Source organism: Ranitomeya variabilis, chromosome 4 (assembly GCF_051348905.1).
Source record: "Ranitomeya variabilis isolate aRanVar5 chromosome 4, aRanVar5.hap1, whole genome shotgun sequence".
Taxonomy (NCBI): Eukaryota; Metazoa; Chordata; class Amphibia; order Anura; family Dendrobatidae; genus Ranitomeya; species Ranitomeya variabilis.
The window spans coordinates 414,384,467-414,528,025 of record NC_135235.1 but is presented as its reverse complement, the minus strand read 5'-3'; the positions used below and the strand labels follow the sequence as shown (position 1 = coordinate 414,528,025).

Genomic DNA, 143,559 nt, shown 5'->3' with positions numbered 1-143,559 from the left:
CGACAGGCATAGTCTGGCCGCGAATTGGCCCCTCCCTACTCCCCTCCAGTAAGTGCCCCCTCCATACTCCCCTCCAGTCAGCGTCCAAATAGCGTTTTAGCAGTCCGTTAGCGCTGCCATTAACCCTGTAAGTGTGACCAACTTTTTACTATTGATGCTGCCTATGCTACGCTACTCTACATCATCACGTGTTATTGCTGCAAGGCATTACTGGGAACGGTGGGTCACGAAGAGCATCGCTAAAGGCCTGGGCTGGATCCGGTGGCCTACGGAAGGTGAGTATATAACTATTTTTTATTTTAATTCTCTTTTTAACAGGGATATGGTGCCCACATTGCTATATACAACGTGGGCTGTGTTATATACTGCGTGGGCTGTGGTATATACTGCGTGGGCTGTGGTATATACAACGTGGCTGTGCAATATACTACGTGGCTGTGCAATATACTACGTGGTTGTGCAATATACTATGTGGGCTGTGCTATATACTACGTGGCTGTGCTATATACTACATGGCTGTGCTATATACTACATGGCTGTGCTATATACTACGTAGCTGTGCTATATACTATGTGGCTATGCTATATACTACGTGGCTGTGCTATATACTACGTGAGCTGTGTTGTATGCTTCGTGGGCTCTGAGACTCTTTCGCTCGGGGCCCTCAAAAACCTGGAGCTCACCATGGCTTCACTGATTGTTTGTGGCCGGCCACGAACAATCAGCGACAGACACAGTCCGGCCGTGAATTGGCGCGGGATTTGAACCACGCTTCGCTAATTATTCACGCCCGGCAGGCCGAATCCTGTGTATTCATTGCATTATTCTGAAATCTTCATAAATAAACTACATACATATTCTAGAATACCCGATGCGTTAGAATCGAGCCACCATCTAGTATTATAATATTCTGCAGCAGATGAGCTGTATATTAAAATATTTTGGAGTAGATGAGCTGTATATTATAATATTTTGCAGCAGTTGAGCAGTACATTGTAATATTCCACAGCATATGAGCTCTATATTATAATATTCTGCAACAGTTGAGCTGTATATTACAATATTCTGCAGCAGCTGAGCAGTATATTAAAATATTCTGCAGCAGGTGAGCTGTATATTATAGTATTCTGCAGCAGGTGAGCTGTATATTATAATATTATTCAGCAGGTGAGCTGTATATTATAATATTAATCAGCAGGTGAGCTGTATATTATAATATTATTCAGCAGGTGAGCTGTATATTATAGTATTCTGCAGCAGGTGAGCTGTGTATTATAATATTCTGAAGTAGATTAGGTGTATATTATAATATTCTGCAGCAGGTGAGCTGTATATTGAAGTATTGTGCAGCAGGTGAGCTGTATATTATAAATTTCTGCATCAGATGAGCTGCATATTATAATATTCTGCAGTAGATGAGCTGTATATTATAATATTCCGCAGCAGATGAGCTGTGTATTATAATATTCTGCAGCAGGTGAGCTGTATATTATAATATTCTGCAGTAGATGAGCTGCATATTATAATATTCCGCAGCTACTGAGCTGTATATTATAATATTCTGCAGCAGATGAGCTGTATGTTAAAATATTCTGCAGCAGGTAAGCTGTATCTATATATATAATTGTCTAAGGGGTACTTCCGTCTGTTTGTCTGACTGTTTCTCTGTAACGGAAATCCCAGGTCACTGATTCAATCAGCGACAGGCACATTCCGCCCGCGAATTGGCCCCTCCCTACTTCTGTCCAGTCAGTGCCCCCTCCATACTCCCCTTCAGTCAGCACCCACATAGTGTTTTAGGACTGCGTTACACCGCGGCATAACGCGATGTAATGCAGTCCGTTAACGCTGCCATTAACCGTGTAAGTGTGCCCAACTTTTTACTATTGATGGTGCCTATGTAGCATCAATAGTAAAAACATATAATAATAAAAAAAACCATTATACTCTCACCTCTGCCTTCCGTGCCAGCCTTTCCCGCTCCTCGTGACGCTCCGGTCCCAAGAATGCATTGCGGCAATGACCAGAGATGACGTGGCGAGACCGCTATATCATCACGTGTTATTGCCGCAAGGCATTACTGGGAAGGGAGCGCCGCGAAGAGCATCGCTAAACACCTGGGCTGAATCCGGGGGCCGCCGGAAGGTGAGTATATAACAATTTTTTATTTTAATTATTTTTTTAACAGGGATATGGTGCTAACATTGCTATATACTACGTGGGCTGTTATATACTGCGTTGGCTGTGTTATATACTATGTCGCTGTGCTATATACTTCGTGGGATAGGCTATATACTACGTGGCTGTGCAATATACTACGTGACTGTGTTATATACTACGTGGGCTGTGTTATATACTACGTAGGCTGTGCTATATACTACGTGGCTGTGCAAAATACTACGTGGGCTGTGCTATATACTACATGGGTTGTGCTGTATACTACGTGGGCTGTGTCATATACTGCGTGGGCTGTGCTATATACTACGTGGCTGTGCTATATACTACGTGGCTGTGCTATATACTACGTGGCTATGCTATATACTACGTGGCTGTGCAATATACTACGTGGCTGGGATATACTACGTGGCTGTGCTATATACTACATGGCTATGTTATATACAACGTGCCTGCGCTATATACTACATGGCTGTGCTATATACTACGTGGCTGTGCTATATACTACGTGGGCTGTGTTATATGCTATGTGCGCCGTAAGACTCTTTCGCCCGGGGTCCTGAAAAACCTGCATCTGGTCCTGGCTTCACTAATTGTTCGCGGCCGGCCGGGCGCGACCAATCAACGACAGACGCAGTCTGGCTGCGAAATTACACAGGATTTGAACCATTCTTCGCTAATTAGTCGCACCCGGACAGCCGAATCCTGTGTATTCATTGCATTATTCTGAAATCTTCATAAATAAACTACATAAATATTCTTATTACGTTTCCCTGGAATGAGATGGAGGGAAGGAGCACCCGAGAGTGTACCCTCAGGTTCGCGGCCCCAGAGCCCCCAAGGGCGAGCAAATCTGATGGATGCACCCCCTATACAGGGAGTGTTAGGAGCAGGCCCGAGGAGGAGGATGGAACTGCAACTGCCGGAGCCAAAGGGACGACTGGGTCAAAGCGGGAAAAGGCGAAGGTGCAGGACGATAGGCAGACACAGGCTCCGAAGATGACTGCAGGCAGAGAGCTGGAAAAGAAACAAAGTAATAAGTGGAGGCAATACTGAGGACAACTGGAAATGAGGAGAACAATAGGGCAGGGACCAAAGGAGACAGGGAAAAGACGGACAGCAGACAATAGGAATTAGGTCTGGACACCGGCTAGCAGAGCAGGAATAGACTCTGAGCTAGCGAGTAGGCTGGCAGGGCAGGGACCTGAGGAACGATGAGAGACACCTAAGAGAAGCGGGCGTCACAATGACAAAGATTCGCAGGCGCCTTACAGGGGAAGCGCCAAACAGAAATACCTGGTGGGCGCCGCCATATTGGGGGCGGAGCCTCCGGGTCATGATCTCCCAGAATTCCTGGTGGCGGAAGAGACGCTACAGTGCATGTGCGCACCACTGAGGTGCCGTGAGCCGGAGAAGCCGGGTAGAACGCAGTGAGGAGAGACGTTGGGAGCTCGCCGGCCAGACAGGTAAGTATCTACGGACGTGACAGAACCCCCTCTCTTGCCCCCCTCTTTTTAAGGCTGGAGAGAAACCTCTTCAAAATATGGGGAGCATTGTTGTTCTCCCGGGGTTCCCACGATCTTTCCTCAGGACCAAATCCCTTCCAGTCGATAAAAAATAAAGTCCGCCCCCTAACTGTCTTTTTGGCAAGAATATCCTTAACCTCGAAAATATCATCAGAAGTAGAGAATAAGGGTGAAAGAGATTGGGACGAATGAAAACGATTAAAGACTGCGGGTTTAAGAAGGGACATATACGTTCTAGCATTAATTGCTGCTATATATATTTATTCTTGGTTGTTATGGCTGGTTTTTTATCCTCTTGTCCAGACACAGAGGCTTGGCTGAATGAAGCCAAGGATATTTTTTCTGAAAAAACGTTTTGTCAAAAAAAGTATACCCCTACATATGCAGCAGCCTTTAATGACCTTACTAGGGTTTACAAAGAGCAAATTTCTTCATGGTGGGAGATACAGAGCTTGGAGAGTTACATCAAAAACAATATAGTGCCAAGGGGCTTACGCATAAATCTCCTACCAGCTCAGCGTTGTAGGTCTCCACAGTTGATGAGTAAATGGGAAAAGGAGGCAACAGCTAGCTCTTTAAGATTAATGCAGATTCTTGTAAATGAAGAAAAATGTAATTTTGAGGTCCTTAATGATAAACTAAAGGAACAGATAGATATCACAAAAAAATTTAAAACAGAGAGTGATTTTGGTGTAAAAGAAACAGCCCTGCAGAATACAATTGAAAAATTCCAATATCATCTTAAAGAGAGGAAACACAAACAATTCTGCAGAGACTTACAGGACTTTAAGGACAATAAGGTGTATCAGTACTTGGGAGGGAGACAAGAACGGGAGAGAGAGACAGACATCTCATCAACGGACACTGAATATTCGGACACAGACGCTAGACAGAGAAATAATAGAGGACGTCAGAAGGGCAGACAAAGGGGATCCTCCGGGCGTTATACGGCCTCATCACCGAGAGGGGGTTTTTTAGATCGAGTGTACCCCCTGAGGAACAGGAACAATCTCGGGCACAAGAAGTAGATTTACAAGTCATCAATCTGTCACAAAGACCAATAACAAACATAGAAATTACGGTCCTGAGTAAAGGGCTATCTTTTGTGCCCACAACTGACATGGTAACCTTTGATGTCATTAAAGATGTGAATCTTTTTGTGAGAAAACTAAGGTGGCACAAATTCTTTAAGGATAAGGATCTTTATGTCGGGAATATAACATTCCTTCAGACATGTTATCTGATGTACAATGCCTGGCAAATTTGGATGAGGTAACACCTATGTCTGTGGGTCTGGGTCCTTTCCCTCCTCTGAAAAATTCAAGTACAAAGATGCCACCAGGGGGAGGAGATGTATCAGTGATAGATGTTTTCTTAAGTCTAGTCACAAAAGATATCAAGGAAATAGGAAAGACACATGTACCACATAATTTATCCAAAGATCAAATGGAGGCACTGTGTAATCTTGAAAAAGATGCCTCCATAATAATAAACCCTCAGACAAAGGGGGCAATATCGTGATTATGGATGTGGACCAATATAAGGACATGTGCCTCTCCTTACTCCGTGACTCTTCAACATATAAAGTGATCAGAGATAACCCAACACCAATCTGTATTGATACACTTACAAAATTACTACTAAGAGCAAAAACCAGCCAATTGATTACTAAAGACGAATTTTCTTTTCTTCTTCCTCAGCACCCGATCATGGCCACATTTTACAGCCTCCCAAAAGTACACAAAGGCTGCACCCCTCTAAGAGGGAGGCCAATTGTCTCGGGTATAGGGAGTATTTGTAACAACTTGGGGACGTATGTTGATTATATCTTGAAACCATTTGTGAGCACATTACCCTCGTACATCCGGGATACAACCGACCTCCTCCAGAAATTGGAGGGAATACCTGTCGAGAATGAAACCATGTTGGCGAGTATTGATGTGGAGACATTATACTCCTCCATCCCTCATGAACATGGAATACAAGGGGTGAAGCACTTCCTTGGTTCAAGAGGGTGCCAATTTGATAACCATAATCAGTTTGTTATAGAACTTTTGGAATTCGCTCTCAGAAATAACTACTTTACCTTTGACGGAAGAACCTACCACCAGCTCAGGGGCACTGCAATGGGTAATCCAGCAGCACCAAATTATGCAAATTTGTTCCTGGGCTGGTGGGAGGATACAATAGTCTTCTCAGAGGCATTGGATTAATTTACCAGGTTCATAGACCTGTGGGTAAGATTCATCGATGATGTTTTTATTCTGTGGAGTGGTACGAAGGATATGTTTGAATCTTTTGTGGCGGTTCTAAACATAAATGAAATCGGCCTTCGTTTTACCTCAGTCATTGAGACACACAGGTTACCATTCTTAGATATTTATATCGGCAAATCGACAGATAAAGGGGTATTAACAACTTCCGTTTTTCGTAAACCCACCTCGACAAATTCTTTGTTGAGATGGGATAGTTACCATCCAACTGCACAGAAAAAAGGAATACCTAAAGGGCAGTACCTAAGAATGAAACGTAACTGTTCAGAGAAGAAGGATTTTAGTTACTGGGCAAGTGATCTAAGAGAGAGATTCCAAAAGAGGGGCTATCCAGACGAGGTCCTTAGGGAATCATTCCAATTTGCACAAGCCAGGCCTAGAGAGGACCTATTAAAAGTTAAAACAAAAAGTGAGGAGAATCAGGGAACCATCCGTGTAATTACCACTTTTGATAATGGTGCATCAGCCGTGCGGAATATTCTCAAAAGGCATTGGAATGTGCTCCTGATGGATCAAGAATTGGCTAAAGTAATTGGGGGGACACCTCAAATTACATATAAAAAGGGTAGATCCCTCAAAGATAGACTAGTACACAGTCATCTAAACAAACCAGAGGCAAGGGGTACATGGTTATCCGAAAAACCAAAAGGATGTTATAAATGTGGGCGATGTGTTGCATGTGCGTCTATACAAACAGGAAAAGAGTTTAGAAATGACACAACACAAGAAAAATTCATAATCAGGCAATTTATTAATTGCAAAACAACAGGGGTCATTTATAAGGCGTCATGTATTTGTGGTAAATCATATGTGGGAAAGACAATCAGGGAATTTAGACGGAGGGTGGGGGAGCACCTAGGGGATATACGCAATGACAGAGACACACCATTGGCAAAGTACGTGAATGGTTGTCATGGTGGAAACAGTGGGGTCATCAGGTTTATGGGTATCGATCAAGTTAAAGCACCTATTAGAGGGGGCAATCATGATAAAATGATCCTGCAGAGGGAATGCCGATGGATATACCGGCTGGATACCCAATATCCCATAGGTCTTAATGAGCAGCTAAATTATAGCTGTTTTTTGTAAATCCCCTCACTCTTTTTCTTCTTTTACAGTATTTTTCTTTGACTTAAACTAAGTGTCTGGATATTGAGGGGTACTAAATCAGTCCAGAGAAGACGACCCCTGTAAAAGGTTAAATCATTGACCTGTAAATATTAGTCCTGGCTGTACTAACAGAATAAAGGGATATATGATTTCACTGTATCAACTGCAGGCATACATGAGTGTTTTGGTGAACAGTAATGCCTCACAGTGAAGCAAACATATGTGTACCGAAGGGTGGGAAGGTACCGTAAGATAAAGTGACAGTATTGACAAGGCTCCTAAATGCGATTTTACTCTCACATATTGTATAGGTAGACTGCGATTAGATTTACGTTGGGGGATAGGGGCATAACCAAGTGACCATTAAAATCGTTCGGGCTAATGTATATAAAAATTGAGAGGTTGCACAAGTGTTTTTATTATATGCAGGCGGCAGTGGTGGGTCATAAATCGCTCGGCACTGTATGGAGGCGCCCACGCAATCATCAGATGTAATAAAGAGAAAGCGCTTATGTAGCAACCAACCAGATTTTTTCTTTGTGGCTGCGGGAGCATGCGCAGTAGACGGCAAGGATAGTTTGCCGACCAGGACCTGCGCACGTGCGGTTGGTAACGGGTTCATGTTGCCAACCAGGACCTGTGGTCACGTGACCAACTAAGCCGGAAAGACCCAGGCGCAGTCGAGATATCACAGCGACGGCGAGCAGGTGAATATAAAATGAATAAAAGTGCAGCCCCTGATGTATGAATGGATGGTACATATGGGGTGCTGAATTTAGCCCCAACCTCCGTTTGTGTATGCTGATTAAGCTATAGGAGCATAGTAAAATCATCGCCTGGTCAGGCAGGAAGTGATGACAGACGCCAAACAAGGGTACCTGTTATGATCCTAGTGGCAAGGATCGCAGGTAGGACTAGCTAAGTAACTGAACAGATGACTAGCTCTGGGGAGGTGGTAACTAGATTGACCGCAACCTGATCCTATCCGCAAACAACTATAAGTAGCCGTGGAATGTTACCTGAAATCCTAGATGTCTCTTCATGGCCTGAGAAACTGACTATTCCTGGAGGGAAAGAAAGTCCTCTCTTGCCTCAGTGGAATGACCCCAAAGATATAGAATAGCCCCCCACAAATATTAACGGTGAGTTAAGGGGAAAACACAAACACAGAGATGAAATTAGATTTAGCAAATGAGGCCCGCTAATACTAGATAGCAGAAAATAGGAAGGGAACTGTGCGGTCAATAAAAAAAACCCTATTCAAAATATCCACGCAGAGATTGCTCGAGCCCCCGCACCAACTAACGGTGCGGGGAAAGCAACTCCGTACCCCAGAGCTTACCAGCAACAAGAATTCACATATTAGCAAGCTGGACTAGACTCATCATATACAGAAATCATATTGCAGACAGATGAGCAAAAAAATATTCAAACAGAACTTAGCTTATCCTGAAGAGGCAGAAAACGAGATAGTCAGGAGTAATCAGAATAGCACTGAATACATTGACAGCCGGCAACAAGTGGAAGTGAAGCAGAGCTAAATAGGAGCCTCCCTGGTGAATAACGAGGCAGCTGATCCAGCCAGACCCACAGGATAATAAACCAAACCACCAGGGGGAGCCAAAAAAACAAAGTCACACAATACCATCTGTGACCACAAGAGGGAGCCTGAAAACGGAGTTCACAACAGTACCCCCCCTTGAGGAGGGGTCACCGAACCCTCATCAAAACCCCCAGAGCAATCAGGGTGAGCCACATGGAAGGCACGAACCAAATCGGCCGCATGAACATCAGAGGCGACAACCCAGGAATTATCCTCCTGACCATAGCCTTTCCACTTAACCAAATACTGAAGCCTCCGTCTAGAAATACGAGAATCCAAGATCTTCTCCACCACGTATTCCAATTCTCCCTCAACCAGCACAGGGGCAGGAGGCTCAACCGAAGGAACCACAGGCACCACATACCTCCGCAACAACGACCGATGGAACACATTATGAATATCAAACGATGCCGGGAGGTCCAAACGAAATGACACAGGGTTAAGGACTTCCAAAATCTTATAAGGACCGATAAACCGAGGCTTAAACTTAGGAGAGGAGACCTTCATAGGAACAAAGCGAGAAGACAACCACACCAAGTCCCCAACGCGAAGTCGGGGACCCACACAGCTACGGCGGTTGGCAAAGCGCTGAGCCTTCTCTTGTGACAGCTTCAAATTGTCCACCACATGATTCCAAATCTGATGCAACCTATCCACCACAACATCCACTCCAGGACAGTCAGAAGGCTCCACCTGACCCGAGGAAAAACGAGGATGAAACCCTGAATTACAAAAAAAAGGCGAAACCAAAGTAGCAGAACTAGCCCGATTATTAAGGGCAAACTCGGCCAATGGCAAAAAAGTCACCCAGTCGACCTGATCAGCAGAAACAAAACATCTTAAATAGGTTTCCAAAGTCTGATTAGTGCGCTCGGTTTGGCCATTCGTCTGAGGATGGAAGGCCGACGAAAAAGACAAATTAATGCCCATCTTAGCACAAAAGGTCCGCCAAAATCTAGGCACAAACTGGGATCCTCTGTCGGAAACAATATTTTCAGGGATCCCGTGCAAACGAACCACATTTTGAAAAAACAGAGGAACCAACTCGGAGGAGGAAGGCAACTTAGGCAAGGGCACCAAATGGACCATCTTGGAAAAACGATCACACACCACCCAAATGACAGACATTCTCTGAGAGACAGGGAGATCTGAAATAAAATCCATGGAAATGTGCGTCCAATGCTTCTTCGGGACAGGCAAAGGTAACAACAAGCCACTGGCATGAGAACAGCAAGGTTTAGCCCGAGCACAAATTCCACAAGACTGCACAAAGGAACGCACATCCCGCGACAAGGAAGGCCACCAGAAGGACCTAGCCACCAAATCTCTGGTACCAAAAATCCCAGGATGGCCTGCCAACACCGAAGAATGAACCTCGGAAATAACTCTGCTGGTCCGTCTATCCGGGACAAACAGTCTCTCCGGTGGGCAACGGTCAGGTCTATCCGCCTGAAACTCCTGCAGCACTCATCGCAAATCTGGGGAGATGGCAGACAAAATCACCCCTTCTCTGAGGATACCAGCTGGCTCTGAATCACCAGGAGAGTCAAGCACAAAACTCCTAGAAAGAGCATCAGCCTTCACATTCTTCGAACCAGGCAGGTATGAGACCACAAAATCAAAACGAGAGAAAAACAACGACCAACGAGCCTGTCTAGGATTCAGCCGCTTGGCCGACTCGAGATAAATCAAATTCTTGTGATCAGTCAAGACCACCACACGATGCTTAGCTCCCTCGAGCCAATGTCGCCACTCCTCAAATGCCCACTTCATAGCCAACAACTCCCGATTACCAACATCATAATTCCGCTCGGCAGGCGAAAACTTTCTTGAAAAGAAAGCACATGGCTTCATCACAGAGCCATCAGAGCTTCTCTGCGACAAAACAGCCCCCGCTCCAATCTCAGAAGCATCAACCTCGACTTGGAAAGGAAGGGAGACGTCTGGCTGACATAAGACCGGAGCCAAAGAAAACCAGCGCTTCAGCTCCCGAAAGGCCTCCACAGCCACAGGAGACCAATTAGTAACATCAGAACCCTTCTTGGTCAAATCCGTCAATGGCTTAACAATACCAGAAAAATTAGCGATGAAGCGACGGTAAAAATTAGCAAAACCCAAGAACTTCTGAAGACTCTTAACAGATGTAGGCTGAGTCCAGTCATGAATAGCCTGAACCTTGACTGGGTCCATCTCAATAGCAGAAGGAGAAAAAATGAAACCCAAAAAAGAAACCTTCTGGACTCCAAAAAGACACTTTGAGCCCTTCACAAATAAAGCATAGGCACGCAGGACCTGAAACACCATCGTGACCTGCTTAACATGAGACTCCCAATCATCCGAAAAAACCAGAATATCATCCAGATACACAATCATAAATTTATCCAGATATTCGCGGAAGATGTCGTGCATAAAGGACTGAAAGACAGAAGGAGCGTTAGAAAGTCCAAAAGGCATCACCAAGTACTCAAAATGGCCTTCGGGCGTATTAAATGCAGTTTTCCATTCATCACCCTGCTTAATACGCACAAGGTTATACGCACCACGAAGATCTATCTAGGTGAACCAACTAGACCCCCTAATGCGAGCAAACAGATCAGATAACAATGGCAAAGGATACTGAAATTTGACCGTGATTTTGTTTAGAAGGCGATAATCTATACAAGGTCTCAGAGAACCATCCTTCTTAGCCACAAAAAAGAACCCTGCACCAAGAGGGGAGGAGGAGGGGCGAATAAGTCCTTTCTCCAAAGACTCCTTTATATAACTCCGCATAGCAGCATGCTCCGGCACTGACAAATTGAAAAGTCGTCCCTTAGGAAACTAACTACCAGGAATCAAATTTATAGCACAATCACAATCCCTATGAGGAGGTAGAGAACTGAGTTTGGGCTCATCAAATACATCCTGGTAGTCTGACAAAAACGCAGGGACTTCAGAAGGAGTGGATGAAGCAATTGACACCACAGGAGCGTCGCCATGAATTCCCTGGCAACCCCAACTTGACACAGACATTGCTTTCCAATCCAGAGCTAAATAGGAGCCTCCCTGGTGAATAACGAGGCAGCTGATCCAGCCAGACCCACAGGATAATAAACCAAACCACCAGGGGGAGCCAAAAAAACAAAGTCACACAATACCATCTGTGACCACAAGAGGGAGCCTGAAAACGGAGTTCACAACAGTACCCCCCCTTGAGGAGGGGTCACCGAACCCTCATCAAAACCCCCAGAGCGATCAGGGTGAGCCACATGGAAGGCACGAACCAAATCGGCCGCATGAACATCAGAGGCGACAACCCAGGAATTATCCTCCTGACCATAGCCTTTCCACTTAACCAAATACTGAAGCCTCCGTCTAGAAATACGAGAATCCAAGATCTTCTCCACCACGTATTCCAATTCTCCCTCAACCAGCACAGGGGCAGGAGGCTCAACCGAAGGAACCACAGGCACCACATACCTCCGCAACAACGACCGATGGAACACATTATGAATATCAAACGATGCCGGGAGGTCCAAACGAAATGACACAGGGTTAAGGACTTCCAAAATCTTATAAGGACCGATAAACCGAGGCTTAAACTTAGGAGAGGAGACCTTCATAGGAACAAAGCGAGAAGACAACCACACCAAGTCCCCAACGCGAAGTCGGGGACCCACACAGCTACGGCGGTTGGCAAAGCGCTGAGCCTTCTCTTGTGACAGCTTCAAATTGTCCACCACATGATTCCAAATCTGATGCAACCTATCCACCACAACATCCACTCCAGGACAGTCAGAAGGCTCCACCTGACCCGAGGAAAAACGAGGATGAAACCCTGAATTACAAAAAAAAGGCGAAACCAAAGTAGCAGAACTAGCCCGATTATTAAGGGCAAACTCGGCCAATGGCAAAAAAGTCACCCAGTCGACCTGATCAGCAGAAACAAAACATCTTAAATAGGTTTCCAAAGTCTGATTAGTGCGCTCGGTTTGGCCATTCGTCTGAGGATGGAAGGCCGACGAAAAAGACAAATTAATGCCCATCTTAGCACAAAAGGTCCGCCAAAATCTAGGCACAAACTGGGATCCTCTGTCGGAAACAATATTTTCAGGGATCCCGTGCAAACGAACCACATTTTGAAAAAACAGAGGAACCAACTCGGAGGAGGAAGGCAACTTAGGCAAGGGCACCAAATGGACCATCTTGGAAAAACGATCACACACCACCCAAATGACAGACATTCTCTGAGAGACAGGGAGATCTGAAATAAAATCCATGGAAATGTGCGTCCAATGCTTCTTCGGGACAGGCAAAGGTAACAACAAGCCACTGGCATGAGAACAGCAAGGTTTAGCCCGAGCACAAATTCCACAAGACTGCACAAAGGAACGCACATCCCGCGACAAGGAAGGCCACCAGAAGGACCTAGCCACCAAATCTCTGGTACCAAAAATCCCAGGATGGCCTGCCAACACCGAAGAATGAACCTCGGAAATAACTCTGCTGGTCCGTCTATCCGGGACAAACAGTCTCTCCGGTGGGCAACGGTCAGGTCTATCCTCCTGAAACTCCTGCAGCACTCGTCGCAAATCTGGGGAGATGGCAGACAAAATCACCCCTTCTCTGAGGATACCAGCTGGCTCTGAATCACCAGGAGAGTCAGGCACAAAACTCCTAGAAAGAGCATCAGCCTTCACATTCTTCGAACCAGGCAGGTATGAGACCACGAAATCAAAACGAGAGAAAAACAACGACCAACGAGCCTGTCTAGGATTCAGCCGCTTGGCCGACTCGAGATAAATCAAATTCTTGTGATCAGTCAAGACCACCACACGATGCTTAGCTCCCTCGAGCCAATGTCGCCACTCCTCAAATGCCCACTTCATAGCCAACAACTCCCGATTACCAACATCATAATTCCGCTCGGCAGGCGAAAACTTTCTTGAAAAGAAAGCACATGGCTTCATCACAGAGCCATCAGAGCTTCTCTGCGACAAAACAGCCCCCGCTCCAATCTCAGAAGCATCAACCTCGACTTGGAAAGGAAGGGAGACGTCTGGCTGACATAAGACCGGAGCCAAAGAAAACCAGCGCTTCAGCTCCCGAAAGGCCTCCACAGCCACAGGAGACCAATTAGTAACATCAGAACCCTTCTTGGTCAAATCCGTCAATGGCTTAACAATACCAGAAAAATTAGCGATGAAGCGACGGTAAAAATTAGCAAAACCCAAGAACTTCTGAAGACTCTTAACAGATGTAGGCTGAGTCCAGTCATGAATAGCCTGAACCTTGACTGGGTCCATCTCAATAGCAGAAGGAGAAAAAATGAAACCCAAAAAAGAAACCTTCTGGACTCCAAAAAGACACTTTGAGCCCTTCACAAATAAAGCATAGGCACGCAGGACCTGAAACACCATCGTGACCTGCTTAACATGAGACTCCCAATCATCCGAAAAAACCAGAATATCATCCAGATACACAATCATAAATTTATCCAGATATTCGCGGAAGATGTCGTGCATAAAGGACTGAAAGACAGAAGGAGCGTTAGAAAGTCCAAAAGGCATCACCAAGTACTCAAAATGGCCTTCGGGCGTATTAAATGCAGTTTTCCATTCATCACCCTGCTTAATACGCACAAGGTTATACGCACCACGAAGATCTATCTAGGTGAACCAACTAGACCCCCTAATGCGAGCAAACAGATCAGATAACAATGGCAAAGGATACTGAAATTTGACCGTGATTTTGTTTAGAAGGCGATAATCTATACAAGGTCTCAGAGAACCATCCTTCTTAGCCACAAAAAAGAACCCTGCACCAAGAGGGGAGGAGGAGGGGCGAATAAGTCCTTTCTCCAAAGACTCCTTTATATAACTCCGCATAGCAGCATGCTCCGGCACTGACAAATTGAAAAGTCGTCCCTTAGGAAACTAACTACCAGGAATCAAATTTATAGCACAATCACAATCCCTATGAGGAGGTAGAGAACTGAGTTTGGGCTCATCAAATACATCCTGGTAGTCTGACAAAAACGCAGGGACTTCAGAAGGAGTGGATGAAGCAATTGACACCACAGGAGCGTCGCCATGAATTCCCTGGCAACCCCAACTTGACACAGACATTGCTTTCCAATCCAGAGCTAAATAGGAGCCTCCCTGGTGAATAACGAGGCAGCTGATCCAGCCAGACCCACAGGATAATAAACCAAACCACCAGGGGGAGCCAAAAAAACAAAGTCACACAATACCATCTGTGACCACAAGAGGGAGCCTGAAAACGGAGTTCACAACAGTACCCCCCCTTGAGGAGGGGTCACCGAACCCTCATCAAAACCCCCAGAGCGATCAGGGTGAGCCACATGGAAGGCACGAACCAAATCGGCCGCATGAACATCAGAGGCGACAACCCAGGAATTATCCTCCTGACCATAGCCTTTCCACTTAACCAAATACTGAAGCCTCCGTCTAGAAATACGAGAATCCAAGATCTTCTCCACCACGTATTCCAATTCTCCCTCAACCAGCACAGGGGCAGGAGGCTCAACCGAAGGAACCACAGGCACCACATACCTCCGCAACAACGACCGATGGAACACATTATGAATATCAAACGATGCCGGGAGGTCCAAACGAAATGACACAGGGTTAAGGACTTCCAAAATCTTATAAGGACCGATAAACCGAGGCTTAAACTTAGGAGAGGAGACCTTCATAGGAACAAAGCGAGAAGACAACCACACCAAGTCCCCAACGCGAAGTCGGGGACCCACACAGCTACGGCGGTTGGCAAAGCGCTGAGCCTTCTCTTGTGACAGCTTCAAATTGTCCACCACATGATTCCAAATCTGATGCAACCTATCCACCACAACATCCACTCCAGGACAGTCAGAAGGCTCCACCTGACCCGAGGAAAAACGAGGATGAAACCCTGAATTACAAAAAAAAGGCGAAACCAAAGTAGCAGAACTAGCCCGATTATTAAGGGCAAACTCGGCCAATGGCAAAAAAGTCACCCAGTCGACCTGATCAGCAGAAACAAAACATCTTAAATAGGTTTCCAAAGTCTGATTAGTGCGCTCGGTTTGGCCATTCGTCTGAGGATGGAAGGCCGACGAAAAAGACAAATTAATGCCCATCTTAGCACAAAAGGTCCGCCAAAATCTAGGCACAAACTGGGATCCTCTGTCGGAAACAATATTTTCAGGGATCCCGTGCAAACGAACCACATTTTGAAAAAACAGAGGAACCAACTCGGAGGAGGAAGGCAACTTAGGCAAGGGCACCAAATGGACCATCTTGGAAAAACGATCACACACCACCCAAATGACAGACATTCTCTGAGAGACAGGGAGATCTGAAATAAAATCCATGGAAATGTGCGTCCAATGCTTCTTCGGGACAGGCAAAGGTAACAACAAGCCACTGGCATGAGAACAGCAAGGTTTAGCCCGAGCACAAATTCCACAAGACTGCACAAAGGAACGCACATCCCGCGACAAGGAAGGCCACCAGAAGGACCTAGCCACCAAATCTCTGGTACCAAAAATCCCAGGATGGCCTGCCAACACCGAAGAATGAACCTCGGAAATAACTCTGCTGGTCCGTCTATCCGGGACAAACAGTCTCTCCGGTGGGCAACGGTCAGGTCTATCCGCCTGAAACTCCTGCAGCACTCGTCGCAAATCTGGGGAGATGGCAGACAAAATCACCCCTTCTCTGAGGATACCAGCTGGCTCTGAATCACCAGGAGAGTCAGGCACAAAACTCCTAGAAAGAGCATCAGCCTTCACATTCTTCGAACCAGGCAGGTATGAGACCACGAAATCAAAACGAGAGAAAAACAACGACCAACGAGCCTGTCTAGGATTCAGCCGCTTGGCCGACTCGAGATAAATCAAATTCTTGTGATCAGTCAAGACCACCACACGATGCTTAGCTCCCTCGAGCCAATGTCGCCACTCCTCAAATGCCCACTTCATAGCCAACAACTCCCGATTACCAACATCATAATTCCGCTCGGCAGGCGAAAACTTTCTTGAAAAGAAAGCACATGGCTTCATCACAGAGCCATCAGAGCTTCTCTGCGACAAAACAGCCCCCGCTCCAATCTCAGAAGCATCAACCTCGACTTGGAAAGGAAGGGAGACGTCTGGCTGACATAAGACCGGAGCCAAAGAAAACCGGCGCTTCAGCTCCCGAAAGGCCTCCACAGCCACAGGAGACCAATTAGTAACATCAGAACCCTTCTTGGTCAAATCCGTCAATGGCTTAACAATACCAGAAAAATTAGCGATGAAGCGACGGTAAAAATTAGCAAAACCCAAGAACTTCTGGAGACTCTTAACAGATGTAGGCTGAGTCCAGTCATGAATAGCCTGAACCTTGACTGGGTCCATCTCAATAGCAGAAGGAGAAAAAATGAAACCCAAAAAAGAAACCTTCTGGACTCCAAAAAGACACTTTGAGCCCTTCACAAATAAAGCATAGGCACGCAGGACCTGAAACACCATCGTGACCTGCTTAACATGAGACTCCCAATCATCCGAAAAAACCAGAATATCATCCAGATACACAATCATAAATTTATCCAGATATTCGCGGAAGATGTCGTGCATAAAGGACTGAAAGACAGAAGGAGCGTTAGAAAGTCCAAAAGGCATCACCAAGTACTCAAAATGGCCTTCGGGCGTATTAAATGCAGTTTTCCATTCATCACCCTGCTTAATACGCACAAGGTTATACGCACCACGAAGATCTATCTAGGTGAACCAACTAGACCCCCTAATGCGAGCAAACAGATCAGATAACAATGGCAAAGGATACTGAAATTTGACCGTGATTTTGTTTAGAAGGCGATAATCTATACAAGGTCTCAGAGAACCATCCTTCTTAGCCACAAAAAAGAACCCCGCACCAAGAGGGGAGGAGGAGGGGCGAATAAGTCCTTTCTCCAAAGACTCCTTTATATAACTCCGCATAGCAGCATGCTCCGGCACTGACAAATTGAAAAGTCGTCCCTTAGGAAACTAACTACCAGGAATCAAATTTATAGCACAATCACAATCCCTATGAGGAGGTAGAGAACTGAGTTTGGGCTCATCAAATACATCCTGGTAGTCTGACAAAAACGCAGGGACTTCAGAAGGAGTGGATGAAGCAATTGACACCACAGGAGCGTCGCCATGAATTCCCTGGCAACCCCAACTTGACACAGACATTGCTTTCCAATCCAGGACTGCATTATGAGTCTGCAACCATGGCAGGCCCAACACGACAACATCATGCAAATTATGCAATACAAGAAAGCGAATCACCTCCTGATGAACAGGAGTCATGCACATGGTCACTTGTGTCCAGTACTGAGGTTTATTCGTAGCCAATGGTGTAGCATCAATTCCCCTTAGTGGAATAGGGAATTTTAAAGGCTCCAAAACAAAACCACAGCGCCTGGCAAATGACAAATCCATCAGACTCAGGGCAGCACCTGAATCCACAAAAGCCATAACCGGGTGAGATGACAGGGAACAAATCAGGGTAACAGACAAAATAAACTTAGGCTGTAAAGTACCGATGGTGACAGATTTATCAATCTTTTTTGTGCGCTTAGAGCATGCTGAGATAACATGAGCTGAGTCACCACAGTAAAAGCACAACCCATTTTGCCGTCTATAATTTTGCCGTTCACTTCTGGTCAGAATTCTATCACATTGCATAGACTCAGGTGTCTGTTCAGAAGACACCACCAAATAGTGCGCAGGTTTGCGCTCCCGCAAACGCCGATCAATCTGAATGGCCAGAGTCATGGACTCATTCAGACCTGCAGGCGTAGGGAACCCCACCATGACATTCTTAATGGCTTCAGAAAGACCTTTTCTGAAATTTGCAGCCAGGGCACACTCATTCCATTGAGTAAGCACCGACCATTTCCGAAATTTCTGACAGTACACCTCTGCATCATCTTGCCCCTGAGAGAGGGCCAACAACGCCTTTTCAGCCTGGTTCTCAAGATTAGGTTCCTCATAGAGCAATCCAAGGGCCAGAAAAAATGCATCCACACTGAGCAATGCAGGATCCCCTGGCGTCAATGCGAAGGCCCAATCTTGAGGGTCACCACGCAAGAAAGAAATTATAATTTTAACTTGCTGAACGGAATCACCAGAGGAACGAGGTTTCAAAGAAAGAAACAATTTACAATTGTTCTTAAAATTCAGGAACCTAGATCAATCTCCAGAAAACAACTCCGGAATAGGTATTCTAGGCTCTGACATAGGACTGTGAACAACAAAATCCTGAATACTTTGTACCCTTGCAGCAAGATGATCTACACTGGAGGCTAAACTCTGAATATCCATATCAGCAGCTGAACTCAGAGCCACACCAAGATTAAGAGGAGGAGAGAAGCTAGACACACAGCAGCAAGACACACGGCAGCAAAAAAAAAAAAAAAAAATTCTCCAAGCTTCTTTTCTCCTGCTTCTGCCATGCAATTAACACTTTACCGGCCGGCTGTACTGTTATGATCCTAGTGGCAAGGATCGCAGGTAGGACTAGCTAAGTAACTGAACAGACGACTAGCTCTGGGGAGGTGGTAACTAGATTGACCGCAACCTGATCCTATCCGCAAACAACTATAAGTAGCCGTGGAACGTTACCTGAAATCCTAGACGTCTCTTCACGGCCTGAGAAACTGACTATTCCTGGAGGGAAAGAAAGTCCTCTCTTGCCTCAGTGGAATGACCCCAAAGATATAGAATAGCCCCCCACAAATATTAACGGTGAGATAAGGGGAAAGCACAAACACAGAGATGAAATTAGATTTAGTGTTGTGAATTTACCTTTTGGCTCCCTCTAGTGGCTACTAGTGTTTTTACTCTGGGTATGTCTATCATCCCTTGTATGCTCACCTGGGTCGTTAGGTCAGGGGTGTTGCTATATTAGCTCCCTGGACCTTCAGTTCAATGCCTGGCAACGTTGATATCAGAGCTAATCTGTAGTGCTCTTGTCTACTGATCCTGGTTCCTGCTTGATTAAGCTAAGTCTGCTTTCTTGCTTTTTGCTATTGTTTTTGTTTTGCATTTTTGTCCAGCTTGTACATAATCTGTATCCTATCCTTGCTGGAAGCTCTAGGGAGGCTGGAGTTCTCCCCCCGGGCCGTTACACGGTTCGGGGGTTCTTGAATCTCCAGTGTGGATTTTTGTTAGGGTTTTTGTTGACCATATAAGTTATCTTACTACATTCTGCTATTAGTGAGTGGGCCTCTCTTTGCTAAACCTAGTTCATCTCTGTGTTTGTCATTTCCTCTTACCTCACCGTTATTATTTGTGGGGGGCTTGTATCCAACTTTTGGGGTCTATTCTCTGGAGGCAAGAGAGGTCTTTGTTTTCCTCTTCTAGGGGTAGTTAGTCCTCCGGCTGGCGCGAGACATCTAGCGACCAACGTAGGCATGTTCCCCGGCTACTTCTAGTGTTGGCGTTAGGAGTAGATATATGGTCAACCCAGTTACCACTGCCCTATGAGCTGGATTTTTGTACTTCGCAGACTTGCTGATATCTCTGAGACCCTCGCCATTGGGGTCATAACAGTTTGCCAGGCCAGTATTAAATGTTAAATGCATTGCAGAAGCAGGATTATAAGAAAGAAAGTTCTGAGGTTTTTTTTCTCTCTCTCATTTTTTTTCTTTTCCCCTTTACCTCTGAGTGGCTTGTGATTGCTGCAGACATGAATGTCCAGACCTTGATTACAAGTGTGGACCAGCTTGCTGCTCGTGTGCAGGGCATACAAGATTATGTTACCAGAAATCCTATGTCAGAACCTAAGATACCGATTCCTGAACTGTTTTCCGGAGACCGATTTAAGTTTAGAAATTTCAGGAATAATTGTAAATTGTTTTTGTCCCTGAGACCCTGTTCCTCTGGAGACTCCGCTCAGCAAGTGAAAATTGTTATTTCTTTTTTACGGGGCGACCCTCAGGATTGGGCTTTCTCGCTGGCGCCAGGAGATCCGGCATTGGCTGATATTGATGCGTTTTTTCTGGCGCTCGGTTTGCTTTATGAGGAACCCAATCTTGAGATTCAGGCAGAAAAAGCCTTGCTGGCTATGTCTCAGGGCCAGGACGAGGCTGAAGTGTATTGCCAAAAATTTCGGATATGGTCCGTGCTGACCCAGTGGAACGAGTGTGCATTGGCTGCAAATTTTAGAAATGGTCTTTCTGAAGCCATTAAGAATGTGATGGTGGGTTTTCCCATTCCCACAGGTCTGAATGATTCTATGGCCCTGGCTATTCAAATCGACCGGCGGTTGCGGGAGCGCAAAACCGCAAATTCCCTCATGGTGTTGTCTGAACAGGCACCTGAATTAATGCAATGTGATAGAATCCTGACTAGAAATGAGCGGAAAATTCATAGACGCCAGAATGGCTTGTGTTACTACTGTGGTGATTCTACACATGTTATCTCAGCATGCTCTAAACGTCTTACTAAGGTTGTTAGTCCGGTCGTCATTGGTAATTTGCAACCTAAATTTATTCTATCTGTAACTTTGATTTGCTCACTGTCATCGTATCCTGTCATGGCGTTTGTGGACTCAGGTGCGGCCCTGAGCCTTATGGATCTGTCGTTTGCCAAGCGCTGCGGATTTGTTCTTGAGCCATTGGAAAATCCTATCCCTCTTAGGGGTATTGATTCTACGCCATTGGCAAAAAATAAACCGCAGTTTTGGACACAGGTTACCACGTGCATGACTCCCGAACATCGGGAGGTAATACGTTTTCTTGTTCTGCATAAAATGCATGATTTGGTTGTTTTGGGTTTGCCATGGTTACAGACCCATAATCCAGTCTTGGACTGGAAGGCTATGTCAGTGTCAAGTTGGGGCTGCCATGGAATTCATGGAGATTCCCTGCCCTTGTCTATTGCTTCTTCTACGCCTTCGGAAGTTCCGGCGTATTTGTCTGATTATCAGGATGTCTTCAGCGAGTCTAAGTCCAGTGCACTGCCTCCTCATAGGGAATGTGACTGTGCAATAGATTTGATCCCTGGCAGTAAGTTTCCTAAGGGGAGACTGTTTAATCTGTCGGTACCTGAACATACCGCGATGCGATCATATATCAAGGAGTCTCTTGAGAAGGGGCATATCCGTCCTTCTTCTTCCCCTCTTGGTGCGGGATTCTTTTTTGTGGCCAAAAAGGACGGATCTTTGAGGCCTTGTATTGACTATCGGCTTTTAAATAAGATCACTGTCAAATTTCAGTATCCTTTGCCGTTGTTGTCAGATTTGTTTGCCCGGATTAAAGGTGCCGAGTGGTTCACCAAGATAGACCTTCGTGGTGCGTACAACCTTGTGCGCATTAGGCAGGGCGATGAATGGAAAACCGCATTCAATACGCCCGAAGGTCATTTTGAGTACTTGGTGATGCCATTTGGGCTCTCTAATGCACCTTCAGTTTTTCAGTCCTTCATGCATGACATTTTCCGGAAGTATCTGGATAAATTTTTGATTGTTTATCTGGATGATATTCTGGTTTTTTCTGATGATTGGGACTCGCATGTGGAGCAGGTCAGGATGGTTTTTGAGATTTTGCGTGAAAATTCTTTGTTTGTAAAAGGCTCAAAGTGTCTCTTTGGTGTACAGAAGGTTCCCTTTTTGGGGTTCATTTTTTCCCCTTCTGCTGTGGAGATGGATCCAGTCAAGGTCCGAGCTATTCATGATTGGACTCAACCCTCGTCAGTTAAGAGTCTTCAGAAGTTCTTGGGTTTTGCTAACTTCTACCGTCGTTTTATCGCAAATTTCTCTAGCGTTGTTAAACCGCTGACGGATATGACCAAGAAAGGCTCTGATGTAGCTAACTGGGCTCCTGCTGCCGTGGAGGCTTTCCAGGAGTTGAAACGCCGGTTTACTTCGGCGCCTGTTTTGTGCCAGCCTGACGTCTCACTTCCCTTTCAGGTTGAGGTGGATGCTTCGGAGATTGGGGCAGGGGCCGTATTGTCGCAGAGAGGCCCTGGTTGCTCTACTATGAGACCTTGTGCCTTTTTCTCTAGGAAGTTTTCGCCGGCAGAGCGAAATTATGATGTGGGCAATCGGGAGTTGTTGGCCATGAAGTGGGCATTTGAGGAGTGGTGTCATTGGCTCGAGGGTGCTAAGCATCGGGTGGTGGTCTTGACTGATCACAAAAATTTGATGTATCTCGAGTCTGCTAAACGCCTGAATCCTAGACAGGCCCGCTGGTCATTGTTTTTCTCCCGTTTTGACTTTGTGGTCTCGTATTTACCAGGTTCTAAGAATGTGAAGGCCGATGCTCTGTCTAGGAGCTTTGTGCCTGATGCTCCTGGAGTCGCTGAACCTGAGGGCATTCTTAAGGAAGGAGTTATCTTGTCAGCGATTTCTCCAGATCTGCGACGTGTGTTGCAGAGATTTCAGGCTGGCAGGCCTGACTCTTGTCCACCTGACAGATTGTTTGTGCCTGCTAAATGGACCAGCAGAGTCATTTCCGAGGTTCATTCCTCAGTGTTGGCAGGGCACCCGGGAATTTTTGGCACCAGAGATCTGGTGGCCAGGTCCTTTTGGTGGCCTTCCTTGTCAAGGGATGTGCGGTCATTTGTGCAGTCCTGCGGTACTTGTGCTCGAGCTAAGCCTTGCTGTTCTCGTGCCAGCGGGTTGCTCTTGCCCTTGCCTGTCCCGAAGAGACCTTGGACACACATCTCTATGGATTTCATTTCGGATCTCCCTGTGTCTAAAGGCATGTCTGTCATCTGGGTGATATGTGATCGTTTCTCCAAGATGGTCCATCTGGTTCCTTTGCCTAAGCTGCCTTCCTCTGCTGATCTGGTTCCTGTGTTCTTCCAGAACGTGGTTCGTTTGCACGGCATTCCTGAGAATATTGTGTCGGACAGAGGATCCCAGTTTGTTTCCAGGTTCTGGCGATCCTTTTGTGGTAGGATGGGCATTGATTTGTCGTTTTCGTCCGCTTTTCATCCACAGACTAACGGACAAACGGAACGAACTAATCAGACTCTGGAGGCGTATTTGAGGTGTTTTGTCTCTTCTGATCAGGATGATTGGGTGACCTTCTTGCCGTTGGCTGAATTTGCCCTTAATAATCGGGCTAGTTCTGCCACCTTGGTTTCGCCATTTTTCTGCAACTCCGGTTTCCATCCTCGTTTTTCCTCCGGACATGTGGAGCCTTCTGACTGTCCTGGAGTGGATTCTGTGGTGGATAGGTTGCAGCGGATCTGGAATCATGTGCTGGACAACTTGAAGTTGTCACAGGAGAAGGCTCAGCGTTTTGCCAATCGCCGCCGCGGTGTGGGTCCCCGACTTCGTGTTGGGGATTTGGTGTGGCTGTCTTCTCGATTTGTTCCTATGAAGGTCTCCTCTCCCAAATTTAAGCCTCGATTCATTGGTCCTTACAAGATATTGGAGATCCTTAATCCTGTATCCTTTCGCCTGGATCTTCCGGTGTCGTTTGCCATTCACAACGTATTTCATAGGTCCTTGTTGCGGCGGTACGTTGTGCCTGTGGTTCCTTCTGCTGAGCCTCCTGCTCCGGTGTTGGTTGAGGGCGAGTTGGAGTACGTGGTGGAGAAGATCTTAGATTCTCGTCTCTCCAGGCGGAGGCTTCAGTACCTGGTCAAGTGGAAGGGCTATGGTCAGGAGGATAATTCCTGGGTGGTCGCCTCTGATGTGCATGCGGCCTTTCACGCCGCTCATCCTGATCGCCCTGGTGGTCTTGGTGAGGGTTCGGTGACCCCTCACTAAGGGGGGGGTACTGTTGTGAATTTACCTTTTGGCTCCCTCTAGTGGCTACTAGTGTTTTTACTCTGGGTATGTCTATCATCCCTTGTATGCTCACCTGGGTCGTTAGGTCAGGGGTGTTGCTATATTAGCTCCCTGGACCTTCAGTTCAATGCCTGGCAACGTTGATATCAGAGCTAATCTGTAGTGCTCTTGTCTACTGATCCTGGTTCCTGCTTGATTAAGCTAAGTCTGCTTTCTTGCTTTTTGCTATTGTTTTTGTTTTGCATTTTTGTCCAGCTTGTACATAATCTGTATCCTATCCTTGCTGGAAGCTCTAGGGAGGCTGGAGTTCTCCCCCCGGGCCGTTAGACGGTTCGGGGGTTCTTGAATCTCCAGTGTGGATTTTTGTTAGGGTTTTTGTTGACCATATAAGTTATCTTACTACATTCTGCTATTAGTGAGTGGGCCTCTCTTTGCTAAACCTAGTTCATCTCTGTGTTTGTCATTTCCTCTTACCTCACCGTTATTATTTGTGGGGGGCTTGTATCCAACTTTTGGGGTCTATTCTCTGGAGGCAAGAGAGGTCTTTGTTTTCCTCTTCTAGGGGTAGTTAGTCCTCCGGCTGGCGCGAGACATCTAGCGACCAACGTAGGCATGTTCCCCGGCTACTTCTAGTGTTGGCGTTAGGAGTAGATATATGGTCAACCCAGTTACCACTGCCCTATGAGCTGGATTTTTGTACTTCGCAGACTTGCTGATATCTCTGAGACCCTCGCCATTGGGGTCATAACAATTTAGCAAATGAGGCCCGCTAATACTAGATAGCAGAAAATAGGAAGGGAACTGTGCGGTCAATAAAAAAAACCCTATTCAAAATATCCACGCAGAGATTGCTCGAGCCCCCGCACCAACTAACGGTGCGGGGAAAGCAACTCCGTACCCCAGAGCTTACCAGCAACAAGAATTCACATATTAGCAAGCTGGACTAGACTCATCATACACAGAAATCATATTGCAGACAGATGAGCAAAAAAATATTCAAACAGAACTTAGCTTATCCTGAAGAGGCAGAAAACGAGATAGTCAGGAGTAATCAGAATAGCACTGAATACATTGACAGCCGGCAACAAGTGGAAGTGAAGCAGAGCTAAATAGGAGCCTCCCTGGTGAATAACGAGGCAGCTGATCCAGCCAGACCCGCAGGATAATAAACCAAACCACCAGGGGGAGCCAAAAAACCAAAGTCACACAATACCATCTGTGACCACAAGAGGGAGCCTGAAAACGGAGTTCACAACAGGTACCGCCCACCACATTATTTAATGGCAAACATAACCAAGTAAGAGAGAGACTGCTTTACCCCTATACTGAGGGACTTGATACCAGATGAGGTTATATCTGCCACTGCAGAATACCCATTTTAACCTGGACAACTTCCCCTGATGAACCCCCTAAACAGGGGAGGAAACGCGTTGGGAAGAGAAAGGTAGACAATTTTCCAAGGTGGCTACATTTGTCAAGGGCATCACAAAAACAGACTCATACTTGGGTACTGCCCTTGTAAGGGCGGGAGTCTTTTGCACAGAGCACGACAGGGAGAGTAGGCCCTAGTGGTTCCCCCCCATGCATCTCTTGCTCCCCATATTGTAAAAATCTTACCGATCCTGAGATTACAGGAATCTTCAGCATATCGAGGAGCGACATTTGGGTGAGATTGTGCCATTTATTTAATGCACTGTTAATCATGAGCACTAATATTATTGAGTGTTTTTAAAAGTTTTTTTAGGTATACATATTAAAAGCTAAGTTTTATCTAGTTAGTGGCTGGCTACGCTGTTTTGCTCAAGTTTTTGATAGTCATATTTTCTTGGAACAATACGTTCTAGCATTAATTGCTGCTATATAAACTTTTAAAGTGTCCCCAAGTGCAGTGGCAAAAACCATCAAGCGCTACAAAGAAACTGTCTCACATGAGGACCGCCCCAGGAAAGGAAGACCCAAGAGTCACCTCTGCTTCTGAGGATAATCTTATCCGAGTCACCAGCCTCAGAAATTGCAGGTTAACAGCAGCTCAGATTAGAGACCAGGTCAATGCCACACAGAGTTCTAGCAGCAATCACATCTCTACAACAACTGTTAAGAGGAGACTTTGTGCAGCAGGCCTTCATGGTAAAATAGCTGCTAGGAAACCATTGCTAAGGACAGGCAACAAGCAGAAAAGACTTGTTTGGGCTAAAGAACACAAGGAATGGACATTAGACCAGTGGAAATCTGTGTTTTGGTCTGATGAGTCCAAATTCGAGATCTTTGGTTCCAACCACCATGTCTTTGTGCGACGCAGAAAAGGTGAACGGATGGACTCTACATGCCTGGTTCCCACCATGAAGCATGGAGGAGGAGGTGTGATGGTGTGGGGGTGCTTTGCTGGTGACACTGTTGGGGATTTATTTAAAATTGAAGGCATATTGAACCAGCATGGCTAACACAGCATCTTGCAGCGGCATGCTATTCCATCCGGTTTGCGTTTAGTTGGACTATCATTTATTTTTCATCAAGACAATGACCCCAAACATACCTCCAGGCTGTGTAAGGGCTATTTGACCAAGAAGGAGAGTGATGGGGTGCTACGCCAGATGACCTGGCCTCCACAGTCGCCAGACCTGGATCCAATCGAGATGGTTTGGGGAGAACTGGACCGCAGAGTGAAGGCAAAAGGGCCAACAAGTGCTAAGCATCTCTGGGAACTCCTTCAAGATTGTTGGAAGACCATTCCCGGTGACTACCTCTTGAGGCTCATCAAGAAAATGCCAAGAGTGTGCAAAGCAGTTATCAAAGCAAAAGGTGGCTACATTGAAGAACCAAGAATATAAGACATAATTTCAGTTGTTTCACACTTTTTTGTTAAGTATGTAATTCCACATGTGTTAATTCATAGTTTTGATGCCTTCAGTGTGAATGTACAATTTTCATAGTCATGAAAATATAGAAAAATCTTTAAATGAGGTGTGTCCAAACTTTTGGTCTGTACTGTATATTATAATATTCTGCAGCAGTTGAGCTGTAAATTATAATATTCTACAGTAGATTAGCTGTATATTATAATATTCTGCAGGGGGTGAGCTGTATATTATAATATTCTGCAGGAGGTGAGCTGCATATTATAATATTCTGCAGGACGTGAGCTGCATATTATAATATTCTGCAGCAGATGAGCTGTATATTATAATATTCTGCAGCAGATGAGCTATATATTATAATATTCCGCAGCAGATGAGCTGTCTATCTATATAATTGTCTAAGGGGTACTTCCGTCTGTCTGTCTGTCTGTCTGTAAGTAACTTCTGTAAAGGAAATCCCGCGTCACAGATTGATCGCGACCGTCCGGCTGCGACCAATCAGCGAGATTGGGGCGGGATTTGAACAACGCTTCACTTTTTACTATTGATGCTGCTTATGCAGCATCAATAGTAATAACATAGAATGTTAAAAATAATTAAAAAAAACCCAAACATATTCTCATCTTCTGAAGTCCGCCGCAGCCTTTCCCGCTCCGGTCCCAAGAATGCATTGCGGCACTGACTCAAGATCATGTAGCCGTCTCGCGAGATGATGACGTAGCGGTTTCGCGAGACCGCTACATGATCTCGACTCATTGCCACAATCCATTCTTGGGACCGGAGCGCGAGGAGCATCGGTAAAGGCCTCTGCTGGATCTGGTGGCCGACGGAAGGTGAGTATATAACTATTTTTTATTTTAATTGTTTTTTTAACAGGGATATGGTGCCCACATTGCTATATACTACGTGGGCTGTGCTATAAACTATGTGGCCTGTGTTATATACTGCGTGGGCTGTTATATACTACGTGGGCTGTGCTATATACTACGTGGCCTGTATTATATACTACGTGGCCTGTGCTATATACTACGTGCCTGTGCAATATACTACGTGGCTGTGTTATATACTGCGTAGGCTGTGCTATATACTACGTGCCTGTGGTATATACTGCATAGCCTGTGTTATAAACTACGTGGCTGTTATATACTATGTGGCCTGTGCTATATACTACGTGGGCTGTGCTATATACTGTGTGGGCTGTGTTACATACTGCGTGGGCAGTGTTATATACTACGTAACTGGGCAATATACTACGTGGCTGTTTAATATACTACGTCGGCTGTGTTATATACTGCATGCCTGTGCTATATACTATGTGGGCAGTGCTACATACTACATGGCTGTGCAATATACTACGTGGGGTGTGTTATATACTACTTGGGCTGTGTTATATATTACGTGACTGTGCATTTTAGAATACCCGATGCGTTAGAATCGGGCCACCATCTAGTATATTATAATATTCAACAGCAGATGAGCTGTATATTATAATATTCTGCAGCAGATGAGTTACATATTATAATATTATTCAGCAGGTGAGCTGTACATTATAATATTCTGCAGTAGATGAGCTGTATATTATAATATTCCGCAGTAGATGAGCTGTATATTATAATATTATTCAGCAGGTGAGCTGAATATTATAATACTAGATGGTGGCCCGATTCTAACGCATCGGGTATTCTAGAATATGTATGTATGTATGTATAGCGGCGTGAGCCGGAGAAGCTGGGTAGAACGCAGCGAGTAGAGGGACGTGGGGAGCGCGCCGGCCGGACAGGTAAGTATCTATGGGCGTGACAATTCTAGAATACCAGATGCGTTAGAATCGGGCACCCATCTAGTATTATAATATTCTGCAGTAGATGAGCTGTACATTATAATATTCCGCAGCAAATGAGCTGTATATTATAATATTCTGCAACAGATGAGTTACATATTATAATATTATTCAGCAGGTGAGCTGTATATTATAATATTCTGAAGCAGATGAGCTGTATATTATAATATTATGCAGCAGATGAGTTGTAAATTATAATATTCTGCAGCAGGTGAGCTGTATATTATAATATTCTGCAGCATTTGAGCTGTATATCATAATATTATTCAGCAGGTGAGCTGAATATTATAATACTAGATGGTGGCCCGATTCTAATGCATCGGGTATTCTAGAATATGTATGTATGTATATAGCAGCCACATAGTATATAGCACAGGCCACGTAGTATATAGGGGTATTATGTGGCCTGTGCTATATACTATGTGGCTGCTATATACATACATACATATTGTAGAATACCCGATGCGTTAATACAGGCCACGCAGTAAATAACACAGCCCACGTAGTATATAACACAGCCCATGCAGTATATAGCAGCCACGTAGTATATATCACAGCCCACGTAGTATGTAACACAGGCCACGTAGTATATAACACTGGCCACGTAATATATAACAGCCCACGTAATATATAGCACAGCCCACATAGTATCTAACACTGGCCATAGAAGTAAATAGTACCACACAGCTTCATATGATACACGACTACTCTGCACAACTGGGTCCACCGTACACATAGATCACTACGCCCGAGCCCGGCCACTCACCATGTAATTAAAACAAAAAATAGTTATATACTCACCCACCTCACGAGACCGCTACGTCATCTGGGTAATTTCGCAATGCATCTCTGGGAACGGAAGCTGGCGGCAGGCGCGAGCGCATCGTCGGACGACGGAAGGTGAGAATAGCAGGTTTGTTTTTTTATTATTTTTAACATTAGATCTTTTTACTATTGATGCTGCATAGGCAGCATCAATAGTAAAAAGTTGGTCACACAGGGTTAATAGCAGCGTTAACGGAGTGCGTTACCAGCGGCATAACGCGGTCTGTTAACGCTGGCATTAACCGTGTGAGCGGTGACTGGACGGGAGTATGGAGCGGGCGCTGGGCACTGACTGGACGGAAGTAGGGAGGGACTAATTCTCGGCCTGACTGTGCCCGGCGCTGATTGGTCGCCACAGCCAGGACAGGCAGCTGGCGAGACCAATCAGCGACGCGGGATTTCCGTTACAGACAGAAAGATGGAAGTACTCCTCAGACAATTATATATATACTAGATTGTGGCCCGATTCTAACGCATCGGGTATTCTAGAATATGCATGTCCCCGTAGTATATGGACAATGATGATTCCAGAATTCGCGGCAGACTGTGCCCATCGCTGATTGGTCAAGGCAACCTTTATGACATCATCGTCGCCATGGCAACCATTATGACATCTGTGCCCATCACCTGGCAGCCTCGACCAATCAGAAACGCGGGATTTCCAGGACAGACAGACAGACAGAAAAACCCTGAGACAATTATATATATAGATATATATAGATTCTGAAGCAGATGAGCTGTATAATTTCTGCAGCAGATGAGCTGTATATTATAATATTCTGCAGCAGATGAGCTGTATATTATGATACTCTGCAGCAGGTGAGCTGTATATTATAATATTCTGCAGCAGGTGAGCTGTATATTATAATATTATTCAGCAGGTGAGCTGTATATTATAGTATTCTGCTGCAGGTGAGCTGTATATTATAATATTCTGCAGCAGGACAGCTGTATATTATAATATTCTGCAGTAGATGAGCTGTATATTATAATATTCTGCAGTAGATGAGCTGTATATTATAATATTTTGCAGAAGATGAGCTGTATATTATAATATTCTGCAGCAGGTGAGCTGTATATTACAATATTCTGCAGCAGGTGAGCTGTATATTATAATATTGAGTAGCAGGTGAGCTGTATATTATAATATTGAGTAGCAGGTGAGCTGAATATTATAATATACTGCAGTAGTTGAGCTGTATATTATAATATTTTGCAGAAGATTAGCTGTATATTATAATATTCTGCAGCAGGTGAGCTGTATATTATAATAATCTGCAGCCAGTGAGCTGTACATTATAATATTCTGCAGTAGATGAGCTGCATATTATAATATTCTGCAGGAGGTGAGCTGTATATTATAATATTCTGCAGTAGATGAGCTGTATATTATAATATTTAGCAGAAGATGAGCAGTATATTATAATATTCTGCAGTGGATGAGCTGTATATTATAATATTCTGCAGTAGATGAGCTGTATATTATAATATCCAGCAGCAGGTGAGCTGTATATTATAATATTCTGCAGCCAGTGAGCTGTACATTATAATATTCTGCAGTAGATGAGCTGTATATTATAATATTCTGCAGGAGGTGAGCTGTATATTATAATATTCTGCAGTAGATGAGCTGTATATTATAATATTTTGCAGATGATGAGCTGTATATTATAATATTCTGCAGTGGATGAGCTGTATATTATAATATTCTGCAGTAGATGAGCTGTATATTATAGTATTTTGCAGTAGATGAGCTGTTGCTCTGCTCTAGCTGCTGCTGTTACAGGCAGATAGATGTTGGTTATACAGCTGGGATCTGTGATGATGAAGGATATAATCTTAAGCTGCTCTATAAACCCACCGTGACCATGTGACTTAATCTTACAATTTTTGTAGCAAAGGTGTTAACGAGTAATGTGTTCCTAACATTTGATTCCCATCAATGCTGCCCCAACAGGGGCAATGAGAGCATTGAACAATGTAACAAGAGTATACAGACTAGGGTTGAGCGAAACGGGTCGTTCATTTTCATAAGTCGCCGACTTTTGGTAAAGTCGGCGTCTCATGAAACCCGACCCGATCCCTGTGTGGGGTCGGCCATGCGGTACGCGATCTTGGCGCCAAAGTCGCGTTTCGTATGACGCGTTTAGCGCCATTTTTTCAGCCAATGAATGAGCGTGGGCAGAGTGATGACATAGGTCTTAGGGGAGTGAACGCCTATCGTCATGTTATCGCTTGTGCGCAGTAGGGATTTGGAACGTGCAATACGAAAATTTCTGTGCTGGGACGGGGACGGGGGAGAGAGAGAGAGAGAGAGAGATTGAGAGAGAGAGAATAAATAAAGGAATAAATAAAAATTTCCTTCATTGGGTTTCGTGTTTCGGCCGAAACCCGACTTTTCACGGTGGTCGGCCGATTTCACTCGACCCGACTTTTAAGACAGTCGGGTTTCACAAAACCCGACTCGACCCTAAAAAACTAAAGGTCGCTTAACCCTAATACAGACATTACAGCAGGGGATCGCAGCTGATTCTTTCTGTGGGTACAATATTTCCCTGCCTGTTTTGACATATTTTACCTCAAAAAAATAATCAACTGCAATCCCGTGTTGTAATGTCTGCATACTATTTTACGTCCTCTCCCTGCCCAGAAGCTGTAGTATGATCAGGCCATGTTCATGCACGCTCAGACAGGGCCATTACACAGTACATATTTATTATGCATTGCTTATATAGCGCTATCATATTCTGCAGCGCATTATTATTTCTGCCCCCATTGGTACTCACAATCTAAATTCCTTGAGGAATTGTGGGAGGAAACCAGAGAACCTGGAGAAAACCCACACAAACACTGGGAGTGCATAAAAATTCCTTGCAGATGTTGTCCTTGGTGAGATTTGAACCCAGGACCCCAGAGCTGCAAGGTTACAGTGCTACCCACTGAGCCACCGTGTGAACAGTTAATAAAGTTGATGATGAAATTATCTCTAAAAGGCCTAAACTTAAAGATGACACATTTACTTTGCATTTTAGGCAAAAAACTATTCAGGATTAATTTGATGGACCTTGTTCTTTTTTCAATCTATGTACAGTACAGACCAAAAGTTTGGACACACCTTGTCATTTAAAGATTTTTCTGTATTTTCATGACTATGAAAATTGTACATTCACACTGAAAGCATCAAAACTATGAATTAACACATAGAAGAGTGTGCAAAGCAGTCATCAAAGCAAAAGTTGGCTACTTTGAAGAAGCTAGAATATAACACATTATTTCAGTTGTTTCACACTTGTTTATTAAGTATATAATTCCACATGTGTGAATTCATAGTTTTGATGCCCTCAGTGTGAATGTACAAATTTCAGTCATGAAAATACAGAAAAATCTTTAAATGAGAAGGTGTGTCCAAACTTTTGGTCTGTACGGTGTGTATCTCTCTCTCTCTCTCTCTCTCTCTCTCTCTCTCTCTCTATATATTTAACTTTGACATTTTAAAAATTACAAAAAGGAAAGTGGCCAATGCAAATATTCCTCCAGATAATATAATACACTCCCCATAGTCCTCCATATAGTAAAATGCACTCCCCATAGTATAATGCACCCCATAGTCCTTCATATAGTATAATGCATTCATGTCATGAGTGCACCACATTTTGCTGGGACTTGTAGTACTGCTGAGATTAGAAGATTGCGGCAATTAGCTGAACACGGGACTTAAGTTTTCATGGTCATCCATGAGTTAACTGATTTTGTCAGGACTCTGAACATTTTTTACCTTTTGTGCATTACTGCCCTTTTCCACGATGGCGTCTTTGGTCTCATGTGCACTGTGTCTTCCTGCTATAAAACTCCACCCCAGCCTTCAGTCTGTGCTAGAGTATTCTGCCTTGCAGCCAGCTCCTGATCTCTGATTACTCCCTGGCTATATACCTGCTCCTGTGAACCTGTGTGGTGATCCTGCTACTCTGCTCTGAGTTCCTGCTGCATACACAAGTTTCTAGTAATCCTCCTTCATCTGCTGCTCGTGTTTTCTTCCATCTGCATTTGCTGGACATGTAAGCCGTTGCTGCTCTGCAAAAACCTGATACTATTAACCAGGCCTCCCTGGTTGAGCTAAGATATGATTTGAACTGCCTTATAAGCATATCTATTTGTGTTTTGACTAAGACAAGGATTTATTCGTGTCAAGTATCCTCAAGAATAAATGTGCTTCATAGACTTTCTGCTTGATTGCATTTTCCTCTGAAGTTTCCTATAGACTGCTAAGCTGCATTTACGATTTACACGAAGTGTTATGGACTTGAGTTTCTCTCTGCACCTGTTTGAATCACCGTGTAATAATATAGACTTTACCACTTATAAAACTGTGTCCTGTAGTTGTCTTGTTCCACGCAAAGAGTCTCCTGAGTTATCCCCTATAATTATTACAGGTTTCTTGAGGCATGGAAAGGTTTTAGAGTTCCTCATGGTCAATTGGCTGTGCTGCTTTTTGGAACCACACCCTTCTATTATATAAACCTCTGTCTGGCTCCCCCTGTGAGAGCAATAGAATCTTCATTTTGTTCTTGACTGCATTGGAGAAAGGGGTTCTGGAAAGTCATTCCTGTCATCCTGAGATTGTGGCATGTCGTTTGATGTGGATAACTCTTCCTCCCTCTTCTGGCGTTCTTTAGTGTTGCTTTTCTGTCTTGTTACTGTGCACCCATTTTCTCTTTGTATTTTTATCCTGTGTGCCTGTCCTTTGATTGTGCCTTGGTTTTCCCCTGTTTTTCCAGCCAGTGTTGCCCTTGGTTACTCCTGCTCCTTTCCTCGCAAGGGAGGAAGGTGTGAGCTGCATAGGATTTTGTAGCAGCACAGAGTTATGATAACCAGGAATCTTCACCTTCAAGAGTAACCCTAGGGTTAGAGATAGACTAGGGCTTTCCTAGATTGAGGGACTGGATAGGGTCCCTATTCCCTGACTTCCCTACAGTCACAGTGTGACAACTTCCCATAGTCCTTCCTAGAGTATAATGCACTTCCCATATAATAATAATATTAATAATAATAATAATCTTTATTTATACAGTACAGACCAAAAGTTTGCCAAGAATGCCAAGAGTGTACAAAGCAGTCATCAAAGCAAAGGTGGCTACTTTGAAGAACCTAGACTATAAGACACAATTTCAGTTGTTTCACACTTTTTTGTTAAATAAATGATTCCACATGTGTTAACTCATAGTTTTGATGCCTTCAGTGTGAATGTACAATTTTCATAGTCATGAAAATACAGAAAAATCTTTAAATGAGAAGGTGTGTCCAAACTTTAGGTCTGTACGGTATATCGCCAACATATTCCGCAGCGCTTTACAGTTTAACAGTTTCAAACACAACAGTCATAAGTAACAACGTTATCAATACAATAATTAAAACAAAAAAGAACGACCATGCTCGTGAGAGCTTACAATCTACAATGAGGTGGGGGAGATACAAAGTACAGGTGTGTATTTACAATGATGTATTTACAATGATGGTCCAGCCATCTTCAGGGGTGGGGGAAAAATGGAGATAGTGAATGTGCTACACACACACGCAAACATAAAATGACTTTGATTAGTGAACGTGATAGGCCGCTCTGAACAAATGTGTTTTGAGGGAGCGCCTAAAACTATGCAAATTGTGAATGGTCCTAATATCTTGGGGTAGAGCATTCCAGAGGATTGGGGTACCACGGGAGAAGTCTTGGAGTCAAGAGTGGGAGGTACGGATCAGTGCAGAGGTTAGTCGAAAGTCGCTTGCAGAGTGCAGCGGTCGGATAGGCCAATAGACCGAAATTAGGGAGGAGATGTAAGGGGGTGCCACACTGTGGAGAGCTTTGTGGGTGAGAACAAGTACTTTGAATTGGACTCTATCATGAATGGGCAGCCAGTGTAACGACTGGTGAAGAGCGGACGCGTCCAAGTAACGAGTAGCCAGATGGACAACCCTAGCTACTCCATTAAGGATAGACTGGAGAGGGGAAAGTCGAGTAAGGGGGAGACCAATTAATAGAGCATTGAAGTAGTCCAGGCGGGAGTGGATCAAGGCGACAGTGAGGGTTTTTGTTGTTTCCATGGTGAGAAAAGGGCAGATTCTAGAGATGTTCTATAGGTGTAAGCGGCACAAGAGGGCAAGAGATTGTATATGGGATGTGAAGGAGAGATCGGAGTCAAACATAACACCCAGACAGCGCGCCTGCTGCCGGGGTGTTATTATCATGCCACCCACAGAGAGGGAAATGTCAGATTTAGGGAGGTTAGTAGATGGCGGGAGCAGAAAAGTTCAGTTTTGGAGAGGTTGAGTTTCAGATAGAGAGCGGACATGATGTTGGAGACTGCAGACAGATTCAGTGGCGTTCTGTAGTACAGCAGGGGTAAGGTCAGGGGATGACGTGTATAGCTGTGTGTCATCGGCATAAAGATGGTACTGAAAGCAAAATCTGCTGATGGTCTGTCCAATTGAGGCCGTGTAGAGAGAGAAGAGAAGGGGGCCAATGACTGAACACTGAGGTACACCGACAGCGAGAGGAAGAGGAGATGAAGTGGAGCCAGAGGACAGAACACTGAAGGAGCGGTCACAAAGATAGGAGGAGAGCCAGGAGAGAGCAATGACTGGAGCCTAGAGAGTAGGAGAGGGTGGTCAACAGTGTCGAAAGTTGCAGAAAGGTCGAGAACAATGAGCAGAGAGTGGTCACCGTTACATTTTGCTGTCAGAAGGTCATTGGTCACCTTAATGAGTGCAGCTTCTGTCGAATGTAGGGGGGCAAAAGCCGGACTGTTAAGGGTCTAAGAGGGAGTGAGTGGAGAGGTAATGGGTATGGCGGGAGCAGACCAGGCACTCCAAGTGTTTAGAGATGAAGGGGAGATTGGAGACTGGTCTGTAGTTATTTGTGCAGGATGGGTCGATGGCGGGTTTCTTTAGCAATGATAGAGTGTTTGAAGGTGGATGGGAAAATGCCAAAGGAGAGAGAGAGATTAAAGATTGTAGTTAGGTGAGTTGTGACGACTGGAGAGAGAGACTGGAGGAGATGTGAGGGAATGGGGTCGGTAGTGCATGTAGTTAGACGAGAAGAAGAGAGGAGCTTGGAGACTTCTTCTGTGATTTGATCGAATGTGGAGAGTTAGCCAGGGGAGATGTAGGGAGGGATGGGAGTCACTGCACTTGGTGGCTGGGAGCGGATTTCCTGACGGATATTATCTATTTTCTCTAAAAAGTGGGAGGCCAGGTCATCAGCACAAATGTCTGTGATAGGGGCTTGTGCTTTTGGCCTGAGGAGGGAGAGAAAGGTGTCAAAAAGTGTCTCGGGGTTGTTGGATAGTGAGGAGATCAGAGTGGTGAAGTAGGTCTGTTTTGCGAGGTGAAGGGCAGAGTTATAGGTTTTAAACATACAGTAAATTTGAAGTGTATGAAGTCTTCTGGTGTGCAAGTTTTCCTCCATAAGTGTTCAGCACACCTAGAGCATTGCTGGAGAAATCGGGTTTGCGATGTGAGCCACACTGTTTTACTCTGTGTTTGGAGGTTCTGAGGGTGAGGGGAGCTAAATGGTCAAGGGTGCTTCTAAGAGTGTCATTGAAATGATGTACAGCCAGATCAGGACAGGAAAAAGAGGAGATTGGGGACAATGATGAGTGTAGGGAGTCTGAAAGTGTGTGAGGGTTAATAGCATGTACAGTAGATTTCTGAATGTGCGGTAGGTAGGAGTGTGCTGGGGTGGGCGAGGAATTGTGAGTGTGAAGGAGAGAATACTGTGGTCAAAGAGGGGAAGCGGTGAGTTATCTAGGTAGGAGATTGAACAGAGCCGGACAAAGACCAGGTCAAGGGTGTTACCATCTTTGTGTGTTTCAGAGGTTGAGAACTGTGAGAGGCCTAGAGAAGTAGTTAGAAGCTGGGATGCAGATGTGGAAGTGGGGCTGTTAATGGGGATGTTGAAGTCTCCCAGGATAAGGGTTGGTAGTTCTGAGGACATGCAGTGCGGCAGCCAGGCAGAGAAATAGTCCAGGGAGTGGGTGGGTGAGCCTGGGGGCCGGTATATGACCGCTTCTCTGAAGGAGACGGGACGAAAGAGCCTGATGATGTGGACCTCAAAAGACGGGAATGAGAGTGATGGAACTGGGGGGATGACCTGGAAAGTGCATTGTGGGGATAGGAGTATGCCGACTCCACCACCATGTCTGTTTGTGGGTCTCGGGGAATGGGAGAATTGTAGCAGGGGAGCCAGTGTCAGAGTCCTTGATCCCGGTTTCAGTGAGGGCCAACAGATTCAGAGAATTTTTCAGAAAGTAATTGTGTAGTTATGACACAGCTGTCGGGTGATCCGGGACCAAGGGTTCCTTCTCTCTCCCTAACACTAGGGGCACCCTAGCTTGCCCTATTCCCCGGGAAACTTTTGAAGGTGAAGATGCCGGGGCCACCACCCTTCCTTTATCTCCTGAGTTAGCCCTCCATCTGTTCTCTTCCCACACCCAGGGAAGAGGGGCGGTACTGTGCACCGCAGTACACCAACCCAACAAACAAGGCTGCACAAACAAGGGTTAACTGAAAACACCAGGCATACAAAATATTCACTCACATCACATAGGAATGCATCGTGGAGTGGAGGATGGTGTAATAATTATAGGGGATAATTCAGGAGACTCTTTGCGTGGAACAAGACAACTACAGGACACAGTTTTATAAGTGGTAAAGTCTATATCATCACACGTTCATTCAAACAGGTGCAGAGAGCAACTCAAGTCCACAACACTTGGAGTAAATATTAAATGCAGCTTAGCAGTCTATAGGAAACTTCAGAGGAAAATGCAATCACGCAGAAAGTCTATGAAGCACAATTATTCTTGAGGATACTTGACACGAATAAGTCCTTGTTTTAGTCCAAACACAGATAGATATGCTTATAAGGCAGTTGAAATAATATCTTAGCGCAACCAGGGAGGCCTGGGTAATAGTCTCAGGTTTTTGCAGAGCAGCAACAGCTTACATTTCCAGCAAATGCAGATGGAAGTAAACACAGCAGCAGATGAAGGAGGATTACTGGAAACTGGTGTATGCAGCAGGAACTCAGAGCAGAGTAGCAGGATCACCACACAGGTTCACAGGAGCAGGTATATAGCCAGGGAGTCACCAGGGTCAGGAGCTGGATGCAAGGCAGAATACTCTAGCACAGACTGAAGGCTGGGGTGGAGTTCTATAGCAGGAAGACACAGTGCACATGAGACCAAAGACTCCATCTTGGAAAAGGGCAGTAATGCACAAAAGGTAATAAAAAATGTTCAGAGTCCTGACAGATGGGGAAAAACAAAGTAGAGGAGGGAAGGGAATTACTACACTTACAAACCACACAACAGTCACAGATAACTCCTCCAAAACTGCTTCTCATATGAACAACGCTCCTCCAAAGCCATGCAGCAAATGCTAGCTCTGTCATGGATCTGAATCAGGACCCAGATTATAAAGGGGATGGGAGTGGCTAACCGAGCTCAGTTGAAAGCTCAGTTTCCAACATGGCCGATTAACCCATTCTGCCAAAAGAAATAAACACCATTAAAAAGAAGGAGAAGTGCTTCTCTCTGGGCAGCAGTAGGAGCAATCAGACGTTGCAGTCTACTACAAATGGATCCCCAGATGGGTGTAAAATGCCTTCTAAAACTTGGAAACAAACTGTACCTCTCAGTCAGAAACAATATTGATAGGGATCCCATGTAACCTTACAATTTCCTTGACGAAAATTTGCCCCAAGGACTTGACATTCGGTAAAGCTGGTAAAGTGATAAGGTACCTTCACACTAAGCGACTTTACAACGATAACGATAGCGATCCGTGACGCTGCAGCGTCCTGGATAGCGATATCGTTGTGTTTGACACGCAGCAGCGATCAGGATCCCGCTGTGAGATCGCTGGTCGTTGCTGAAAGTCCAGAACTTTATTTCGTCGCTGGATCTCCCGCTGACATCGTCCGCTTCCCTGCACTCCTCCTGCATCCTGTGTAAGTGCCGGCCGTAAAGCAGAGCGGTGACGTCACCGCTCTGCTCTGTGGGAGATGCCGGAGATGTTCGGCGCTGACACAGGATGCAGGAGGAGTGCAGGGAAGCGGACGCCGGGCACCGGAATGTGAGTATGTGTTTCTTTTTTTACTTTTACAATGGTAACCAGGGTAAACATCGGGTTACTAAGCGCGGCCCTGCGCTTAGTAACCCGATGTTTACCCTGGTTACCAGGGGACTTCGGCATCGTTGGTCGCTGGAGAGCCGTCTGTGTGACAGCTCTCCAGCGACCACACAACGACTAAACAGCGACGCTGCAGCGATCGGCATCGTTGTCTGTATAGCTGCAGCGTCGCTTAGTGTGAAGGTACCTATAGATTCAGTAAGATGTCTCATTTTATCTACCCCCACCAGAATTACAGTATTCCCTGCTGACATGGGTAGATCCGTGACAAAAATTGACCGGCAAGTGAGTCCAAGGTCTGCTGGGACTCTCCAATGGTTGGAAAGCCCCCGAACGAGTATGAGAGGTCTTAGAACGTGCACAGACACTGCAGGTGGCTACATACTATCGGACATCTTGATGAACACCTGGCCATCAAAAACGCCAAGTAAATAAATCACTGGTGGCTTTATTACCAGTATGTCTGGCCAAGACCGAATTGGACTCTTAGACGAAGATTAACAGGAACAAATAGTTTACCAAGTGGACAGGCAGCAGGGGCGTCCACCTGAGCATCAACAAACTCTCTTTCCAGATCGGAGCATATAGATGCTATAACCACCTTTTTTTGAAGAATAGGTACTGGTTCACATTTATTTCTTCCCCCAGGAAAACAATGAGATAAGGCATCTGCCTTAATGCTTTTGTTCCCTGGCATATATCTGACAAAGAAGTTAAAACTGGTAAAGAATAATGCCCATCTTACCTGTCAAGACGTTAGACGTTTCGTCAATTCCAAATATACCAGGTTCTTAAGATCCGTGATTACCATAACCGGGTGAACTGTGCCCTCCAAAAAATTACGCCACCTTTCAAAAGTCCACTTGATTGCCAAGAGTTCCCTGTTACTGATGGCATAATTTCTCTCAGCAGATGATTTTTTTTTTAAATTTGCACATGGTTGCCATCTACCAGGAGACGCACCCTGCAACAACACAGCCCGCACTCCCAGCTCAGACGCATCGACCTCAACATTAAAAGGCTGAGAGACAGCAGGCTGCATGAGGATCAGCGCAGAAGAAAAACACCATTTTCAAAGTATTGAATGCCTCACTGGCAGGACTGGACCACTTGGAGAAGTCTGTCCCCTTCCTAATCATACTCGTCAGAGGTTTAGCTACTACCGAATAGTTTTTGATGAACGTATGGTATTAGTTGGTGAAACCTAAAAACCTTTGTAACGCCTTCAAACCCTCAGGACGATCCCAATCCAATACCGCCCGGACTTCCGCCAGATACATGCGAAGACCGGTGGATAACAACACATATCCTATGAATGGGATCTCCTCAATCGATAACATTCACTTCTTTGGTTTCACATATAATTTGTCTCTTGAGTATATGTAAGACCTGCCTGACATGTACCTGAATTGACTCAAGGTCAAGTGAATAAATTAATATGTCATCCAGATAGATAACCACAAATCTGACTACCAGCTGACTAAAGATGTCATTTAAAAAGAGTTGAAAGACTGTGGGTGCGTTTGTCAACCCAAAAGGCATCACCAGGTTTTCATAGTGTCCCTCAGGTGTACTGAATGCTGTTTTCCACTCATCTCCCTCTTTAATGCAAATGAGATTATATGCCCCCTGAAGTCCAGTTTTGATAACCACTTAGCTCCTATAAACTGATTAAAGAGGTCCGGGATGAGAGGGAGTGGATATGGTTTCTGGACCGTGGTCCGATTGAGTTTGTGGAAATCTAGGCATGGGCATAACCCCCATCTTTTTTCTTTACACAAAAGAACCCTGCAGCAATAGGGGATGAGGATGGTCTGATATGACCCTTTGCCAAACTTTCTGCAATATAGTCCTTCATGGCCTGCCTTTCTGACGAGAGATATTATACAGTTTGCTCTTAGGCTGCTTGGCACCAGGTACAAGATTAACGGCGCAGTCATAAGAATGATGGGGAAAGAGTTCTTTGCACTCCTGCTCCGAGAATACATCCCCAAAATCAGACAGGTATTTCGGCACAAACTGGGTATTGACCCTAGCAAGCCAGGTACCCAAGCAGCGTCCTTGGCAATACTCACTCCATTATTACTTCCTAAGTCTGACAATGTACTACAGGATTGTGTAGAGCGAGCCAAAGAAGTCCAAGAACCACAGGTGAGGGCAGACCCTTTAGCACATAACGGTCAATCACCTCAGAGTGCATGGCCCCTACCTGAAGACGTGAACCTCAGACGACTTGAGTAAAATACCCGTCTCAAGGGGGCCAAGTCAATGGTGATTATGGGTATGGGTCTAGACAGTGTACAGTATGTGGACTGAGGCCACAAACCTGAACAAACCTAGCATCGATCAAGTTGAACCCCGCCCCACTGTCTTGAAATGCAGACACCTCTATCTTAATTTCACCCAGCTGAATTTCTGCTGGCAGAAAAAATTGTGTCCTACCCACGGAAGGTGATGAGTACACCCGGGTTGCTAACCTCCCCGCAAATGGCCCTTTTTACCATAGTAAAAACACACTCCTCCTTTTCGCTGAACAACAGACAGTTCTCCAGAGTGAGATGCCGCACCCACCTGCATGGGTTCCTCAGATGACTCAGTACCGATCTCCCTTGGCCCTGGACTTCCGGCACCTTGGGGTGTCTCCTTATGTCTCTGGCGAAGATGGCGATCAACCCGGGTCACCAGAGACATGGCCATCTCAAGGGAGACTGGAGTCTCATACATGGATAAAGCATTTTTCACCCTTACTGTAAGCCCCTCACAGAATGGGCAACGGAGTGCCAGATCATTTCACTTAGTGTCCATGGCCCACCTCCAAAACTCAGAGCAATACTCCTCCACCAACTGGTCTTCTTACTGAAGTTGGTGCAGTGTGGAGATGCGGTTGGAGTTGTATAAGGCCCAGTGCCCGAAAATATTCCTCAGACGGGAGAGAAAAAGCTCATGCTTGGGGTCTCCCTGGAGGAGCGAGATTATTATCCCCACACGTTGCTCCTCTGTATCTGAGGAAACAGGATGTAACCTTTACAGGCCTCTCTGATAGCAACAAACTTTTCATGCCCCCCAGAGAACCTGTCAGGCAAAGCTTCACTACAGTTTGACGGGGTGACGTGATTCCCACACCAGATGTATTAGGGTGCTGCAAAACAACCATGCGTAAATCTGCCACCTCCAGACTGAGCTGCTGCAGTTGCCGTCAGAGCAGTGATAAGATCCATAATGGATCAGAAAAAATGGTTACGGTCAGAGCTAATGTCATGACACAGCTGTCAGGAGACCCGGGACCAGGGGCACCTTCTATGTCCCTAACACTAGGGCGTGCCCTAGCTCGCTCTATTCCCCAGGATACTTTTGAAGGTGAAGATGCTGGGGCCACCACCCTTGCCTTATCTCCTGAGGTGGCACTCCGTCTGTTCTCTTCCCCTACCCAGAGAAAAGGGGGGCTACTGTGCACTGCAGTACACCATCTCGACAAACAAGGCTGCACAAACAAAAGTTAACTGAAAACACCAGGCATACAAAATATACAAATCACAGAGGAGTGCACCAGGGAGTGGAGGATCGGGAAAAAAAGTAGAAGAGGGTAGGGAATTACCACACTTACAAACCACGCAACAATCACAGATAACGCCTCCAAAACTCCTCATATGAACACCTTTCCCCCTTAGACAGTGGTCCCCAACCTTTCTGACCTTGAGAGTCACATTCAGCTCTGAGAGAGGGGCGCGAGCCACATCCAGCTCCTGCCCCTTCACAGTAGTGGCAATCAAAGCCCCCATTACGGGTATAATGATTTTCTGCAAAATCACCCTGAAGCAGTATACCAAGATCCAGGGGTTCCCATCACACCCCCATTCAACATTCTCTCATCATGCACTCCCAACACAGTCACATCCAGCTTCAAGCGCCTCCTCTGACCAGTAGTATCATCCTGTCTCCAGCGCACCATACTTAAATTATCTCTAAACCCCCAGACCAATAGAAGTGTACCCAAATCTGCTCTTCTATGCTCGGCTACTCACAAAGTTGACCATTTTGAGATGTGTTCTTTATACCAGTTTACTAAATCTGGAGCTAATGCACCAAGCTGGCAGACAGCTGCGAGCCACAGTTCATGGGACTGCGAGCCACATGTGGCTCCCGAGCTACAGGTTGGGGACCCCTGCACTAAGACATGCAGCAAATGCTAGCTCTGACATGGATCTGCATCAGGACCCAGATTATAAAGGGAATGGGAGTGGCTAGCCGAGCTCAGCTGAGAGCTCAGAGTTTCCAACATGGCCAATTAACAACCGTTCTGCCCAAAGAAATAAACACCATTAAAATGAAAAAGTGCTTCTTCTCAGTGCAGGAGTAGGAGCAATCAGACGCTGTGGTCTTCTTGCTCCTCTCTGTTGCGGTAAGCCTGTGACAAATACATCTAGTATAACAAAGTCCTTGATATAGTATAATGCAGCCCCTATATAGTATAATGCACACCCCATAGTCCTCCAGTATTATGGCCACCATGTACTCACGGATTTAAAAAAAAAATACAATACTCACTGCTCCAGTCTCTGCAGGGTGTCTCCCTCAGTAGCTCCACTGCCTGGCCCGATGAAGTAATGTAATTGCGCCCGCTGTGTTAACATCAGACGCAAAGGGGGAATGATGATGTCAGGGTTCATTCCCTCAGTGTCTAGGATATAGTTATTGAATAGAAAAATACCAAATAGTTTATTAAACACCACAGCAAAGAACATCTAAAAACATTAAAAATACAACAAGTGTGTACAAAACACCCCTTATCACACATAATATGTCTGCAAGAAATATTTTAACATAATATAGTAAGATAAATAGGGCTGGCAGTATAAGTCACCACATGTTTGCAAAGAAGCATATATATATATATAATAGCTGAAAAGGGAGAGGTCTCTATAACGTGCAAAAGACCTGTAGATAAGGAAAACCAAACCCTATGTTCTGCACTCCCTATAGATGTATCAGCATAGTGAGCCTAAGAAAAAAAAAAAATTAATTATATATATATATATATATATATGTCCAAAAGCTCACCAAAAGACCATCAACCAGGGTAGAAAACAGTCAACAAGATTGATAGCCCATGCAAACAATGAAAGCGATATAATGCCGTATATACTCAGCTGAATGTGGAAGAAAATAAGCCGAAGCCCACAGATAAACTGGCTCTAAAATGCCATGCAGCTATCCATGCCCTAAGTGACTAGCATGGAATCAGAAAAGGGTGTGTGGAGAGAACCCCACGCGTATCGCCGCCGCAGCGGCTTCGTCAGGGGACGTGAGTGCTGGTGTAATGACCAGAGGTCCGAATAAGATCCAGTGAGTCACAAACCAAGACTAAGGCAGAAATCTCCAACGGTATTTACTCAAAGGCAAAATCATAAAGGTAATATGGAGATTATTAAAGTAGATGCACCCCAAAGATACACCAGCTCAGCAGCAGCTGAAATCACTGTGCCACTCCAAGGTCTCCTGAGAACTGTATGCTACAACAGACTAGTAAGAAATTTACCTAACAGGGCAACTAAAACAGGAACAAGTGTAAATTGATTGTAGTGTTATCAAGGGAGCCCCTGGAACGGCACACTGAGTATAACTTACACAACTCTAATATAAGATACACTTCTAAAGTAACAATTGAACACTCTGAGCAGGGATACCCGGGTATCTATAACTTATGGTACCGTATCTTAAGATGGATCTCCTCTCAGGCAGGAATCTGCACAGGCTGCAGCCAGTCCATATCTTCAGCGCCAATAAGTTACAGCAAGCTCCTCTTGTCTTGTCGGCAGATGCCGAGCCCAAACGCCGGGGACTTAATTAGTGGTCTCAAGATGTTGTCTCTGCTTCTGTAGCTCCTAGGAATGCTTCCACGACAGCCCGTCCGTCTCTGTATCAGCAGTCTGTCCCGACTTGGTTCTCCACTTGATGCACAGGGAATCCACAGACTCTCAAACACGTAGTGGGTTTGCAGTAAAATTTCAGTCTTTCAAAATAAAGGTTAGCTCCTCTCCAGAAAAACGTTAGGAACAAAAGGTCTCTCACAGAGTTGAACAAAAGGTTAGCTTTTCTCCAGGAAAACGTTAGCAATGAAAAGTCTCTCAATAGCTTCTTTTTCCCCAACAAACTCGCAGTAAAATCCACACACAGTCTCTTTGCTATATCACAGCAGCTTCTGCTCTTTCTTCCCGCCTTTCTCTTTCTCCTCTCACTTCCTTGTTTCACTTTACACACGAGATACCAGACCCCACCCCCCAGCACACATTGTCTCTCGGAGTCTTGCAGGGTCTGTTCTCTGCTGCAGCAGGCAAAAACCACAGGGTCCTAGTGCCCTCTCAGTGGGACTACAGTTCACCCTCTTACATGCCACCCCACTAGAGGTTGGTGTCCTCGACATACCTTCCCACTCAAATTCATCTTGAGCATATCGCTGAGGCGGTATTCCTGCCATAGATCGTGTAGTTTTCCTGAGTCCTACATCAACAGGTGCAACCTTAGGCGCAAGTGGAGTTGTCTCCTCCTGCGGCTCGATGTCCTGTGATACAGCGTCATGACCAAGCAGTTGACCTGATGCACTCTCCTCAACAACATCCTCCATATCCCCAACATTCTCATCACCCGAGGCCAGATCGGTCACAGGGGGCAAATAAGCAGGCGCAGGGGTAAGCACACCATCAAACTCAAGATCATTCAGAGTTCCCGCCCCTTGGAACATGGCCTCTGGCTCTAGGGGAGTAGGCGCCGAATCTTCAAACCAGCACCGTTGTAACATGTTACGATGCAAATTACGGGTTGGCCCCCCTGTCCCCACCGGTTCGACCTCGTACACTGGAATCTCAGGGTTCACCTGTTTTTTTTATCAGATACGGTATCGCCTCCCATCGGTCACTCAGCTTTCCTGATCGTCGTTTTGTCCTCACCAACACTCTGTCTCCCGGAGAGAACAGCTCTGTTTGTACAGGTCGCGTGTCTCTATGGACCACCTGGCGAAGGCGGTCACCCACCACCTGATGCACCACCCTCAACCGCCGCCGATGCTCTCGTACCCACTCGGATGCAGTCCGAGGGGGGGCGGAGGAGGGATCTGGCATGTTCAAATCCTCAATGTCTCGGCCAGGTCTACCAAACATCAACATGTGTGGTGAGTAACCAGTAGTACTGTGCACCCTGTTATTGTAAGCCCACATCAATTCGGGGAGATACTCAGGCCAGCATGTCTGTTGCTGACTCTCTAAGGACCTCAACATTTGCAACAAGGTCCGATTAAAATGCTCACACGCCCCGTTACCCTGAGGGTGGTAAGGCGTTGTTCTCGACTGCTCGATACCATAGAGCTGGTGCAACTCTTTCATCAGCGTCCCCTGAAAGCAGGCCCCTTGATCTGAATGTATTCTCTGCGGACACCCGAACACTTGGAAGAAATGTCGGCACACTGCCTCAGCCGCCGACTTGGCCGTTTGATCTCTTGTCGGCACCGCTACAGCATACTTGGTAAAGTGATCTGTCATCACCAGGCAATAGGAGTACCCTGACGTAGAGTACCCTATCAACACGTAGTCAATCATGAGTAGCTCCAGTGGAGCTGAAGTCTTAATAGACTGTGTGGGAGCCCGCTGCTCAGGGCTTTTGTTGAGCCCACAAATTCGGCACTGCCGACACGCGTCGGCCACCATCCCTCCCAACTCAGGGCAGTAGAGGACTCGCTGCAACCACTGAAGTGTCTTTTCACTTCCAAAATGGGCCCCCTTCTCATGCGCCTCACGAGCGACCACTGGACCCATCCCCACAGGAATTATCAGTTGGTACCGATGCTGCAGCTCCGATGGCAGGTACACCTTACGATACAAAAGACCTTGTTCCACACACAATTTATCCCATTGTCGAAGGAGTTTCATTCCTTCCATGGACAACTGAGCCTTGTCCTCTGCACTGGGCCAGGCCTTATTTTGTACCCAACGGCGCACAAGTGCAACGTCCGGACACTCATACTGGACTCTTGTCCAATCTGAGGATGTTTTACCCAGGACACAGGGCATCCCGGTGGCCACCCCACTTGAGTGTACCACACTTTGGAAGATAGGTATCTGCCCCAAAGCTGGAGTTTCAGTGTCCTCAAGTTGTTCGTCAACATCTTCCCCTGATGACCCAAGGGGCACTCTTGACAATGCATCTGCATTGCCGTTTTCTCGACCAGAGCAAAATTTAATGCGGTAATTGAACTTGGCTAGTCTGGCGACCCACCGCTGCTCTAACGCTCCCAGTTTTGCATTCTCTAAGTGAGCTAGCGGGTTGTTATCCGTCATGACTAGCACCTCAGCTCCTGTTAGATACTCGGCGAAGCGTTCTGTCATTGCCCACACCAGGGCCAGCAATTCCAGCCGGAATGAGCTGTAGTTAGCCGGATTTCGCTCGGAGTCTCTTAACGATCTGCTGCCATAAGAAATCACTCGCTCTCGGCCGTCCTGCACCTGTGCTAGTACTGCCCCCAACCCATGAAGACTACCATCGGTATACAACAAAAAAGGGTGTCAAACCGGGCGTAGGCCAGCATGGGGCACTCGTTAGGGCGGTTTTCACTTCATCAAATGCCTTTTTCTGTAGGGGCCCCCATGGAATGGGGCGATTTCGAGGACCCAGCGCTGTCCCTCTCAAAAGTTCATTCAAGGGACTCACCACTTGTGAGAATTTAGGCACAAACCGCCGATAGTATCCTGCTAGGCCCAGGAAGGCCCGCACTTCTCGCAGGTCACAAGAAGGTGGCCACTCTTGTACCGCCTTGATCTTACTGTCTAAAGGTAGTACCCCGTCCAGGGTCACCAGATGCCCCAAATATTCAATCTGGTTTCGTAACAGTTGACATTTTTTTGGCTTTATTTTCAGGCCGTAGCTCTTGAGCCGCCGGAGAACTTGACGCAGCTTCTCCAGATGATCTTCAAATGAGGTTCCGAACACCACAATGTCGTCTAGATATATCAGGACTGATTCAAAATTTAGATCGCCCAAGCAATGTTCCATCAGGCGTTGGAAGGTTCCCGGGGCGGTACCGAGGCCAAAGGGCATCCGGTTGAACTCAAAGAGCCCCATTGGCAAGACAAACGCCGTCTTGGCCCAATCTTTTTCAGCCATTGGGACCTGCCAGTACCCGCTTGCCAAATCCAACGTTGAGAAATACTTGGCCCGACCCAGGGCCGACAGGGATTCTTCAATACGGGGTAAAGGATATGCGTCCCGTACGGTGTGGGCGTTCAATTTTCGATAGTCCACACAAAATCTGAGTGTCCCATCCTTCTTGCGGACCAAGACTACAGGGGCCGCCCAGGGACTCCGGCTCTCTCGGATCACTTGGTTGTCCAGCATACTGGCCACCATGCTCTTCACCTCTTGATAAAGCGCTGGAGGAATTTGACGATATCTTTCTCTAATGGGTGGAGTATCCCCCGTTGGAATTTCATGCTCAATCGTCTGGGTACACCCGAAGTCCTCTCCATGTCGAGAAAAGGTCTCTTGATGTTCCCATAAAACTCTCTCCAACTGCTCCAACTGCACGGGGGTCAGCTTCTCCCGATCCACTCCCATCTGCTCCATGATCACATGACCATTCCATTCCTCCGTAGGAGGCTCAGTCCGGCCTACCTCGACCGCAAAGGTCCAGGATGACTGTTGGTCTGGTCGCAGTTCGAATCCTGCATTTTCCGGCACCTTTTCTGCCGGCACGAACAGTTCAGCCAGTATGGTTCCAGCGGGAATTGCAACAGCTTCATTTAAAACATTGATGCATCGGACAGGCACTCGTCCATTCTTCACAATCGCCAGAGACCGGGCCACATGCACCTTGGCAAATGAGGAACCCTCTCGGGCGGGCTCAAGTAGCACTTCAAGCCCATTCAATCTCTGTGCAGCTCCCACAGGCAGCATTAAGAGTTTCTCTTGTCTTGGTCCCAGCAGGATCGGGGCCCTCGATGGCACTCGGACCCGGCCCACCCGGCCACCTGGGACCGCACTTTTCAGCAAGTCGCAACTCAGCACTAGCCGGTGTAGGATTCTCTGTGTGGGTCAGTGTCTTGTCGCACAGGCCCAGTATCGGGGTCCTTCACTGGCATACATCTGGTGATTCAAGTCTCGCAGCACGTTCATTCCGAGCGTCACTTCCATCCCTCTTCTAGGGGGGTGATCCACCAGTACTACCCCTTTCTGCCCCAGCTCTTGACCAAACATTTTTAGTCGCATCCACACGATTCCCTTGACTGACAGTTGACCATTATTTGCGGCGGTCAGTCATATCACTCGGCCATCCTCTGGAACCACTAGTCGACTGAAGTATCTCTCATATACTTCTAGTGGCATTATAGTACATTCGGATCCCGTGTCAACCAAGCACCTCATCTTCCGCCCTTCAAACTCTGCTTCTATCACTGGACTACAAGCAAACAAATCTTGTTCACTCCGTCGAGGGCTTTGTGTGGGTGGGGCAGCTGCTGCTTGCCCTCTCATGGCAGCGGCCGGAAGTTTAAAGCCGGCGATGGGGTTTCTGGGGCTGCAAGCGTCCGGCTGTAACGAGAGATGTGTCCCTGGTGCCCACACTTCCAACAGGTGATTGCTCCTCGTGGACGAGGGCTTGACTCATTCTGATAGGACGACCTGGCCGTCTGTGGGGTCACTGTTCCAGGGGGTGGGGCAGGAGGCCCCCGTGAGGGGGTAGAGGCGGGATCAACTGTCAGTTGAGACAATTTCAGCTTCAACTCCTTCACCTCAGCACGCAAAGCTTGTACCACGCTCACCAGCCCCTCTCCCCCTGACCCTGATGACCCACCTTCCTCCAGCTGGGCACTGTTCACTGACCCCTCGGGCACATGGGCAGATTTCTCTTCCCTTTCCACTGCAGCTCGGTAAATCTGCCAGAAGGATAATTCTGGTGCAGCCCGGGCCATTTCCAACAGTTTGTCCCGGAGAAGTCTATTAGCTAAACCGGTGATGAATTGATCCCGGAGCAAGCGGTCTACCTCCCAGAACGCTCCCATGGCCCCCTGGTCTAGTCGCTGCATCTCATTCAGCGTCTCTTGCAAGATATTAGAGTACTGCATCAGGGACTCACACTCTCTCTGGGGACGATTAAAGAATAGGGACCGAAGCTGGGCCACACGCGCTCGACCCCCAAACTCCCCTCTAACAGTTCCAAAATCTTTTCTAACGTATCCCTCTCTGATTCTGGGCGCACCATCACCATACGTCTAATATCGCCCTCCAGTGCATTTAATGCCAGCTCAGCGCGTAACGCGGGGGTCAAATTACACATGCGCAGAATACTCCGGATTCTCTCAGCCCAATCTTGCAACGCCATATTGCGCCCGTCGTATTTCGGCATGTGCTGAAGTAAGGCTCCTACAGGCACATACCCTCCCGAAATCGCCGCGGCTGCCAGGGGAACCCCAACCCCCGAGGAGGATGCGGATACAGCGGGGTCATTTCTATCCTCGCCCTCGTCCATGACAAACACTGGATCCTGCCGACTACGCCAAAAATGTAATGACCAGAGGTCCGAATAAGATCCAGTGAGTCACAAACCAAGACTAAGGCAGAAATCTCCAACGGTATTTACTCAAAGGCAAAATCATAAAGGTAATATGGAGATTATTAAAGTAGATGCACCCCAAAGATACACCAGCTCAGCAGCAGCTGAAATCACTGTGCCACTCCAAGGTCTCCTGAGAACTGTATGCTACAACAGACTAGTAAGAAATTTACCTAACAGGGCAACTAAAACAGGAACAAGTGTAAATTGACTGTAGTGTTATCAAGGGAGCCCCTGGAACGGCACACTGAGTATAACTTACACAACTCTAATATAAGATACACCTCTAAAGTAACAATTAAACACTCTGAGCAGGGATACCCGGGTATCTATAACTTATGGTACCGTATCTTAAGATGGATCTCCTCTCAGGCAGGAATCTGCACAGGCTGCAGCCAGTCCATATCTTCAGCGCCAATAAGTTACAGCAAGCTCCTCTTGTCTTGTCGGCAGATGCCGAGCCCAAACGCCGCGGACTTAATTAGTGGTCTCACGATGTTGTCTCTGCTTCTATAGCTCCTAGGAATGCTTCCACGACAGCCCGTCCGTCTCTGTATCAGCAGTCTGTCCCGACTTGGTTCTCCACTTGATGCACAGGGAATCCATAGACTCTCAAACACGTAGTGGGTTTGCAGTAAAGTTTCAGTCTTTCAAAATAAAGGTTAGCTCCTCTCCAGAAAAACGTTAGGAACAAAAGGTCTCTCACAGAGTTGAACAAAAGGTTAGCTTTTCTCCAGGAAAACGTTAGCAATGAAAAGTCTCTCAATAGCTTCTTTTTCCCCAACAAACTCACAGTAAAATCCACACACAGTCTCTTTGTTATATCACAGCAGCTTCTGCTCTTTCTTCCCGCCTTTCTCTCTCTCCTCTCACTTCCTTGTTTCACTTTACACACGAGATACCAGACCCCACCCCCCAGCACACATTGTCTCTCGGAGTCTTGCAGGGTCTGTTCTCTGCTGCAGCAGGCAAAAACCACAGGGTCCTAGTGCCCTCTCAGTGGGACTACAGTTCACCCTCTTACACTGGGATGAATAACTCACGTATAAATGCAGATGATCATCATCAGAAGTGTGCACAGCTGCGTCTCACAGGGGCGGGAGGTATAGACCAGAAGACAAGCACTGGTTCAGAGTTAAAAAAACAACAACAACAACAAAAAAAACGGAAGTACCGGTAATCTCCATGGAGATGAGTGACGCATGCGCAGACGCAGCTCAAATCATGAGCCGCGCTGCACAAGCGTCTAGAAGTACATCAGAGGGCACAGGTGAAGCACAGAGGTACATAGGACAAGAAGCAAGACGCAATAGCGCACAAGTGCTGGCCACAAGGACCTGCGACTCAAAACGGGACGCAATAGAACGCAAGTGCATGCCATACGGGCATGGGCAATATAAGTGTACCTGAATAAAGAAAAATATGATGTTAATATAAATACAGTACAATGCAAGACAATGGAGCGGCTAGATATCATGCCCATAAGTAAATGGGTACAAGACAGTAATACATAGGGAAATATATTGGTAATGCAGATATGATATAATGCAATACAATAAAGCAGGTGACTATATATATATATATATCATACCCATAAATAAATGGGTGCAGGAAAATAATACACAGAAATATTAATAACCAATAACCATAATGTCAACCGTCCCAGATATAATAAAGGAGACATATATAAAAAAAAATTAAATAAAATAAAAAAAAAGGGAAAAAGATCCAAAATCAGGGAACCACTAATTTGTCCAAGCCTGACGTCGTATCCACTTGCTGATGGCAATGTACAGGCATATATAAGGAAGAGGACAAAAAAATCCCTCCTCCAAAGAACTTGCAAAAACTGTCCATCTAAAATACTGTATCCCTCACATAACAGTAGGGGATTAGTACAACCGACCGAAATACAGTCATCATGCCCCAAGATGATCCAGGCTCAAATGAGTCCATAGCCGAGTCCCGATTCCATAGCCATCCAGATACCGTTGTCCTTCAAGGGTCCAAGTCGCCCATAGCTGAGTCCCAATTCCGTAATCGTCCAGATACCACTGTCCTTCAAGGGTCCAAGTCGCCCACAGGTCATGTACAGGTGAACAAGCGACCGACATCCAACCGATTACAGGGCAACTGATGTTAAAATGGGTCAATCCAATCCCAATGAAGGCTAGAAAAGAATAAGAATGTTAAAACCACAATAAGGCCGGGCTGAATACGTTGCGTCGATGGATCAGCTACCCAGAAATCCTGTAAAGAGAAGTTCTTCGTTCAGCCCAAAGGGAGCTACTGATTGTAGCTGAAAAATCCATCTAGATTCTATTTGTAAAAGTGCTTTACGTCTATCCCCTCCTCTCTCATTTGGAGTGAGTTTATGCAAACCCACCACCCTGAGATTAGTTGAAGAACCTCCGTGGTGAGCAAAAAAGTGTTCAGACACCGGGGTAAGAGTCTTGCCCTTTCTCAAATCTGAAGCAGCTAGATGGATTGTTGAAATGTGCTTCTGGACACGTTTCCTCAGTTCTTGTGAGGTCTGTCCCACATACAGCATTTTGCACGGGCAGATGAGGGCGTAAATGACATCCCTAGATTTACAGTTAATATACGCCTTGAGGGAGTGCCTACTAAGGAGTGTGGGGTGAACAAAGAGGTCACGGGTAGGAGCCATGTGGGGACATACATTGCAGTCCCCACATGGAAAGGAACCCCTGAGGATAATACCTCTATTTAACCTCACTGTTGGTCTCCTAAAATGACTCCTAGTAAGGAGGTCCCTCAAATTGGGCGCCCGTCTAGCAGTCATGAGGGGTCTATCACTTGTAACCTCCATTGTTTGTAGATCCGCTCGAAGAATTTGCCAATGTTTATTGAGGATATCACTGACCTGTTTCCAACTACTGTTGAAGTCAGTGATAAATCTAGATTGTGTCTCCTGACATTGTCTTCGCGATGAAAGAAGTGATCTCTGATCATGACTTCTCGCCCTTTGATAGGCCGTAGAGATGACACGTTTCGGGTAACCCCTTTGGTGAAATCGATCCGAAAGATCCCGAGCCTGGATCGAAAAATCACAGTAACGAGTACAATTACGTCTTACACGTAAGAACTGTCCCGTAGGTACACCCACCTTGGTATGCCAGGGGTGGAAACTAGAGAATTCCAAGAGTGCATTTGTTGCCGTCGGTTTTCGGAACAAGTTCGTCGCCAAGCGATTCTCATATGGAAAAATCTTTAGATCCAAGAAAGTGATTTCACTGGTAGAAAAAGAGTAGGTGAGGAAGATGTTAAAGGGGTTGGAGTTCAAGTTGTTAAGAAATACAATACACTCCTCCTTAGTACCCTTCCAAAGAATGAAAATGTCATCTATAAAGCGAAACCAGGCGTGTACGTGGGCCGCGAAGGATGGTAGAGGGTAGACGAATTTCTCTTCCCACCAGCCGAGAAAAGTATTAGCATAGGCTGGTGCACACTTCGCGCCCATCGCCACGCCTGATCGCTGAAGATAGTAGACCCTGTCAAAGAGAAAGAAATTGTGATGAAGAACAAATGTCAGTAAGTCTAGCAGAAATGAATCGTGCCCCCTATCTGAAGAGCTGTTCTTATTCAGAAAATAGGCAACCGCCTCAGTCCCTTCTTTGTGGCCAATGTTAGAATAGAGTGATTCTACATCACAGGTGACTAGAAGGAAATCCTCAGGAAGTTCGATCTGACCACATACATCAATAAAATGTGAGGAGTCACGGACAAATGAAGGGAGGGACGAGGCGATAGGCTGAAGAAAAAAGTCCAAGTACTCACCCGCCCGTTCACACATGCTGCCGACACTGGAAACGATTGGCCTTCCAGGAGGCCTGGTGCTGTCTTTGTGTATTTTCGGCAGCATGTAGAATGTTGCCGTGACTGGGTTTTCCACCCACAGATACCGTTTCTCCTGTGGGGTGATGATGGCAAACTGTAGGGCCCTGCAGAGGAGTCGATCAAATTTAGAAAGGAACACAGGAGTGGGGTCAGAAGGAAGCTTTTGATAATATTGGATATTATTGAGTTGTCTTTTAGCTTCAGATTCATACAGATGGTAAGACCACAACACCACATTGCCCCCTTTATCTGCCTCTTTGATAGTAAATTCTCTGTTGTTCTGTAAGGCAGTTAGGGCTCGCTTCTCCTCTACATTAAGATTTGGGGGGCCACTTACCCGAGTAGGCATCGCCTGAATATCTCGCTTGACCACCTCGAAGAATATTTTGATGGCTGGTACCAGGGAGAAAGATGGTGCTTTCAGAGACTTATTCCTGTGTGGAAACTTTCTTCTATTCAAGTCAGACTCATTTTCTTCTAGTAATTCCAATAGATCCTGAAATGTCCCGCGTTCATCTATGGGCATGGTTTGTAGGATGTCGGGTCTCCTGTACATGACCTGCAAAACAAGCTTTCTGCAAAAAAGAAAAAGATCTTTTATGAGGGTAAATTTATCTGCTGGATGTGTAGGAACGAATGATAAGCCCCTCTGAAGAACCGATAACTCGATAGCTGTAAGATTATATTCAGAGAGGTTTATTACCTGTAGTGTCCTAGATCCAGACTCATGTTCACATGTGCTCTGGTCGGGGGCCACCGGGCCTAATATTTCCGTCTGGTGGGGTAATTGTGACGGTAGGGTGGTGTCTGACCCTTGAACCGTGTTAATCTCTTTTTCACGCTTCTTGCGCTTTCCCCCCCTTCTGGTCCGTGGTCTACTTCGCTCCCGGTGGAGGACAAAAAATCACTGGAGCTCTCTTCCCTGCGTGAGGAATTATTGGCTGGTGATGGAGAACCGCCCCTATTCAGTCTTGGACGACGGGCATTACCCGCATGTCTCCATTTATATGCTGCTTTCTGTTCAAAGTCTGCTTTATCCCGTTGAAACTTTTTGCATTTACGTTATGTCACTTCTATTTCATATTTATCTAGTGTGTCTTTAAGTTTATTTTTGAAGGCCAAAACCTGATTTTCCTCAAAAGTAGCTAGTTTAGTTTCCAGCTCCTTAACTAAAGCTTTGGTAGATGCAAACAATGTTTTATCATGTTCAAGCAACAAATTCATCAAGATGGTTGAGCAACGTGTTAATCCTTGCTCCCACAGCTGTTGAAAAGTGTCAGAAGGTTCCCAAGCTGGGAAGATAGCAACACGAAGCCCCCTAGGGACATATCCGGATTTAATATACTCGTCCAGGCTACGTATATTCCACCAGAGTCACACACATGTCCTATGGGCTCTAGTTAAATCAGAGCAAAGTGTGGAAAAACCATTGTTCACACCAGACGTGGAAACCACAGTGGTCTCAAACACGCTAGACGATTTAGCCAACCAGGCCGCCTCCCTAGCCTCCCAGTCCATAGCAACGACAACTAGTACACAATCCAGACGATGAGTAATAAATGAATATACAGTGGGGCAAAAAAGTATTTAGTCAGTCAGCAATAGTGCAAGTTCCACCACTTAAAAAGATGAGAGGCGTCTGTAATTTACATCATAGGTAGACCTCAACTATGGGAGACAAACTGAGAAAAAAAAATACAGAAAATCACATTGTCTGTTTTTTTATCATTTTATTTGCATATTATGGTGGAAAATAAGTATTTGGTCAGAAACAAAATTTCATCTCAATACTTTGTAATACATCCTTTGTTGGCAATGACAGAGGTCAAACGTTTTCTGTAAGTCTTCACAAGGTTGCCACACACTGTTGTTGGTATGTTGGCCCATTCCTCCATGCAGATCTCCTCTAGAGCAGTGATGTTTTTGGCTTTTCGCTTGGCAACACGGACTTTCAACTCCCTCCAAAGGTTTTCTATAGGGTTGAGATCTGGAGACTGGCTAGGCCACTCCAGGACCTTGAAATGCTTCTTACGAAGCCACTCCTTCCTTGCCCTGGTGGTGTGCTTTGGATCATTGTCATGTTGAAAGACCCAGCCACGTTTCATCTTCAATGCCCTTGCTGATGGAAGGAGGTTTGCACTCAAAATCTCACGATACATGGCCCCATTCATTCTGTCATATACCCGGATCAGTCGTCCTGGCCCCTTTGCAGAGAAACAGCCCCAAAGCATGATGTTTCCACCACCATGCTTTACAGTAGGTATGGTGTTTGATGGATGCAACTCAGTATTCTTTTTCCTCCAAACACGACAAGTTGTGTTTCTACCAAACAGTTCCAGTTTGGTTTCATCAGACCATAGGACATTCTCCCAAAACTCCTCTGGATCATCCAAATGCTCTCTAGCAAACTTCAGACGGGCCCGGACATGTACTGGCTTAAGCAGTGGGACACGTCTGGCACTGCAGGATCTGAGTCCATGGTGGCGTAGTGTGTTACTTATGGTAGGCCTTGTTACATTGGTCCCAGCTCTCTGCAGTTCATTCACTAGGTCCCCCCGCGTGGTTCTGGGATTTTTGCTCACCGTTCTTGTGATCATTCTGACCCCACGGGGTGGGATTTTGCGTGGAGCCCCAGATCGAGGGAGATTATCAGTGGTCTTGAATGTCTTCCATTTTCTAATTATTGCTCCCACTGTTGATTTCTTCACTCCAAGCTGGTTGGCTATTGCAGATTCAGTCTTCCCAGCCTGGTGCAGGGCTACAATTTTGTTTCTGGTGTCCTTTGACAGCTCTTTGGTCTTCACCATAGTGGAGTTTGGAGTCAGACTGTTTGAGGGTGTGCACAGGTGTCTTTTTATACTGATAACAAGTTTAAACAGGTGCCATTACTACAGGTAATGAGTGGAGGAAAGAGGAGACTCTTAAAGAAGAAGTTAAAGGTCTGTGAGAGCCAGAAATCTTGATTGTTTGTTATTTTCCACCAGAATATGCAAATAAAATGATAAAAAAACAGACAATGTGATTTTCTGTATTTTTTTTTCTCAGTTTGTCTCCCATAGTTGAGGTCTACCTATGATGTAAATTACAGACGCCTCTCATCTTTTTAAGTGGTGGAACTTGCACTATTGCTGACTGACTAAATACTTTTTTGCCCCACTGTATATCTATATAGCTCACAACAGCACCACCCAAATAGGTGTGTGCAACCCTAGGAAAATTGCCCTGGGACACAGGGCTAGACAAGTAGCACAAAATATAAGAAAGGGTGCACTCAAGCTGTATTGGATAAACAGAGGGGGGTGCAGTGCCTAGTCCAATAATGTATATGGCAAAGAAAAGAAAAAAAGATTGGACTACAAACAGGCCAGCACAACCACAAGGAATAGAAAAATACCAAATAGTTTATTAAACACCACAGCAAAGAACATCTAAAAACATTAAAAATACAACAAGTGTGTACAAAACACCCCTAATCACACATAATATGTCTGCAAAAAATATTTTAACATAATATAGTAAGATAAATAGGGCTGGCAGTATAAATCACCACATGATTGCAAAGAAGCATATATATATATATATATAATAGCTGAAAAGGGAGAGGTCTCTATTACGTGCAAAAGACCTGTAGATAAGGAAAACCAAACCCTATGTGCTGCACTCCCTACAGATGTATCAGCATAGTGAGCTTAAGAAAAAAAATAAAAAAAAATTAATTATATATATATATATATACTGTATGTCCAAAAGCTCACCAAAAGACCATCAACCAGGGTAGAAAACAGTCAACAAGATTGATAGCCCATGCAAACAATGAAAGCGATATAATGCCGTATATACTCAGCTGAATGTGGAAGAAAATAAGCCGAAGCCCACAGATAAACTGGCTCTAAAATGCCATGCAGCTATCCATGCCCTAAGTGACTGGCATGGAATCAGAAAAGGGTGTGTGGAGAGAACCCCACACGTATCGCCGCCGCAGCGGCTTCGTCAGGGGAAGTGGGTGCTGGGATGAATAACTCACGTATAAATGCAGATGATCATCATCAGAAGTGTGCACAGCTGCGTCTCACAGGGGCGGGAGGTATAGACCAGAAGACGAGCACTGGTTCAGAGTTTAAAAAAAACAAAAAAAAAACGGAAGTACCGGTAATCTCCATGGAGATGAATGACGCATGCGCGGACGCGGCTCAAATCATGAGCCGCGCTGCACAAGCGTCTAAAAGTACATCAGAGGGCACAGGTGAAGCACAGAGGTACATAGGACAAGAAGCAAGACGCAATAGCGCACAAGTGCTGGCCACAAGGACCTGCGACTCAAAACGGGACGCAATAGAACGCAAGTGCATGCCATACGGGCATGGGCAATATAAGTGTACCTGAATAAAGAAAAATATGATGTTAATATAAATACAGTACAATGCAAGACAATGGAGCGGCTAGATATCATGCCCATAAGTAAATGGGTACAAGACAGTAATACATAGGGAAATATATTGGTAATGCAGATATGATATAATGCAATACAATAAAGCATGTGACTATATACCGTATATACTCGAGTATAAGCCGACCCGAGTATAAGCCGACCCCCCTAATTTTGCCACAAAAAACTGGGAAAACTTATTGACTCGAGTATAAGCCAAGGGTGGAAAATACAGCAGCTACCGGTGAATTTCAAAAATAAAAATAGATGCTCCATACCGTTCATTATTGCCCCAAAGGAGGTTCCATATAAAGCTGTGCCATATATAATGCTCCATACCGTTGATTATTGCCCCATAGATGCTCCATATATAGCTGTGCCATATAGAATGCTCTGCACCGTTCATTATGGCCCCATAGATGCTCCATATAAAGCAGTGCCATATAGAATGCTCTGCACCGTTCATTATGGCCCCATAGATGCTCCTTATAAAGCTGTGCCATATATAATGCTCTGCACCATTCATTATGGCCCCATAGATGCCCCATATACAATGCTCTGCACCGTTCATTATTGGCCCCATAGATGCTCCTTATAAAGCAGTGCCATATATGCTCTGCACTGTTCATTATGGCCCCATAGATGCTCCTTATAAAGCAGTGCCATATATGCTCTGCACCAGGCATGTCAAACACGTGTCCCGAGGGCCGCATGCGGCCCTTCACAGGCATATCTGCGGCCCTCACAAAAGTCTCAAACTTTGTCTCTAAACACAAAGTTTGAGACTTTTGTGCGGGCCGCAGATGCTCAAAACTTCACGATCAGCACTTCCGGCTCTTCATTCATTGGCCCATATCCCTGCATATGGCCTGCTTACGTGATCAGCAGCCAACCAACTAGCTCCGTGTCAATCCATGACGCGTGTACTTTGGTCGGCTGCTGATCACGTAAGCAGGCCATATGCAGGGATATGGGCCAATGAATGAAGAGCCGGAAGTGCTGATCGTTAGTTTTGTACATCTGCGGCTCGCATGGCTGCTGATCACCTAAGTCAGTTTTGTTGTGAGCGGAGGAAGAGTCGTGGCTGAGAGTGACTGGGATACTGTGACCGTGCTGAGGAAGAAGGGACCCACTGCCGCACAGGCAAAGTCCAAGCAAGTGAGTGGCCCTCCTGTATGTAACCATTAAAAACTAAAGAGAGGGGTGAGCACTCAGATTATAAATAATTGTGATGCAAATGGAGAGCTGTTACTCTATGAACTGGTGGAACACCATCTGTATGTAACCTGCCATTGGTGCTGTTAGCGTAGCTACTGGGGGGGCAGAGGGGGCCGTCGCCCCGGGCCCTGTCACATGAAGGGGCCCACTGGGAGCCAGGGCCACTTCTGTGAGGAGGCAGAACATCGCATAGGAGCAGTGCAGTATAATGTCTGCTCCTGTCTGACGGAGACTCTGCAGGCTATTAGCACAGTGGCGGCTGCAGTCTCCCCCCTGCAGTGAATGGTTTCGCCCCTCTGACCTGATGATGAAGCTTTTCCTGGCTGCAGTTTTCTTCACTCTGTGCACGCTGGGATTGGCTCAGGCACGCTGGGTCCTAGTGCCCACACCTTGCATTTCACTCACACTTCCTGGTCCTGCCTGCAGTGCAAACGTTATCAGTAAGTGCTGGGGATGGAACATTTTAGGTTTATTAAATTCAGGTATGTCACTGTGAGACCGTTGCGGTATTGTGGGGGCTGAAAGTGAGTGAGGGGGGACAGGGTACTGGGGGGTGAATGTGAGACCATTTGGTAAATGTGAGACCATTTGGTGGTTGTGAGGGCAGAAGGTGGGTGAGGTGGGACAGGGCACTGAGTGGGTGGATGTGAGTTGATGGGGGTATTGGGACTGAAGTGGGGGAGGGGGTCAGGTCACTGGGGGCTGAATATTATAATGTTTTGTTATGATATTATATGTACTCCATCACATAATATTTGCTGTCTGGGGATGCTGAAGATGGGGGGGTAGGGGGCTTTTGATACGTACCACCTGGGTCTTTTATGAGTATTAGTATAAGGAGCCGCATACAGTAACCAAGAGCTGCATCACATTTACAGCACCACTCCAGCATTATTTTTTATTTCATTGCTGGAGCGGTGCTGAAAATCCGCGTCCCCTGCCCCCTGTCTGATACTCACCTTCTGGCGTTTTCATCTGTTTTAGTCTCCGCTCGGCTCCATCTCCTGCAGTTTGTGGCCTGTCCGAGGCTCCAGTGTTTCATAGAGCAGCGCAGAGGTCACTAATCAGTGTGAGTCTGTGGGAGCCTCGTTCTGGCCTCTCTCTCACTGTCAGGCTGTGTGCACACGGTGCGGATTGGCCGCTGCGGATCTGCAGCAGTTTTCCGTCTGGTTTATTACAAGACCTGGCTTTTGCTGTGGATATAACTGCACATTTAACTGATCTTAATCTGAAATTACAAGGTAAAAACAAACTCATCTCTAATCTGTATGATGATATCAAGTGCTTCCTAGCAAAACTAAGCTTATGGAAGTCGCAGTTGTCAAATGAAAATTTAGTTCATTTTCCTACGTGCAAAGAGTTAAAAAACACAGCTAATACTGAGTCTGTACTTATCTTTGCTAAGTATGACAGTCATCTGAAGCTATTGTCAAAGGAATTCCAGGAAAAAAATTGTGATTTCTCATCTTTTGAACATCAGTTTGCATTATTCTCAGCACCATTCACCTTTGATGTTGCAAAGGCAGAAGAAAGCCTGCAGATGGAACTTTTAGGGTATGACTCCACGGTACGGCTTGCCGGCGGGTTCGCCGCAGCGGCGAAGCCGCTGGCGCTAAGCCCCGCCCCCTTTCTGGGACGCGATGGTGCCGGATGTGTACAGTACACATCCGGGATCATCGCACCCCTCGCCATTGGGCCCTGTGATATGCCTTGCGGGGACGCTGCGGTGTACGGACATGCTGCGTTCTGAAAAGACGCGCAGCATGTCCGGAGTCGCAGGGCCGCCGCGTGCGGGTTTCCACGCATAGTGGAGATGGGATTTCATAAAATCCCCTCCACTATGCTGGAACATCTGGACGCTGCTTGTTTGACGCTGCAGCGTCAAACAAGCAGCGTTTACGTACCGTGGAAACATACCCTTAGAAATACAATCTGATTCTACACTCAGAGCAAAGTATCTTGAAGTGGGAATACCTGGTTTCTTTTCATACCTTCCTGAAAAGTTTAACAACTTTAAAAAGTTTGCCACAAAGATTATGGCAATGTTTGGTTCAACCTATGTTTGCGAACAGTTATTTTCTTTTATGAAACTAACAAAATCATCTCAGAGAACAAGGCTGACTGATCACCACTTATCTTTGATCAAAGTAGGCACTGCGTTGTCATTTCAGCCTGATATACCAACAATTGTTAGCACAAAGAGGTGTCAAGCCTCAGGACAAAACACTAATGATTGAAAAAAATGATAGCAAATAAATGTTTAGTTTTTAATTGCTGTATTTTTGTTAAATATATTAGTTGCTGCTGCGCACTGTAAATATATGTTGCTGTTACATATTACTACTTCATATCTTGTTTTCATGACTGCTGTTAAAATACGTGTGTGACATTAGCTGCTGTGTGCGGCCCTCGCAACAACCTCTTGTTACTCATGTGGCCCTCGGGGTACCCTGAGTTTGACATGCCTGCTCTGCACTGTTCATTATTGCCCCATAGATGCTCCTTATTAAGCTGTGCCATATATGCTCTGCACTGTTCATTATGGCCCCATAGATGTGCCATATAAAGCAGTGCCATATATAATGCTCTGCACCGTTGCCCCATAGATGTGCCATATAAATCTGTGCCATATATAATGCTCTGCACCGTTGCCCCATAGATGTGCCATATAAATCTGTGCCATATATAGTGCTCTGCACCGTTGCCCCATAGATGTGCCATATAAAGCAGTGCCATATATAATGCTCTGCACCGTTGCCCCATAGATGTGCCATATAAAGCAGTGCCATATATAATGCTCTGCACCGTTGCCCCATAGATGTGCCATATAAATCTGTGCCATATATAATGCTCTGCACCGTTGCCCCATAGATGTGCCATATAAATCTGTGCCATATATAGTGCTCTGCACCGTTGCCCCATAGATGTGCCATATAAAGCAGTGCCATATATAATGCTCTGCACCGTTGCCCCATAGATGTGCCATATAAAGCAGTGCCATATATAATGCTCTGCACCGTTGCCCCATAGATGTGCCATATAAATCTGTGCCATATATAATGCTCTGCACCGTTGCCCCATAGATGTGCCATATAAATCTGTGCCATATATAATGCTCTGCACCGTTGCCCCATAGATGTGCCATATAAATCTGTGCCATATATAATGCTCTGCACCGTTGCCCCATAGATGTGCCATATAAATCTGTGCCATATATAGTGCTCTGCACCGTTGCCCCATAGATGTGCCATATAAAGCAGTGCCATATATAATGCTCTGCACCGTTGCCCCATAGATGTGCCATATAAAGCAGTGCCATATATAATGCTCTGCACCGTTGCCCCATAGATGTGCCATATAAATCTGTGCCATATATAATGCTCTGCACCGTTGCCCCATAGATGTGCCATATAAATCTGTGCCATATATAATGCTCTGCACCGTTGCCCCATAGATGTGCCATATAAAGCAGTGCCATATATAATGCTCTGCACCGTTGCCCCATAGATGTGCCATATAAATCTGTGCCATATATAGTGCTCTGCACCGTTGCCCCATAGATGTGCCATATATAATGCTCTGCACCGTTGCCCCATAGATGTGCCATATAAAGCAGTGCCATATATAATGCTCTGCACCGTTGCCCCATAGATGTGCCATATAAATCTGTGCCATATATAGTGCTCTGCACCGTTGCCCCATAGATGTGCCATATAAATCTGTGCCATATATAATGCTCTGCACCGTTGCCCCATAGATGTGCCATATAAATCTGTGCCATATATAGTGCTCTGCACCGTTGCCCCATAAATGTGCCATATAAAGCAGTGCCATATATAATGCTCTGCACCGTTGCCCCATAGATGTGCCATATAAATCTGTGCCATATATAGTGCTCTGCACCGTTGCCCCATAGATGTGCCATATAAATCTGTGCCATATATAGTGCTCTGCACCGTTGCCCCATTGATGTGCCATATAAATCTGTGTCATATATAGTGCTCTGCACCGTTGCCCCATAGATACTCCACATAAATCTGTGCCATATATAGTGATCTGCACCGTTGCCCCATAGATGTGCCATATAAATCTGTGCCATATATAATGCTCTGCACCGTTGCCCCATAGATGTGCCATATAAATCTGTGCCATATATAGTGCTCTGCACCGTTGCCCCATAGATGTCCAATATAAATCTGTGCCATATATAATGCTCTGCACCATTGCCCCATAGATGTGCCATATAAATCTGTGCCATATATAGTGCTCTGCACCGTTGCCCCATAGATACTCCACATAAATCTGTGCCATATATAATGCTCTGCACCGTTGCCCCATAGATGCTCCATATAAAGCAGTGCCATATATGCTCTGCACTGTTCATTACTGCCCCATAGATGCTCCTTATAAAGCAGTGCCATATATGCTCTGCACTGTTCATTATTGCCCCATAGATGCTCCTTATAAAGCAGTGCCATATATGCTCTGCACTGTTCATTATTGCCCCATAGATGCTCCTTATTAAGCTGTGCCTTATATGCTCTGCACTGTTCATTGTTGCCCCATAGATGCTCCATATACTGTAAATCTGTGCCATATATAATGCTCTGCACCGTTGCCCCATAGATGTGCCATATAAATCTGTGCCATATATAGTGCTCTGCACCGTTGCCCCATAGATGTGCCATATAAAGCAGTGCCATATATAATGCTCTGCACCGTTGCCCCATAGATGTGCCATATAAATCTGTGCCATATATAGTGCTCTGCACCGTTGCCCCATAGATGTGCCATATAAAGCAGTGCCATATATAATGCTCTGCACCGTTGCCCCATAGATGTGCCATATAAATCTGTGCCATATATAGTGCTCTGCACCGTTGCCCCATAGATGTGCCATATAAATCTGTGCCATATATAATGCTCTGCACCGTTGCCCCATAGATACTCCACATAAATCTGTGCCATATATAACGCTGCTGCTGCTGCAATAAAAAAAAAACATACTCACCTCTCTTGCTTGCAGCTCCTCAGCGTCCCGTCCCGGCGTCTCTCTGCACTGACTGATCAGGCAGAGGGCGCCGCGCACACTAGTACGTCATCGCGCCCTCTGACCTGAACAGTCAGAACAAGAGGACGGGAAGACAGAGCGGCGCCCGGCGTGTGGAACGTGGACAGGTGACTATAAAATACTCACCTAGTCCCGGCGATCCTGGCGCTCCCCCTGCCTGTCACACTGTCTTTGGGTGCCGCAGCTCTTCCTCTGTCAGCGGTCACCGGCACCACTGATTAGAGAAATGAATTTGCGGCTCCACCCCTATGGGAGTGGAGTCCATAATCATTTCTCTAATGAGCGGTCCCACGTGACCGCTGAACAGGGGAAGAGCTGCGGCACCGAAGACCGGACAGGCATTTTAGATGGACAGTTTTTGCAAGTTCTTTGGAGGAGGGATTTTTTTGTCCTCTTCCTTATATATGCCTGTACATTGCCATCAGCAAGTGGATATGCCGACGTCAGGCTTGGACAAATTAGTGGTTCCCTGATTTTGGATCTTTTTCCCTTTTTTTTTTTTAATTTATTTATTTTTTATATATGTCTCCTTTATTATATCTGGGACGGTTGACATTATGGTTATTGGTTATTGATATTTCTGTGTATTATTTTCCTGCACCCATTTATTTATGGGTATGATATATATATATAGTCACCTGCTTTATTGTATTGCATTATATCATATCTGCATTACCAATATATTTCCCTATGTATTACTGTCTTGTACCCATTTACTTATGGGCATGATATCTAGCCGCTCCATTGTCTTGCATTGTACTGTATTTATATTAACATCATATTTTTCTTTATTCAGGTACACTTATATTGCCCATGCCCGTATGGCATGCACTTGCGTTCTATTGCGTCCCGTTTTGAGTCGCAGGTCCTTGTGGCCAGCACTTGTGCGCTATTGCGTCTTGCTTCTTGTCCTATGTACCTCTGTGCTTCACCTGTGCCCTCTGATGTACTTCTAGACGCTTGTGCAGCGCGGCTCATGATTTGAGCCGCGTCTGCGCATGGGTCATTCATCTCCATGGAGATTACCGGTACTTCCGTTTTTGTTTTTTTTTGTTTGTTTTTTTTAACTCTGAACCAGTGCTTGTCTTCTGGTCTATACCTCCCGCCCCTGTGAGACGCAGCTGTGCACACTTCTGATGATGATCATCTGCATTTATACATGAGTTATTCATCCCAGCACCCACTTCCCCTGATGAAGCCGCTGCGGCGGCGATACGCGTGGGGTTCTCTCCACACACCCTTTTCTGATTCCATGCCAGTCACTTAGGGCATGGATAGCTGCATGGCATTTTAGAACCAGTTTATCTGTGGGCTTCGGCTTATTTTCTTCCACATTCAGCTGAGTATATACGGCATTATATCGCTTTCATTGTTTGCATGGGCTATCAATCTTGTTGACTGTTTTCTACCCTGGTTGATGGTCTTTTGGTGAGCTTTTGGACATATATATATAATTTTTTTTTTTTTTTCTTAGGCTCACTATGCTGATACATCTATAGGGAGTGCAGCACATAGGGTTTGGTTTTCCTTATCTACAGGTCTTTTGCACGTTATAGAGACCTCTCCCTTTTCAGCTATTATATATATATATATGCTTCTTTGCAAACATGTGGTGATTTATACTGCCAGCCCTATTTATCTTACTATATTATGTTAAAATATGTCTTGCAGACATATTATGTGTGATTAGGGGTGTTTTGTACACACAAGTTGTATTTTTAATGTTTTTAGATGTTCTTTGCTGTGGTGTTTAATAAACTATTTGGTATTTTTCTATTCTTTGTGGTTGTGCTGGCCTGTTTGTAGTCCAATCTTTTTTTCTTTTCTTTGCCACATACATTATTGGACTAGGCACTGCACCCCCCTCTGTTTATCCAATACAGCTTGAGTGCACCCTTTCTTATATTTTATTTTAGGATATAGTTATTGACAGCACAGCCATCCAATTTGGTACAGGGGAGTGCTGAAGTATTCAATGCTTTGATTGACAGCTCAGTCATCCCATCTGGTGCAGGTGCGTGCTGAGCTATCGGTACGTTGATTGACAGCTCGGCCATTCAATCTGAGACAGGGAGGCGCTGTCTGTCTCTTAAGTGTTCATTATCCCAGCTGATTGCCAGGCTACTTAACTGAGCTGTTTCTCCCAGACGTACATTCCTCTAAGTGCGTTTTTTTCTCTCTGTACCTTGCGTTCTGCATGTTGATCTTTCGTTGCCTGACCTTGGACCTCATTCTGCCCATCCGTCTGTTTAACTCCTTCTGCTCTGATCCGCTATCCTTCTGGTTTTCTGACCTCAGAACATAACTATGTCTATGCTTTTGTCTCTTCCGTTTGATGTACCCTCTTGACTTCTGACCTTGGACTCCTTGACTATCCTGACACATAACTTGGGCGTGAAAAAGTGAAAAAAAAAAGTTTGTGGCTCACAGAGCTCAAACTCTGTGAGCCACAAACTGCACTGATAAGTCTGGGAGCATTTTCTATACTAATGAAATTGCATTGTAGGCTGTGAAATTACAGGCAAATCATGCTGGTACAAAGATATACATTGGTGTATACCAATGCATTTATGTATATTCTAGAGGTCAGAGATTTTTTTTCCTTCATAAAAAATTACTAAAAAATAATGAAAAACAATTCTCATTTTAATGCACTTTAAAAGAAAAAATAACACCATGAATCAGCAAATAACATATTTGATGCCCCTATAATCATAACAAGCCACAAGGACAAACTTCTCTAATTATTGCGCGTTTTCTGTGCTTTTTTATGTGTTTTCCCTCTTAAGCAAGTCCCACAATGAGCGTTTCTTGTTTATGACACTGCACAGTGTCAAAAATGCAGCGTCTAACAGTTCCAGCAAAGTGAATTAAGATTTATAGAAATCTCATGCCCACTGTGCTTCTTTTTAAATACTGCATAAACTCAACTACGGTTAGTTTTTCAAATATTCAGCATGTCAATTTCTCTTGCGAGAGAAATAAGAATCCTCCAGCAATGAAGGGTAAATATAAACTTCACATTAATTGGTACGCTAAAAGACTACAGCAACCTCATATCCAGGGTCGGTGTCAACACCCGGCACACCCGGGCAAGTGCAGGGTCCCTGAGCAGGCAGGGGAGCCCACTCCGCCATCGAGGACCCAAGCGTGCTATGGTGGTCTGGTGCCTGTGCCAATGACCACAAGTGGGTCCCCGCTTTCTCAGGGCCCCGGAACATGTGATATTTATTTCTCCTCGCTCTACCGCTGTGGCATCTTCCGCGTCCTCTGACTGACGTTCAGGTCAAAGGGTGCATTGACGTCACGTCTGTGTGCCCTCTGCCTGAACAGTCAGTGGAGACGCTGAGAAGCCGCCAACGAGGAGTGGTATTTCCTTTTTTTTTAATGTTTGGAATTTTTTTTGTCTTTAATGATAAATTTTACCACCAGCTCAGGGGCACAGCAATGGGGAGCCCCTGTGCCCCCACTTATGCTAACTTGCTCCTGGGCTGGTGGGAGGACACTTTTGTGTTTCGGGATGAGGATGAGGTGTGGAGCCCCAGGATTATTTTCTGGGGCAGATATATAGATGACATCCTGGTTCTCTGGAAAGGAGACACTGTTTCCTTTACCGGTTTTATGCGGTACCTCAATAGTAACATCGAGGGCATGACATTCACACATGAGCTAGGGATGGATAAAATCACCTTTTTGGATGTCCTCATTTCGAAACAAAGTGATGGCCTCCTAAATACCACCATTTTTCGAAAACCTTACGGCCACAAATAGCCTATTGAGGTGGGAGAGCCACCATCCGTGTCCCTTAAAGAGAGGTATCCCCAAGGGACAGTTCTTCAGACTACGGAGAAACTGCTTGAGGATGAGGGATTTTGAAGCAAAATCCCTTGATTTGAAACATCGTTTCAAAGATAGGGGGTATCCGAATGACATCATTGAGTCTGCGTATCATGCTGCTTACAATACTAACCGGGCTTCGTTGTTGGTACCTAAGAGAGATATTGATATAGAACCTGTGACATGTCTAATAGGCACCTATGATGACCAATTAGGTAGGATCTACCAGATATTGAAAAAACACTGGCAGATCCTTAGGTCGGATCCAGACATTCGCGAAGACATATCCCCATATCCCTGGGTCACTTACAGAAGGGGGGCATCGATAAGAGATTTGGTCGTACACAGCCATTATGTATCCCCAAAGAAATCTGGCACGTGGCTGGAGAACAGGTCTCATGGGACTTTTAGATGTGGGCACTGCTCTTTTTGTAAACATGTACTACCCTCAAAAATGTTTAAGAGCTCTGCAACGGGAAGAACCTTCCAGATGAGACATTTTGCAAACTGCCGAACAGTGGGAGTAGTATACTTCTGTACCTGTGAGTGTCCAAAAGACTATGTGGGAAAAACCAAATGCAAATTTCGTGTACGTGTCGGAGAACACCTAGGTGATATTAAACATAACAGAGATACCCCTTTGGCACGACATATTAATGAGGTACATGGGGGGACCTCGGCTCGTTATGTTTCATGGTTATAGAGGTTATCCCCCCTTCAGTTAGGCTAGGTGATTGGGATAGGAGAATTGTACAACGAGAGACGAGATGGATCTATCTAATGAAGTTGGTGAGTCCTTTGGGCCTCAATGAACAGATGTCTTTCACAAGCTTCATCTAAGTACCACTTTTTGTCTTATTTATATATTATGCTTGCTGGGTATATTGATACCCTAAATAGTTTAAAAGAAAAATGGTTGTAGTAATATTATGTATCCTTGTTCCTTTTTTTGTGTTTGTTCATGTTCTTTGATTAAAGATGTCTTTGTAAGAGTGCATGTTCTGTCTATATACTATTTGGCAGGATATATTGAGTCACTAACAGGATGTATGTGGCTAATCTCTCCCGTAATTTTACTATGGAATGGTGGTGCCAGTTGAATAAGTTGCCCTTCCCTGAGAACAGTGCACATTGAATATGTTCTATTGATGGTAACTACGTTGTTATTCTAGCTTACCTCTAACCCTATTATGTGATTAGGTGCGGGAATTTCCATACGATACCTGGTGACCCTGCGTCCTTATGGGTTGGTACGCATTTGCAGTTGAGGCGACGCATGCGCCATTGTTCCTAGGCTAATCCCCACATGACGCTCTCTCGTGGAGATCACATTGGTAGATGTGACAGCTCTCCAGAAGCTCCGGTGATACAGTGACTCTCCGCCGAGTTCAGCAGAGTTCATACTCACGCAGCAGTGCCGTAAAGTGAGAGCCCATTGAACCCCAGTGATAACACTGCAGAAGCTATTGTCTCCTGTCACTGTGTCACTGGAGGCCCTGTAGAGCGGTCACATTTCCTGATGTGACTGCTCTACACGGGAGATCGTCGTGGGACACTCGTTATTAAATGGGACTGCGTCGGACCAGGGAGTATTTGTGTAGGTTTATTTTACTTTTGCAGGAGATCGAGGGGGTCGCATGGATTGGCAGAACAATAAAGATGGCAAAACTGTGTTGTGTTTTATTTCATTAAAATACTTTTTCTGGGTGTGTTTATTTAACCCTTTCACAACTATAGGATTAATAATGGATAGGTGTCTAATTGACGCCTCCCCACTACTAAGCCGGCTTGATGTCACCTTACAATTCAAAGGTGGCATCAATCCCCAACTATTACCCCGTATGTCCCTGCTACAGGGCAGTGGGAAGAGAGAGGCTAAGTGCTGGAATTGGCGCATCTTAGAGATGCACCATTTCTGGGGAGGCTGTGTGCTGGTGTTTGTAGCCAGGGGGGCCAATATCCATGGCCCCTTCCTAGGCTATGAATATCAGCCACAGCTGTCTGCATAGCCTTTTCTGGCTATTAATTATAGGGGTACCCCACGTCGTTGTTTTGGGGGTCCCCCTATTTTAATAGCCGATAAAGGCTAAATACACAGCTGCGGGCTGATAATCATATGCCTGGAAGATCCATGGGTATTATCCCCTTCCTAGGCTATAAACATTGGCCCCCAGTCGCTGGCTTTCCCTGTCTGGTGCAAAAAATTGCGCTGGAGCCCACACCATTTTTTTTTTAAAACAGATATTTTACGTTTAAGGCCGGAGTCACACTTGCGAGAAACTCGCACAAGTCTCGCACCTCAATACTCGCCATTGCCGCCGGCATTCGGGAGCGGAGTGTGTGGCTGCATGTATTTCTATGCATCTGAACACTCCGGTCTGAGTGCCGGCAGCAGTGCCAGGTATTGAGGTGCGAGACTCGTGTGAGTTTCTCGCAAGTGTGACCCTGGCTTAATGCAGATTTTGTGTGTGTGTGTCTTTATTTAACTCTTTTACCATTTTAATATGTTTATTACTAAACATCAGGCTTGGTATTATCTATCTATCTATCCATCTATCTATAGATATATCTATACACCTAACTATAGATCTATCTATCTATCGATAGATATATCGATAGATAGATAGCTCTATAGATATATCTATAGATCTATCTATAGATATATCTATCTATTTATCTATCTATCTGTGTGTAAACATTATTCAATAGAGTATGTAAATGAAGAGGTTGGACAAGAAATGAAATCACAATTCTTTTTTGTTAAGTAATAACTATTTATTTAGCTGACAAAAACGCATACAAATGCGCATGAAAATCTGCATCAAAAACGCATCAAATCCACGTGGATCTTTACCTGCATTTTCTGCCAAGAGATGCAGAATCTGTGCAGAAAATTCCACAGACAAATCTGCAATGTGTGCCCATACCCTGAAATTGCCCACAGAGACATACAGACTGCACTGCCCATCAATGCAGTCTGATCAGTGTCCATCAATGCAGCCTTGCCAGTCCATATCCTTTCAGCCTCACCAGTGCCCATACTGGTGGAACTCTGCTTTTACCTCAGGCTCAGATTGGTGTGGTGCAAGAGTCCCCAATTCACAGGTAAACGTCCCCAATAGGCAGGTAAAAGTCCCCAATAGGCAGCACAGGTCCCCAATAAGCAGCATAGTCCCTAATAGGCAGCACGGTGGCGCAGTGGTTAGCACAGCAGCCTTGCAGCGCTGGAGTCCTGGGTTCTAATCCCACTCAGGACAACATCTGCAAAGAGCTTGTATGTTCTCTCCCTGTTTGCTCCCACATTCAAAAAGACATACTGATAGGGAATTTAGATTGTGAGCCCCATGGGGACAGCGATGATAATGTGTGCAAAACTGTAAAGCGCTGCGGAATATGTTAGTGCTATATAAAAATAAAAGATTATAAAGATAGTCTTCAATAGGCAGCACAGCTCCCCAATAGGCAGCACAGGTCCCCAATAAGCAGCTCAGGTCCCCAATAGGCAGCATAGTCCCCAATAGGCAGCACAAGTCCAAATAGGCAGAATAGTCCCCAATATGCAGCACAGGTCCCCAATAGGCAGCATAGGTCCCGCCGTTTAAAAAAAAAAAAAAAAATCTATATATAATTATCTAAGGGTTTTTCCGTCTGTCCGTCCTGGAAATCCCGCGTCTCTGTATTGGTTGACCAATCAGCGACGGGCACAGTATCGACGTAGATGTCATAAAGGTTGCCATGGCGATGATATCATAAAGGTTGCCTCGACGGGCACAGTCTGCCGCGAATTCTGGAATCATCATTGTCCATATACTACGGGGACATGCATATTCTAGAATACCGGATGCATTAGAATCGGGCCACAGTCTAGTATATATATATATAATATATACACCAGTACTCACCTATGTCCCCCGCTGCTCTGAAGAGGCGCCCTCTGGACTCCGTCTTCTTCTGGCACAGGCAGCGTGATGACAATCACATGGTCTGTGCTGCATACAGAGGGCCGCATCGCCTTTGCTCGCAGCCTCGTCGTTCTGCCCGCGATTACAGGGCCCGCCGGTATTGAACTGTAGTGAAGTTCAATGTTGGCTGGGCCCAGGGGCCGGATAAATGTCCTCAGCGGGCCACATGTCAGATAGCTACATAGCTGATGGTGAACCATCGTTAAATGTTATTGTTACCCCCATGTTCATCAGCCAAAGGAAAAAATGTATATAAATATGCACTGGGGGGGAGTTTTCTTTCCATTGGCTGATAAACATGTGGCTAACAATAATTTTTAATGGTGCATCAAATAAGGGGGAGAAGCATTAAAAAAACGCTGCAAAAACTGCAATATTTAGAGAATATTGATATTGTGTAGTTTGGTGCGGATATATGCAGAAAACAAAACCACAGGATTTCTGCAACGTGTGAACACGGCCTAACAGCCGCCAGATGCCATACAGTGATGCTACATAAAGATGAGAACGTTCTGGCGGCTCCGACTGGGAATGAATGAAATAAATCCCCAGATACTGCAGACAGTCCCGGATTAGGGTCTACGTCCTGCGGTCTCCTGCATGGCCCTCACTGCCAGCGCCCCTCTGACAACTCCTCCTGGCAGGGGAGAAAGAGCTGGTAACTGGCTGTGACAGGGGCGCCCACAGCATAGGCAGCCTCTTTGGTAAAGTCGTATGCAGTTACACTATTATGCTGAAGGGGGCGCTCTGCCTGTTCTGACGGCAGCGACCTGGTGACAAGCTCTCACTGACTGTGCAGATAGTCTAGCTGCAATGACGGTAATCAGAGCGGACATGTTACCACAGCAGCCATGTGAGGGGCTGCCAGTAACAGCAGAAGTTACACAAGACGCCCTAAGGCGCCATCTTCTGTCGCGGGCTCGATGGTTTCTATGGTAACAGGCTTCCGGCAGCATCGGCTGACGTCATCTCAGCGCGTCCACAAGGACACTGCACATAGAGGCTGGAGCTCAGAGGAAATCGTCAGTGTCAGCGAGAGCCGACAGGTAACGGTTATCTGAGGGGAGTCAGGCACCGCCGGAGCCCCAGTGCTGAGGGAGGCCGAAGTCTGGGAGTTTAGTCACTGCTTAGTGTACTCCAGAGCCTGCCCTTAGCAGTCACTGACCACGTGACGGTGACGTCATCGCAGGTCCTGCAGGCAGCATCATAAAAGCAGCTGCATAAGAGGCCGTGGTCGGGGTACGTATGACTTGTAGGCACTGGGGTTGTGTAGTATATACTATCTTATTGTAGCCCATCATTAGTAATGGCTGTCAGTCTTACAGCTGAACATGCTGGCCATCGGAGTAGGCATCGGAGGGAATGATTCTTGCAATGCTTTGTGTGCTTTTCATAGGTAGAAATGGCACCGGCTGAATCCTCCCCTCGAAATGCACCAATATAACGCAGGAAAGGGATGCACGGGATTGTTTAGTTTAAAGGGAACCTGTCACCCCCCCCAGGCGTTTTTAACTAAAAGAGCCACCTCGTGCAGCAGTAATGCTGCATTCTGACAAGGTGGCTCTTTTAGTTATCGGTGCTGTAACTGCCGAAATAATCAGTTTTATAGTTTGTTCAAAATACCTTGTCTTCAGTCAAGTGGGCCGGCCTTTTCCCCCTGCTGCAGACGCCACACAGCCGTCACTCACATCTTCTTGGCGCTGGGCGCCGCCTCCTCAGCGCTGTTTTGAAATGAGCCGGCGCCTGCGCTTTTCTCCTGCCTTGGGCAGGCGCAGTGAGAACTGGAAAAAAAAACAAAAAAAATTTATATATCGGAAACCTAGAAAATAACAACACCTAAACAACACAAGGATCCCTAAAATCTAACCTTTATTAATAAGCACTAAAAAACTCTTTCCATAGATAATTATAAAGGATAAAGAAGGCAACAAATTGTGTACCTATAAGGTCCTAGGGGATACCTACGCTTAATACTGCCTAGCAGTGGGGGTTGGCGCCCTAATTTACTGCGGTTGGCGCCCCCACTCAACGTCGTCTTGCCCTCACAGAATCCCTAGTATTCCCTAATTAAGGAACCCTAGAAAGACACTGGAAATCCCTATCGGAAAAATACTGCCTGGCAGTGGGGGTAGGCGCCCTAATGTGAAGCGGTAGGCGCCCCCACTCGACGTCGACTAACCCTAGGAACCCTACAAAACCCCTAAATAGGGAGAAGAAAATAAAGAAATGTCCCCAAACACCAAAAATATCAAAAAATAGAAAAAACACAAAAACAAAATATTAACAAAATATCTTTGGTATACGTACAAGAAAAAAAATTTTTTTGTACATTAGACGTTCAAAAATGGAACAGGATATGCCTCCACACAAAAACGAGGAATCAAAAAATAGATTGGTGTATGAGATGTAATAATGCCAATATTGTTCAGATAAAACATATGTTCAGCAACCTGGGTACTGGAGTATAGGGTTAATAAATGTGCAGATAGAAATAATACTCTGATATTGATGATAATGACAGTAACAACTCCATCAACCCAAGATAGCGACAACCTGATGAAACCAGCACTATAGTCAATGTATAATATTGATTTCAATAAGCAGGTGCTCATATCACATCCATAGAGCAGTAGATAATGCTACTGCTACAGAATGCATATTACATAGGAATATATCCAATAAATCCCACAGCTTGGGGTCCCCAAAGAGGCAATGCTTACTATACAGAGACACAGTCATCACCGCTGTAAAAAAAAAAAATAAAAAAAATAATATATTGGCACGGTGTTGATACTCATCTGTCAGCTTGTGGAAAAACTTGAGAACTGGCCCTCTGTCCTCTGTGCGTACATACACCCTGCCTGTGAATCCCAGCCCCGCAGTGTCTTATGATTCATTCATACTACGGGGCTGGGATTCCTGTGCATGCGCATTGCGTGTCTAAGCCTCTCACCCTCTCCCTCCGCCTGCTACAGCGTGTGATGCCTCCTCCGTGCAATCGCCTGGAACCTTGCCAAGTCCTCACAGCTGGTGTGTGTGTGTGTGTGTAGCAGGCGGTGGGAGAGGGTGAGAGGCTTAGACACGCAATGCGCATGCCCAGGAATCCCAGCCCCGTAGTATGAATGAATCATAAGACACTGCGGGGCTGGGATTCACAGGCAGGGCGTACGTACGCACAGAGGACAGACGGCCAGTTCTCACTGCGCCTGCCCAAGGCAGGAGAAAAGCGCAGGCGCCGCATCATTTCAAAACAGCGGTGAGGAGGCGGCGCCAAGAAGATGTGAGTGACGGCCGTGTGGCGTCTAAAGCAGGGGGGAAAGGCCTGCCTCCTTGCCTGAAGACAAGGTATTTTGGACAAATCATAAAACTGATTATTTCGGCAGTTACAGCACACAGAACTAAAAGAGCCACCTTGTCAGAATGCAGCATTACTGCTGCTCAAGGTGGCTATTTTAGTTAAAAACGCCTGGGGAGGGGGGGGGGGGGCGTGACAGGTTCCCTTTAAGGCTTTGCACACATTTGAGTTTTGAAGGATTTTTTTGTTGAGTGTTCCCAAAATTGCTCAATAAACGCTTGCAATATTCTTCCTATTCCAAAACCACTTTGCTGTTCATATTTATAGGGTTTTAAGCATTCGTTAATGCTTCCCGTTTTGAAAAACTTGTGGCAGAAAAGACAATGCCTATCACATCTTTTCAAGCAGCTCCTGATGGAAACAACTAAAAAGCTGCAAAAAAAAATTCAGGAGACAAAAATTATTGAAAAACTCTGAAAAGTCCACAAATAAGGAGCATTTTGGAAGTGAATGGAGCTGAACTGCAGAGCCAGCCACAGCCCATGGATGTACATGGTACTTTTATATAATTAAAAAATATATATTATGTTTCTTCTATGTGTGAATCATTGCAGTATACAATATAAGGCCGACGTCACACTCGGTGTAAGACAATACGGTCCGTATTTTACCAGTAAAGCCAGTGACTGACGGCAGATATTAATAGCCAGGAGAGGGTCGATGGTTATTGGCCCCCCCCCCCCCGTGGCTAAAAACATCTGCCCCCAGCCACCCCAGAAAAGGCACATCTGGAAGATGCGCCTATTCTGGCACTTGGCCACTCTCTTCCCACTCCCGTTTAGCGGTGGGATATGGGGTAATGAAGGGTTAATGCCACCTTGCTATTGTAAGGTGACATTAAGCCAGATTAATAATGGAGAGGCGTCAATTATGACACCTATCCATTATTAATCCAATTGTTTGAAAGGGTTAAAAAACACACACACACACATGATTTAAAAGTATTTTAATGAAATAAACACAGCGGTTGTTTTAATATTTTATTGCTCTCTCAATCCATTTGCAGACCCTCGCTTGGCAAAACAATAAACGCACAAGATACATACCTTCTGCTGACCCGTCACGTCCCACGAGGTAATCCATCTGAAGGGGTTAAAATAATTTACAAGCAGGAGCCCTGCAAATGCAGCTGTGCTCGTGCTTGTAATTCCCCGGCGAATGAAGGAAATGTAGGTCATTGACCTACATTTCTTTCAGTCGCGGTGATGCGCCCCCTGGTAGATGTCCTCATATGACCTGGAGCGTGGGAAAAAGTTCCCAGGCTGCAGTTCATGAGAACATCCAGCAGGGGCGCATCACCGCGACTGAAGGAAATGTAGGTCAATGCGATTTTGTACGGCCGTAGAACGCCGTATATTACGGATCCGTAATATACGGCTGATAGGACAAGACCCATTGAGAAGCATTGTGCCGTATGTTATGCGAGTTTTACGCACGTAGTTTCTGCGCTCTTACGTCCGTAAAACTCGCATGTGTGACGGCGGCCTTAGCGATTTAATGGTTGCAGGCGAACATTTATTTTTTTTTTTTAAATGATAAAAAAAAATATATAAATGTTTGCAACCCCCTTTTTCCCCATACTAAAAATATTAAAAATATTTTGGTCACTTTGCAATACAAAGGAATAAAAACATCCACAAAATGTACCCCAGATGATAGCGGGTGTCGTAGCTCCAATGACAGCGCCTGCGCAGTGAGCTCCTGATGACGTTGCGACAAATGGTACATTGATCTCTCAATATCACCAGGAGCTCACGACGCAGACGATACCCCTTCTGGTAAAACGATCTCAGCAATGACTGCACCTGTGCAGGGGAGACAGGCCACTGAGGACAGAGTAACCTATCAATCAATGATCAAAGGCCGTCGGTGAGTTACATCTCTGCCCCGATGCACTTGACAGTGAAACTTAAAAAATGAATTTCTCAAAAATGCCCCAACGACATTTTCCTAGAAAGGTATTAATGTAATGAGCATTAAAGGGGATTGTACACTCATACTTTTAGTTATGGGTGAATATACTTGTGATAGGTACGGTACTTTTTAAAGCCTGAAAATGCATTAGCAAACATCAATGCAGTGCTACTGTGACCTCCGCTTAGACGACTGATAAATACAAGCATCTCATATCTGATAAACAGGTGCTTCTCACAAAATTAGAATATCATCAAGTTAATTTATTTCAGTTCTTCAATACAAAAAAATGAAACTTCTATATTATATAGAATCATTACAAACAGAGTGATCTATTTCTAGTGTTTATTTCTGCTAATGTTGATGATTATGGCTTACAGCCAATGAAAACCCAAAAGTCATTATCTCCGCAAATACGAATAATTAACAAAAAACACCTGCAATGGCTTCCTAAGCATTTAAAAAGGTCCCTTTGTCTGTTTCAGTAGGCTCCACAATCATGGATAAGACTGCTGACTCGACAGCTGTCCAGAAGGCAGTCATTGACACACTCCACAAGGAGGGTAAGCCACAAAAGGCCATTGATAAAGAATCTGGATGTTCACAGAGTGCTGTATCCAAGCATATTAATGGAAAGTTGAGTAGAAGGAAAAAGTGTGGAAGTAAAAGGTGCACAAGCAACGTAGATAACCTTGAAAGGATTAAGAAAAGGCCATTCAAAAATTTTGGGGAGATTCATAAGGAGTGGACTGCTGCTGGAGTCATTGCTTCAAGAGCCACCACACACAGGCGTATCCAGGACATTGGCTACAAGTGTCGCATTCCTTGTGTTAAGTCACTCATGACTAATAGACAATGCCAGAAGCGTCTTGCCTGGGCCAAGGAGAAAAAGAACTGGATTGTTGCTCAGTGGCCCAAGGTGTTGTTTTCAGATGAAAGCAAATTTTGCATTTCACTTGGAAATCAAGGTGCCAGAGTCTGGAGGAAGAGTAGAGAGGCACACAGTCCAAGCTGCTTGAGGTCTATTATGAAGTTTCCACAATCAGTGATGGTTTGGGGAGCCATGTCATCTGCTGGTGTAGGTCCAGTGTGTTTTATCAAGACCAAAGCCAGTGCAGCCGTCTACCAGCAAATTTTAGAGCACTTCATGCTTCCCTCTGCCGACAAGCTTATTGGAGATGGAAATTTCATTCTCCAGCAGGACTTGGCACCTGTCCACACTGCCAGAAGTACCGATACCTGGTTTAAAAACAACAGTATCACTGTGCTTGATTGGCCAGCAAACTCGCCTGACTTTAACCCCATAGAGAATCTATGGCAGAGGTGTCAAACTGCAGTCCTCGAGGGCCGCCAACAGGTCATGTTTTCAAGATTTCCTTAGCATTCCACAAGGTGCTGGAATCATTCTGTGCAGGTGATTAAATTATCACCTGTGCAATACAAGGAAATCCTGAAAACATGACCTGTTGGCAGCCCTCGAGGAATGCAGTTTGACACCTCTGATCTATGGGGTATTGTCAAGAGGAAGATGAGAGGCACTAGACCCAACAATGCAGATGAGTTGAAGGTTGCTATCAAAGCAACCTGGGCTTCCATGACACCTCAGCAGTGCCACAGACTGATCGCCTCCATGCCACGCCGCATTGATGCAGTAATTGATGCAAAAGGAGCCCTGACCAAGTATTAAGTGCATTTACTGAACATACATTTCAGTAGGCCAACATTTCAGATTTCAAAATCATTTTTCAAGCTGGTGTTATAAAGTGTTCTAATTCACTGAGATAATAGACTTTTGTGTTTTCATTGGCTGTAAGCCACAATCATCAACATTAACCCCTTCCAGACCTCCGCCGTACTATTACTACGGAGGTCGGGTCCCCTGCTTTGATGTGGGCTTCGGCGCTGAGTCCACCTCAAAGCCGGGACATGTCAGCTGTTTTGAACAGCTGACATGTGCCCGCAACTATTAACCAGTTAAATGCCGCTGTCAAATGATCGCATCGCCGACCCCCGTCACATGATGCGTCAGGTTAGTAACCATAGAGGTCCTTGAGACCTCTATGGTTACTGATGCCAGCCTGCAGTGAGCACCACCGTGTGGTCGGCGCTCCTAGCAAGCCTGCAATTCATCTACATAGCAGCGATCTGATGATCACTGCTATGTAGCTGAGCCGATCGAGTTGTGCCAGCTTCTGGCCTCCCATGGAGGCTATTGAAGCATGGCAAAAGTTAAAAAAAAAAAAATATATGAAAAATAAAAAAAATATAAAAGTTTAAATCACACCCCCTTTCGCCCCATTCAAAATAAAACAATAAAAAAAAAAATCAAACCTACACATATTTGGTATCGCCGCGTTCAGAATCGCCTGATCTATCAATAAAAAAAAAAAAGGAATAACCTGATCGCTAAATGGCGTAGCGAGAAAAAAATTCGAAATGCCAGAATTACGTTTTTTTTGGTCGCCGTGACATTGTGTTAAAATGTAATAACTGGCAATCAAAAGAACGTATCTGCACCAAAATGGTATCGTTAAAAACACCAGCTCAGCACGCAAAAAACAAGCTCTCACCTGACCCCAGATCACGAAAAATGGAGATGCTACGGGTATTGGAAAATTCCGCATTTTGTTTTTTGTTTTTTTATTTTATTTTTTTACCAAAGTTTGGAATTTTTTTTGACCGCTTAGATAAAACGTAACCTAGACATGTTTGGTGTCTATGAACATGAAATCGTAATGGAGAATCATAATGGCCGGTCAGTTTTAGCATTTAGTGAACCTAGCAAAAAGGCCAAACAAAAAACAAGTGTGGGATTGCACTTTTTTTTGCAATTTCACCGCACTTGGAATTTTTTTCCCATTTTCAAGTACACGACATGCTAAAACCAATGATGTCGTTGAAAAGTCCAACTTGTCCCGCAAAAAACAAGCCCTCACATGGCCACATTGTTGGTAAAATAAAAAAGCTATGGCTCTGGGCAGGAGGGGTGCGAAAAACGAGAATGCAAAAACGGAGAAGGGCCGCGGCGTGAAGGGGTTAACAGAAATAAACACTTGAAATAGATCACTCCGTTTGTAATGACTATATAATATGAGTTTCACTTTTTGTATTGAAGAACTGAAATAAATTAACTTTTTGATGATATTCTAATTTTGTCAGAAGCGTGTGTGTGTGTGTGTGTGTGTGTTATATCATAAGGCCGGTTTCACACGTCAGTGGCTCCAGTACGTGTGGTGACAGTTTTCTCACGTACCGGAGACACTGACTCACGTAGACACATTAAAATCAATGTGTCTCTGCACATGTCAGCGTGTTTTCACGGACCGTGTGTCCGTTTGAAAAACACGGAGACATGTCAGTGTTCGTGGGAGCGCACGTATCACACGGACCCATTAAAGTCAATGGGTCCGTGTAAAACACGTACCGCACACGGATGCTGTCCGTATGCCGTGCAGGAGACAGCGTATTTAATGATACTTATCAATTTCTCTCCTTACACAGGATTACAAAAAAAAGACATTTAGTGAGTGTGTGACCTCCAGCACCTATTCAGCCATTCTCATGTGTCAGCAAGTGAAACCATGGACTGAAGATCCTGGACCTTGCCAACAAATTCATTGATCTTCTGACTGGAGAGGTGAGTGATGCTTGGAATACTAGGACGTTGTACAGTAACACAAGGGGTGATGTGTCTGGATGATGACTGTCTGGATGATGACTGTATCATTGTGTGTCAGGTTCCAATAAGGTGTCAGGATGTTGCTGTCCATTTCTCCATGGAGGAGTGGGAGTATATAGAAGGACACGAGGAACGGTACAAGGACGTCATTATGGAAAACTACCAGTCCCACACACCACAGGGTAAGGAGATACATTTCTATTAAGTGTCTATTCTAACTCCATCATGCTAGCTGACATTGTTTAGCCGGGGTCATACTTGCGCAAGTTTCCCGTATTGCTCTCGCGAGTCTCTCATCAATACCCGGCACTCGGGACCGGAGTGTGCGGCTGCATGTGTTTCTATGCAAGTGAACACTACGGTCCCGAGTGACGGCGGCAGTGCCGGGTATTGATGCGAGAGGCTTGCGGGAGTTATTCGCATTGCTCTCGCAAGTGTGACCCCGGTTTAAGTTTGTGGCTAGCGCTGGGAGACTGAACAATTATATGCCTGTTTTAGTCATTGGACAAGGATAACAAAGGATGGAACCTGGCTTTTGGAAATCAACCCTGGCTCAAGACAGGCAAGCAAAAATTAAAAAAGGAGAAAGTTGTTTCTGTTTGAAAATCAGCAAAAACAGTCTGCAGAACAAACACCATATTGTATATGCTAAGGCCTGATGGTGTCTGATTAGAATGATTAGAAAAAATACCCCTAAAAATTTACTGTCTATACTTGTTCATCCTGAGTTTTTAAATGCTGTATATTTAACCCCTTAATGCCCCCCCCCCCCCCCCCCCCCCCCCCCCTCCCCTTCCCAACCTGTTTTCACCTGCTTGACCGGGTCACTTTCTTTCAATTCTGACCAATGTCACTTTATGGGGTTATAACTCTGGAGGACTTCAACATGTCCCAGTGATTCTGAGATTTTTTTTTTTGGTGATATGTTGTACTTCATATTAATGGTACATTTTGGTCAGTAATGATTTGCGTTAATTTATGAAAATATAACAAATGTGACAAAAAGAGTGAACTTTTTGCAATTTTCAAAGTTTTAAATTTTTATGCCCTGAAACCAAATAGTTACATCATACAAACTAGTTAATAAATAACATTTACCACATGTCTACGTCACGTCAGCATCTTTTTTTAAGCATCATTTTTTTTTCCTTAGGAGGTTAGAATGGTTAAAAGTTTATCAACAATTTCTAAGTTTTCCAAAAAAAATTCCATAACTAATTTTTTTAGGGATCACAATTCATTTGAAGTAACTTTTAGGGGCCTATGTGACAGAAAATACCCAGAAGTATCATTATTTTCAAAATTAAACCCCTCAAAATACTCAAAACCACGTTCAAGAAGTCTTTTAACCCTTTAGGGGCTTCACAATACTTAATTAAATGAAAATACATTTCCCTTTTCCCAAGGGTAAGTGGAGACAATGTTTCCCAAAATATGTTGTGTGATTTCTCCCGAGTCACATTTGAAGAGCCCCTGCCATGCCAAAACATCAGAAACCCCCACAAGTTACATCATTTTGGAAACTACGCTTCTTGTGGAATTCATCTAGGGGTGTAGTGAGCATTTTTAACCCTCAGGCGATTCACAGAATTGTATAACATTTGGCCTGAGTCATTGGAAAATTACCTTTTTTTCCACTAAAATGTTGCTTAAGCCCGAAGTTTTCAATTTTCAAGAAAGATAATAGGAAAAAAGACCATATGATTTGTTACACAATTTCTCCTGAGTACACCAATACCCTATATGTGATCTAAAACTACTTTTGAGGCACAGTGCAAAGCTCAGAAGATAAGAAGTGCCATATTTTGTTGGAATGGTTTGAGGGTTCCATGTGATATTGTGAGAGCTCCTGAGGTGTAAGAACTGCCAAACCCCCCATATGTGACCCCATTTTACAAACTACATCTGTCAATGAATTAATCTAAGGGGGCTGTGATCATATTGACAAGATAAGTGTGTCACAGAATTTTATACCATTGGGCAGTGATAAAAAAATAATTTGTTATAGCCCCAGATTTTACATTTTCACACGAGGAAATTGGTAAAATGGCACCAAAATCTCTGTCACACAATTCCTGCTGAACGTGGCAATACCCCATATGTGGATGTACATTGCTGCTTAGTAACACGGCGAGGCTCAGGAGGGACGGAGTACTATTTGATTCGTGGAGAACAAATTTTCTTAGAATAGTTTGCGGATTCTATATACCGAGCCCCTAAGTGCCAGGAGAGCAGAATCCCACCTCCAAGTGACCCCATTTTGGAAATTACACCTCTCTGGGAACTTATCTACAGACAATTTTGACTCCATTTCCAGAAACAAGCAGTAGTGGTGGTTGCTGAGTGAATATTGCAAATCTGATATTTAAATGCCAATGGCATTGTGACCAGTATATTGTGTCCAGCTCGTGCTTGTAGTGACACACACCTTGTGAATTAAGTGGGCTCTCACTTCTACAGAAATGCCAAATACAGTTATATGAAAAAGTTTGGGCACCCCTATTAATATTAAGCTTAATGTTTTATAAAAAATATTTTTTTTGCAACAGCTATTTCAGTTTCATATATCTAATAACTGTTGGACACAGTAATGTTTCTGCCTTGAAATGAGGTTTATTGTACTAACAGAAAATGTGCAATCTGCATTCAAACAAAATTTGACAGGTGCATAAGTATGGGCACCTGTTATGATCTGGTGGCCTAGGAGCAGCATGGACGAGCTCTGGAGTAGGTGGCCTCTATACTGACCGCAGACCCTGAACTTAACACCGCAACTATAAGTAGCCGTGGGATGTTCCTGTCACTCCCTCGACACCTCGTCACAGCCGGACGACTAATTACCCCTAAAGAAAGAAACAGGAAAACTATCTTGCCTCAGAGAAAATTCCCAAAGGAAAGACAGCTCCCCACAAATATTGACTGTGAGAGGAGAGGGAAATTACAAACGCAGACTGAAAACAGAATTTAGCAAAGGAGGCCACGCTACCTAGAAAGAAAAGACAGGACAGAGTACTGTGCGGTCAGTATTAAAATACTACAAAAATCCACCACAGAGAATACAAAAATCTCCACACCTAACTAAAGGCATGGAGGGTAACTCTGCGACTCCAGAGCTTCCAGCTTGGCTGAATAAATCCTTACACAGACAAAGCTGGACAAGAAAAAAACATAGCAATTAACTGAACTATAAAGTCCACCGCATGTGGACTGCAAAAACAAAGCCAGGACTTCTTTGATGATTTGGACAATCCAGCAGGAGAAACCAAGCAGAGATGTGAATCCTCCAGAAAAACAATGGACAACTGGCACTCACTAAAGGGTGAAGCCAGACTAAATAGCCCCGTCCAAAGTGGAAGCACCTGATGACTGCTGTGAAGGACAAACAGCAGCATTACCACATAACCACCGGAGGGAGCCCAAGAGCAGAACCCACAACAGAATTCACAACAGGCACCCTTATCATTTTCTTGTTTTAAATACTCCTACCTACTTTTTACTGACTTACTAAAGCACTTTTTTTGGTTTTGTAACCTCATTGAGCTTTGAACTTCATAGCCAGGTGTATGCAATCATGAGAAAATCTACTTAAAGTGGCCACTTGCAAGTTGTTCTCCTGTTTGAATCTCCTCTGAAGAGTGGCATGATGGGATCCTCAAAACAACTGTCAAATAATCTGAAAACAAAGATTATTCAACATAGTTGTTCAGGGGAAGGATTCAAAAAGCTGTCTCAGAGATTTAACCTGTCAATTTCCACTGTGAGGAACATAGTAAGGAAATGGAAGGACACAGGTACAGTTCTTGTTAAGGACAGAAGTGGCAGGCCAAGAAAAACATCAGAAAGGCAGAGAAGAAGAATGGTGAGATCAGTCAAGGACAATCCTCAGACCACCTCCAGAGAGCTGCAGCATCAACTTGCTGCAGATGGTGTCACTGTGCATCGGTCAACTATACAACGCACTTTGCACAAGGAGAAGCTGTATGGGAGAGTGATGCGAAAGAAGCCGTTTCTGCAAGCACGCCACAAACAGAGTTGGCTGAGGTATGCAAAAGCACATTTGGAGAAGCCAATTTCTTTTTGGAAGAAGGTCCTGTGGACTCATGAAACCAAGATTGAGTTGTTTGGTAATACAAAAAGGCGTTATGCATGGTGGCCAAAAAACACAGCATTCCAAGAAAAACACTTGCTACCCACAGTAAAATTTGGTGGAGGTTCCATCATGCTTTGGGGCTGTGTGGCCAATGCCGCCATCGGGAATCTTGTTAAAGTTGAGGGACGCATGGATTCCTCTCAGTATCGGCAGATTCTTGACAATAATGTTCATGAATCAGTGACAAAGTTGAAGTTACGCAGGGGATGGATCTTTCAGCAAGACAATGATCCAAAACACCGCTCCAAATCTACTCAGGCATTCATGCAGAGGAACAATTACACTGTTCTGGAATGGCCATCCCAGTCCCCAGACCTGAATATCAGTGAACATCTGTGGGATCATTTGAAGAGGGCTGTCCATGCTCGGCGACCATCAAACTTAACTGAACTGGAATTATTTTGTAAAGAGGAATGGTCAAAAATACCTTCATCCAGGAACTCATTAAAAGCTACAGGAAGCGACTAGAGGCTGTTATTTTTGCAAAAGGAGGATCTACTAAATATTAATGTCACTTTTCTGGTGAGGTGCCCATACTTTTGCACCTGTCAAATTTTGTTTGAATGCAGATTGCACATTTTCTGTTAGTACAATAAACGTCATTTCAAGGCAGAAACATTACTGTGTCCAACAGTTATTAGATATATGAAACTGAAGTAGCTGTTGCAAAAAAAAACAATTTTTATAAAATATTAAGCTTAAGATTAATAGGGGTGCCCAAACTTTTTCATATAACTGTATGTGGACACAAAATGTGGTTTAGATACACTGTGGAGCTCAGAAGGGAGGGGTACATTTGGATTTGGGAGCACAGAATTTGCTGAATTTCTTTTGCGGGCAAAGATCATAGGGCTTTTCCGGAGCCTTTGTGCTACCAGTAATGTGTAAGTCACCTATATTTCCATTGATAGATTGGACCTTTGTGGGGACTTACTTTTTTGTGGATTGAGTTGAAGCTTTTATTAGGAACATTTTACATAACACTTTGAATCACATTTATCCTGTGCTCTACGCTGACGGTTTCCATCTAAATCTCTGCATAATATGAAACCACTGAGGGATCCTGTCACTGGTTTACCACGATAGAGAGTGGCCAGAGGGCCACAGTGTCTGATTTCATGTACTTCTGCGATTAGCACTTCTCTCTCATATTAAACAATACAGGTTTCTATGAACAGTGCAGGGGTTATACTATTCAGCTTAGAGGCCCTGAAGCCTTCCTTCCTTCCTGCTTGGATGATCTCAGTTGTTCAGTATTGGCCAGTCATCTCTCCTACATATGCTCGCCACTGGCAATCTGGATTGCCAATGTTAGTCTTGTACTGCCTGATGTGAAGTGAAGGGATCGGTTGTTGGTAGAGATGTTTGGAATGTTGATCTGTGACTGTTTCTTTGTGTATCGGCTGTGAGCAAATTCTAATCGTTTCCTGTTAGGATTTCCTTCCTTAGGCTACGTTCACATTAGCGTTCGGCGCCGCAGTGTCGGGCGCTGCAGCGTCGCCGCATGCGTCATGCGCCCCTATATTTAACATGGGGGCGCATGGACATGCGTTGCACTTGCGTTTTGTGACGCATGCGTCACTGTGGTGCATGCGTCAGGGCGCAGAGGACGCAGCAAGTTGCAGTTTGGCTACGTTCACATTTGTGTTGTGCGCCGCAACGCACAACGCAAATGTAAACGCATGCACAATGCAGCGTTTTGTGACGCATGCGTCCATTTTTGCATGGTTTTGGGCGCAGAAAAAACTGCAACTTGCGGCGTCCTCTGCGCCCTGACACATGCACCACAATGACGCATGCGTCACAAAACGCAAGTGCAACGCATGTCCATGCGCCCCCATGTTAAATATAGGGGTGCATGACGCATGTGGCGACGCTGCAGCGCCGAACGCTAATGTGAACGTAGCCTTTTTTCTGCGCCCAAAACCATGCAAAAATGGGCGCATGCGTCACAAAAAGCTGCGTTGTGCATGCGTTTACATTTGCGTTGTGCGTTGCGTCGCCCAACGCAAATGTGAACGTAGCCTTACTCTGTTGCCTCATTGGGGGACACAGGACCATGGGTGTTATGCTGCTGTCCACTAGGAGGCGACACTATGCATAATCTGAAAAAGATTAACTGTGGCTCCTCCTCTGCAGTATACACCCCTGGACGGCATCAGCCTTCTCCAGTTTTTGCTTATTGTCGCATAGGAGGCACACCTAAAAAATTTTTCTTTACTCCGTTTTTTCCGACGGGATTACAGTTGAAGAAAAGAGGGTCTCCTGTGAGACTCCCGGCATGGCTCCTTCCTCGGCCCCCTATTACGGGGTGCCCGGTTGAAGTGGAGATGGCTATTCCCCATGTTGCTCCTTCCCCAGTCCCTCGGGTGCTGGTTCGAAGTCGAGACCCCCCCTCCTTCCCCAATTCCTTTTGGTTTCTGGGTTGAGGTCGAGGCGTGGATAAAGCCCCCTGAAGGTGACAGCAAAAAGCACCCTCCCTAATCCCCCTCTGGGGGCATTAGGTTGAGACGCCTCAGGTAGGGCCTGTACAGGCAGCACTCTGCAGCTCCCAGCAATGGGCCAGCACACTGCGCCTGCATCCAGGGACCCCAGCCCAGCTGCGGGCTCCTGTCGGGGCCGGGGGGAGTGCAGGCAGGCAGGCATGGCACAATACAGACACAGGGCTCCCTGCTTCCCTGTCTCTGCGGCAGCACCAGCTATATACTGCCTCGGGGGGACCCCACCCCAGGCTCCCCCTTCCGCTTATAGCCCCACCACCATCCTGCCTTTAAATCCGGGGGGTCCGGTTCAGATCCGACCCCCTCCCGGACTTTCGCGCCGGCCTGGAGCCCTTCTGGGCCTCAGGCATCTAATTTAGGCCCTGGCTTCAGCCTAGCTGAAGCCACCGCCTCCTCTCCGCCCCCCGGATGACAAATATGACACTCTACAGTGTCATAGAGGGGGCGGATCGAGACAGAAAGGGCGTGTTTTTACACAGCTTTGCCGCCTTTTTCCAGCTCTCCGCCCCCTTCTCCCCCTTCCTCTCCTTCTCAGCAGCCATTTTCTGCTGCAGATTAACCCTGCATCTCCCGGTCTGCAGGACCAGGCAGCCAGTCTCCGGGGGGCACAGGACTGTGGATCTTCGGTGCTGGACCTAGGGGCACACTGGTGGGGTAAGATCACAGCTGGGTTTCTTTACTCAGCTGTGAATCCATATTCCCTATAAGGCTCCCCTATAGGCTTCTCTGCAATCACTATAGGGTTCTCTACATAGCTAGCCTTTCTGCACTCTGCACTATGCCGGGCTCAAGGTCCAAGAGAACCAGGCAGAACTGCTATTATGCATTCTGCACAGCCTGCGGGACCGCTCTCCCCAGTGGCAGCACGTACCCGCATTGTCAGAACTGTATACAAACTAATGTGTCAGAGCCCCAAGGAGCCCCTGCCAATGCCTTGGTGTCTAATGCCACGCCGGAATGGGCTACTCAGATATCGCAATCTATGATGCAGTCTGTAGATAACCTAACCTCCACAATGCTTCAGGCTCTGCAGGGTCATGCCTCGGCTATGACCGTTACCCAGCAAAGGGAGAGCTTGACTCAGGAACAAGATGACCCTGGCACATCCACGTCCAGGTCAGGACGCAAGCGGACCCATAGATCAAGTCCATCTGCGTCACCCCATAGCACACGGTCATCCCCCTCTACGGAGAGACACCGTAGCTCGAGGTCATCTAGACCGTCCCATTCCAGGGACAGACAATGCAGATCTCCGCAATCCCCAACCAGAGAATGCCTCCTCCCCGGCTCACTCAGCAGGGGACGCCTCAGTGATACACAGGATTCGGAAGGCATCTGCGACTCTGACTCAGACAGAGAAACAGAGGGGTCCCTGATCCCAATCCCTCCTAGCAATACAGCGCTACTTGAGGACATAATCTCTTCCATCCATCGAATGCTGGACATTTCTGATCCACCACCAGAGGCCCCAGAACATAAGATTTCCTTTGAAGGACCTCTGAAGCCGCAGAGTTTAAGGCGAGCCTTAAAAAGCAGCTCTCACAGCCTGAGAAAAAATTCGCAAATCGCAAATATCTGGAGGCGAGGTACCCCTTCCCACAGAAGGACACCAAAGAAAGGACAGATCCACCCGAAGTGGACCCCCCAGTCTCTAGGCTAGAAGCACAGACCCTCCTTTCTCTCCCAGATAGCTCAACCCTCAGGGAAGCAGCAGACCGGCAGGTAGAACGCATGGCTCGTTCAATTTTCGAGGCAGCAGGGGTATCTCTGGCTCCCGCGTTCGCCTCAGTTTGGGCTGCCAAAGCCATTCTGGCCTGGGCAAAAAATTTACAAGCTCTCCAAGCATCCGCTCCTGAGCTGTCGGACCAAGCGGTTCAAATAGCAGTTGTAGCAGATTACATGCTTCATGCAGCTCTGGATTCAGCAAGGGGAGTAGTGGGGATAGCATCAAACGCCATCACAATTCGGCGTATCCTCTCGCTGCGGGAATGGAAAGCGGACGCAGCCTCAAAGAAGTCCTTCACGCACCTCCCCTACCACAGTGGGAGACTTTTCGGTGAACAATTGGACACTATGATATCCAACGCTACCGGGGATAAAAGTACTTCTCTTCCCCACCTCAGACCTAATTCCTTTCGGAATTCCTCGGGCTGGTCCGTCTCGCGTCCAGCACAAAATCGTAACCGTTCCCCACACAGGGACAACTCACGATCGATGCAAAGGTCGGACAAGACCTGGCAGTCAAAAGCAGGCCAGCCTAAGCCCAGAGGAGGAAAATCTCAGACTTTCTCCTCATCATGACTCCGGAAGACACCACACCAGTAGGCGACCGACTTTTGCTCTTTCATCAAGTCTGGCTGCCTATTACAGAAGACAGGTGGGTCAGGGAACTAGTGTCTTCCTGATACAAAATAGACTTCACCTCCAACCCACCGGACCGATTCTTCCTCTCTGTCCCCCCCAAAACCGCCAGCCAAGGCTCGTGCCTACCACCAAGCGGTCTCCTCGCTTTTTCAAGCAGGAGTGATAGTACCGGTCCCCACGACCGACCGCTTCCGAGGGTTCTACTCCAATCTGTTTGTAGTTCCCAAGAAAGGAGGCAGTGTACAGCCCATACTAGACCTAAAACAGCTCAACAAATATGTACGGGTCCGTCACTTCCGCATGGAGTCCCTTCGGTCCATCATTGCGTCCATGGAGAAGGGAGAATATCTCGCCTCCATAGACATACAAGACGCATACCTGCATATACCCATTGCACCTGCCCATCAGAGGTTTCTCAGGTTTGCAATAGGCCAGGACCACTACCACTACTACTACCACTACTACTGCAATAGGCCAGGACTCGCCACGGCTCCCAGAGTGTTCACCAAGGTCATGGCAGCCACCATTTGGCCCCAGCACCTATACTTGCAGCTAGTGTGGTTATTTACTGTTTCATATGTGATTATTTATCACTGGCTGCTGTTATTTATGGCATTTATGGGTTTTTTCTGCGGGTTGTGCAGCAGCGACTAGTGCTATTTCTGTGTCTTCAGCGCAGCCTCTTTACATCCTATGCGCTGTTTTTCTTAGCTGTTTTCTTGTCTGCTCACCTTTTGTCCTTTTGTATGATGTATTTATATACTTTATATTTAGTCTTTTTCAATAAATTTATATTCATATGTACCCTTGTCTGATATGGATTTCATGTACAATTGTACTATTTATATATACCTTTAAGATTTAGTTACATGAGTCATCCATTTTTGTACTGAGTTGATCCTCGGTATTTTTTCCTCCCTTTTTTGGTTTATACGTGTCGGCTGACAAGGGTTGCCCTTTGATAGCTCGGAGGGCTTTTTCTTAGGTGTTGCAGCCACCATGGACGTCCTGCACTCCAGAGGCATAGTAGTCGTTCCATACCTGGACGATCTACTCATCAAGGCTCCCACCTTCAAGGACTGCGAGCTCAGCGTCTCAATCACAACCGATAATCTCAGTCGCATGGGCTGGTTAATCAACCTACAAAAGTCATCACCAACCCCGAGTCAGTCCCTGACCTTCCTGGGAATGCTATTCAACACCTCCAGGGGTCTAGTGCTCCTTCCCAAGGACAAGGCACTTGCTCTCCGCCTGGCAGTTCGCACCCTCCTCCGCAAACCCCCTCGATCTCTACGGTTTGCCATGAGAGTCCTTAGCAAGATGGGGGCGGCAATAGAAGCGGTCCCATTTGCCCAGTTTCACCTCAGGCCTCTCCAACTAGCCATTCTCAAGTCCTAGGACAGGAATCCCTTTTCTCTCGACAGGGAGTTCCAGCTAACGTCGTCAACCAGGAGGTCCCTGCACTGGTGGCTCAAGCCAACCTCGCTAGCAAAGGGGAAATCCTTTCTCACAGGTCAATGGAAGGTTCTGACCAGCGAGCCTGACAGGTTGGGGTGCGGTGCACCTACACAACAGGGTACAGGGCAAGTAGTCCCCAGTGGAATCGACCATGCCCATCAACATCCTGGAAATTCGTGCCATCCTCCTGGCATTGAGGGCCTTCCATCACTTACTGGCAGCCTCTCACATCAGAATACAGTCAGACAATGCCACGGCCGTGGCATATGTGAATCACCAAGGGGGGACCCGCAGTACCCAGGCGATGCGAGAAGTGTCACACATCCTCCGCTGGGCGGAGGACACAGGGTCGGTTCTTTCGGCAGTCCACATTCCGGGTGTGGACAACTGGGAAGCAGACTTCCTCAGCCGACAAGGAATAGACTCGGGAGAGTGGTCTCTCCATCCCGAAATTTTTCGCCAGATCTGTCACCGCTGGGGGACCCCGGATGTGGACCTAATGGCATCCCACTTCAATGCCAAGGTCTCCAACTTTATGGCCAGAACACATGATCCGAGGTCGCTCGGAGCAGACGCTCTGGTTCAGGACTGGACCCAGTTCCAGCTTCTGTATATTTTTCCACCTCTCCCCCTAATATCCAGAGTGGTGAGGAAGATCAAACAAGAGGGAGTTCCAACCATCCTAATTGCACCGGACTGGCCCAGATGTACATGGTACGCCGACATTGTACAACTTACAGCAGACGCCCCCTGGCGTCTCCCTGACCGCCACGATCTTCTATCACAAGGCCCGTTCTACCACCAGAACTCAGGGGCTCTCAATTTGATGGCGTGGCCCTTGAGACCTGGGTTCTAACCCGGGCAGGGCTCTCGCCGGACATCATTGGAACCATGATCAGGGCACGGAAGCCAGCCTCTGCCAAGATTTATTACCGTACCTGGAAAGTTTTCTTTACCTGGTGCGAATCTCGTGGCCAGACCCCACTCCCTTATTCCCTACCCAAAGTACTTGGGTTTCTCCAATCGGGTCTGGAGGCCAGGCTGCCATTGGGCTCGCTTAAGAGCCAGGTGTCAGCCCTCCCAGTGCTTTTTCAAAGGCGCATTGCTACCAAGCCGCAAGTAAGGACTTTCCTTCAGGGGGTTTTCCTGATTGGTTCCCCCCTACAGACGACCACTAGAAATGTGGGACCTCAACCTGGTCCTGACAGCATTGCAGGAACCACCCTTCGAACCTCTTAAGGAGGTCCCGCTCCGCCTTCTCTCCCAGAAGGTGGTTTTCCTGTTGGCAATCGCCTCGCTACACAGGGTGTCTGAACTGACAGCACTCTCCTGCAGACGGCCCTTCATGGCCTTTCCCCAGGACAAGGTAGTTCTTCGTACGGTCCCATCCTTCCTTCCGAAGGTTGTGTCCAACTTCCACCTCAATGAGGAAATTTCACTACCATCCCTTTGTCCGGTCCCGGTTCATAGAGTGGAGAAGGCTCTGCATACGCTTGACCTCATCAGGGCTTTGCGTATATACGTGTCTAGGACTGCGTCTTTCCGGAGGTCTGATTCTCTTTTCCTCCTTCTGGAAGGCGGCCACAATGGTCTGCCAGCTTCCAAAGCTACCCTTGCCAGGTGGATCAAATCCACCATACAAGAGGCTTCCAGCCGGTATTACGGCACACTCTACACGGGCGGTAGGGGCCTCCTGGGCCATTCGGCACCAGGCTTCGGCACAACAAGTGTGTAAGGCGGCCACTTGGACTAGCCTACACACGTTTACTAAACACTACAGGGTTCATACCCAGTCCTCAGCGGACGCGAGCCTGGGTAGATGTGTAATGCAGGCTTCGGTGCCCTAAGTATAGGGGCCTGTCTGCACAATATTCGTCCATTGCTTCCCACCCAGGGACTGCTTTAGGACGTCCCATGGTCCTGTGTCCCCCAATGAGGCGACAGAGTAAAGGAGATTTTTGTGTACTCACCGTAAAATCTCTTTCTCTTAGCCTCTAATTGGGGGACACAGCTCCCACCCTGTTGCCCTTTTCGGGTTACTGTTGAGTTCTCATATTGTTCTTTGAGCTCGTACATAGTGGCCTTCTTATAGGCATGTTCTATGTTATTCATGTTACGTTCCTCCTACTGCTTTTGCACAAAACTGGAGAAGGCTGATGCCGTCCAGGGGTGTATACTGCACAGGAGGAGCCACAGTTAATCTTTTTCAGATTATGCATAGTGTCGCCTCCTAGTGGACAGCAGCATAACACCCATGGTCCTGTGTCCCCCAATTAGAGGCTAAGAGAAAGGTATTTTACGGTGAGTACACAAAAATCTCCTTTTTCTCCTCAGTGTATCTCTCTGTCTCTGAGTTCATATTTGTATGTTTGGTATTTCATTTATTCCTGTACGTTCATACATACATACATACATACATACATACATACATACATACATACATACATACATACATACATACATACATACATACATACATACATTATTACTGCTCACTTCCCTGGGTGTAGAAGGGTGACAGATATAAGGCTGATTGAGGAATTCAGCAAGGTTCATGGCCCTGGAGTCTTCACCATCAGACCTAATCTCCGACAGTGCTATTTAACATGGATGCGCTGGAAACGCTTCACTAATGCCGCCCATTGGCACGCCCGCCACATGATCGCGGGGCGCTGATAGGTTGGCATGACAACCCGGGGTCTGCAGGAGACCCCTGAGGTTGGCATGACAACCCGGGGTCTGCAGGAGACCCCTGTGGTTGTCATTGCAGATCTGCTATGATCGCCACCCTGTGGTCGGTGCTCATTGCAGATGATCAGTTCTGCTACACTATGTATACTACAGGTCCTTCTCAAAAAATTAGCATATAGTGTTAAATTTCATTATTTACCATAATGTAATGATTACAATTAAACTTTCATATACTATAGATTCATTATCCACCAACTGAAATTTGTCAGGTCTTTTATTGTTTTAATACTGATGATTTTGGCATACAACTCCTGATAACCCAAAAAACCTGTCTCAATAAATTAGCATATCAAGAAAAGGTTCTCTAAATGACCTATTACCCTAATCTTCTGAATCAACTAATTAACTCTAAACACATGCAAAAGATACCTGAGGCTTTTAAAAACTCCCTGCCTGGTTCATTACTCAAAACCCCCATCATGGGTAAGACTAGCGACCTGACAGATGTCAAGAAGGCCATCATTGACACCCTCAAGCAAGAGGGTAAGACCCAGAAAGAAATTTCTCAACAAATAGGCTGTTCCCAGAGTGCTGTATCAAGGCACCTCAATGGTAAGTCTGTTGGAAGGAAACAATGTGGCAGAAAACGCTGTACAACGAGAAGAGGTGACCGGACCCTGAGGAAGATTGTGGAGAAGGACCGATTCCAGACCTTGGGGAACCTGAGGAAGCAGTGGACTGAGTCTGGTGTGGAAACATCCAGAGCCACCGTGCACAGGCGTGTGCAGGAAATGGGCTACAGGTGCCGCATTCCCCAGGTAAAGCCACTTTTGAACCATAAACAGCGGCAGAAGCGCCTGACCTGGGCTACAGAGAAGCAGCACTGGACTGTTGCTAAGTGGTCCCAAGTACTTTTTTCTGATGAAAGCAAATTTTGCATGTCATTCGGAAATCAAGGTGCCAGAGTCTGGAGGAAGACTGGGGAGAAGGAAATGCCAAAATGCCTGAAGTCCAGTGTCAAGTACCCAAAGTCAGTGATGGTGTGGGGTGCCATGTCAGCTGCTGGTGTTGGTCCACTGTGTTTCATCAAGGGCAGGGTCAATGCAGCTAGCTATCAGGAGATTTTGGAGCACTTCATGCTTCCATCGGCTGAAATTCTTTATGGAGATGAAGATTTCATTTTTCAGCACGACCTGGCACCTGCTCACAGTGCCAAAACCACTGGTAAATGGTTTACTGACCATGGTATTACTGTGCTCAATTGGCCTGCCAACTCTCCTGACCTGAACCCCATAGAGAATCTGTGGGATATTGTGAAGAGAAAGTTGAGAGACGCAAGACCCAACACTCTGGATGAGCTTAAGGCCGCTATTGAAGCATCCTGGGCCTCCATAACATCTCAGCAGTGTCACAGGCTGATTGCCTCCATGCCACGCCGCATTGAAGCAGTCATTTCTGCCAAAGGATTCCCGACCAAGTATTGAGTGCATAACTGAACATTATTATTTGATGTTTTTTTTGTTTGGTATTAAAAAACACTTTTATTTGATTGGACGGGTGAAATATGCTAATTTATTGAGACAGGTTTTTTGGGTTATCAGGAGTTGTATGCCAAAATCATCAGTATTAAAACAATAAAAGACCTGACAAATTTCAGTTGGTGGATAATGAATCTATAGTATATGAAAGTTTAATTGTAATCATTACATTATGGTAAATAATGAAATTTAACACTATATGCTAATTTTTTGAGAAGGACCTGTATAAGATCCTGCAGAGAACAAGGAGTACTAGCCCTCAAAGAGATACGTAAGGTATATAGAGTGAAAAAATAGTACAAATATAGTGCAAAAATATCTTTATTAATTCAATTCACTCTCAAAATTATTACGGCATATAGCCCAAATACAAAATGCAAGACAAGAGTGAAAGTGGGGGGACAAAACAGTTAGGCGTCACAAAACACCAGAGAACCTCCACTAAACATATTAGCATAAAAAATTGACCAGAGCAAAAAAGTGCAAATGTAATTCTCCATGAAGAGAGATATAGACACCCAACTAATGTCCAATATTAAATTGATCTGATATACAACAAAAATGTGTCTAGCTAGCATGTTCGAAACAGGACCCAGGAGAAAAAAGCAAATGTTGCTTTTAATGCACAGTTGCTTACCCATGTGAGGAAGAGGGAACCCGGCGAGAGGTGAACACACTAGCCCCGATGCGTGTTTCGCGTAGTTGGCTTCCTCGGGGGGCTGTGTGTATCACCCAAGTGTACTGAACATATATAGCAGGGGCCGCCAGATGTATGTAATTAGCGCCACAATCCATTGCTGCACTAATTGGGGCACATGCTCAGTGTGCCCTTGGCCCCATCACACGCGGTATCCAGCAATCCAGGCTGTGGCGCGGGTCAAGGAAAACACTTCCTGTGACATCAACTATCCGCACCAAGCCCGAAGGATGCCTTCAACAACGCGATCCGACCGGGGATCCGCCGTGCATGCGCACAGTGCAGCAGCCATCTTAGATACTGGAGAAAGTGTGGGCAGCCGAGTCCAAGCACGCCTGGTATGTATAATCAATGCAGTATGGACTGGAGTATGCTGAAAATATAAAAGGGGCACAATTGATAAGGAAAATCAGGTCACAGGAGTACAAATAGTCACATATAGAGGTATTCAATACTAATGGACAAAAGTCAGCAACGCGGCACTGCGATGGGCGCGGCGTGTGAGCCATCTTATGCAAACTTCTTTCTCGGTTACTGCGAGAGGGAGATTTTCGGGGATGGCTAATGCACCGCCTCCCATGCGCAGTGCTAGTAACGTTATATAGACGACATCATCATTATATGGCAGGGCCATGAGCCTGGGCTTCATGGTTTCATCCATAAGCTAAGTCAGAATCACTACAACATCAAATTGACATACAAAATTGCGTCTAAACAAATAGACTTTTTGGATATTAAGACTTTGGTGGATGACATGGGTGTGGTGCAGACCGACATATTCTGCAAGGAGACGTAGGTCAATGCACTACTACATGCATCAAGTGAGCATATTTCCTCGACCATACGAGCTGTCCTAATTGGGCAGTCCTGCGGATGAAGAGGATTTGCTCATTGGATGGGATGTTTGAGGCCCAGGCTCGTGACCTCTCCAGCAGATTCCGGGAGCGGGGTTATAGCAACAGGAACATCAAGTAGGGTTACCAACGGGCTAGGAGGACACCGAGAGCAATATATCTCTATATAACAAGGACCAGGGCGGATCCCGCCATTACGCTTTATTACTGCATTTAATGATCAATGGGGGTCCGTTCGTAGTATCCTACAAAAGCACTGGTCAGTGTTAAAAAGGCGCCCACTTTGAAACGGTTGATCCCAGATCGCCCATTTTTGACGGCGAGGAGAGGCAGAAATTGAAGGATATTCTGGTAAGGAGCCATTATGTGGCAAACCCCCCAAATCCATTTGGGGCGGGTAAACAGAAGTGGGGATGTTTTCCTTGTGGACCTTGTGCTGCCTGTCGGAATATTGTCCGAGCTACATCGTTCACATCAGCAGACGGTGCTAGGGATTATCTGATTGCGAGCTACATTACATGTAGCACCACCCATGTGGTGTACTATGCCGCCTGCACCTGCAATTTAATTTATATAGGACTCACGTCACGTGAACTTAGGATCAGGACACGAGAACATGTGAGGGACATCGTGGCTGCCAAACAGTTGGATGAGGATGTGGAAGTCAAAACGATCCCCAGGCATTTTAAGCTGTGCCATGATTCCGATCCGACCGCACTTCAAATTTGCTTGATTGATAAGGTACATTGTGGCATGAGAGGTGGGATTATAAATGGATCCTGCCGCAGCCTGAGTGCCGGTGGATCGTTACTTTGGGCATAATGTCCCCGCATGGTATCAATGAGACGCTATCGTTTGCTCCTTTTCTTTGATTACTGTGGCTGCAACTCCTTCATGGCTTGAATTATGAAACATTATTTTGTGTTTTCTTTTTTGGTCACTTTAACTTCATGATTTCTTTCATTATGCTGTTTGTCTTTTATAATATATTTTTAATAGTGCCATAATGACCGGAAGGTCTAAAGGTTCCTTATCCATTCTGCCCCCGTTTTGTTCCCATCTTCATTTGAACACAACAGAGGGATATCGACATGACTGACTGAATGGAGTGCCATATGAAGTACTTAAGAGGATGTCTGTTTACTTTTGTCCATTAGTATTGAATCCCTCTATATGTGACTATTTATACTCCTGTGACCTGATTTTCCTTATCAATTGTGCCCCTTCTTTTATATTTTCAGCATACCTCTAGTCCATACTGCATTGACTATACGTACCAGGCGTGCTTGGACTTGGTTGCCCACACTTTCTCCAGTGTCTAAGATGGCTCCAGCACTGTGCGCATATATGGTGGACCCGGCCGGATCGCGCTGTTGAAGGCATCCTTCGGTCTCGGCGCAGGTAGTTGACGTCACAGGAAGTGTTTTGCTTGACCCGCGCCGCAGCCTGGATTGCCGTATGCAGCGTCTGATGGGGCCGTGGGCACACTGTGCATGCACTGCAATTAGTGCAGCAATGGACTGTGGCGCTAATTACATCTGGAAGCCCCTGCTATATATATGTTACACACAGCCCCCCGAGGAAGCCAACTACGCGAAACGCGCTTCGGGGCTAGTGCGTTCACCTCTTGCCGGGGTCCCTCCCCCCACATGGGTAAGCAACAGATCCTACTATGCATTATGAGCAACATTTTTTTTTTTCCTGGGTCCTGTGCTAGCTAGACACATCTTTGTTGTACATCAGATCAATTTAATATTGGACATTAGTGGGGTGTCTATATCTCTCTTCATGGAGAATTACATTTGCACTTTTTTGCTCTGGCCAGTTTTTTTTATGTTAATATGTTTAGTGGAGGTTATCTGGTGTTCTATGATGCCTAACTGTTTTGTCCCCCCCACTTTTACGCTCGTTTTGTATTTTGTATATGCCCGTATTAATTTTGTGAGTGAATTGAATTATTAAAGATATTTTTGCACTATATTTGTACTATTTTTTTCACTCTATATACCTTGCGTATCTCTTTGAGGGCTAGTACTCCTTGTTCTCTGTAGTAACTAATGATTTTTGTGGAGTTGCTCTTGCAAATTCAGTGAGGTCTCGGCCCAGGGGCCATTAAATTCAATGTGTTTCCAAGATGTCAGTTTTTGCTATCAGCTGTGTACTATGTATAAGGCTGGGTTCACATTGTTTACAGCAGCCCATTCATCACATACGGTAACGGGCTGCTGTAAACGTAAGTGCCGGTATGGCAGCACGCTAGCGCAGATAGAGCTAGCAGATGCTCTATCTGCGCTAGCAGTGACGGACCCGGAAACGCTGCAGCCCGCGTCTCAGGGTCCGTCACTCAATGACGGCACATCAGTAGCGGACGCCCATTGTGGGCGGGCGCTAGCGATGCGTCCGACATAGAAATTAATGGCGGCCGTTAAGGACTACGTTACACCGCGTTTATGCCGCGGTGTAACGTAGTCCATCTAACGGACATCCATAACGTAGTGTGAACCCAGCCTAACACAAGCAATCAGAAAATCTCAGCTTCATGTCTTCTAAGGAGACTATTGAAGCAAGGAAAAAGTAGAAAAAAAATGTTTTGAAAAAAAATCTAAAAGTTTAAATCACCCCCCTTATGCACCATTAAAAATAAAACAATTGAGACCCCTGGAAGAAGGCACTGCGCTGAAACACGCTTTGGGGTGGGTAGTACCACGGTCCCGCAGGTAATTCCCTTGGCACATCATTACCTTACTCTACGGTCATTGCTCTTCCACCTTCTTTTTCTACTGTGGATGTTTGCCCTTATGAACTCGTTATGTGACTCCAGTGTATTTTGGACTCCTTGATGTACTTCACATCCATGTTATTTTTTATAACGGCACAGCACACCTTGTTGCACAAATGCACAATGCACGTTTGAGCTGACCTCTATGTTTACAGTTTGACTACTTTGCCTTTGTTTTTTTTTTACTGCTTACAACCGTGGGTCCATCATCTTCTTGGCTTACCATTGTCATCTCCCTGTGATTTTTCTTATGTTTTTACTATGTTTTTTATTGTATATCAATAAAGTTTTGTAATTTTTGGTGCTTTTTTCCTGTATATGAGCTTCACTATTTTTGCACTGAACCCTTTCTATACATCCTCACACCCTCATATACTGATCCTTTGATTAGTGTTACTATCTGTGGGTGTTGGCTTGGTACGTATGATTTCATTATGTGTACTATGTATAACACAAGCGATCAGACAATCTCAGCATTAAGTCTCCTAAGGAGACTATTAATGCAAGGAAAAAGTAGAAAAGATTGTTTTTAAAAAAATCTAAACATTTTAATCACCCCCCTTTTGCATCATTCAAAATAAAACAATAAAAAAATAAATAAAAAATACACATACTTGGTATCATTGCATTGAGAAACTTCCAGTCTATCAAAATATAAATTTAATATATCTGATCGGTAAATGATGTAATAAGAAAAAAATCAAAACGAAAGGATTGCGTTTTTGGTCGCTGCAATATTGTAATAAAATAATGGGCAATCAAAATATTGTATCTACCCTGAAATCGTATGAATAAAAACGTCAGCTCATAGCACAAAAAATAAGCCTTCAGCCAGCCCCAGATCTCGAAAAATGGAGACGCTACGGGTCTCAGAAAATGCCATTTTTTTTTTACAAACTTTGGATTTTTTTTTTCACCACTTAAATAATAAAGAACCTAGACATGTTTGGTATCTACGAACTCGTAATGACCTGGAGAACCATAATGGCAGGTCAGTTTTAGCCTTTAGTGAACATGGTAAAAATAAAATTTATGGAATTTAACTTTTTCTGCAATTCCACTGCACTTTGAATTTGTTTCCCTTTTTCCAGTACCCTATATGGCAAAACCAATGGTATTGTTTAAAAGTACAACTTGTCCCGCAAAAAAACACGGCTTAACATGGCCATATAGACCAAAACATAAAAAAAGTTATGGCTCTGGGAAGAGGGGTTGCAAAAAACAAACGCAAAAACAGAAAACCCCAAGGTCATGAAGTGGTTAAATGTACATATTTTTGATTACATCTATTACATTACATCTTTTTTTTTTTTATCATACTGGCCTAGTTAGTGGGAGTGATATTACACTAAAAGTAACAATTTCAAGTTATTATGAGCATTTAAGATACAAATGTAATAAACCTTTTTTCCGTAAAATGTGTTAAAAAATTAAAATAGGAGAGAAAAAAATAAAAACATTTTAAAGAACTATCAGTGGCCTAAATGTGTCTAAATTAGAAGGTATTGCTTTTAGAAACCTCAGGAAACTAAAAACATTTGGACTATGTAACACCCGGTACAGTCCAATTTTTATGTTTTTGAAATAATATCTAATATTATAGCACGTAAGCAGAGTTCCTGAAGACAATCGCACTGGCACAGCTCCTTTGCCACAAAATACCCGTAGGTCAAAGTTTGGGAACCCCTACCCGACCATGATGTATGGGTACGTCAAAAGTCGTGAAGGGGTTAAAATCATTCCTAGAAAGTGTTTCAGATTATTATTTTTTTCCTGTAATGGGTGAAAAAAAAAAAAAGGTTTAACTTAATAAAAGGACTGTCTGGTCAGAATATGTTGACGACCTGTTTGTTTGATAGGTCATAAATATCAGATTGGTGGGAATTCACCTCCGGTAACACACCAGTGGCCAGCTGTAACAAGCTCCAGCGATGGCGGGATGAAAGCACATGGAAGAGAGCAGCACTGTGCAGCTCCATTCATTGTGTAAAGGCCGCTGCTGACTACTGCAGAACTGTTTTTCCTCTTCGGAGTAGGAGCCATTCTGCAATATCTGAAAGTCACATTATACATTAAATTGTGCTGGATCTTGGTCTATTTTCAGTTTCATACCCTGAGATTAATCTACTCTGAACATTAATTTTAGGGGTATTTTTTTACAGTGTTTGAGCTGTTGAAGAGCATAGCCCACTGTTCACGTTTAGCGGATCCTTGATAGGATTATCACAGTGATCACAGGCTGTGGTAACCCTGTCACAGCTTTCCCCTATGCCGTGGATGTAAGTTATCAGTCGGGCTATAAGGAATTTCTCCTTCGCCTCATTGGGGGACACAGACCGTGGGTGTATGCTGCTGCCACTAGGAGGCTAAGTTATCAGTCGGGCTATAAGGAATTTTGCTCTCCTTATAGTGTGTAGGGATTTCACTCAGGTGCGACGGCTGACACTTAGGAGGCAGGTTCCAACAAAAGTTCAAAGGTTTATTGCTTCATAAACCAGTTTAGCATAAACAGGAAAAACAAATAGCTTTTAACTCAGGCAAAAGGGAAAAACAAGTGTCCATTCCATCAGGCTCAGTGCTAGAGCCTTAACACACTGGAGGCTAGCACCTCCACACATATATCTTGGGTTCAGTATTTGCCTGTCTTATATAGAGCTAACCACACCCAGTAACCCATCACATGATTAGCCATGTGGTCTGACATCACCACAGGTCCTGTAAGGCATATATACATGGTTATATACAACACAGAAATACTCCGGGCTATATTACAGCAACAAGGCACTTATGTGGCACATACCTCCCGTCGACTACACACCCTTTAGCCATGCTACATACCTCCCCCCTCTGCCTAAAGCCGTGGGGCTTGGCACTTTTCCCCACTAAACAAGGGATTCTTGATAGGGCATCCGCATTACCGTGCAGCTTTCCGGCCCTATGTTCCACATGGAAACTGAAGTCCTGCAGGGCTAAGAACCAACGGGTGACCCTAGCATTTCTACCCCTTGTTTCCCTCATCCATCTTAGTGGGGCATGGTCAGATATCAATCGGAATTTACGACCCAGCAGATAGTACCGTAACGTGTCCACCGCCCACTTTATGGCCAAACACTCTTTTTCAACGACTGAGTAGTTCTTCTCAGATGAGGACAGCTTTCTACTCAGATAGAGGACAGGATGCTCCTCCCCATGTAGCTCTTGGGAAAGGACTGCTCCTACCCCAACATCTGAGGCATCTGTCTGAAGAACAAATTCTTTATCCTGAGGAAGCGGCACATGTAAACGCGAAACGCGCGTTGGGGTACGGGACCGGGACCCAGTTCAGGATATTCTACTATAAATGGGTAACTAATACATCTATCTATGTTTATACAAGCAGCATGGGCGTAGTTATGTGGCACATGATGGCGGTATGTACTGTGGCAATTTAGCCGTGCAAGGACATTTTACTCTGCCATGTGCTGCTGATTGTGGGCCTTTACTTTTGTTTGTATGCATTGGATCCTCTTGTGCACTATTTTCTTATTTTCTCAATACCTATATCCTGTTATGTGTCCCGGTTTAAGGGTTGCACCATAGTAATCACTGTTTAGCTACCTAGTGAATTTACTTATACTCATGCACTGTGCTGTACATCTGCTTTTAAAATGGAATTGATACTAGTCTTATAATAAAGGATATTTTGATTGTATCCAGGCTTAATGTGACTCGTTTTTCTCCTGTTTTAGTAAGCTTATGATCGAGTGGCTTTAAATGTAAAAGAAATTCTCTGACGTTTAATTTATGTTCAAATTCTTTATTAAAGTCTGGGGCCATCAGAACGGGCTGCTTACATAGAGCCCCTTTCAACTCTTGGAAGGCTGAGTCTGTCTCTTCGGACCATTTAACCATCACTGATTTTGTCCCCTTTAGCAGATCCGTCAGAGGCGCAGCCACTGTGGCGAAGTTCGGGATGAACCTCCTGTAATATCCCACGATTCCCAGAAAGGCTTTAACTTGCTTTTTGGAGAGTGGTTTCGGCCATGTTTGGATTGCCTCCACTTTCCTGATTTGGGGCTTTAATTCTCCATGACCCACTATATAGCCTAGGTATTTAGCTTCTTCCTTACCCAAGGCACACTTCTTCGGGTTTATTGTAAACGCCGCCTCTCTTAGAGCATCAAACACCGCTTGGACTTTCTCCAGATGACTCTCCCAGTCCGGGCTAAAGATGACGATATCATCTAGGTACGCAGCAGCGTAGGCCTTATGGGGTGCAAGGACTCTATCCATAGCCCTCTGGAAGGTCGCCGGAGCTCCCTGTAGGCCAAACGGCATCCGGACATACTGGAAGCATCCATCAGGTGTTGAAAAGGCCGTCTTCTCCTTGGCTTCCTGTGCCATGGGGATCTGCCAATACCCCTTTGTCAAATCCAAGGTGGATATATATCTGGCGTGCCCAAGCCTTTCGATGAGCTCATCAACGCGGGGCATGGGATAAGCGTCAAACTTGGAGACCTCATTCAACTTTCGATAGTCGTTGCAAAACCTCCATTCTCCATCAGGTTTTGGGACCAGGACAATTGGGCTCGACCAACTGCTTTTGGATTCCTCAATGACTCCAAGCTTCAACATACGCTCCACTTCCTTGGAGATAACTTCCCGACGAGCCTCAGGAATACGATAGGGCTTCACGTTCACCCGCACATGTGGCTCTGTTAGGGCCTCATGCTCTATGACCTTCGTGTGTTTTGGCAACTCTGAAAACAGGTCCCTGTTTTTCTGGAGTAACTCCCAGCACTGCTGTTTCTGGGACTTCGATAGCGTCTCCGCTATAGTAACCGCTCCAACCTCACCTTCTGGGTTGCTTAACAATGATGGAGATACTGTCGGCTCTCTATCTTGCCACGGCTTGATGAGGTTGACATGGTATACTTGGAATGGTTTCCGTCTTCCTGGTTGGTGAATTTTATAATTTACTTCACCAAGTTTCTCAACAACCTCATATGGCCCTTGCCATTTGGCCAAGAACTTGCTCTCCACCGTTGGAACTAACACAAGAACTCGGTCTCCCGGATTGAACTGCCTCACTCTTGCAGACCGGTTGTAGACTCTGGCCTGAGCTTCTTGTGCCTGGAGGAGGTGTTCTTTCACAATAGGCATCACCTTTGCAATCCTCTGCTGCATCAGGGCCACATGCTCAATGACTCTTCTGTGGGGCGTGACTTCGGCTTCCCAGGTTTCCTTGGCTATATCCAGGAGTCCTCGCGGATGTCGGCCATATAGAAGCTCAAACGGTGAGAATCCTGTGGAGGCCTGTGGAACTTCACGAATGGAAAACATCAGGTAGGGTAAGAGACAATCCCAGTCTCTACCATCTTTCTCTATAGCTTTTCTCAGCATGCTCTTCAGTGTCTTGTTAAATCTCTCAACAAGGCCATCTGACTGGGGATGGTACACCGAGGTCCTCAACTGGGAGATTTTCAGGGCTTTGCACAACTCCCTCATCACTTTGCTCATGAAAGGTGTCCCCTGGTCAGTCAGGATCTCTTTCGGCAGACCTGTTCGGGAAAAGACATGGACCAACTCGCGGGCTATACTCTTCGAGGAAGAATTTCTCAGAGGAATTGCCTCAGGATAGCGTGTGGCATAGTCCAGGATGACTAATATATACTGATGGCCCCGGGCTGATTTAACTAAGGGACCGACCAAGTCCATGGCAATTCTCTCGAACGGCACCTCAATAATGGGCAGGGGCACAAGGGGGTTCCGGAAATGAGGAGTGGGAGCAGTTAGCTGACATGTAGGGCAGGACCTGCAGTAGTTCACTATTTCCCGGTGACACCCAGGCCAATAGAACCTCTGCACAACCCGTTCCTGCGTTTTTTCCACCCCTAGGTGTCCACCCAAGATGTGTGAATGGGCCATGTCCAACACCTTCCGTCTATATGGACCCGGCACTAGCAACTGCTCTACCAACTCCTCCCTTATTTTCGTGACCCGGTACAACAACTCCCCTCTCATCAGAAAATGGGGAAATCTTGTGTCTGCCCCCGGCTCCTGTACCACCCCGTCAATAACTGTGACATTATTAAAGGCTTCCCTCAGAGTGGGGTCCCTATGTTGGGCAGTCCCAAAATTTTCACCGGTTACCTCTAACTCCATAGTGTCAGATGCAGGGGATACTTCCTCCTCATCCCCATCCAGCACACAAAAAGGAAACCTGTCTGTCTCTGGGTGTGGTGACACCCTTCCAGGGTTCACTGGTTCCCTACTTTTGCTAGGGAGCTCAGAACCTTTTCCCCACAAATCCCAAAACAGACAGAAATCCCGGCCAATAATTATAGGGTGCAACAAGTCCTGCACGACGCCGACTATGTGGGACTCAGTGCCACATGCCGTTTCAATGTCCACCCTGGCCAAAGGGTAGTCCTTGGCATCACCATGTATGCACCGCACGCCGACCTTCTTTCCTGGGAGCAGGTGGAGAGGGAAAGTGGCCCTCACCAGGGTCACTAAGCTCCCTGAGTCTAACAGCGCCGTTGCTGCTCGACCGTTCACCCTTACTGGACACGCTTGAGGTCCCTCGTCGGGCGGAGAGTTCACACTGCAGGCTGGATACGCATAGTATGAACAACGGCGTCCCATGCTACAGTCCATCTCAGTGGTCTGGGAACAACGGGCAGCTATATGTCCTGGCCCGTGGCACCTCCAGCAAATATCACCCGTAGGGACCTTGGGCACCACCTCCCCCGCCCTTTGTGACCTTGGACGCGCCACCCCTTTTTGGGACTCAGCAGCTTTCTGGGACCCCCAGTACGGCACGGGCTGCCTCCCAAAGGAGCCTTCCATCCCTTGGTATCTCTCGACCAGTCCGATCAGTTCGTCGGCATTCTGGGGATCACCCTGGGCAACCCAAGTTTGTATGGACCTCGGGAGGGAATGCACAAACCGATCCATCATCACTCGTTCCACCATCTGTGCCGGTGTACATGGTGTACATGAGTCTGGCTGCAGCCATTTCTGGACCAGGTGCGACAGATCAAACATTTGAGAGCGAGGCGGTTTGTCCCGGTGATAGGCCCAGCTGTGAACTCGCTGTGCCCTGACAGTCAGTGTCACCCCCAAACGTGCGAGAATCTCGACTTTCAATTTGTGATACTCTTTGGCATCCTGCAAGGTCAAATCATAGTACGCCTTCTGGGGTTCTCCCATCAGGTATGGCGCCAGTACCTCTGCCCACTGCTCTGGCGGGAGTTTTTCCCTCTCAGCGACCCTCTCAAACACCGTCAGGAAGGCCTCAACATCATCCCCGGGGGTCATTTTCTGCAATGCGTGTCTTACCGTCTTCTGGACGTGGGTGTCATCAGCCAGACCTGGGGTTGGGGCACTCGTCTTGCCCTGGATTGCGGTTGCCAGAAGCTGCATCTGCTCCCGTTGCTCCTGCTGGCTCTGTTGCATCTGCTGCCGTTGCTCCTGCTGGCTCTGTTGCATCTGCTGCCGTTGCTCCTGCTGGCTCTGCCGTATCTGCTGCATCAACAGCCTGTTGGTCTCTTGCTGTACCTGCTGTCGTTGCTCCTGCTGTGATTGCAACTGGACCAAGTGTTTCAGCAGTTCCTCCATTTTCCCCGGCTGGCTTACAACAGACTTGACCCAGGACATTCAATAACAGACTTTCGTCTCCGCTGGGAACGCTGCCCGCATTCTCCACCAATTGTAGGGATTTCACTCACTCAGGTGCGACGGCTGACACTTAGGAGGCAGGTTCCAACAAAAGTTCAAAGGTTTATTGCTTCATAAACCAGTTTAGCATAAACAGGAAAAACAAATAGCTTTTAACTCAGGCAAAAGGGAAAAACAAGTGTCCATTCCATCAGGCTCAGTGCTAGAGCCTTAACACACTGGAGGCTAGCACCTCCACACATATATCTTGGGTTAAGTATTTGCCTGTCTTATATAGAGCTAACCACACCCAGTAACCCATCACATGATTAGCCATGTTGTCTGACATCACCACAGGTCCTGTAAGGCATATATACATGGTTATATACAACACAGAAATACTCCGGGCTACATTACAGCAACAAGGCACTTATGTGGCACATACCTCCCGTCGACTACACACCCTTTAGCCATGCTACAAGTGTGATCATATTTTAAAGTGTGTCTTTACGCATGGTATACAGAAAATATTTTTATTTGCTGTGTGATTGTGTCTTACAGGTGGATCCAACAAAAGAAACCAGTGTCCTCTGTATTCCCAGGATTTTCCAAAGGAAAATCACAGTATCTATCAGAATGACCAGGTATATGGAGCTGAAGGCTCATCAGTTATTAGAATATCATCATCCGGATCCATAAGTTCACAGTCATTTATTAATGATTTCTTGTTATCCTCTCCATTTAGGATGGTGATCTGCTTGGTATTAAAGTTGAGGTTGTAGATGAAGAAGATGAGATGTACATGGGAGCTAATTGGGGTAAGAAGGAGAAGTTTTATTTATAGGTTGCGTCACAAATATCAGTTTTGAAGGTCAACAAGATAAATCTCTTTGTGCTTCTTACAGATGTATCCAGTGAGAGAAATCCACCAGAGGATTGTCACAATTCCCCATGTTATCAGGTATATAGGCTTTTAGGTTGTGTCTTATATTTTAGGCCGGTTCCACAGTCCGACATCTACAGTCTGAGTAGGAACCATGATGTCCGGAATGGCTACAGGTCACATAACCCGAACTTAACACTTGGTCCATACTCAGACTGTGAACGTCAAATGTGTAAAACCGACAACTGGTATGCTGCATTTAGATAGGTTGACTACGACCACTAATCGACTGCCAATCGAATATATGCAAACCAAACTGCGATGGTTTATTAGCCTGTTTAAGCAGGCCCACCGCACGTCTAGGCTCACAGAATGGTCACTAATAATTTTGTTCTAATTTAAATCGTCTGTCATGGCACTCCTTATATTAAGTCTATCTGGTGGTCAGAGAAGGGATGCCAACCCCTATATCCAGTATAAAAGAAAAAAATCCGGCACTCAGAATTTCATGCAATTATATTTATTTGATGATCCCAAAAGTCAATTTGTAACGTTTCGGTCTATTCGACCTTCATCAGACTATAATACAGAAAGAAAAATAAGAAAAAAGAATAATAAATCCCAAATCCATATACTGTGTGTGTATGTATGTATGTATATGTATATATATATATATATATATATATATATATATATATATATATATATATATATATATATATATATATATATATATATATATACATACACAATCATCGAACATAAAACAACCATAACGACTCTCACATAATATAAACATAATATTATTCATGTTCTCATAACAGTGATACATACATAAGGCTAAATCATTTACCAAAATGTTAACAATTAGTGATGTTCAGTCACAAGTACAATTAAAACACGACTTTTTATAAGAAAATATATATCCAGCATGGATTAATGTTGATATTCCAAATTCAGTATTACATCATCTACGGCATATTTGATAGACAGAGCAATTTCTATTAAGAGAGATGCCGCTCATATTTTATTAGTTGATAACATATCACATGTGTTCTATATAATCCTGTCTTGTAATAACCCATATAATAAACAGAAACCAAGAATAAATTGAAAATAAATGCTTACCACTAAATGCAGCAACAGAAAAAGACCGACAAGAGGAACATGTGACTCCTTCAGGAGTTCTACAAAACGAAAGTAAAAGTACAATTGAGCCAAAAAGGAGGAAGGTAAAACACAAAGTGTGAGTTCCAGTAGATATCCCGATTGCTGATAAACAGGGGAAGCTTACCGCATATGAATAAAGTGTAGAACATCTAATTCCACCAAATGATTTCTTTTATAAATAGATCACTCCAACAACATATAGAACAACAAAAAAGGGGATTTCAAAATATAGAAAAGAACCCATAAGAGTGTTTATAGCAAATATATATTTATTAGATCATAAAATACAAAAAATTACATGAAAATAGAAGCAGGGTAGGGCTAAATTGTACAGGGTATAGAGCCCGGCTAATCACATATAGCAAAAATGAATAGCAACAACACAGTCAGACAGAAAATATATGTCAGGGTAAAATTTACCCAAATTTATCTTAAAGTGCCATGCATGGTGCATACTAAGCAGCATAAATGTGCAAAAAACTATATTAGCCTGGCGCAGCCAGCGCAAAAATGCCAATTCAAGTGCCACTGTGCAAAATGCACCAAGGGTTTGAACCTGGAAATGTGCTAAGTAGCGTGGATATAAGGGTTTAAATTAACCTAGCATAAAGCTCTAGATACAAAGTGCCATAGAAAAATACAACAATGGTTTGAACCTAGGAGCAACACTAGCAAATGTAATTAAAGCTGTTTAGTATGACATATTACCTAAAGTAGAATGTGGATACCGGACCCCAGCCTGTCGCCTCATGGCACTTTAAGATAAATTTGGGTAAATTTTACCCTGACATATATTTTCTGTCTGACTGTGTTGTTGCTATTAATTTTTGCTATATGTGATTAGCCGGGCTCTATACCCTGTACAATTTAGCCCTACCCTGCTTCTATTTTCATGTAATTTTTTTTGTATTTTATGATCTAATAAATATATATTTGCTATAAACACTCTTATGGGTTCTTTTCTATATTTTGAAATCCCCTTTTTTGTTGTTCTATATGAATAAAGTGGTCCAGATACTGTTATCTGCCCGAAGCGGCGTGTGATATGTCTGCATAGCACGCTGACACCGCGTCTGTACTGAAATAGCCCTTAACCCGGAAGTGACGACAGAAAAAAGTGACTGAAGCGGTAGGTGGAATGCAACCAAAACAACGGCGCTACCGGAAATACGTCACCGCAGTGTCTAAAGGTCAGAACTCATCAAATAAATATAATTGCATGAAATTCTGAGTGCCGGATTTTTTTCTTTTCTTTTAATAATTTTGTTCTGTGTGGATAGAACATTATATTCCTTGCAGTGATGTTGTGCTGCCGAAAATGATGATTTTGTAAGCAAGCCTACAACTATTTTTACGAACAAGTGTTTCTTTTGTTTGCTGTGTGATTGTAGGCCTCTGTACGCAGACTGATTGGAAAAAGTCATTCCTAGAAGCGCTCATTCATGATTATGGGCCTATGTAAATGAGCTGTTAGACTTTCCCAGTTATCTGCTGAATTGTACTTATTATTTCAAATTTTAAATCAGGATGAAGATCTGACTAATATTAAAGTGGAAATTAAAGAAGAAGAGACCTATGTGATAGGTGATCAACAGTGTATTGAGGAGAGCATTTTATTTGATAATGGCACAGGTAAGTAATAATATGTTGATCAAATTTTATATTCGATTCTTTGGTACAAAATGTATAACTATTACACGGGGTGGTCCAAAGGTAGGTGGACAGTATGTGTAAGGCTACGTTCACATTTGCGTTGTGCGCCGCAGCGTCGGCGCCACAACGCAAACAAAAACGCGGCAAAACGCATGCACAACGCTGCGTTTTGCGCCGCATGCGTCCTTTTTTCTATTGATTTTGGACGCAGCAAAAATGCAACTTGCTGCGTCCTCTGCGCCCGGACGCGGGCGCCGCAGTGACGCATGCGGCGCAAAACGCAAGTGCACCGCATGTCCATGCGCCCCCATGTTAAATATAGGGGCGCATGACGCATGCGGCGACGCTGCGGCGCCCGACGCTGCGGCGCACACCGCAAATGTGAACGTAGCCTAATAGGGTTATGAAGGGGGAAATTTATCAAACATGGTTTTGGGGGTTCAAAGTTCTCAACGCACATCTAGATAAGTTTCTCTATCGCCTCTCATTGGGGGACACAGGAACCATGGGTTTATGCTGCTGCCACTAGGAGGCTGACACTATGCACAAAAAAAGTTAGCTCCTCCTCTGCAGTGTACACCCCACCGACTGGCATTATGCACTTCAGTTTAGCTTAGTGTCAGTAGGAGGTGGACACGGGTCTTTCATTAGACCCTTAAATACCTCAATGTGCGTCGTTTTCTTACAGGTTTTCCGGAGGGATACAGGGTGAACAGTTACACCTGTAATCCCACAATACGGACTATGAGTATGGCGTGTACTGCCACCCCGTATCCTCATAAATCCCTCAGCAGGACCAAGATCCTAGCACACAAGCGTGCTCAGAAGTTCGGTCCTGCATCCGTCCCCCACCCATTCGCCCACCAGAGCCTGTCGGTTGCGGAGACAAGGTCGTCCATCAGCTCCCTGGACGTCTCATTCCTCTTCAGGTTAGTAACGGCGTGGAATGTTTAAGGTGAGTATTTTCCCCATTCCATCCCATCCCAGATCTTCAAAGGGGGTGCTTTATTGAGAGGATCTCACTGGTCGTCGCCCGCTGCTTGCGGGCAGCTGCACGCAGATGTAGGGACCTTTTTCAGCCGCACGGGCCGGGATTGCTTTGTCGCGCGGCGGCCGCGCTTCTTTCTCTCTGCCGCGCCGCTTCCGTAGCTGCGGCCGCTCTGCCTCCTGTTCCGGCGCGGCGGCCTTTACAGGCTACCGCGCCGCTTCGGGCCCCTGCGGCCACGCTGCTCCGGCCGCTCTCAGCGGCTACGATGCCATTGTTCCAGCGCGGCGGCCTTGGTAGGCTGCCGCGCCGCTTCCTACCTGCGGCGCACAGCTCCGGCGCCGCGGTCTTGCACTGGCAGTCGCCGGCCTCTAATTTAGGCCCCGGCTTCTGCCCGGGCCTACTTCCGGTGCCTTGACTCCGCCCACTTCCATCTTTCTTCGGGCGGGCTTTTCTTCCGCCCGACAATCTCCCACAACGGTCACCACCTTTTCTCCGCCCACCGGCACCATCTTGGGACTCCTGAGCGCATGAGTCCGAAGAGTGCATTTTCTTCAGGGACCCTTCAAGATGTCTTCCTCTAAGGGAGGCCGCTCTCGTCCTCCTACTTCTTCCTCTTCTTCATCTGCCTTAGTCAAATACTTTGCATGTTCGTCTTGTAACTGCAAACTTCCCTCAGGTCAGTCCTCTCCACTCTGTCAGGCCTGCAGCAACCCGATCGTGCCCACCGCCCAGGATCCCTCGGCCGCTCCGCTTGAGTGATACCCCCACCCCAGGCTGCGCTTCCTCTCTGTCACAATCGGTAGCGGATCTAACTCGGGTGTCTCAAACTCTGGTGTCCGTGCTCGATCGATTTTTTATTTTTTTTCCCTGCAGGCTCCCGTAGTTGCCAGCGGGTCGCAGGAGCCTCCGTCCGAGCCCTCCATTATAAGCCACTAAAGGTCCAGACAGGAACGCCGGTCTGAGTCCTCTTCTAGCTCCATCTCGCCACACGGTCCTCTTCTGCGGTCGGCTTCCTCCCGGTCCTCCTCCCCTGAGTCAGGTGAGGTGTTCTCTGATGCGCCCTTGGAGGATATTTCGCAGCTGGATTCTAACCAAATCGCTACCATGAGGGATATGGTGCAGAATCTCATCGGAGCAGAGAAAGAGAGAATCCGACCAGACGTTTTCAGAGGGGAAAATGCCTTGGCGTTTTATATCCTTTTCTCCAGAACTTAACGCCATTTGGACTGTTTCTCCCTCGGTGGATCCCCCAGTTTCCAGGCTGTCCACAAACATGGTGCTTCCACTTTCCGGCGGAGCATCTCTGAAGGATTCTAACGATAGAGTCATAGAATCCTTTGCGAAGTCCGCCTTTGAAGCGGGTGCAGCTACTCTATGCCCAGTGTTGTGAACTGTGTTTCTGGGCTCCCTCTGGTGGTCACTAACGGTATTGTGTTAGGTATGTCTTGTTGCAGGCCTGAGCTCCAGCTGTGTCGTTAAGCAGCGGGTGTTTCCTATTTGAGTCTCCTCTGGACTCAGTCTCTTGCCTGGCATCGTTGTATCCAGACCTATTTGGTCTCCTCCGGATTCCTTTCAGTCTGCCTCATGCAAGAAAAGCTAAGTCTGTTTTGTACAATTTGGATCGTTTGCATTATTCAGTGTTTTTGTCCAGCTTGCTTTACATTTGATTTTTGACTCGCTGGAAGCTCTAGGGGGCTGATATTCTCCCTCCACACCGTCAGTCGGTGTGGGGGTTCTTGAATGTTCAGCATGGATGTTTTGCAGGGTTTTCTGCTGACCGCATAGTCCACTATCTATTTTCTGCTATCTAGACTATTGGGCCTCACTTTGCTGAATCTAGTTCATCTCTACGTTTGTGTTTTCCTCTTGCCTCACCGTTATTATTTGTTGGGGGCTTTCTATATCTTTGGGGTTCAATTTCTCTGGAGGCAAGCGAGGTCTTATTTTTTCCCTCTAGGGGTAGTCAGTTCTCCGGCTGGCTCGAGACGTCTAGAACCAACGTAGGCACGTTCACCGGCTACTTTTAGTTGTTTGTGTCAGGATCAGGTATGCGGTTAGCCCAGTTTCCACCTCCCTAGAGCAGTATTTATATTTTTTGCTATCTTGCCGGAATATCAGAGATCCTCTGCCATTGGGATCATAACAGAATGCCAGGCCAAAAGAAAATGTTTAATGCATCGCAGAAGCGGGATTAAAAAGAAGTTCTGAGTTTTTTTGTTTTTTTTTGCTGCAGTTTGCCTAGCTTCTTCCATCCCCTTTTTCTCTGAGTGGCTGAAACTCTGCTGCAGATATGAATGTCCAGACTTTGACTTCTAGTGTGGATCAGCTTGCTGCTAGGGTGCAAAGCATTCAGGATTTTGTTATCCATAGCCCTATGTCTGAACCAAAAATACCTATTCCTGGGCTGTTTTTTGGAGATAGATCTAAATTCCTGAATTTTAGGAATAATTGTAAATTGTTTCTGTCTCTTAAACCTCGTTCCTCTGGTGATTCCGCTCAGCAAGTTTAGATTGTTATTTCCTTCTTGCGCGGCGACCCTCAGGATTGGGCCTTCTCTTTGGCGTCAGGAGATCCTGCATTGGTGAATGTTGATGCGTTTTTTCTGGCACTTGGTTTGCTTTATGAGGAGCCTAATCTTGAAAATCAGGCTGAAAAAATGTTGCTGGTTATCTCTCAGGGTCAGGACGAAGCTGGGGTATATTGCCAAAAATTTCGGAAATGGTCCGTGCTTACTCAATGGAATGAGTGTGCACTGGCCGCAAATTTCAGAAATGGTCTTTCTGAAGCCATTAAAGATGTGATGGTGGGGTTTCCTATCCCTACAGGTCTAAATGATTCAATGGCTCTAGCCATTCAAATTGATCGACGTTTGCGGGAGCGCAAATCTGATAATCCTTTGGCGGTGCTGTCTGAACGGTCACCTGATTCTATGCAATGTGACAGAATTCTGACCAGAGCCGAGCGACAAAATCATAGACGTCAAAATGGGTTGTGTTTCTACTGTGGTGATTCAACACATGTTATCTCAGCATGCTCTAAACGTTTAAAGAAAAAAGTTAATCCTGTCGCCATTGGTACTTTTCAGCCTAAGTTTATTTTGTCTGTGATTTTAATTTGTTCATTATCTTCTTACTCAGTTATGGCTTTTGTGGATTCTGGTGCTGCTTTAAGTCTGATGGATTTGTCGTTTGCCAAGCGCTGCGGTTTTGTCCTGGAGCCTTTGGAAAATCCTATTCCTCTTAGAGGAATTGATTCTACGCCATTGGCAGAGAATAAACCTCAGTATTGGACGCAGGTGACCATGTGCATGACTCCTGTACATCAGGAGGTGATTCGTTTTTTTGGTACTGCATAAAATGCATGATGTTGTCGTTTTGGGTCTGCCATGGTTACAGGCCCATAATCCAGTTTTAGATTGGAAAGCTATGACTGTGTCTAGTTGGGGGTGTCAGGGGATTCATGGCAATTCTCCATTGGTGTCTATTGCTTCTTCTACTCCTTCTGAGATCCCTGAGTTTTTGTCAGACTTTCAGGATGTATTTAATGAGGCCAGGTCCAGTGCCCTTCCTCCTCATAGGGACTGTGATTGTGCTATAGATTTGATTCCTGGTAGTAAGTTTCCTAAGGGACGACTCTTTAATTTATCTGTGCCAGAGCATGCCGCGATGCGGAGTTATATAAAGGAGTCTTTGGAGAAGGGACATATTCGCCCATCCTCGTCCCCTCTTGGTGCAGGATTCTTTTTTGTGGGCAAGAAAGACGGGTCTCTGAGACCTTGTATTGATTATCGTCTTCTGAATAAGATCACTGTTAAATTTCAGTATCCTTTGCCATTGTTGTCTGATTTGTTTGCTCGGATTAAGGGATCCAGTTGGTTCACCAAGATAGATCTTCGTGGTGCGTATAACCTTGTTGCGCATAAAGCAGGGAGATGAATGGAAAACGGCATTTAATACGCCTGAGGGTCATTTTGAGTACCTGGTGATGCCTTTCGGATTATCTAATGCTCCTTCTGTGTTTCAGTCCTTCATGCATGACATCTTCCGGAAATATCTGGATAAATTTATGATTATTTATCTGGATGATATTTTGTTTTTTTCTGATGATTGGGAGTCCCATGTGAACCAGGTCAGGATGGTGTTTCAGGTTTTGCGGGAGAATGCTCTATTTGTGAAGGGTTCAAAATGTATCTTTGGGGTACAGAAGGTTTCTTTTTTGGGTTTTATTTTTTCCCCTTCTACTGTGGAGATGGACCCAGTTAAGGTCTGTGCCATTCATGACTGGACTCAGCCCACGTCTGTTAAGAGCCTGCAGAAGTTCTTGGGCTTTGCTAATTTTTACCGTCGTTTTATCGCTAATTTCTCCAGCGTGGTTAAACCTTTGACGGATATGACCAAGAAGGGTTCTGATGTTGCGAATTGGTCTCCTGCGGCCGTGGAGGCCTTTCGGGAGCTGAAGCGTCGGTTTACTTCAGCGCCAGTCTTGTGCCAGCCGGATGTCTCTCTTCCCTTCCAGGTTGAAGTTGATGCTTCTGAAATTGGTGCAGGGGCTGTTTTGTCGCAAAAAAGTTCTGATGGCTCCGTGATGAAGCCATGCGCCTTCTTTTCAAGGAAATTTTCGCCTGTGAGCGGAACTACGATGTTGGTAATCGGGAGTTGTTGGCCATGAAGTGGGCATTTGAGGAGTGGCGACATTGGCTCGAGGGAGCTAGACATCGTGTGGTGGTCTTGACTGATCATAAAAATCTGATTTACCTCGAGTCTGCCAAGCGCCTGAATCCTAGACAGGCCCGTTGGTCGTTGTTTTTCTCCCGTTTTGACTTTGTGGTCTCGTACCTGCCTGGTTCGAAGAACGTGAAGGCTGATGCACTTTCTAGGAGTTTTGTGCCTGATTCTCCGGGAGTCTCTGAGCCGGCTGGTATTCTCAGAGAGGGAGTAATTTTGTCTGCCATTTCCCCAGATTTGCGACGAGGGCTGCAAAAATTTCAGGCTGATAGGCCTGATCGTTGTCCACCAGAGAGATTGTTTGTCCCTGATGGATGGACCAACAGAGTTATTTCTGAGGTTCATTCTTCGGTGTTGGCGGGACATCCTGGGATTTTCGGTACCAGAGATTTGGTGGCCAGGTCCTTTTGGTGGCCTTCCTTGTCGCGGGATGTGCGTTCTTTTGTGCAGTCCTGTGAGATTTGTGCTCGGGCTAAGCCTTGCTGTTCTCATGCCAGCGGGTTGCTTTTGCCCTTGCCTATCCCAAAGAGGCCTTGGACGCACATTTCCATGGATTTCATTTCGGATCTTCCGGTGTCTCGGAAGATGTCTGTCATCTGGGTGGTGTGCAATCGTTTTTCTAAAATGGTCCATTTGGTGCCCTTGCCTAAGTTGCCTTCCTCCTCTGATTTGGTTCCTTTGTTCTTTCAGAATGTGGTTCGTTTGCATGGCATCCCTGAGAATATTGTATCTGACAGAGGATCCCAGTTTGTGTCCAGATTCTGGCGATCCTTTTGTGCTAAGATGGGTATTGATTTGTCTTTTTCGTCGGCTTTTCATCCTCAGACTAATGGCCAGACCGAGCGAACTAATCAGATGTTAGAGACTTATTTGAGATGTTTTGTTTCTGCTGATCAGGACGACTGGGTTACCTTTTTGCCACTGGCCGAGTTTGCCCTTAATAATCGGGCTAGTTCTGCCACCTTGGTTTCACCCTTTTTCTGCAACTCTGGTTTTCATCCTCGTTTCTCCTCGGGTCAGGTTGAACCTTCTGACTGTCCTGGGGTTGATTCTGTGGTGGATAGGTTGCAGCGGATTTGGAACCATGTGGTGGACAATTTGAAATTGTCACAAGACAAGGCGCAGCGGTTGGCCAACCGCCGCCGCGGTGTGGGTCCCCGACTTCGTGTTGGGGATTTGGTTTGGTTGTCTTCTCGGCATGTTCCTTTGAAAGTCTCCTCTCCTAAGTTCAAGCCTCGCTTTATCGGTCCTTATAAGATTTTGGAAATCCTTAACCCGGTGTCTTTTCGCTTGGACCTTCCAGCTTCTTTTGCTATTCATAATGTGTTCCATAGGTCCTTGTTGCGGCGGTACGTGGTGCCTATGGTTCCTGCTGTTGAGCCTCCTGCCCCGGTTTTGGTTGAGGGCGAGTTGGAGTACGTGGTGGAGAAGATTCTGGATTCTCGTATCTCTAGACGGAAACTCCAGTATTTAGTTAAGTGGAAAGGCTATGGTCAGGAGGATAATTCCTGGGTTGTCGCCTCTGATGTTCATGCGGCTGATTTGGTTCATGCCTTTCACGCTGCTCATCCTGATCGCCCTGGGGGTCTTGGTGAGGGTTCGGTGACCCCTCCTCAAGGGGGGGGGGTACTGTTGTGAACTGTGTTTCTGGGCTCCCTCTGGTGGTCACTAACGGTATTGTGTTAGGTATGTCTTGTTGCAGGCCTGAGCTCCAGCTGTGTCGTTAAGCAGCGGGTGTTTCCTATTTGAGTCTCCTCTGGACTCAGTCTCTTGCCTGGCATCGTTGTATCCAGACCTATTTGGTCTCCTCCGGATTCCTTTCAGTCTGCCTCATGCAAGAAAAGCTAAGTCTGTTTTGTACAATTTGGATCGTTTGCATTATTCAGTGTTTTTGTCCAGCTTGCTTTACATTTGATTTTTGACTCGCTGGAAGCTCTAGGGGGCTGATATTCTCCCTCCACACCGTCAGTCGGTGTGGGGGTTCTTGAATGTTCAGCGTGGATGTTTTGCAGGGTTTTCTGCTGACCGCATAGTCCACTATCTATTTTCTGCTATCTAGACTATTGGGCCTCACTTTGCTGAATCTAGTTCATCTCTACGTTTGTGTTTTCCTCTTGCCTCACCGTTATTATTTGTTGGGGGCTTTCTATATCTTTGGGGTTCAATTTCTCTGGAGGCAAGCGAGGTCTTATTTTTTCCCTCTAGGGGTAGTCAGTTCTCCGGCTGGCTCGAGACATCTAGAACCAACGTAGGCACGTTCACCGGCTACTTTTAGTTGTTTGTGTCAGGATCAGGTATGCGGTTAGCCCAGTTTCCACCTCCCTAGAGCAGTATTTATATTTTTTGCTATCTTGCCGGAATATCAGAGATCCTCTGCCATTGGGATCATAACAGCCCAGCTGTCGCTTCCACTTGGGTTTCAAAATCCATATCCAAATGGGCCAAACAACTCCGTCAAGGCATCCTGGACGGGGCTCCACCTGGACAGCTGGCGGAGCTTGCCAACCAGATTTCTCACACGGGTGAATACCTGGTCTCTGCTACTCTGGATGCCGTGTCTTGTGCGGCTCAGGCGTCCAGCAATGCTGTTGCCATCCGCCGGACCATTTGGCTCAAGGCCTGGCAGGCGGACTTGTCTTCCAAAAAGTCCCTTACCAGCCTGCCTTTTCAAGGCTCACGTCTCTTTGGTTCTAAGCTGGACCAAATCATTAAGTACGCCACCGGGGGTACAAGTTCTCTTCTTCCCCGGGCTAAACCTCGCCGCCCTCCTCCTAGAGGGCAATTTTGGTCCTTTCGGCCTTATCGTCGCTTCGCGACGTCAAACTCCTTTTCCCAGCAGCAACAGAGGCCACAGGCACGCCAAGAGAAGAAGACAGTATCCTTTAGGCCCACTCCTTCCTGGCATTCTCTCTACTCCCAGGGTAAATCCTCCAGGTCCAGGACTGGAAGATCCACCTCAGCATGACTCTCGGCAAGACCTCAGCCCACTTCCCAGGCTGGGCGGCCGTCTCTTCTTCTTCAGGGACGTCTGGATCTCCTCAGTAGAGGATAAATGGGTCAGGGAAGTTGTATTCTCGGGTTACGAAATAGAGTTCGTTTCACTACCCCGGGATCGTTTCTTCGAATCCCGACCTCCAAGAGACCCCGCTCTAGTTCCGGGCTTCTTCGCAGCCATCGCTTCTCTCCTCAAAGCCGGGATGATCATTCCCGTCCCAGAAAAAGAACGGTTCACAGGTTTCTATTCAAATCTTTTTGTGGTCCCGAAAAAAGACGGCAGGGTTCGTCCCATTCTGGATCTCAAATTGCTGAACAAGAGAGTTCGTCTGAATCCCTTCATTCAGTAATTGCTTCCATGGAGGCTCAGGAATTTCTGTGTTCCATAGATATTCAGGACGCCTACCTCCATGTCCCGATATTCCCGGGACATCACCGATTCCTGCGCTTTGCGGTGCTCCAGGACCATTTTCAGTTCGCCCTGCCGTTCGGTCTTGCAACCGCTCCCAGGGTTTTCACGAAGATCATGGCGGCGCTGATAGCCATTTTGAGGGTCAGATGCCTGGTTCTGTTTTCATACCTCGACGACATCCTCATCAAGGCTCCGTCTTTTTCTCAGGCTCACGAGAGTCTGTCCATCGTCCTCGACACCCTAGCCCGCTTCGGGTGGCTGGTCAACCGGAAGAAGTCCTGCCTTATTCCTTCTCAGCGCATCGTTTTTCTGGGCATGCTCTTCGACACTCGTCAGACCAAACTCTTCCTTCCCGAAGGCAAGAGATCCATCCTTCGTCGGGACTTGCGCTTGCTCCAGGGTCCTCGGTTTCCCTCCTTCCAATCGGCCATGAAGGTTCTGGGGAGGATGATAGCAACATTTTAAGCTATTCCCTTTGCCCAATTTCACTCGCGACCTCTTCAGCTAGCCATCCTGTCTCAGTGGGACAGGTCTGTCTTCTCCCTGGATCATCCAATCCAACTCTCTCCCCAGGTCAAACGGTCTCTCAACTGGTGACTGATGTCCCCTCTCATCTCCCAGGGCAGGTCCTTCCTTCCAGTTCACTGGCAAGTGGTGACGACGGACGCCAGCCTGCTCAGCTGGGGTGCGGTGTTTCACCACCTGACTGTTCAGGGTCGTTGGTCGGCGCAGGAGTCAACTCTGCCAGTCAGTGTCCTCGAGATTCGGGCCATCTTTCTGTCCCTTCGTCACTGAGAAAGGATTCTCAGGGGTCTACCAATCTGAATCCAGACGGACAATGCCACGGCGGTGGCATATGTCAACCATCAGGGGGGGATTCGGAGCTCCTTGGCCCTGGCCGAGGTATGCAAGATCCTCCTCTGGGCAGAGACAACGGTTCCGGTGATATCCGCGGTGCATATCCCCGTCGTGGACAATTGGGCCGCCGACTTCCTCAGCCGCGAGGGTCTCGCCGCATGGGAATGGTCCATGCATCAGGAGGTCTTCCATCAGATTTGTCTTCGATGGGGGACTCCGGATGTGGACCTCACAGCGTCCCGAATGAACAGGAAGGTTCCTCAGTTCATCTCCAGGTCTCGCGACCTTCTCGCAGTGGGCATCGACGCTCTGGCCATTCCTTGGTCGCAGTTCGTGCTGCCCTATGTGTTCCCACCCCTTCCCTTGCTTCCCAAGCTGTTGAAAAAGATCAAAGCGGAAGGGGTGCCGGTCATTCTGATCGCCCCTGATTGGCCCAGGAGAGCTTGGTTTGCGGAGATTGTCAATCTTTTCGCGGACACCCTCTGGTGCCTTCCAGACAGACCCGATCTGCTGTCTCAGGGTCTGATCTGCCACCCGAATTCTCGGTCGCTCAGTTTAACGGCGTGGCTGTTGAGACCGCAGTTCTAAGAGTGTCCGGCCTTTCGGACCGGGTGATTCACACCATGATCCAGGCTCGGAAGCCTTCGTCTTCCTGGATCTATCGTACCTGGAAGGCTTACTTCCGTTGGTGCGAGTCCAACCGTGTTTCACCTATGTCCTTTTCCCTGCCTTCCATCTTTGCCTTCCTTCAGGCAGGCCTGGATTCGGGCCTTGCTCTTGGTTCCCTAAAGGGCCAGGTTTCTGCACGCTCTATCCTTTTTCAGAAGACGTTATCTTCTCCGCCACAGGTTAAGACCTTCCTTCAAGGAGTAGCCCATGCTGTCCCTCCGTACAGGGCTCCTGTGGATTCATGGGATTTAAATCTTGTGCTGGACGCTCTGAGGGGTTCCCTCTCAGGGCGGTTTCCCTGTCAGTTCTATCTTGGAAGGTGGCCTTTCTTGTGGCCATCACTTCTATCCGCCGCGTTTCCGATTTGGCGGCACCTTTCTTGCCGACCTCCTCCTTTCTTGGTTATCCACCAGGACAAGGTGGTCCTCAGATCTCCGCCTTCTTTCCTTCCTAAGGTGGTTTCCACCTTCCACGTCAATGAGGACATTGTTCTACCTTCCTTTTTGTCCAGCTCCGACTCATCCTCTGGAGCGATCGTTGAACGAGCTGGACCTCGTCAGGGCAGTGAGGATCTACCTGGCTAGAACGGACGCTTTCCGGAAGACTGATTCTCTTTTCGTCATTCCTGATGGCACGCGTAGAGGCCTGCCGGCTTCCAAGGCGACTATTGCTCGCTGGATCAGAACGGCAATTTTGGAGGCTTATCGGGTCAAGAACAGAGTGCCCCCTCCTGGGATAAATGCTCACTCCGGGCAGTCGGCGCTTCCTGGGCGGCACACCACAGGACTTCCGCCCTACAGCTTTGCAAAGCGGCAACCTGGTCTTCCATCCACACGTTCGCCAAATTTTACAAGGTCCATACCTACGCTTCGGCGGACGCCAGCCTAGGCATAAGGATCTTGCAGGCGGCAGTGGTATGTCCTCTGACCTGATGGAAGTCTGTTTTTCCCGCCTCAGGGACTGCTTTGGAACGTCACATGGTTCCTGTGTCCCCCAATGAGAGGCGAAAGAGAAAACAGCATTTTTGGTTGCTTACCGTAAAATCTGTTTCTCGGAGACTCCATTGGGGGACACAGCACCCTCCCAATGTTTCTCAGTTTCTGTTGTTCTATGTTCTATGACTGTTCTTACGTTTACAGTTCTCATGTTTGTGGTTATGTTTCAACCTTGTTGTTTTTCTCCTATTGCTTTCTCACTAACTGAAGTGCATAATCACACATCACTAATTTTATAAGTAAATATATTTATATAGGTGCTATTGATATGAAATAGTGACCAGATGCCAGTAACAACCCATCCAATCCACAAAGGCAAATAAATCAACTTCATTTATGAACATTTATGGTTTATGTGTAATAATGAGAAATGACACAGGGAAAAAGTATTGAACACGCTAACTGAAATCTATTTAATACTTCGCACAAAAGCATTTGTTGGTGATGACAGCTTCAAGACTTCTCCCAAATGGAGAAACTAGTCGCATGCATTGCTCAGGTGTAATTTTGGCTCATTCTTTCACACGAACATTCTTCAAATCCTGAAGGTTCCGTTGGCTCCTTCTATGAACTCTGAGCTTTAGTTCCTTCCATATTTTTTTTTTTTAATTCGTTTATTAATCACAAAATAAAATTGTACAATATACACATTTGCACTTGTTATTGCACATAATACAAAGTATACAATGTTAAATAAAAAAAAAATAGGGTGCTTTCCCTTATTTATATCCAGAATGACATTTATAATCTATGAAATTTCCAAAAAGAGAATAACGACCGTGTATACCGAATCATTTGCATCACGTGAATCATATAATTGGAGACATGGAACTATAAATATACAAAGTTCCTAAACTACAACTAAAACTATATCTATAGTAACTACTACTATTCCGACATTTAACACTATACTGTTTATTTTTCCTGTGTGCGATGTCTTCAGAACAGGAAATCTAACCCCTTGCACTAATACCAGAACATTATGAATTTATAGAGCAAGTTGAGAGGAGTTCCACCTATCCCAGATTTTACCAAATTTACCCGGACATTCTCTATTTTGATAAAGTGTGCGTTCATATGGGATAACTGAATTCACCAATTCAATCCAGGCTCTGAGGGAGGGACATAAGCCTCCCATCCACCCTAATGCTAATACTTTCCGTGCCATAAAGAGAGTCTCCCGTAGAAAAATCCCAGCATAATGTTCCCAAGCCTCCTCATCCCATACCCCAAACAAACAAACTTGCGGTTCAAGAGGGACAGGTATTTACAACAGGGATGTTAATAATGACGTTACCCCTTTCCAATATTGAAGAATAGTGGGGCATTTCCATATCATATGAGTAAAATCTGCATCTGGTGAGTGGCATCGTAAACATTCTGATGATTGAAATCGACCCATCCTGAAAAGTTGTAACGGAGTCAAATATGATTGATAGATTATGTATAACTGGGTCATCCTATTATTAATCGAAGAGGACACCTTGAGACGGGATTCTAGAATTTCTTCCCATTCCTCTTCTTGCACATCAAGGATAAGTCCCTCCCATTTTCCCCTAACAGATCTTAAAGCAGACCCAGTTCCCACTGATGGCATATAGGTATAGGAGATGAGGCCCTGAGGACCTTGCAAATTAAGAATTCCTATCAGGGGTAAAGATGAGATGGTTCTCCTTCCATAAATTTTTGTATTGGATTCATGTCAGGTGATTGGCTGGGCCATTCTAACAGCTTTATTTTCTTTGTCTGAAACCAATTGAGAGTTTCATTGGCTGTGTGTTTGGGATCATTGTCTTGCTAAAATGTCCACCCTCATTTCATCTTCATCATTCTGGTAGATGGCAGCAGATTTTTTTTTTTTTTATCAAGAATGACTCTGTACAGTTATCCATTCATTTTTCCTTCAATTATATGAAGTTTGAGAGCTCAAAACTTCATTGTTGGTATGGTGTTTAGGGAGTGATATGCAGTGCCTTTTGGCCTCCAGACACTGCGTATTATGGCATCCCAAGAGTTAAATTTTGGTCTATGACTAGACTTTATGATTCCAGTATTTCACAGACTTGTTTAAATATTGTTGGACAAACTGTAAACGTGCTTGAACTTGCTTTTTGTTCAGCAATGGAGTCTTGCATGATCAACATGTATACAGGCCATGGAGGCTAAGTTCAGTACTTAAAGTTTTCTTTGACAACAATTGTAGCACCCGGTCGTGGACAGTTTATGGTGAAATTATGTTCTTTCCATTTCTGGATTATGCTCACTGGAAGCTTCAGTAGTTAAAGGGACACTGTCACCTGAATTTGGAGGGAACAATCTTTAGCCATAGGGGCGGGGTTTTCGGGTGTTTGATGCACCCTTTCCTTACCCGCCGGCTGCATGCTGGTTGCAATATTGGATTGAAGTTCATTCTCTGTCCTCCGTAGTACATGCCTGCACAAGGCAAGATTGCCTTGTGCAGGCATGTACTACGGAGGACAGAGAATGAACTTCAATATTGCAGCCAGCATGCAGCCAGCGGGTAAGGAAAGGGTGCATCAAACACCCGAAAACCCCGCCCCTATGGCTAAAGATTGTTCCCTCCAAGTTCAGGTGACCGTGTCCCTTTAAGAAATTTTTCTGTAACTATTGCCATCAGTTTGTTTTGCAACAAAAAGGTTGTGAAGGTCTTGAGACAGCTCACTAGTTTTACCCACCATGAGATGTTTCTTCTGTGGCACCTTGGTAATTAGACCCCTGTTTATAGACCTTCAGTTGAACCAGCTGATCTTATTTTTCACTAAGTGGCAGGATTACTTTCTAATTACTGATAGATTTCAGCTGGTGTCATGACTCTCCATTTACTTTTTACACCTCTATTTTCATGTATTGAATAAGTTATGTGTAATAATGAGAAATGACACAGGAAAAAAGTAATTTATGGACATCTGTGGTATGATTTGTTTGCCTGTATGAATTGGATGGGTTGTTAACAACATTTGGTGTGAATTTCATGTCAATAGCCCCTGTAAAAATATATTTACTTAGAAAGTTGGTAACGTGTTCCATACTTATTTCACCCAGTGTATATTAAGAATTATATTCATTATAATCATTTGCATAATAATCATTAGCCTATAGCATGACTGAATAAAATGTCTTTTATTTTGGAATCAAACTTTCTTTATCTTTTTTCACTAATCTTTGGAGTACCGTATATACTCGAGTATAAGCCGACCCGAGTATAAGCCGACCCCCCCTAATTTTGCCACAAAAAACTGGTAAAACTTATTGACTCGAGTATAAGCCTAGGGTGGAAAATGCAGCAGGTACCGGTGAATTTCAAAATTAAAAATAGATACTCCATACCGTTCATTATGGCCCCATAGATGCTCACACATAAAGCTGTGCCACATATAATGCTTTGCACCGTTCATTATGGCCCCATAGATGCTCCACATAAAGCTATGCCATATATACAATGCTCTGCACCGTTGCCCCATAGCTGTGCCATATATATAGTGCTCTGCACCGTTGCCCCATAGCTGTGCCATATAGTGCTCTGCACCGTTGCCCCATAGCAGTGCCATATAGTGCTCTGCACCGTTGCCCCATAGCTGTGCCATATATATAGTGCTCTGCACCGTTGCCCCATAGCTGTGCCATATAGTGCTCTGCACCATTGCCCCGTAGCTGTGCCATATAGTGCTCTGCACCATTGCCCCATAGCTGTGCCATATAGTGCTCTGCACCATTGCCCCATAGCTGTGCCATATAGTGCTCTGCACCGTTGCCCCATAGCTGTGCCATATATATAGTGCTCTGCACCGTTGCCCCATAGCTGTGCCATATATATAGTGCTCTGCACCGTTGCCCCATAGCTGTGCCATATAGTGCTCTGCACCGTTGCCCCATAGCTGTGCCATATAGTGCTCTGCACCGTTGCCCCATAGCTGTGCCATATAGTGCTCTGCACCGTCCATTATTGCCCCATAGCTGTTGCTGCTGCTGCAATAAAAAAAAAACAAAAACCACATACTCACCTGTCTTGCTTGCAGCTCCTCGGCGCCATCTTCCCGGCGTCTCTCCGCTCTGACTGATCAGGCAGAGGGCGGCGCGCACACTATATGCGTCATCGCGCCCTCTGCCTGAACAGTCAGTGCAGAGAGACGCCGGGAAGATGGAGACAGCGCCCGGCGTGTGGAACGAGGACAGGTGAATATGTCATACTTACCTGCTCCTGGCGTCCCGCTCCTTCCCCCTGCCTGTCTTCGGTGCTGCAGCCTCTTTCTCTATCAGCGGTCACCGGCACCGCTTCATTAGAGAAATGAATAGGCGGCTCCGCCCCTATGGGAGGTGGAGCCGCCTATTCATTTCTCTAATGAGCGGTCCCACGTGACCGCTCAGGGGAAGAGGCTGCGGCACCGAAGACAGTGTGACAGGCAGGGGGAGCGCCAGGAACGCCGGAACTAGGTAAGTATATGACAGTGCTCACCCGCCGACCCCACCACCGATCATGACTCGAGTATAAGCCGAGAGGGGCACTTTCAGCCCAAAAATTTGGGCTGAAAATCTCGGCTTATACTCGAGTATATACGGTAACTCTTATGATGCAAACCCCACTATATAGTAAACCGCACTAACAGGTTATAAAACATAACTTTTAATTCATTATGCTCAAAGATGCAAATAAGTAGGGGTATGAATAAAATAATCGCATTTCCTCTGATATGAAATTAATAATATTTAGATTGATAAGAGTAATGTCATGACTTAGCTGTCGGGTTTACTCCTGACCAGGGGCTCCTTCCCTGTCCCTAACACTAGGAGGTGTCCTAGCTCGCCCTATTCTTCGGATACTTCTTAAAATGAAGATGCCGGGCCACCACCCTTGCCTTTTCTCCTGAATCAGCCCTCCGTCTGCTCTCATGATGTAGAGGCAGAGACTCTGATTCAAGCCATATATTACTTACTGGGCCGCATGTTGCACTTTTGATTAACACTGTTTTCTCAGCTGCATATCTAGCAGTTCTCTGAATACTGAGCTCTGCCTAACCTCCCCCCCCCACCACTGACTGGCAGCTTTCTGTGTATACTGTGCATAGGCGGAAAGATACCAACCAGTGGTGGGACTATCTGGCAACAGGTTTACTAGTCTTATGATAATAATCTGCTGATGAAACAGTGATTTTATAAAACTATACTAAGCAGCCCAGTAAATAAGAAATCACTGGAATCAGTGTCTCTTCCCCTACATTATGCTGCTCTCAGATTAGGTTGCAAAAACCTTTAATGCCTCTGGGGTAAAGGAGGAACATGTAATTTTCTGCCCCCTTATTTCTTTGCACTTTTTCCTCCGTTATCTCATTTGCGGTGTGGAAAGTAACCATTAACCCCAACATTAGGCAATATAGGCATAACCCTAGATTAAGATCACTCCAGGTAAGCAAAAATTCACACAAGGTCACCATGACACTATATTTTAACTAGAGCTACTGGTTTTAATTATAAATAGTTACTGCATATAAGTGTGAGTGTCACTTCTATACTCCGGCGCTAAAACAACTCCAGATTATTTTTACGTTTTTAAACATGGGAGATGTGGATAATTCATACCCAGAGCTAATTTTGTTGGTTGCAGGGAGCCTGTCAGCAGATTTGATCTCTATAAATGCTTGCCACCACTGAAGATGTGTCCAATGATAATCCAAGCACACCTGAGAAAATGATCTTTCTCTATCGCCTCTCATTGGGGGGACACAGGAACCATGGGTGTATGCTGCTGACACTATGCACAAAAAAAGTTAGCTTCTCCTCTGCAGTGTACACCCCACCGACTGGCATTATACACTTCATTTTAGCTTAGTGTCAGTAGGAGGTGGACACGGGTCTTTCATTAGACCCTTATCTACCTCAATGTGCCTCATTTTCTTTTCAGATTTTCCGGAGGGATACAGGGTGAACAGTCACACCTGTAATCCCACAATACGGACTATGAGTGTACTGCCACCCCGTATCCTCATAGATCCGACAGCAGGACCAAGATCCTAGCACACAAGCGTGCTCAGAAGTCCGGTCCTAGCTCCGTCCCCCACCCACTCGCCCACCACAGCCTGTCGGTTGCGGAGACGAGGACGTCCATCAAAGCTCCTGGACGTCTCATTCCTCTTCAGGTTAGTAACGGCGTGGGATGTTTGAGGTGAGTATTTTCCTCATCCCATCCCAGGTCATTCAAGGGGGTAAGTATACAGATGAAGAAAGGTGAGTTTTTTCGTCCTCTTTCCGGCGGGCTTTTCTCCCGCGTCTTCCCCTCTTCTCTCCGGCTCTTAGCCCCGCCCACTCCTCCGGGCCTCAGCACAGACTGCGGCCGGCGCCATCTTTGTACCCTCAATCGTGCAGCTTCAGCGCCGGCTGCTTTTGGCGCCTCTTGGCTCGTTGGCTCGTGTTGCGGACTTCGGAGTGCAGGTCCTTGCACCTTCACGCACTCCTTTTCAGCAGCACACATTTTTTTGCACTGCTTCATGTACAGTCACCATCCCAGCGTTTGGACCCAGCGGTGATTCCTCCTACAGGACCTGCTTTCCCTGACGACCTCCTCTATCCTCTACAGCCGAAGCTATCCACAGGACATCTGCCGTGAGTAGCGCTGCACTGCAGCCTGATACCCTTCCTCTGCTTTAGTCAGACACCTTTTGTGCTCTCCTTGTAAGGGCAGGTTCCCTTCAGGCCAGTCCTCTCCCACCTGTCAGGACTGCAGCGATCCAAACGTACCATCGCTCAGGAGCCCCCCTCTGCCCCGAGTGAGAGTGAGGCCCCTATCCCAGGGTGTGCTTCCTCTCTGTCTCAACCTGTGGCGGATCTCACCAGGGTATCCCAGACCCCAGTGTCCGTTCTTGATAAGTTGCCCTTGCCGACCTCCGCGGTAGCCAGCGGGTCACAGGTAGCCCTGTCTGAGCCTGCCAAGATAGGCCGTAAAGGATCCAAGCGGGAGCGCCGTTCCAACTCCTCTTCCCGTTCCATCTCGCCTCACGGTCCATATCAGCGATCAGTTTCTTCCCGGTCCCCTCCCCCGAGTCAGGCAAGGCGTTCTCGGACGCACCTTCAGAGGGACGTTTTGGAGCTGCACTCTGACCTAATCGCTAAGATGAGGGATATGGTTCAGAGCCTCATTGGAGCAATCAACCAGACCTGCGGCATCATGTTTCCTCTATGGAACGCGCGGATCAGGCGGTTTCGTTTAGACGGTCGAAGCCACCCTCCAAGGTCTTCGCTTCTCACCCTGTATTCGAGGAGGTCCTGACGAAAGAAAAAGAGAATCCGACCAGACGCTTTCAGAGAGGAAAGCGCCTTGGCGTTTTTATATCCTTTTTCTCCGGAGCTCACCGCTAATTGGACTGCTCCTCCCTCGGTGGATCCTCCAGTTCCCAGGCTGTCCACCAACACGGTCCTTCCGCTATCTGGCGGAGCATCTCTGAAAGATTCTAACTTTAGAGTCATAGAATTCTTTGCGAAGTCAGCCTTTGAAACGGCTGTGTCTATTTTTGCCCGGCCATTGCTTCCACTTGGGTTTCAAAATCCATATCCAAATAGGTCAAACAATTCCATCGGGGCATTCTGGACGGGGCCCCACCTGGACAGCTGGCGGAGCTTGCCAACCAGATTTCTCATGTGGGTGAATCCTTGGTCTCCGCTTCCCTGGATGCCTCGTCTTTTGCGGCTCAGGTGTCCAGCAATGCTGTTGCCATCCGTCGAACCGTTTGGCTCAAGGCCTGGAGGGGGGATTTGTCTTCTAAAAAGTCCCTTACCAGCCTGCCTTTTCAGGGTTCACGTCTCTTTGGTTCTAAGCTGGACCAAATCATTAAGGACGCCACTGGGGGCACAAGTCTAAACCTCGTCGCCCTCTTCCTAGATGGCAATTTCGGTCCTTTCGGCCTTTTCGTCTCTTCGCGGCGTCAAACTCCTTTTCCCAGCAGCAACAGAGGCCGCAGGCACGTCAAGAAAAGAATACGGTTTCCTTTAGACCCACTCCTTCCTGGCGCTCTCGCTACTCCCAGGGTAGATCCTCCAGGTCTAAGACTGGAGGATCCACCTCTGCATGACTCACGGCAAGACCCCAGCCCACTTCCCAGGCTGGGCGGCTGTCCCCTCTTCTTCAGGGACGTCTGGATCTCCTCAGTAGAGGACGCATGGGTCAGGAAAGTTGTATCCTCAGGATACAAAATAGAGTTCGTTTCACGACCCCGGGATCGTTTCCTCGAATCCCGACCTCCAGGAGACCCCGCTCTAGTTCCGGGTTTCTTCGCAGCCATCACTTCTCTCCTCAAAGCCAGAGTAATAGTTCCCGTCCCAGAAAGGGAACGGTTCACTGGTTTCTATTCCAATCTTTTTGTGGTACCAAAAAAAAAAAAAAGGCAAGGTTCGTCCCATTCTAGATCTCAAATTGCTGAACTGGAGAGTTCATCTGAGACACTTCAGGATGGAATCCCCTTCGTTCAGTAATTGCTTCCATGGATGCTCGAGAATTTCTGTGTTCCATAGATATTCAGGACGCCTACCTCCATGTCCCGATATTCCCGGGACTTCACCGATTCCTGCGCTTTGTGGTGCTCCAGGACCATTTTCAGTTCGTCGCCCTGCCGTTCGGTCTTACAACCGCTCCCAGGGTTTTCACGAAGACCATGGCGGCGCTGATAGCCATCTTGAGGGTCAGGGGACTGGTGCCTTTTCCGTACCTCGACGACATCCTCTTCAAGGCTCCGTCCCTTTTCTCAGGCTCACGAGAGCCTGTCCATCGTCCTCGAAACCCTAGTCTGCTTCGGGTGGCTTGTCAACAATAAGAAATCCTGTCTTGTTCCTTCCCAGCGCCTCGTTTTTCTGGGCATGCTCTTCGACACTCGTCAAACCAAAGTCTTCCTTCCCGATGACAAGAGATCCATCTTTCGTCGGGACTTAGGCTTGCTTCAGGGTCCTCGGCTAACCTCCTTCCGATCGGCCATGAAGGTTTTGGGGAGGATGGTAGCAACATTGGAAGCGATTCCCTTCGCCCAATTTCACTCTTGACCTCTTCAGCAGGCCATCCTGATTCAGTGGAACAGGTCTGTCTTGTCCCTGGATCGTCCGATCCAACTCTCTTCCCGGGTCAAACGGTCCCTCAACTGGTGGCTGACGTCACCTCTCATCTCCCAGGGCAGGTCCTTCCTTCCAGTTCACTGGCAGGTGGTGACGACGAACGCCAGCCTGCTCGGCTGGGGCGCGGTGTTTCGCCACCTGACTATAAGGGTCGTTGGTCGGCGCAGGAGTCAACTCTACCAATCAGTGTCCTCGAGATTCGGGCCATCTTTCTGTCCCTTCATCACTGGGAAAGGATTCTCAGGGGTCTACCAATAAGAATCCAGATGGACAATGCCACGGCGGTGGCATATGTCAACCATCGGGGGGGGACTCAGGGCTCCTTGGCCTTAGCCGAGGTATCCAAGATCCTCATCTGGGCAGAGGCAATGGTTCCGGTGATATCCGCGGTGCATATCCCCAGCGTGGACAATTGGGCTGCCGACTTCCTCAGCCGCGAGGGTCTCGCGGCAGGGGAATGGTCCTTGCATCCGGAGGTTTTCCATCAGAGTTGTCTTCGATGGGGGACTCCGGACGTGGACCTCACGGCATCCCGAATGAACAGGAAGGTTCCTCGGTTCATCTCCAGGTCTCGCGACCCCCTCGCGGTGGGCATCGACGCTCTGGCCATTCCTTGGTCACAGTTCGTGCTGCCCTATCTGTTCCCACCCCTACCCTTACTTCCCAAGCTGTGAAAAAGATCAAAGCGGAAGGGGTGCCGGTCATTCTGATTGCCCCGGATTGGCCCAGGAGAGCTTGGTTTGCGGACATCGTCAATCTTCTCGCGGACGCCCCTTGGCGCCTTCCAGACAGGCCCGATCTGCCACCCGAATTAGCCTGTTTACATGGGCTGGTTTGGCTTCAGATGCACACTAAATGATCGTTCAGTGCACACAGATTGCTGATATTCTCAGCAGTGCGTAGAACAATGTGCTGCCAAAAACTATAACTTTTTGTGCAAACTAAAAGATCGTTTCCCTCAATAAACAAGCTATACTCTTGTTCGTCAGGGGATTGGCAGCCTGCTTAGATTACACAATTATTGTGACTTGAGCGCTCCAATTTCCGCTGTGTCAGATGTCCAGACACTAATCAAGTCTTTGATAAACCAGCCACAACAGACTAGTGACCCTTTTTAAATTGATGTCATTTGGGAAGAAAATGTACATATCCTCCCACCAAGCCATATAAATTATAGCCAGAGATGGAGAAAAGTTAGATCCCATACTAACTCCTGTGGTCTGAAGATAATATTCACTGTGAAATAAGAAAAAAATATGAGATCTGTTAAATTACCATATTTCTTTAAAGGGAACCTGTCACCTCGTTTTGCTGCTGTAAGCTGCGGCCACTGCCTTTCGGGGCTTACCTACAGCATTCTGTAATGCTGCAGATAAGCATCAGATCTGACCTGAAAGAGAAAACAAACAAGTTTTATTATACACACCCGGGGGGCGGTCCAGTCCGATGGCTGTCGCAGGTCCTGGTCCAGCGCCTCCCATCTTCAAGCGATGTCGTCATCCTGCTTGCTTTGTGTCGCACTCCAGCGCAGGCGTACTGATCTGCACAGCATGTAATCTATTTATAATCTGGTGACCATTGAATATCAGACAATAATTGTAAGACATTTTTGGTATCCTTGATAAAATCAGGAATTAAACTTACCAAAGGTTGCAACAAGCCCTCAACCCATCCACTGAGATTTTCATTAAATCCCTGCAACAATGGGACATATAGGAGAATGTAAGACAAGCTTGTGCACCTTAGGAAGAGAGTGAAAAATAGGGATTCTAAGTCAAGTAGGTACCATCAACGCTCCCTGATTTTTTTGTTAGAATACCCGTATCTATACAATTTTGTACCAATCTCATTAAAGTCTCCCAAAAATTTTTGAACAGATTAGTAGGCAGTTTTCTGTAGGTAGTTTCCTAGGATAACCTTTCCATGTTGAGTTTTTATATAGATCAATATCAAGAATCTCCTGGGATCTACCTTTATCCACCTGCTGTATAATAATTATTTTTCAATTCAGATAATGCAGTTCATATCATAAAACAGAATGTTCTATTAGATCCTGAAAATTATCCAAAGCCTACAGCCTGGACTGTAGACGATAAAAATGGGTTCTGAATTTTATATTGTTCAGAACACTTTATGAACTCTCCCTGTCTTTTTATATATTGTAAATTTGAAAGACCTATTTACCGTAATAATTATAAAACAGGAATGAACCATTATTATTAGAAATTTGATTAATATTTCCAGCATCAACGTCATCAGAATTGAAAAACTGCCTTTTGACTGTCAAAGCTCTACAAAACCTTTTGATGTCAAGAATGTTATTTAATAAATCAAAATGTCAGTTATGTGAAAAAGACAATCCTTTGGACAAAACATCTTGCTGATTGTATTATTTCTAATCTAATAGGTTAAATTCCATTATTACCATTTGACCATCTTACTATTTCATGGTTTTGTATAATAGAATGCCCTATTGTTTTATTGTTTTTCTAGTTTGACTTCTAATTTGTGATTGCCAAATCTGAAAATAATGAAAACCATTTCCTCTTATCAGATAATTCCTGTGGGAACTGGAAGGAACAAACTCTTGTAATTCCAAATAATCAAACAGAAGATAAAGATATCTTAGAAAACTTTTCAGGAGAAAATCTCAAAACCCTTAATGTACATCCAGGAAAGCACAGTAAAGAAAAATCATACAATTACACTAATCGCAAGGAACTTTATCCCAGTCATTCACAGATGCTTACCCTGAAAACAAATCAGAAAGTGGGTAAAATGTTTCAATGTTGTGATTGTGGAAAACAGTTTTCAAAAAACTCAAATCTTTTTATTCACAGAAGAATTCACACAGGCGAGAAGCCATACTCCTGTTTGGAATGTGGAAAATGCTTTACTCGAAAAGCAGGCCTTGATCAACATGAAAGAAGTCATACAGGGGAGAAGACTTTTATGTGTTCAGAATGTGGAAAATGTTTTGCTCGGAAATCATTTCTTTCTAGACATAAAATAATTCACACTGGGGAAAAACCATATGCTTGTTCCAGATGTGGGAAATGTTTTACACAGAAGCCTTCTCTTGTTGAACATGTCAGGATTCATACAGGGGAGAAGCCACATTCATGTTCTGAATGTGGGAAATGTTTTACCCAGAAATCATCACTTGTTAAACATAAAAGATTTCACTCTGGGGAGAAGCCATATCCATGTTCGGAATGTGGAAAACGTTTTATTACTAAAGCTAAACTTGGGGATCATCATAGAAGTCACACAGGAGAAAAACCGTTTTCATGTTCTGAATGTGGGAAGTATTTTATTACTAAGGCCAAACTACGAGATCATCTTAGAAGTCACACCGGGTTGAAACCATTTCCATGTTCAGAATGTGAGAAATGTTTCATACAAAAATCAGATCTTGTTGAACATCAAAGAATTCACACGGGGGAGAAGCCATTTTCTTGTTCTGAATGCGGGAAATGTTTTATTAGCAAAGTCAAACTCAGGATTCATCAAAGAATTCATACAGGGGAGAAGCCATTTTCATGCTCAGACTGTGCGAAATGTTTTACTCAGAAATCAAATCTTGTTAAGCATCAGAGAACTCACACCGGGGAGAAGCCATATTCATGTTCAGAATGTGGAAAATGCTTTACACGAAAGTCAGTTCTTGATCAGCATCAGTTAATTCACACAGGAGAGAGGCCATTTTCTTGTTCAGTATGTGGGAAAGGTTTCAGGAACAAATCAAGACTTTTAAGTCATCACAGTGTCCACTCATTAAAGATTGATTTGTTAGAATTATAATTGTGTGTGGACAACTGTTGATGGGCTTCATGAAGAAAAAGAGTCTTGTGTTTCAAAGCAATGAAGATAAAAGGTCACTATAAAATCTTAGTAGAGATGGAGCCCACACCTCTGTGGAATACTGCTTGACATACAGAGGAACTTGAAAGTTGGCGAACCCTTCAGAATTTTCCCTATTTCTGCATAGATTTGATGTAAAGCTACATCATATTGTCACACAAGTCCTAAAAGGAGATAGAACCAAATCAAAATGAGTAAAAAATATTAGACGTTGTCATTTTTTATTGAGGAAAATGATCCAGTATCACATGTTTGAGTGGCAAAAGTATACAAACATTTGCTTTCATTATCTAATAATGGGTCCCTCGTGTGCAGAAAAATCTGCATCTAAATGTTTTAATTAGTCCTGCACATCTGTTTGGTGGAATTTTAGCCAATTTCTCCCTATCAAACAGCTACAACTGTTTTATCGGTTGGTTTTCTCCCATGAACAGCTTACTTTAGGTCCCTACACAACATTTCTATAGGATTAAGGTTAGGAGTTTTGTAAAGTGGTGACCAAAAGTTTTACACCAGGTTCTCAATGAGATTGAAATCTGGAGAGATTGCTGGCCATGAATCCTAAATGTCAATGTTTTGTTCACTATGCCAATTGGTTTTCTCTTCTGCCTTGTGATGGTTTCCATCTTGTTGGAAAAAGCATTTTTGATCACAAAAAATTGCTCCTGGATCGTTGGGAGAAGTTGCTCTGGATGATATTTGCATACCATTCTATATTCACAGCAGTGATCTAAGGAAAAATTGGAAGTGTTAGTACAGCAGAGATGACAGTGCTATAAAAGGAGGAGAGCAGGTATCAGGTTTTGTAATGTGACATAGCTAGACTCGGCTGTGCTGTCCCTCCATCCACGCTGACTCGTACAGGAGGTTAGACCAGGTGATCAAGGCTGTCTGCATACATCTCATAGACTGAGAAACCTGCTGTAAGCTATTGGGTGTGTTCTTTTTTGAGTGTTGATGCTGGCATGGTCAGCGTCATACAGGAAGAGAAGTGCATGCCTTCAGTGAAAACTCTGATTACACCCACTTGGATTTAATGAAAATTAACTCATTAAGTTGACTGCTAATATCTCTGCAACGTTAACGAAATTGAAGAAAAAAAAAAAGAAAAACGTTATTCTGCTTAGCAGCTATATTAATACATTGTGTCCAGTTCAACATGAAAAATGTGATCCTTTTTAAAATGGATGTGTTTGACTGTCATAGTGAAGTGGGTTAAAGGAGATGTTCTCTCTGATATAGGGACTACCTTTTGTTTAAGCTATAGCGATATGGAGCAGTAAAGTAAGCGGAACCCATTAAAGCAAACACCTCATCTATAATGTAACTGAAGATGTGTCCTTCTGTCCCAAGTCTCTGGCGCCTACGCAGTGTTGCACAGAATTCAGTGCATGCTGCAGTACGGTGTCATTATCTCTAGGACCTCAGTTGTGGTAGCAGCTTCACCGGCTGTGAGGAAATGGAGATAGAGTCTGACCCACCAATCAGCATAACAGAATTTTTTCATCATTATAATGGAGTGGCAGCGGACATGCCCAACCTCCGCTCCATTATTTTCTTATGTGAATGCCAGAAAATTCTGAGCGCAGCACTCAGCAGCCACATACGGTAAAGTGGTCACATATGCACACTGCCACTACATTTTAAAGGGGATAAAATTGCCCCGTTCTACCCAGTGGTTGGACCCTCACTGACCAATAAGTTGTTAGTAAAATTGTTTTTACCGGTAAACACTTTCAAGGTTTAAATAAAAATGCTATACAAAGATATTGTAGTGAATATTTTTGAGGTGAAACACCTATTTTTATAGGTGAAACACATTTTTTTGGTATGTTTTCAAGTAAAATATGCAGTGCCAGAAACTGTTTTAGTAAGTCACTGTGCCTCCGTGGCAACTCACACTCATTTATGTGGGCAAAACTGTCATATATATGTACACACGTGGTCAAAATTGTTGGTACCCCTCGTTTAATGACAGAAAAACCCACAATGGTCACAGAAATAACTTGAATCTGACAAAAGTAATAATAAATAAAAGATCTATGAAAATGAACAAATGAAAGTCAGACAATGCTTTTCAAAGATGCTTCCACAGAATTAAAAAAAATAAATAAATAAAACTCATGAAATAGGCCTGGACAGAAATGATGATACCCCTGAAAATAATGTGACAAAAGTGGCATGATAAATCAAGATGTGTCCACTAATTAGCATCACAGGTGTCTACAGTTTTGGAATCAGTGAGTGGGCCTGTATACAGGGCTACAGATACACACCATGTCACCAAACAGCACAGTGAGTAGCCCACTCAACATGGACCAGAGGAAGCGAAGGAAAGAGTTGTCTCAGGAGATTAGAAAGAAAATTATAGACAAATATGTTAAAGGTAAAAGTTATAAGACCATCTCCAAGCAGCTTGATGTTCCTGTGACTACAGTTGCACATATTATTCAGAAATTTAAGATCCATGGGACTGTAGCCAACCTCCTTGGACGTGGCTGCAGGAGGCAAATTGATGACAAATCAAAGACCGATAATATGAATGATAACAAAAGAGCCCAGAATAACTTCTAAACAGATTAAAGGTGAACTTCAAGCTCAAAGAACATCAGTGTCAGATCGCACCATCTGTTGTATGAGCCAAAGTGGATTCCATGTGAGAAGACCAAGGAGGACACCATTGTTGAAAACAAATCATAAAAAAGCCAGACTGGAATTTGCCAAACTACATGTTGACATGCCACAAAGCTTCTGGGAGAATATCCTATGGACAGATGAGACAAAAATTGAACTTTTTTGCAAGTCACATCAGCTCTATGTTCACAGACGGAAAAATTAAGCATATCAAGAAAAGAACACCACAGGAGGTAGTAATGGCAGACACTCTAACCGCTTTAAAAAAGGGCTGAACGATTTCCTTGATACATGTAACATTGCGGGTTATAGCTAGATTAGTGACGAAATGTACAGTTGGTGGAGAAAGGTTGAACTTGATGGACATAGGTCTTTATTCAACCTACGTAACTATGTAACACTGTCCCTACTGTGAAACATGGAGGAGGCTCTTATATTCTGTGGCTGTTTTGCTACATCTGGCACAGGGTGTCTAGAATCTGTGCAGGGTACAATGAAATCTCAAGACTATCAAGGGATTCTAGGAGAAATGTGCTGTCCAGTGTCAGAAAGCTTGGTCTCAGTCGCAGGTCATGGGTCTTGCAACAGAATAATGACCCAAAACACACAGCTAAAAACACCCAAGAATGGCTAAGAGGAAAACACTGGACTAATCCGAAGTGGCCCTTTTATGAGCCCTGACCTAAATCCTATTGAGCACCTTTGGAAAGAGCTAAGACATGCCATCTGGAAATGGCAACCTTCAAACACAAGACAACTGGATCAGTTTGCTCTTGAGGAGTGGGCCAAAATACCTGTCGAGAGGTGAAGAAGTATCATTAACAGTTACAGGAATTGTTTGCAGGGATTGCCTCGAAAGGTTGTGCAACAAAATATTAAGTTAAGGGCACTATCATTTCCCTCCAGGCCTATTTCATGGGTTTTATTTTTTATAAATTCTGTGGAAGCATGGTTGAAAAGCAATGTCTGACTTTCATTTGTTAATTTTCATAGATTTTTAATTTATTATTACTTTTGTCAGATTCAAGTTATTTCTGTGACCATTGTGGGTTTTTCTGTCAGTAAACGAGGGGTACCAACAATTTTGACCACGTGTGTATGCATATTCTAAACATGTGTAAAGATATTTTGGTGTACTAGTGTTGAGGGAACGTGCTCGAATAAGGTGTTATCCAAGCATGTTTGTGTGCTAACCAAGTGCCTTCGGCGTGCTTCAAAAATATGTTTGAGTCCCCGCATCAGCATGATTCATGGCTGTTCAACAGCCACAACACATGCAGGGATTGCCTGTTTGTTATGCAATTCCTGCATGTGTTTCGAGCATGCCGCAAACAATCAGTTATCACCGAAGCATGCTCAGATAACACCTTATCCGAGCATATTTGCTCATCACTATTGATAACCCTTAGCTCTGGAGTTATGCCCTTTCCCTCACTTGCCCTTGCAGAGACCTTAAATGCCTTGTTATACCATTGTTTTCAACCACACAGAACAAATATGCATTTTGCTGCCCTTACACTGTAAATAAACATCCTGCTTGAAGAATGACATTTTGACACCTATTTTGTGTGCCTCAGAACTACACTGTGTTCCAAATTATTATGCACAAAGAGTTTAGGAGTGATAAGGTTAGAATTTTTTTGTTTGTCATTTAAACTCATTGATGGTGATGTGTGTCAGGGCTCTTTATATCACTGAAAGCAATTGCAGATACCTGTGCAAATTAGTTTGGCAGGTGTGTCCAAATAAAGGCAAGACTACTTAAGAAGGCTGTTCCACATTATTAAGCAGCCTACATTTTTTGCCAAAATTGGAAAGAAAAAGGATGTGTCGGCTGCTGAGAAGCAACAAATTGTGGAGTATTTAGGTCAAGGCATGACTGCAATCAACATTGCCAAGACACTTCATCGTGATCATCGCACAATCAAGAAGTATGTAGCTGATTCCCAGCACACACGTGTGCGTGCTGATAAGGAAAAATTGAGGAGGTAAGGTTAAAAAAGCAGCTGCAAAAATGCCTTGTCATAGCAGCAGGCAAGTTTTTGAAGCTGCTGGTGCCTCCAACGTCCCCAGAACAACAAGGTGTAGGGTCCTTCAGAGGTTTGCAGCTGTGAGTAAGCCATCCTGTCGACCACCTCTATCCACTGCACACAAGCAGAAACTGCTCCAGTGGGCCAAACGATACATGAAGACTGACTTCCAAACTGTTTTGTTCACCGATGAGTGCCGTGCAATGCTCGATGGTCCAGATGGATGGATGGATGGAGTGGAGGATGGCTGGTTGATGGACACCCCATGAAAACACGGCTAAGGCGCCAACAAGGAGGAGGTGGAGTAATGTTTTGGGCTGGAATCATGGGGAGAGAGATTGTCGGCCCCTTTTATGATCCCTGAAGGGGTAAAGATGAACTCCATAATCTATGTGGAGTTTCTAAAACTACACTTCCTGCCATGGTTCAAGAGGAAGAACCATGCTTTCCGCAGCAAGATCATTTTCATGCATAATAATGCACCATCTCATGCTGCAAAAAACTCATCTGCATCTCTGGCTGCTATGGGCATAAAAGAGGACAAACTTATGGTGTGGCCACCATCTTCCCCTGACCTCAACCCCATTGAGAACCTCTGGAGCATCATCAAAAGGAGTGTCTATGATGGCGGGAGGCAGTTCACATCTAAGCAACAGCTCTGGGAGGGTATTCTGTCCACATGCAAAACAATTGAAGCAGAAACCATCCAAAAACTGACAAATTCAATGGACGAGAAAGTTCAGAAGCTTCTTTCGAACAAGGGGTCCTATGTGCAAATGTAATCACCTAGAATAAAGTTTTCACTTGAAAACTGTTTGATTTCATTTTGTAATAAGCTGATAAT

General features: G+C 45.6%; 1 protein-coding gene across 9 annotated transcripts; it reads left to right on the top strand.

Moving 5' to 3' along the window:
- The first annotated feature begins 74,799 nt into the window (after positions 1–74,799).
- LOC143765035 (uncharacterized) lies at positions 74,800–141,675 on the top strand. 9 transcript variants are annotated; one of them, XM_077251278.1, is made up of 11 exons: positions 75,165–75,351; positions 77,735–77,962; positions 78,474–78,541; positions 79,867–79,944; positions 82,883–83,018; positions 83,119–83,242; positions 110,295–110,377; positions 110,479–110,551; positions 110,639–110,694; positions 113,313–113,418; positions 136,742–141,675. In XM_077251278.1, exons 6-11 carry the CDS (start codon positions 83,158–83,160, stop codon positions 137,989–137,991), a joined length of 1,653 nt encoding a protein of 550 aa, XP_077107393.1. In that variant the 5' UTR covers positions 75,165–75,351; positions 77,735–77,962; positions 78,474–78,541; positions 79,867–79,944; positions 82,883–83,018; positions 83,119–83,157; the 3' UTR covers positions 137,992–141,675. The 9 variants fall into 9 exon arrangements, with proteins under 9 accessions (XP_077107391.1, XP_077107390.1, XP_077107396.1 ...); XM_077251276.1 differs by lacking the exons at positions 75,165–75,351; positions 79,867–79,944 and adding an exon at positions 74,800–75,158; XM_077251275.1 differs by lacking the exon at positions 79,867–79,944 and having other exon boundaries at positions 75,138–75,351.
- Positions 141,676–143,559: the final 1,884 nt, after the last annotated feature.

What these genes read in the sequence shown, in the direction of transcription:
- LOC143765035 (XM_077251276.1), top strand. Translation starts at nt 83,158, where the DNA reads ATGGAGGAGTGGGAGTATATAGAAGGACACGAGGAACGGTACAAGGAC. An exon ending in CCAGTCCCACACACCACAGG is followed by an intron (nt 83,243 to 110,294) that starts GTAAGGAGATAC and finishes TGTGTCTTACAG; the next exon opens with GTGGATCCAACAAAAGAAAC. An exon ending in GTATCTATCAGAATGACCAG is followed by an intron (nt 110,378 to 110,478) that starts GTATATGGAGCT and finishes CTCTCCATTTAG; the next exon opens with GATGGTGATCTGCTTGGTAT.